General features: G+C 43.5%; 5 protein-coding genes across 6 annotated transcripts in view; 3 read left to right on the forward strand and 2 right to left on the reverse strand.

The window, feature by feature from the left end:
• Positions 1-9,811: 9,811 nt before the first annotated feature.
• Positions 9,812-29,648, forward strand: LOC108704874 (matrix metalloproteinase-21). The gene is made up of 9 exons (XM_041586398.1): positions 9,812-9,852; positions 17,734-17,771; positions 18,986-19,275; positions 19,560-20,262; positions 21,442-21,581; positions 22,345-22,486; positions 23,068-23,325; positions 24,336-24,508; positions 28,379-29,648. The coding sequence occupies exons 3-9, from the start codon at positions 19,126-19,128 to the stop codon at positions 28,667-28,669; spliced, it is 1,857 nt and encodes a 618-aa protein (XP_041442332.1). The 5' UTR covers positions 9,812-9,852; positions 17,734-17,771; positions 18,986-19,125; the 3' UTR covers positions 28,670-29,648.
• A 311-nt stretch (positions 29,649-29,959) lies between these two features.
• LOC108704860 (T-cell leukemia homeobox protein 3) lies at positions 29,960-51,028 on the reverse strand. The gene is made up of 3 exons (XM_018241564.2): positions 50,358-51,028; positions 31,330-31,567; positions 29,960-30,414 (listed from the first exon to the last, which is right to left on the reverse strand). The coding sequence occupies exons 1-3, from the start codon at positions 50,701-50,703 to the stop codon at positions 30,225-30,227; spliced, it is 774 nt and encodes a 257-aa protein (XP_018097053.1). The 5' UTR covers positions 50,704-51,028; the 3' UTR covers positions 29,960-30,224.
• Positions 51,029-63,495: 12,467 nt separating this feature from the next.
• mig30.L (mig30 L homeolog) lies at positions 63,496-66,126 on the reverse strand. 2 transcript variants are annotated; one of them, XM_041586414.1, is made up of 4 exons: positions 65,622-66,126; positions 64,120-64,280; positions 63,856-64,003; positions 63,496-63,597 (listed from the first exon to the last, which is right to left on the reverse strand). In XM_041586414.1, exons 1-4 carry the CDS (start codon positions 66,067-66,069, stop codon positions 63,497-63,499), a joined length of 858 nt encoding a protein of 285 aa, XP_041442348.1. In that variant the 5' UTR covers positions 66,070-66,126; the 3' UTR covers position 63,496. The 2 variants fall into 2 exon arrangements, with proteins under 2 accessions (XP_041442348.1, XP_041442339.1); XM_041586405.1 differs by having other exon boundaries at positions 63,496-63,600; positions 65,622-66,125.
• Positions 66,127-87,173: 21,047 nt separating this feature from the next.
• pcgf1.L (polycomb group ring finger 1 L homeolog) lies at positions 87,174-100,836 on the forward strand. Its single transcript, NM_001096029.1, is given in 9 exon segments — positions 87,174-87,299; positions 96,146-96,251; positions 96,838-96,990; positions 97,152-97,226; positions 97,325-97,433; positions 97,566-97,599; positions 100,060-100,146; positions 100,223-100,303; positions 100,575-100,836. Coding segments are annotated over 9 exon segments (780 nt in total). The 5' UTR covers positions 87,174-87,212; the 3' UTR covers positions 100,623-100,836.
• Positions 100,837-134,760: 33,924 nt separating this feature from the next.
• LOC108704863 (transcription factor LBX2-like) overlaps positions 134,761-144,179 on the forward strand; it is a 15,371-nt gene continuing 5,952 nt past the window's right edge. Inside the window, exon 1 of the mRNA XM_018241567.2 lies at positions 134,761-134,988. Within this exon, the coding sequence (XP_018097056.1) occupies positions 134,802-134,988 (187 nt within the window). The 5' untranslated portion in view covers positions 134,761-134,801. The remainder of the gene's footprint in view (positions 134,989-144,179) is intronic.

Here is a 144,179-nt window from a genome sequence, read left to right on the forward strand (position 1 = left end):
ACCGGATCTGTACTCCTGTCATCTCTGCAGTCACAGGCCGATCGGTGGCTGACCCCACACCAACTGCAGATCGGAAAAGTGGTGTGTGACAATGGAAGCAATCTGTTGGCAGCGTTGAGACTAGGCAATTTAACACATGTGCCCTGCATGGCACATGTGTTAAATTTAATAGTCCAACGTTTTGTCTCCAAGTACCCAGGATTCCAGGACGTTCTCACCCAGTCCAGAAAGGTGTCGGCCCATTTCAGACGTTCCTACACAGCCATGGCACGCCTTGCTGACATTCAGCAGCGCTACAACATGCCAGTCAGGCGTTTGATTTCTGACAGCCAGACTCGCTGGAATTCAACGCTCCTTATGTTGGAACGTCTGCTGCAACAACAAAGGGCCGTCAACGAGTACCTTTTTGAACTGGGTGGTAGGACTGGATCTGCACAGCTGGGGATTTTTTTCCCCCGTTACTGGGTGCTTATGCGCGATGCCTGCAGGCTCATGCGACCTTTTGAAGAGGTGACAAATATGGTCAGTCGCACCGAAGGCACCATCAGCGACCTAATACCCTTCGCTTTATTCCTGGAGCGTGCCGTGCGACGAGTGACAGATGAGGCTGTAGACCAGCGTGACGAGGAGCTGGAAGCGCACGATTTCTGGTCGGAATCACCAGAACGAACCCAGGCACCTGCTGCAACGTAGGGAGAGGTGCCAGAAGTGGAGTCAGAGGAGGAAGGTGGCTTTGTGGAGGAGGAGGAGGAGGACCAACAGGAGCAGGCTTCCCAGGGGGCTAGTGGTGACCTTTTGGGGACCCCTGGTCTTGTACGTGGCTGGGGGGAGGAGACCGTGGATGATGCAGTCCTTGATAATGAGGAAGCGGAGATGGATAGCTCTGCATCCAACCTTGTGAGAATGGGGTCTTTCATGCTGTCATGCCTGTTGATGGACCCCCGTATCAAGAGGCTTAAGGAGAAGGACCTGTACTGGGTCGCAACGCTACTAGACCCTCGGTACAAGCATAAAGTGTCAGAAATGTTACCAACATACCACAAGTCCGAAAAGATGCGGCATTTACAAACCAGCCTGCAAAACATGTTGTACAATGCTTTTAAGGGTGATGTCACTTCAGGAACTCATCAACATTCCAGGGGCAGAGGTGCCAGTAATCCTGCCACGAGCACACCTGCAAGGACAAAGCCCTTTGGCCAGTCTGTAACGTCAGACATGCAAATGTTTTTCTGTCCAAGGCAGCGCCACAACCCTTCTGGATCCACCCTCAAAGAACGCCTCGACCGGCAGGTAGCGGACTACCTGGCATTAACTGCAGATATCGACACTCTGAGGAGCGATGAACCCCTGGACTACTGGGTGCGCAGGCTTGATCTGTGGCCAGAGCTGTCACAATTTGCCATGAACCTCTTGTCTTGCCCAGCCTCAAGTGTGCTCTCAGAAAGGACCTTCAGTGCAGCAGGAGGGATTGTAACTGAGAAGAGAACTCGCCTAGGTCACAAAAGTGTCGATTACCTGACCTTTATTAAAATGAATGAGGGGTGGATCTCGGAGGGTTACTGCACGCCGGAAGACTTGTTCTGACTTCTATGCAGCTGTCCTTCTCTTCAAGCCTCATGACTCCACACACAGCTGTCCTTTAGCGTCCTCCTCCTCCCTCCGCCACCGTTACAAACTAGGGTGCAAACCCTACTGGTTTAATTTTTTCTGGCCTCTGTGCTTCAGTGGCTGCAACCAAAAAAACTGGGCAAACAATGTCTACAAGGTCAACGTATGGCAAAAAATGACTATTTTCAGCATTTATATGGCATATTTTTTCTGGCAACTGTGCTTCAGTGGCTGCGTCCAAAAAAATGCATATTTTCTGCATTTATATGGCATAATTTTTCTGGCCTCTGTGCTTCAGTGGCTGCAACCAAAAAAATGCATATTTTCAGCATTTATATGGCATAATTTTTCTGGCCTCTGTGCTTCAGTGGCTGCAACCAAAAAAATTTATATTTTCAGCATTTATATGGCATAATTTTTCTGGCCTCTGTGCTTCAGTGGCTGCAACCAAAAAAATGCATATTTTCAGCATTTATATGGCATAATTTTTCTGGCCTCTGTGCTTCAGTGGCTGCAACCAAAAAAATGCATATTTTCAGCATTTATATGGCATAATTTTTCTGGCAACTGTGCTTCAGTGGCTGCGACCAAAAAAATGACTATTTTCAGCATTTATATGGCATATTTTTTCTGGCCTCTGTGCTTCAGTGGCTGCGGCCAAAAAAACTGGGCAAACAATGCCTACAAGGTCAACGACGTTGACCTTGTAGGCATTGTTTGCCCAGTTTTTTTGGCCGCAGCCACTGAAGCACAGAGGCCAGAAAAAATATGCCATATAAATGCTGAAAATAGTCATTTTTTGCCATACGTTGACTCAACGTATATGGCAAAAAATTACTATTTTCAGCATTTATATGGCATATTTTTTCTGGCAACTGTGCTTCAGTGGCTGCGACCAAAAAAACTGGGCAAACAATGCCTACAAGGTCAACGTATGGCAAAAAATGACTATTTTTCAGCATTTATATGGCATATTTTTTCTGGCAACTGTGCTTCAGTGGCTGCAACCAAAAAAACTGGGCAAACAATGCCTACAAGGTCAACGTATGGCAAAAAATGACTATTTTCAGCATTTATATGGCATATTTTTTCTGGCCTCTGTGCTTCAGTGGCTGCGGCCAAAAAAACTGGGCAAACAATGCCTACAAGGTCAACGTATGGCAGTTGTTTAAAGAGAACAGTAGATTACTAGCCAGCAAAGCTACCTAAGCTAAAATGTCCCTCAAATCCCTGCAGACTTCTGTCCCTCCAATACAGAGCAGTATCAAGCAGATTACTAGCCAGCAAACTTACTATCATCTGTCCCTGAAATCACTAACAGCTCTCCCCCTACACTATCTCTTCCAAGCACACACAGGCAGATTTTTCAGATACATTTTTGCCCTTGATCCCCCTCTGGCATGCCACTGTCCAGGTCGTTGCACCCTTTAAACAACTTTAAAATCATTTTTCTGGCCAGAAATTTTTTTTTTAGATGTTAAAGTTCGCCTTCCCATTGAAGTCTATGGGGTTCGCGAACCGTTCGCGAACCGCTCGCGTTTTTGCGCAAGTTCGCGAATATGTTCGCGAACTTTTTTTTCGACGTTCGCTACATCCCTAGTGATCATATCCCCTTATATATTTATATATAGTGATCATATCCCCCTTATATATTTATATATAGGGATCATATCCCATTATATATTTATATATAGTGATCATATCTCCTTATATATTTATATATAGTGATCATATCCCCCTTATATATTTAGATATAGTGATCATATCCCCTTATATATTTATATATAGTGATCATATCCCCCTTAACTGTCTCTTCTCCAGTGTAACCAATCCCAACTTGTCTTTCCCCATAACTGATCCCCTTATATATTTATATATAGTGATCATATCCCCCTTATATAATTATATATAGTGATCATATCCCCTTATATATTTATATATAGTGATCATATCCCCCTTAACTGTCTCTTCTCCAGTGTAACAATCCCAACTTGTCTTTCACCATAACTGATCCCTTCCATTCCCTTTATCAGCTTAGTCGCTCTTCTCTGTACTTTCTCTATTTCATTACTGCTTGGTTTCATAGTGTGATCTAATTATGCTTCTATCATTGGTACACTAGTGTGAGGCAATGAGCTGTGTGACTCTATTATTGGTACACTAGTGTGAGGCAACAAGGAAAGGGTTAAAATATGAAGGGGGCTGCACACTGGGGTTCTATGAGGTCACAGAGACATATTGACTCTTTCAGTGCTGGGATTGTGTTTATATTGGGTTGACGTCACAGTTGCCCAGGTACCAGGATCCCTCTCATTCCTTCCATCTGATTCCCGACTTACTCAGACAAGGAGAGGCCGGAATGCCACTGAGTCAGCCTGTGCCCTTTAGTCTCCCCCCTGTATCCCCCCCCCCCCTGTATCCGGAATCCTTTCCCTCCCATTCACAGGGAGCTGGACCCCCCTCCCATAAAGGCTGGAATGCCAGTTACTCCCTGTGTGACGTTGTGCAGCTGTTATTGTAATTATGGTGCCCCCCTGCCCCAGGCCTCTGTGCCCCCACTTCTCTATTGGAATCAATGCCCAGTGCCCACCTGTAGCCCCTTTGCTTTGACAGAACAAGGACCTCGAGAACAAGAAACCTCTTCCAACTGTACGAAATATAGGCACATGCTTTGGCACCCAGTCCAATCCTGCACCCATAGGTGTAAGTGCTCCTGCAGGGGGTGTGTCCTAGCATTAGAGATAATTACTCTCATTGGTCACCCCATTATTCATTCCCAGCAGCCCAAGTGGTATTGGACAGGAGCAGAGTGGGCATGTTGCTTGGCACATGATTTTGCACAAAGTTGTATTGGAAATACTGTAACTAACCCTCTCCCTGGATCCTGCATTCACCGAGGGACCTGGAAACACTCTGATTCACATTCACACAAGGGTTATCTAAGGAATGAGGTTGTGAGAAGAATTGTCACCTCTTGGTCTTGGAGTTGCCAGGGTTCAGTCCATGGTGCCATCTATATCTGTGTTGGAGTTGCCAGGGTTCAGTCCATGGTGGTGTCTCTATTTGTGTTGGAGTTGCCAGGGCATGGTCCATGGTGGTGTCTCTATCTGTGTTGGAGTTGCCAGGGCTCGGTCCATGGTGGTGTCTATATCTGTGTTGGAGTTGCCAGGGTTCAATCCATGGTGGTGTCTATATCTATGTTGGAGTTGCCAGGGTTCAGACCATGTTGGTGTCTATATCTGTGTTGGCATTGCCAGGGTTCAATCCATGGTGGTGTCTATATCTGTGTTGGAGTTGCCAGGGTTCAGTCCATGGTGCCATCTATATCTGTGTTGGAGTTGCCAGGGTTCAGTCCATGGTGGTGTCTCTATTTGTGTTGGAGTTGCCAGGGCTCGGTCCATGGTGGTGTCTCTATCTGTGTTGGAGTTGCCAGGGTTCAATCCATGGTGGTGTCTATATCTATGTTGGAGTTGCCAGGGTTCAGACCATGTTGGTGTCTATATCTGTGTTGGCATTGCCAGGGTTCAATCCATGGTGGTGTCTATATCTGTGTTGGAGTTGCCAGGGTTCAGTCCATGGTGCCATCTATATCTGTGTTGGAGTTGCCAGGGTTCAGTCCATGGTGGTGTCTCTATTTGTGTTGGAGTTGCCAGGGCTCGGTCCATGGTGGTGTCTCTATCTGTGTTGGAGTTGCCAGGGTTCAATCCATGGTGGTGTCTATATCTATGTTGGAGTTGCCAGGGTTCAGACCATGGTGGTGTCTATATCTGTGTTGGCATTGCCAGGGTTCAATCCATGGTGGTGTCTATATCTGTGTTGGAGTTGCCAGGGTTCAGTCCATGGTGCCATCTATATCTGTGTTGGAGTTGCCAGGGTTCAGTCCATGGTGGTGTCTCTATTTGTGTTGGAGTTGCCAGGGCTCGGTCCATGGTGGTGTCTCTATCTGTGTTGGAGTTGCCAGGGTTAAATCCATGGTGGTGTCTATATCTATGTTGGAGTTGCCAGGGTTCAGACCATGGTGGTGTCTATATCTGTGTTGGAGTTGCCAGGGTTCAGTCCATGGTGGTTTCTCTACATGGTGCAATGGGGTTCAATATGTTTCAGTTCTTAATGGAAGCTCAGGATGATTTTGCCTTTCTCCTACACTCGTCATTATTACATGGGCATAGTTACAGGCTCTGGGCATAGAGGAATGGATCTGAAAGCCCCGGTCCAATAATAATTGGTGGTGGTACATGGCCCTAATGTCCCCTGTGCTGTGTTGCAAAATGTGACAAATGCAACAACTCCCTTCATCCGATTCAGTTATTAAGCGAAGTGAGAATGAATGAAACCTTTGTAGCGATAAAAGGATTTTCTATTGGCCAGTGCACTTGTGTAAATTTGCACCTCTGTACGTAAATCAGGTGGTGTTGTTTCCATGTATTTCCCTTCTATTTATCAACATGAATAAGAGCTTTTCCCACACAGCAAAGCAAAGCTGTAGTTGTGGCACAGGGGGTGTTTGTTTCTATCCATTCCCCATAGCAACTGGTCCCTGGTCACGGGGCAAGAGCATGAGGCTTGTCTGGAACACTGGAACATATCAGCTGACAGTTAAACATGATGGAAGGGGCGAGTGGGAGGGGAGTCTCAGGCTGAGGCTCCTAATAGGAGGGGGGGGACTCATTTACTTTTCTGCAGGGAATCCAACTCCCGGGGCCTTTAATCTGCAACTGTTGTTTCTAATCTCAGGGGCAAACGGAAACTCAACTGCTCTGAACCTTCTCACTACACCAACTGTGCCCCTGCCCAAATGCTCTCATATCTGGAAAACCTTTAATAATGTCTTAAATATCCCCCCATGAACCTTTTAGTGTCCAGCCTGGCCCCTTAACCATTTATTCACTGGGGCTTAGAGACACAAGTTGGAAGTGTTGGGGTGAAAATACCAGTCAACGTTCCTGCTGAAAACACAAGGTCTTACACTATCGACACCCCGAAGTTGCCCTCACCATTGTGCAATCTCATTGGCTCCCATATTGTGGGGTAACAAGCAGTGGCTGGGGGCACCCATACAGCAGGTTATGTTGTGATTTGGGGATAATGCTCAAATACATGTGGGACTTGGGTAAAGTTTGATTGGCTGTACTACACAATAATAGGCCGAGTGTTATCCTGTGTCTTTAACCCCATTATCATCTGGGGGGGCTCCATTACAAAATTGTGGTCTTCAAAAGGGGGGGCCTAAAGTGAAGATGTAATAAAAGCTCTGTACTGTCTAAATCAGATCTATAGACCCCTTAGTTACTGGCTGTGGAAGCAACTGCCCTTTCCCTGCAGATTATATGGAATGCGTGACCCCCCAAGATTCCAAATCCCCAACATCTGTATCAAGCAGGTAAGTGAAGGTTGGACAGTAAGTGAGCTCCCCACCATGATTTGGGGGCCATGAGGTGGGATGATGGGGATTAGGGAGCCCACCCCTTGGCTGATCTATTCATGATGAATATGAGTGGGGCATTGAGTTGCAAAGGTGAAGTACAGGGGGGCACACACAATGCTTTTTATTTGTTCCACCAGAAAACACTGGGCAATGGATCAGAAATGTTACAGCTTGTGGGAAACACAATTCTATTCCTGAATAGAATTACATTTGCCTGAATAAGAATATGAAGCACCTTATGGTCGTCTCATGTCTTTCCCAGTCACCCTCACCCCCATACTGGCCCCAATATTGCAGCTACGGTGGCCTGGAAGTCAGGGACACACACATACGTGCAGGGGGGGGAACAACCCTGAAACATGTCCATCATCAACTACTTCCACTTCTTAGAATTCAGGAGTTGGAGATGGAAGGGAGGACAGGCGGAGAAATATGGCAGATAGTGGGAGCAACGCAGGCAGTCAGCCAGATAAGGGCCAGATTAGGGGAAGCCTGGGAGATAAGATTGCAAGCTCACTGTACCGCCTCTACCTGTCTGTGAATCTTCCCTGTATGTATCATGTAAATTACACGTATGTAACATACAATTAACTTGTATGGATGTGTCACAACAATAACTAGGAGAGGATGAGGGGAAGGAGAGGGAAGTCTGGGAAATAAGGTCAGCCGGGGGGAGGGGGTAAGGGGCAGGTGAGGGGAAGGAGAGGGTATGGAAAACTTATGGATGGATTGAGGCCCTCTCCTAACCTGTACACTACTACTTTGTATTCTTTGTAATAAAATGTTAAAATAAAAGCCTTTAAAAAAAACTGTATAGTGTCCAGAGACTGAAGGGGGGTGAGAATGTTGCTGAGTTATTACACGGCTACAAGAAAAGGTTGGGTGGCTTCTTAATAAGTGTGGAGCCCTGACTAAGGAAGGTATAATTATTTGTGAGCAAAAGTAGGGAGTGCTTCTTAGTCCTATTTATAAGATGTAAGATCTACTTTGAGCTTCGGTATGAAGATTTCTCTGCACCCTGATTAAGGACAGAAAACTCTGAAAACAGTGAGTGATGGTAGAGAAAGTATTGGACCCTGGCTAAGGACATATATTAATAATTGATGGTAGAGAGATTCCTCGATCCTGGCTAAGGACATACTATCCAATGAGTGAGGGTATAGAGACTCCTGGACCCTAGATAAGGGCATGATTTCCAATGAGTGAAGGCTAAGGCCATACCCTCCAATGAGTGAGGGTATGGAGACTCCTGGATCCTAGATAAGGGCATGATTTCCAATGAGTGAAGGCTAAGAACATACTCTCCAATGAGTGAGGGTATGGAGACTCCTGGATCCTAGATAAGGGCATGATTTCCAATGAGTGAAGGCTAAAAAAATACTCTCCAATGAGTGAGGGTATAGAGACTCCGGGATCCTAGATAAGGGCATGATTTTCAATGAGTGAAGGCTAAGAAGATACTCTCCAATGAGTGAGGGTATAGAGAGTCCTGGATCCTAGATAAGGGCATGATTTCCAATGAGTGAAGGCTTAGAACATTCTCTCTAATGAGTGAGGGTATGGAGACTCCTGGATCCTAGATAAGGGCATGATTTCCAATGAGTGAAGGCTAAGAGCATTCTCTCTAATGAGTGAGGGTATGGAGACTCCTGGATCCTAGATAAGGGCACGATTTACAACGAGTGAAGGCTAAGAATTTACTCTCCAATGAGTGTGGGTATAGAGACTCCTGGATCCTAGATAAGGGCATGATTTCCAATGAGTGAAGGCTAAGAACATACTCTCCAATGAGTGAGGGTATAGAGACTCCTGGATCCTAGATAAGGGCATGATTTCCAATGAGTGAAGGCTAAGAACATACTTTCCAATGAGTGAGGGTATAGAGACTCCTGGATCCTAGATAAGGGCATGATTTCCAATGAGTGAAGGCTAAGAACATACTCTCCAATGAGTGAGGGTATAGAGACTCCTGGATCCTGTCTGAAAATGTGCTTTTCATTGAGTGAGGGTATGGAGAATGTTTTGGACCCTGGAGTGGGAGTTCTTTGAATAAGAGCTGGGACGGATGCTGACTTAGAACAATGGGGCTCATTTATCATCACTCAACAAATTTGCCCCTAGGCAGATACCTATAGCAACCAATCAGTGATTAGCTATTTAAAGCCAGCTGCAAGTAGATCAATAAATGCAGCAATCTGATTGGTTACCATGGGTTACTGCCCATGGGCAAATTTGCCCAGTGTTGATAAATGGCCACAAGTGACTGTTGTAGGGAGAGTTCTCTGGACCCTGGCAATGTCTGGTAAGATAGAGATGGGAGAGCTCTGGATCTGGGTTCTTTCAGGTAACATATTTACTAACTGGGATGGGGTGCAGATCTTTTGGTGGGGCTCATAAGTAACTGATCCCCTCTCTCCTGCCCAACTCCAAGTCCTGGTTCTGGTGCACATAATGGGTTTGTAGCACAATGTAGAATTAGAGCAGAGATACGTTCCAATATCGGACAGGGAATGGCAGGTGCAGTAAGTTGGAAGTATCCCACATTCCGGAGACTGATAGTCATTCCCTGCCTGTGATTTATTCACAGAATATTCGCTGATGGTGGAAGCAGTATTTGCGTATCTGGGATACAAATATACATAGAGGCACCTCATACAGGTAGTGTGTGATGCAAAGGGTTAATAGGAAGCTGGCTCCTGATTGGCTGTGCCTTTTATTCCTCCTCCTCCTCAAGCAGAATTTAGGGGGAGATAATGCAGATGTGCAGCCAGAGAGAAACAGAGAGAGACGGAGAGCAGAGCCTGACACAGCAGAGAAAGGTGAGAGACTGAAACCCACTGACCAACAGATAATCACCCCCCACCCCAATCTCTACTTCTCTTTTAGTTTTAATTCTCTTTTCTGCAATTGGATTTCTCCTAAGAACAGACCCCAGTGAATCCAACTGCCCACTATGGGTATATGTATAAGTACTGCGCAATTCTCTGCAGGCACAGACCCATAGTGCCCCTCTGCTTCCTTATCCACAGCTGCACTTCCTTATCCACAGCTGCACTTCTTTATCCACAGCTGCACTTCTTTATCCAGAACTGCACTTCCTCATCTACAGCTGCACTTCTTTATCCACAGCTGCACTTTTTTATCCAGAACTGCACTTCCTCATCTACAGCTGCACTTCTTTATCCACAGCTGCACTTTTTTATCCAGAACTGCACTTCCTCATCTACAGCTGCACTTCTTTATCCAGAACTGCACTTCCTTATCCACAGCTGCACTTCCTTATCCACAGCTGCACTTCTTTATCCACAGCTGCACTTCTTTATCCACAGCTGCACTTCTTTATCCAGAACTGCACTTCCTTATCCACAGCTGCACTTCTTTATCCACAGCTGCACTTCTTTATCCAGAACTGCACTTCCTTATCCACAGCTGCACTTCTTTATCCACAGCTGCACTTCTTTATCCAGAACTGCACTTCCTTATCCACAGCTGCACTTCCTTATCCACAGCTGCACTTCTTTATCCACAGCTGCAGTTCCTTATCCACAGCTGTGCTTCTTTATCCAGAGCTGCACTTCCTTATCCAGAGCTGCACTTCTTTATCCACAGCTGCACTTCTTTATCCAGAACTGCACTTCCTTATCCACAGCTGCACTTCTTTATCCACAGCTGCACTTCTTTATCCAGAACTGCACTTCCTTATCCACAGCTGCACTTCTTTATCCACAGCTGCACTTCTTTATCCAGAACTGCACTTCCTTATCCACAGCTGCACTTCCTTATCCACAGCTGCACTTCTTATCCAAAGCTGCACTTCCTTATCCACAGCTGTGCTTCTTTATCCAGTGCTGCACTTCCTTATCCAGAGCTGCACTTCCTTATCCACAGCTGCACTTCCTTATCCACAACTGTGCTTCTTTATCCAGAGCTGCACTTCATTATCCAAAGCTTCACTTTCTTATCCAGAGCTGCACTTCCTTATCCAGAGCTGCACTTCCTTACTCACAGCTGCACTTCCTTATCCACAGCTTTACTTCCTTATCCACAGCTGCACTTCCTTATCCACAGCTGTGCTTCTTTATCCAGAGCTGCACTTCCTTATCCACAGTTGCATTTCCTTATCCACAGCTGCACTAACTTATTCAGAGCTGCACTTCCTTATCCACAGCTGTACTTCCTTATCCACAGCTGTGCTTCTTTATCCAGAGCTGCACTTCCTTATCCACAGTTGCATTTCCTTATCCACAGCTGCACTTCCTTATTCAGAGCTGCACTTCCTTATCCACAGCTGTACTTCCTTATCCACAGCTGCACTTCTTTATCCAGAGCTGCACTTCCTTATCCAGAGCTGTGTTTCCTAATCCAGAGCTGCACTTCTCTTTCCAGAGCTGTGTTTCCTAATCCAGAGCTGAACTTCTTTAGCAAGAGTTGTGCTTTGTAATCCAGAGCTGTATGTCTTTATCAAGAGCTGTGCTTCCTAATACAGATCCATGCTTCCTTATTTAAAGATACAGTTCTTTATCCAGAGCTGCACTTCCTAATTCAGGACTGGTCTTCCGAATCCAGATCTGTGCTTCCTAATACAGAGTTGTGTTTCCTAATTCAGAGCTACATTTCCTTATCCAGAGGTGCACTTCATTAATAAGGGCTGTGCTTCCTAAACCAGAGCGGTACTTCCGTAGCAAGTGCTGTGCTTCCTAATTTAGAACTGCACATCTTTATCAAGAGCTGCACTTCCTTAGTCTGAGCTGTTCTTCTTAATCCAGGGCTCTGTTTCCTAATCCAGAGCTGTTCTTCCTAATCCAGGGCTCTGTTTCCTAATCCAGAGCTGGGTTTCCTAATCCAGGGTTCTGTTTCCTAATCCTGGGCTGGATTTTGCTCTGTCTCATCCAGAGAAAATGCAAGACTATTTAGTAAATTTGGCTGAAGTGTTACAGTCAGGGTGCAAGTATCAGCGCAGTGAGAGCCCAGCAGGTTGCAGGATTATTGACATTATTACAAAGCTGAGCTGCATCTGTATAAAGGAATGATGATGATGTTGATGATGATGATATATAGATTGATTTATGGGATATATGTGATATGGGCAGATATATGGGATATACTATATATAGTACATACTGATATATGGGATATACTGTATATAATATAGGCTGATATATGGGATATACTGTATATAATACAGACTGATATATGGGATATACTGTATACAATATAGGCTGATATATGTGATATTGTATATAGTACAGACTGATATATGGGATATACTGTATATAATATAGGCTGATATATGGGATATACTGTATATAATACAGACTGATATATGGGATATACTGTATACAATATAGGCTGATATATGTGATATTGTATATAGTACAGACTGATATATGGGATATACTGTATATAATATAGGCTGATATATGGGATATACTGTATATAATACAGACTGATATATGGGATATACTGTATACAATATAGGCTGATATATGTGATATTGTATATAGTACAGACTGATATATGGGATATACTGTATATAATACAGGCTGATATATGGGATATACTGTATATAATACAGACTGATATATGGGATATACTGTATACAATATAGGCTGATTATGGACTGTGTATATATACTGATATATGGATATACTGATATATAATATAGGCTGATATATGGGATATTACTGTATATAATACAGACTGATATATGGATATACTGTATACAATATAGGCTGATATATGTATATTGTATATAGTACAGACTGATATATGGGATATACTGTATATAATATATATAATTGATATATGGGAATATATTATACAATATAGGCTGAATATGTGTGATATATTGTATATATAGTACAGACTGATATATGGATATACTGTATATAATACAGACTGATATATATAATATATACTGTATACTAATATAGGCTGATATATGGATATACTGATATATTGTATATAGTACGACTGTATATGGTGATATATACTGATATACTATACTGTATATTATAATATATGGATATACTGTATATATAGGCTGATATATGGAATATATTGTATATAGTACAGACTGATATATGGGATATACTGTATATATACAGGCTGATATATGGGATATACTGTATATAATATAGGCTGATATATGGGATATATTGTATATAGTACAGACTGATATATGGGATATACTGTATATAGACTGATATATGTGATATACTGTTTATATACAGGCTGATATATGGGATATACTGTATATAATATAGGCTGATATATGGGATACATATAATATTAGGGTGAATTCTCTCATTCCCTGTCATGCCATGAATGGGCTGAGATCCAATGGGATATTTGCACTGAGCATGTTATTGAGAGTAAGAGAAAGAGGGGAGGTGGGAGGGGCAGGATTTCTATTGGGAAGGCCAAGAGAGCTGTGTGTGGGTGGGGCAGGAATGTAACAGGAATGTCTCTTAACTTTATCTCATTTATTTTATTTATATCTTATCTTACCTGCCGGGGAGAAGCGATAACAACAAATAGAAACCAGTGCAGCTTCTCCTGAAGGAAATAGTCCCTTCTCTTGTTCTCTTTCAGATTCCCATCACCCAAATGTTCTCTCCTTCAGCTTCTCATCAACACAAATATTCTCTCTTTCAGCTTCCCATCACCCAAACATTCTCTCCTTCAGCTTCTCATCACCCCAGATATTCTGTCCTTCAGCTTCTCATCACCCCATATATTCTCTCTTACAGCTTCTCATCACTCCAAATATTCTCTCCTTCAGCTTCTCATCAACCCAAATAGTCTCTCCTTCAGCTTCCCATCACCTGAAATATTCTTTCCTTCAGCTTCTCATCACCCCATATATTCTCTCCTTCAGCTTCTCATCAACCCAAATATTCTATCTTTCAGCTTCTCATCAGCCCAAATATTCTCTCCTTCAGCTTCTCATCACCTAAAATATTCTTTCCTTCAGCTTCCAATCACCCCAAATAACGTCTCTTTCAGCTTCTAATCACCCCAAATATTCTATCCTTCAGCATCTAATGGCCTCAAAAATGATTTCCTTCAGCTTCTAATCACCCCCAAATATTCTCTTTCAGCTTCCCATCGCCCCAAATTTTCTCTCCTTCAGCTTCTCATCAACCCAAAAATTCTCTCCTTCAGCTTCCCATCAACCCAAATATTCTCTTCTTCAGCTTCTCATCAACCCAAATATTCTCTCCTTCAGCTTCTCATCAACCCAAATATTCTCTCTTTCAGCATCTCATCAACACAAATATTCTCTCCTCCAGCTTCTCATCAACCCAAATATTCTCTCCTTCAGCTTCTCATCAACCCAAATATTCTCTCCTTCAGCTCCCCATCAACTCAAATATTCTCTACTTCAGCTTTTCATCACCTCAAATAGTCTCTCCTTCAGCTTCTTATCACCTCAAATATTCTCTCCTTCAGCTTCTCGTCACCCCAAATATTCTCTCCTTCAGCTTCTAATCAACCGAAATATTCTCTCTTTCAGCTTCCCATCAACCCAAATATTTCTCTCTTTCAGCTCCCCATCAACCCAAATATTCTCTCCTTCAGCTTCTCATCACCTCAAATATTCTCTCCTTCAGCTTCTAATCACCTCAAATATTCTCTCCTTCAGCTTCTCATCACCCTAAATATGCTATCCTTTAGCTTCCCATAAACCCAAATATTCTCTCCTTCAGCTTCTCATCAGCCCAAATATTCTCTCCTTCAGATTTCTCATCAGCCCAAATATTCTCTCCTTCAGCTTCTCATCAACCCAAATATTCTCTCCATCAGCTTCCCATTGCCCTAAATGTTCTCTCCTTCAGCTTCTAATCACCGCAAATATTCTTTCCTTCAGCTTCCCATCACCCCATATATTCTCTCCTTTAGTTTCCCATCACCTCAAATATTCTCTCTTTCAGCTTCTCCCCACCCCAAATATCTTCCCCTTCAGCTTCTCATCACCTCATATATTCTCTCCTTCAGCTTCTCATCATCCCAAAATATACTCTCTTTCTGCTTCTCATCACCCCAAACATTCTCTCTTTCAGCTTTCTATCACCCCTAATATTCTCTCCTTCAGCTTTTCATCACCGCAAATATTCTCTCTTTCAGGTTCTCATCACCCAAAATATTCTCTCCTTCAGTTTCGAATCACCCCTAATATTCTCTCTATCAGATTCTCATTGCCCCTAATATTCTTTCGTTTAGTTTCTCATCACCCCTAATATTCTCTCTTTCAGCTTCTTATCGCCCCAAATATTCTCTCTTTCATCTTTTCATCACCCCTAATATTCTGTCCTTCAGCTTCTAATCACCCCAAATATTCTATACTTCAGCTTGAAATCACCCTACAAGGAAACATTTGAATTTTATTTGGTCTCATCATTGAATCCAGTAGGTTCCTTCCATCACCTACACCTCTAAGTATCTCTAGCCCCATTCTATATTTCATTGCTCCCCAATAGGTCCCACTTTTCTTTCCTATTTCCTGTACTCCCCTACTGTCCTTCATTAGATTCCATGACTACCATTACACCCCAATGTCCTTCTCTATCCACCATTACACCCAAATGTGCTTCTCTATCGACTATTACACCCAATGTCCTTCTCTATCCACCATTACACCCCAATGTGCTTCTCTATCCACTATTACACCCAATGTCCTTCTCTATCCACCATTACACCCCAATGTGCTTCTCTATCCACTATTACACCCAATGTCCTTCTCTATCCACCATTACACCCCAATGTGCTTCTCTATCCACTATTACACCCAATGTCCTTCTCTATCTACCATTACACCCCAATGTTCTTCTCTATCCACTATTACACCCCAATGTCTTTCTCTATCCACCATTACACCCCAATGTTCTTCTCTATCCACCATTACACCCCAATGTCCTTCTCTATCCACTTTTATACCCCAATGTCCTTCTATCCACTCAGGGTCAGCCTGTGGGCCCCCCTCTGGACCCCCCTGCAGTGCTGGCGTGTGTGTCGCATCTGCTCGTGGCGTCGTGTCTGTGCGCATGAGCGCACACAAAGTTTTCTTCCGCGACTTCTGACAAAGGGGGTTGCAGCATTAATAGCCACATGTGGGTGCAGACCTGGGCCTGGGTTGGGCCCACAAGAGCTGGGGGCCCATCGGGTTTTTTCCCGGTGCCCCGCGGGCCCAGTCCAACCCTGTATCCACTATTACACCCCAATGTCCTTCTCTATCCACCATGAAACCCCTCACTGTACTGTAGCACTGTGGTCCCTTCAACATAGGGCCACTTCTGCCTAAGGGAAGGCTTCCTCCAGCTAAGAATCACAGGTGGAGAGCAAGCTGCTCGTTCTGTCTCTCTACTTACAGCTCTAATACAGGTGCTCCCCTATTTTTGTTCTTCAGGGGGTCCCTGTTATGGCAGAACTCTTGTTGTCCCAGACTCCCAGCACATTCCCCTGGGTCAGAAGATGGAGGACAAGGAGGAAGAGACTTGGCCTCCAGTTAGCATTTAAAAGTGGTCAACGGGCATTATCACCCTCCCACGTACTGGCTGTGGGGAAATATTAGGGGATTTCCAAGCTATAGGAAGTTCTAGGGGCCCCCAGGGAAGTTGCAGGCAGAATTTAGTAATATACAGGTGAGAGAGATTATTTAGTATTTATTGAGAGCAATAGAGTAACACAAACGGTATCGGGCTCCTCAGCACCTGTTGGTGGGGCCTCAGACTCGGAGTCTATTACAGGGAACCCTCACTTTTACATCCCCCCATGTTCTCCCTCATTTTACACTGTCTTGCTGCACTCACTAATATATATAATACATTGATTTTACATTTTCACAGATTTGACACTATTTTTTCCTTGTTACCTGAAAAATATAAAATAAGGGTTTTACTGTAGCTTGAAAGGGTCCCATGATCCAGTCGCCTAAACTGAACCCTAAGAATTATATACTATTTATATACTATTCATATACTATTCATATACTATTCATATACTACTCATGTACTATTCATATACTATTCATATACTATTCATATACTTTATTTATATACTACTCATATACTATTCATATTCTATTCATATACTATTTATATACTATTCATATACTAGTCATATACTATTTATATACTATTCATATAGTATTCATATACTACTCATATACTATTCATGTACTAGTCATATTCTATTAATATACTATTTGTATACTATTCATATACTAGTCATATACAATTCATATACTATTCATATACTATTCATATACTACTCAAATACTATTCATATACTATTTGTATACTATTCATATACTAGTCATATGCTATTCATGTACTATTCATATACTATTTATATACTATTCATATACTAGTCATATACTATTTATATACTATTCATATAGTACTCATATACTACTCATATACTACTCATATACTATTCATATACTATTCATATACTATTTATATACTATTCATAAACTATTCATACAGTATTCTAGGGGTCCCGTGTCCCTGATTACATTTCTTCAGGGGTCCTACCAGCTGCCCCCCAGCTCCACACAAACCCAAAGTCTCACATGCGTCTGATGCAATGACTGGGAAATGCATTATGGGACATTTTATATATGGATTTGTGATGCTCCAAACAATGTAATATATATTATATAGAATATAATCGAGAATTCTGTTCTTATTCCCCAGGTCTGCGACGTAGTGAAACTGAAAAGCAACAGAAAAAGGTGCGTAATGGTCAATATCCACCCAAAATGAGCAGATCCGGGGCCACTAAGTGTCCACTGGGTGACAGGTTAGCTTAAAGGTCAGCTGGAATTTCAGTTATCATTCGACTGCTGAAAATTCTCATATTTTAACTTCTAATGGAATGTACCCCCTACTGTAAATGATAAGGATATTAGAAGTCACTGAGTTGTTGTTCTGTGACCATATAAAGGCACAAGGCTGCAGGCTGAGTTATACAGGGAACTCTAAGTATCACTCCTGTATTATAAGGGATAATGTACCCCCTACTGTAAATGATAAGGATATTAGAAGTCACTGAGGGGTTGTTCTGTGACCATATAAAGGCACAAGGCTGCAGGCTGAGTTATACAGGGAACTCTGAGTATCACTCATGTAGTATAAGGGATAATGTACCCCCTACTGTAAATGATAAGGATATTAGAAGTCACTGAGGGGTTGTTCTGTGACCATATAAAGGCACAAGGCTGCAGGCTGAGTTATACAGGGAACTCTGAGTATCACTCATGTATTATAAGGGATAATGTACCCCCTACTGTAAATGATAAGGATATTAGAAGTCACTGAGGGGTTGTTCTGTGACCATATAAAGGCACAAGGCTGCAGGCTGAGTTATACAGGGAACTCTGAGTATCACTCATGTATTATAAGGGATAATGTACCCCCTACTGTAAATGATAAGGATATTAGAAGTCACTGAGGGGTTGTTCTGTGACCATATAAAGACACAAGGCTGCAGGCTGAGTTATACAGGGAACTCTGAGTATCACTCATGTATTATAAGGGATAATGTACCCCCTACTGTAAATGATAAGGATATTAGAAGTCACTGAGGGGTTGTTCTGTGACCATATAAAGGCACAAGGCTGCAGGCTGAGTTATACAGGGAACTCTGAGTATCACTCATGTATTATAAGGGATAATGTACCCCCTACTGTAAATGATAAGGATATTAGAAGTCACTGAGGGGTTGTTCTGTGACCATATAAAGACACAAGGCTGCAGGCTGAGTTATACAGGGAACTCTGAGTATCACTCATGTATTATAAGGGATAATGTACCCCCTACTGTAAATGATAAGGATATTGGCAAACATGCATCTCACACAAGAGCCCATTCTTTTTATCTAACTGATCCAGCTAATTCTGTGCATCTATTGGAGCAAATAATGTCAATATTCCATATTTCCCCCCAGAATATTTAAATCTGCTCACGACCTGTGACGACCTGTGGAGCTCCATACGACGGGAACTGAGAGATTTCTAATCACGGAAGAGCTGAATTTGCTCTGAATAGTTCAGCATTTTTGTTGTAACAGAACAAGGATATCTGGAAATGATCCGAGCACTGGATTTTCTTTCTCTTTTCTTTCTTGTCTTTCCTATAATCTTTGCAGAAAGAAGTTTTCACCCCAGAGACTCAGCTGAACGACAGTCCAAGACAGAGGTGCAAGTCAGACCCATCGTAACCCCCAGATCTGCTCAGGTACAAGTGCTCATTTATCCTGGAAATGACAGGGTGGGGGTTCATGCTCAGATGAGTCAACAATAGATCAGAATTCTAGAGATACATTTGGGCAGCAATCCTGGGAATACGTTTATATTATGGTATAGCTCTGCAAATCTCCATTTCTGTGAAGAATGTTTAATTTTTCAAAGTAATTTAGGCAGAATCACTTGGCAGCTAAGTGTCCCCAAGGGAAAGCTAGAACAGAACATGAACGGTTCCTCACAGTTATTTATGGTCTCCTGACTTTCTGTTCCCTGTAGAGATATCTTTGGAAATATGGTTGGATAGAGCCAGTGCTCTGGGAGTCCCGACCTTCCCATGGAAAGCCAACTCCCACAGTGGAAAACGTGATCCAATCAGACAGGACCAACCAGGAACATTTGGAGAACACACCATTTGACAGTGAATTCCCCACAGACATAGGCCTCACATTAAACCCTAGATTCAGTGGAGCCCTACACAGGTTCCAGGAAGCCAACAAGCTAGTGGTGACAGGGAAGCTGGATGCTGCCACCATGAAGGCCATGAATGTCCCACGATGTGGAGTTCCTGACCGCAAAGTGCCTGAGGGTGAGGAGACTCAGCCAGAAGATCATGAGGAAAATGGGTCCACCATTCCATCCAACCTCAATGAGAGTGAAGAAGACAGCAGGGACACACATCAAGAGAGTACAGAGGACGTCCAAGAAAGAGGACAAACGTTAAGTCTTCCAGCAAAGCGTCTTGTCAGGAGGAAGCGAAGCCAATTGCTAAAAGCTGGGGCTAAAACAACAGCCTTTTCCAAGCATACATTGAAATGGAGACTACTCGGAGAAGGCTACAGTGTTTGGTTGTCCAAAGAGCAGCAGCGTTACATACTGCGCCTTGCCTTTCGCATGTGGAGTGAGGTTGTGCCTCTCAACTTTGAGGAAGACTTGTTTTCTCCAGCTCATCTTATAGACATCAAACTGGGGTTTGGGACACGTGAGTGCTCTGACTCCATTTTCTGTCACCTACAGGCTTCATATTTCCTTATTAAGTTGTGTCATAAAATAATGTACCCCTATGTCATTATTTCTGTCACACCAAACAACAGAGATGCAGTAGAGAGTTCCATGAGGTGTTGCATGTTGACCAGAAATTGACCATTACTACATTACTAATGCGGTGCCATTATTTTAAAAGGCTTTTAGCCTCTTAGCCTGACAGCTATGAGCCTGTTAGTCTGACATTGGGGGTGTAGGAAGGGGTAATAAGGCATAAGATACTGGAATATACTGAAAATCACAATACTTTGAGATTGTTCCACATGGTTTTATGGGCAATAGATCCTGATAGACTCATTTAACTGCCTTCTATGAGAAAGGAGCAGAAACATCGACTCTGGGATGACAGTGGATGAGATCTACTAAAAATATTTGATACAGCACCACACAGAAGATTATTGACATTGGGGGCAGTGGGGGGATACAGTAACACACAGAAGATTATTGACATTGGGGGGCAGTGGGGGGATACAGTAACACACAGAAGATTATTGACATTGGGCGCAGTGGGGGGGTTGCTAATGCATGGGATACAGTAACACACAGAAGATTATTGACATTGGGGGGCAGTGGGGGGATACAGTAACACACAGAAGATTATTGACATTGGGGGGCAGTGGGGGGGATAGATTACAAAGAGTGTGTGTGGGGGGGAAATGGAACATTTTTCAAATGGACCAGTATTGTTAGGGGAGTATTATTTTGCTATTAATCTGTATATTAATGACCTGCAGGGGGAAGTGTAAGATCTGTCTCTAATTGTGTCAATAATAAGTAAAAACAATGTGACTTGAGGTGCATCAAACAGCTTCAGAACACACAGGTCAGCCCAGTCCTTAACAACTGCCATAGGGGTCTCTGATTTCTTATTCCCCAGTGGATCTTTCCAGCAAATTCAAAAGCATTGTTCCTGGGGGAGGAAAGGAGATTTCACCATAATTTCTTTACTGTAAAGGAAGTCAGTTTATTGGATTACCTACCAAGAGAGGAAGACCAAGCGATTCATCGTAGAGGAGATTTGCCAACATTAATCTTTACCTTCCCCCCTCCTCTTTCTCCCCATGCAGGTAAGAATGGGCATTTCATTCACCTATAACTAAATCCTCCCCCCCCACAGGTCGGCACTTGGGCTGCTCCCAGCTGTTTGATGATATGGGCAGAGAATTTGCTCACGCCTGGCAACTCGGCGATATTCACTTTAATGATGATGAACACTTTGTCCCCCCAAACAGCGAGCATGGGATCAGCCTCCTCAAGGTAAGTGGTACCCCATGGCATCAACACCGTCAGCATCCTCAGCCAATGGGATCGGCCTCCTTGAGGGTGAGTTGGACCCAAAAGGAGTAACCCTTTCAGTATGAATGGAGTCCCATGGGGATCCTGTGTATGGTTAAGGGGGACCTATGGCAATATCATCTTGAATCTCAATTGGACCCCATAGGATAGAACTGCTTAGATTGTGTTGATTTTCAGCAGTGAAAGTAACAGAGGCAGGACTGGCATGGGTTCTTAAAGACAGGGCAATATTCATGGAACCAAAGGTTCAGTGGTAAGTCTGGAGTCTCACAGGCAACTCAGATCCAGGCTTTCATTTTAGAGGAGCTGGAATCCATTGGTGGTGAAGACATCACAACCCATTTCCCCAGAGAACTGGGATCCATTGGTAGTGAAGAGGGCACACTAATAGGAGAACCTACATAATAAATAGGTAGCCGACCCATAGGTGGGTGGAGAGAGACCCAGAGAATTGGGATCCATTAGTACTGAAGGAGACACACTAATAGGACTATGTTTGCCCAAGTACAGTAACCCATAGCAACCAATTAACTGGTACCATTCATCTCTTTCATAACAAACTGGCACCTGAATTTATGGATTGGCCCTTGCCCCACTGCCCAATAAGTGCTTACGTAAGGCCCAGAAGTGCAACCAATGTCAAGCATTGTGAATGGCAACTGTATCCCTGTAGATACAGTATAAGCCACACTGTTCCCCTGTATATGTTCTCTGGTCCTTGTAGGTTGCAGTACATGAGATTGGTCATGTTCTTGGTCTGAGTCATATGAATCTGCTGGGATCTGTCATGCAGCCAAATTATATCCCAGTCAATGAAAAGATGGAGCTGGACTTGAACGACCGGATGGCAATACAGAAAATCTATGGTAAGTGTTGCCCTACAGAAGTCTCAAGTACTCTCCGTATTCTCACATTGCATCATTGATCATAGAGACACATATCAGCAGAGGTTTGGATGAGGCTGTAGTGCATTAGTCAGTAAAGACTGTAGAGCTCACTTAACTGGAGGCAGTAGAGGTCATCTTACTGGAGTCTGTAGTGCACCTCATATAAGAGGCAATAGTGGACCTATCAGTAGAGTCTATAGAGGTCATCTTACTGGAGGCTGTAGAGCACCTCTTATAAGAGACAATAGTGGGCCTATCAGTAGAGGCTGTAGAGGTCATCTTACTGGAGGCTGTAGTGCACCTCTTATAAGAGGCAATAGTGGACCTATCAGTAGAGTCTGTAGAGGTCATCTTACGGGAGGCTGTAGCGCACCTATTATAAGAGGTAATAGTGGACCTATCAGTAGAGGCTGTAGTGTATCTCTTATAAGAGGCAATAGTGGACCTATCAGTAGAGGCTGTAGAGGTCATCTTACTGGAGGCTGTAGAGCTCATGTTGGTGGTGCACTGTGACTATTAGATCATTTGTGTCATTTTTCCAACCTCTGTTTGTGTTGCAGGAAAATGTTCAGGGAGGTTCAATACAGTGTTTGACTGGGTCCATCAGGAGCCAGATGATCTGGGCCGCCAGGTGTCTCATTACAACACCTATTTTTTCCGGCGTAGCTGGTACTGGCGGTATGAGAACAGCAGTAACCGTACATGGTATGGCTACCCCCAAGAGCTTAAGGTGGGCTGGGAAGGAATCCCTCATGCTGACATTGATGCTTTCCTGCACTTCTGGACTAAGAAGAAGCGATTTACCTTCTTCTTCAAAGGTACCAACCTGTTGGGTCTTAATCTTCACTGCTCTGTAAAGTGTGGCAGTGAATTCCCAAATATATGGGTCCTGTTGGTGGTGGCCTCAACTCTAGAGGGATTCCATTTTCCTCCTCTCCTTTCTGGCCAATCAGGTGCATATTTGGTGATTCTGGTATGGCTGGATATAATATTTCTGTTTGGTGCCGAACATTGTGTTTATCTTGTGGCCAATCTCATCCATTTAATTGGCAGTTTTACTGTTCTCTCTATAAATATGGTCCAGGTTCCATTTATCTCAATATGGGCCCGACTAACATACTGTATTAGAACCTGTATGGCTGACAAAAGTTACTGCTGACCTGACATTATCCTGTCAATTCTTACCTCATAATGTCCTCATCCTCACCTTAACCTGGCCATCAACTTGACCTCATCCTGACCTCAACTCAACTTTATCCTGACCTCCACTTGACCTCATCCTGACCCTACCTGTTTCCATTTATAACGCAAGTGAATATTTGGGTGCAATTTTTTGTTTGACCCTACCCTGAAGCTTTAACTGCAGAACCCTGACTTTGTGCCCCCAGGGATGAGGTTGTCTTCGTCTCTTATAGATCCCATATCTTCTTACATTCCAGGCCATAGAAGACTTCCTACTGCAAGAAACATAGATCCCCCATTTGTACAAGTGATTCCCTCTCAGGTTTTGAGTTGCTCAGAATTAAATACATTTCTGGGGGTCTACGTGGGGGACCAGGTTTTGCCAAACATTTCGCTTTATGACTGGGAGCTTGTATGTGATATAAAGTGTGAGTGTCTCTGTGGTTGGTTACAATTGGTTGGATCTCATGGCCTAAATGTATGGCCAGATCATCGCAGATGACAACTTCTCCACTTTATTTTAATACCAAGATTTATTTCCTGCATACCCAGTGCTGTTTGGCTTGTGCTCTCTCTTTATCTTGTGCTGCCCCACATGGTACCTGTTCCCTGTCCTGGTTCATTAGTTGTGTCATTACACCCCCAGGCAAACTATACTGGCGATATGATGACCTAAATGACAAGACCTACAGGCAGGACCCTGAAGGACACATCTACCCTCGGCTCATCTCAGACGGATTTCCAGGAATCAGTGGCCCCATAGACACCGTTTTCTATGATCAAAGAGATCACAACATCTACTTTTTCCATGGGAGGAATGTGAGTTTCGGGTGATGATTTTTCTGAGAATAGGTGGAGGTCTGTAAGTGGGTGGGTAATATAACACATATATCCAGTGTATTCAGACCTCACCCTCCATTAGTACAAGATTGTGGGCATCAGTGGAGCAGCAGGGGTAATTTCCAATAAAGTCTATTTCTAGCTGACAGTAGATGCACTGATTACTGCCTCATCTTCCCTTGAGCTAAAAGCATTTAAGTAATTTTGTACTGACATGGAGACTTGGAAGTCTCTTCTTCCTTTGACTCTCTTCACTCCAATATATCAGCCATCTCATGTCCTAATGTGGCTACCTCTGTCTACTATAGTACTCTCACCAGTGCCCTAAATGAGCTGCTCCTATAAAAACTAAACGTTCTAGACCCAAACCACTTCAACCTTGACATACTGCTCATACAAAAGCTCCAAAGACATTCACGTGCACTTGAGCGTCGCTGGCGCAAATCCCGCTCAGAATCAGACTTTTGGAGCTACAAATCTGCCCTGCGCTCCTATAACACCAGCCTCTTCCAAGCCAAACAAACTTACTTTACTTCACTCATTAACTCCCTTTCTAAAAAACCAGCACAACTTTTCTCCACCTTTAACCCTCTCCTTTCCCCTTCTCCACCCCCTCCATGCACATCTGTCTCTGCTCAAGATATTGCTGAGCACTTCAAAAACAAAATTGACACTATCAGAAGGGACATTACACTACTCAACCCCCCTAGACTTCCACCACCCTCCCTCCACACTCCCCAGTCTCTCCTGTGCTCCTTCACCCCTGTCACTGATGAGGAATCTCAAAGCTTCTGGCCTCTTCTCACCTTACCACCTGCCCGCTTGATCAAATTCCCTCAAAACTTCTCCGCAATACCAATCCTTGTCTAATCAAAGCCTTAACTCACCTATTTAATCTTTCCCTCTCAACTGGACTGTTTCCTTCTCAACTAAAACATGCTCTTGTCACCCCCATTCTGAAAAAATCCTCTCTTGATCCCTCCAATCTTGACAACCTCCGACCTATCTCTCTGCTACCTTTCATCTCTAAACTACTTGAGCGCCTAGTCTACAACCGATTAACCTCATTCCTCTCTGACAATAACCTGCTGGACCCCCTACAATCTGGTTTTAAGCCACAACACTCCACGGAAACTGCCCTGACTCGACTAACTAATGACCTTTTAACCGCTAAAGCCAACAATCATTTCTCACTACTAACACTGCTTGATCTCTCAGCCGTATTTGACACTGTAGATCACCCTCTCCTCCTCCAGTCCCTCCATTCACTTGGCCTTCGTGACACAGTCCTGTCCTGGTTCTCTTCTTACATCACCAATCGTTCCTTCAGTGTCTCCTACAATGGAGTATCCTCTTCTCCCCTACCTCTTTCTGTTGGAGTTCCTCAAGGCTCTGTCCTGGGACCATTACTATTCTCCCTCTATACTTCCTCCCTCGGCAAATGAATCAACTCATATGGTTTCCACTACCACCTCTATGCTGACGATACTCAGATCTATCTCTCATCTCCTGATCTCAAGCCAGAACTCCTAACTCGCGTCTCCTCCTGCCTGTCCTCTATCTCTACCTGGATGTCACAACGCTACCTTAAAGGAGAAGGAAAGCTAGCAAAGCAGTTTATTGCCAATAGATTAGCCACAATAGTGCAAGCTATAACACTATTTATTTGGTGGAATGTTTTACCATACCGGAGTAAACAGCTCTAGAAGCTCTCTCAGTTTGTTTAGGATAGCAGCTGCCATATTTTCTTGGTGTGACATCACTTCCTGCCTGAGTTTCCCTGCTCACTCATAGCTCTGGGCTCAGATTACAGCAGGGAGGGGGAGAGGAGCAAACTGAGCATGCTCAAGGCCGTGCCCTGGAGGTTTAAGATGAAAACAGGAAGTCTGATACAGAAGCCCGTGTGTACACTAAAGAAGGAAAGAAATGCTGTGTTTCTTTTGACAGAGGACTCAGATCAGCATTATTTTGAGGGTTTACTGGTGTAATTATATAGACCTTTCTGATAAAACTTACTTAATTTTAGCCTTTCCTTCTCCTTTAAATTAAACCTCTCTAAAACTGAAATGGTTCTCTTTCCTCCAACGAACACCAGTAACATCCCAGAAGTATCCATCATAGTTAACAATTCCCCTATCACCCCCTCTCCTCAGGCCCGGTGCCTTGGGGTTATCCTAGATTCTGCCCTGTCATTCACTCCTCATATCCAGTCACTTATTAAATCATGTCACTTCCACCTAAGGAACATATCCAAAATACCATCATTTATCACCCAAGATGCTGCCAAAATTCTTATTCACTCTCTCATCAGGGCCGGATTTACATAGTGGGCGCCCCTAGGCCCACTGCCGTTCATCGCCCCTGTCCCCTCCCCTTTATTTATGTAAATTTTCATCATCTGGACAGGAGCAATGGGGATTGCTCACAGGAAATTTGAAAAATGATTGTATCTCCAGGGCATCCCCAGTATTTTTGAATCAATGTGGGTGTGGTTGGGCAGCATGCCGCCCCCCTAAAATCATGCCGCCCTAGGCCCGGGCCTAGGTGGCCTTTCCACAAATCCGGGCCTGTCTCTCATCATATCTAGACTACTGTAATTCTCTTTTAATTGGCCTTCCCCTCCAGAGACTGTCAGCTCTCCAGTGCATAATGAACACTGCTGCGAGGCTCATACACCTCAGCAACCGCTCCTCCTCTGCCTCGCCATTCTGTCAATCCCTGCACTGGCTTCCGTTACCTTTCAGAATCAAATTCAAATTATTGACACTGACTTTCAAAGCACTTCATAACTCTGCTCCACCCTACATCTCTGAACTTATCTCTATATACTCACCCATTCGCTTACTACGCTCCTCTACTGACCTGCTTCTCAACTCTTCTCTCATTACCTCCTCACATGCTCACATTCAAGACTTTGCAAGGGCTGCACCCCTCCTCTGGAACTCTCTCCCACCATCTGTTCCACTTTCTCCCACCTTTCTGCTTTCAAGAAATCTCTTAAAACGCACTTCTTTCGAGAAGCCTCCCCTCACTCTGCTTAACTACCAAACGCAAAACCACATACAGTACCACATTTCTCACCCACTTAATTCAATCTTGCCCACTCCCACACCTTGTGTATTACTCCCTTCCCTTTAGAGTGTAAGCTCCTATGCATAGGGCCTTCCTCACCTTTTGTACCGGTATTGATGTAACTCCATATGTTCTATGTATATAATTCATGTGATTTAGTTGTATAATCACATTTACGTTACAGTGCTATGCAATATGTTGGCGCTATATAAATACATGTTAATAATAATAAAATAATAATAAAAGTGGGGGCACAGGCTGGGATATATGGTGGAAGTTACAAACAAAAAACACTCAGCAGTTACATTTAGGTCTCTCGTGTACTTGCTCTGCTGGTTCCGACATGAGTTTAGCCTGACTGAGTCACATGTCAGTAATATATCTCGTAGAATTAAGTCAAAGGCAACTGGACATTTAGAGTTTTTCTTGAAAACTTTTCACCACTCATCCAAGTCTGAAGCCAATCAAATTTTATAGTTTCCCTGGATATCAAGTAGCCAGTCCCAGAGACTGAAAGGAAACTTTAAGTATGCAAGAAGCACTTTTCACTAATGTATTTATATGGGAGAGTGTTAATCACCTAGGCTTAATGGTAGTTTGGGGAAGAGAGGACAAACTTAATAGCAGTTTGGGCAGGAGAAGATAGGTCAATACTGGGTGAAAAGGGGCAAGTTTCATTGTGAGCCAGGCTATGAGGACAGGGTCACTGCCAGGCTGGGCAGGAGGGAGCAGGGTCAATCTTAGGTTTAACTTTCTTTTACTCTTCCCCTATCTCAGGTAACAGCATTTGGCATGGAAAGTCAGAAGGTGGTTCCTGGGTACCCGAAAGCCATTGAGGATCTGTTTCCTGCAGCTAAAAGTGGTGACCACCCTAAAGGAAATTTGGACTCTGTGTATTTCTCTTTCAGCCACAAGGCTATCTTCTTCATCAAGGGCTCATATGTATGGAATGTGGCTACAAGTGATGACCTACCCTATAACTCATTGCTTCCACACCGTCTTATCAATGAACAGTGGAAAGATATTTGTGATGTTCACCCCTCCATGCTTTCTATGCCCAGGAGATAAGGGAGCAGAACTAGTCAAAGTTGCCTCTCTATACCCAGGGGACAGAGATTGAGGTCTGATATAGACAAGGTTTGGTCTTTATACCCACAAAATAATGTACCAAGTTAGACTTATCCAAGGACTTATCCAAGGTTGGTTATTTATACCCAGCATATGGGGCACTAGGCTACCTGCTAGCCCTAGCCATGTTTGGCTTTCTACTCCCAGGAGATAGGATGTCAAACTAGACACAGCCAAGGATGGATAGCTATAGCCAGAAAAGAGGGTGCTATGCCCAATTTATCCAGGATTGTACCTTTTTTAACCTAGGGTATAGGGAGATTGGAAAACAAGGACCAGGACAAATCTAGCCAAATTCATTTGGATAAAGAGGAGAGCACCACTGGTTAACTGCTTAATAGAATTTATTGCTGACTAAAACACAACATGTTTTGGGCCCTGTTGTGCCTTTCGCTAAGGTTCACTCTGTACATGGTGATAGGTCCTATTTGGGAATCTTGCCTGTCTGTACTCAGGAGATAGGGTGCCAGACCAGATCTAGGCAAAGTTGTCCAACTGTCAGTGGGTGATAGGGTGCTAGATGTGGTTTAGCCAAGTCAGTCTAAGAAAGTTTGGTCTCAGTAACCTATCCTTCTGCTATACTGACGGGGTACAGCTCCTATATGTCCACTGCTCTTCCTTGCACCTCCTACATTTTCTCTGACAGCCTGGAAACTGGAAGTTCTATACATCTTCATGAAATGTCTTTGCGAGTTAGAACATCACACCTATTTCATTTCCTAGCTGGCTCCCTGAATGGAATGGTGAGACCCTTCCTGAGGACTCTGAAAGGCTAGATTGTTGCTTTGGGAGTCACCTTATAACCAACACTGTAATGACTGTATGAGAAACAGGATTACTAGATAAAGATGAGAAGCCAGAGGCTTTGATTGTGTCAATAGTAAATACATATCTAAACTGAATTAAACTGCTGATACTTTGCCTGATTCTCCTGGCAAAGGAATGTGTTAAATGGGGCGTTGGCTTCTCCCTCTACTAGTGTATAGACACACCTGTCACTCACAATGCATTTGGGTATCCCCAATCCACACGCACACACACCACCCGTACATCTGCCCAACCACACACATACACACACCTAACACACACATTGTATAAGTGTGCATATTTGAGTTTGTGGAGTGGGGTAGTGTTGGATTGGACCATTTATACATATGATTTATTGGGTACAACTAGAATCTCATCACATCACAAACAGAACTGAAACCTGCTTTCTCTACAATGATGCAGACAATCTATGTCCTCTCCATGGGGTCAGTGGCACCAAGCTATATAGGGTGCTCCTTGTTATATTCAGTCCAACAGCGATGGAGGGCTTCAAAACTGCTATCAAGCCCACAAGGGGTCCACAGAGTTCTCAAAGTGTCTCCTTGGCAAGACTCCTGAAGGTCCCCTAGCTTGCACCGTCTATGCATTGCTGTCACATACTGGGCCCCATAAGACAAATGAGTGCAGGACCCTTGCTGGATCTCTCAAAGGTCAATGAAATTATCCATCATACACTGGGGTTCTGTTCAGCCCATGGCTGAAGATTCTGTAGGGCGCAGAGGGAGGAGTTGTGAGCACACAATGGATCTCTTGGCAGACTTTGTGAAAGGGTCTTTTGGTAGGCTTCTTGTTGGAGCTGTAGCATCATTCGGCTGGTCTGCTGGCGCTCAGCTTCCCGCTCCTCTGCCGTCTGCCGTCTGGAGAGACACATACTGGCATTGAGTGACACATAGATGGTCTAAGAGGTATTGGGTAACCCTCCCCTTCTTCTACTGGAGAAGTTAGTATTTTAAGAATACACTCAAGGGAAGAGGCTGGTGGGTAACACACTGGGGGAAACAGGGGCTTCTGGGTAACATAATAGGGAAACCGGCTGGTAGGTAACACACTGGGGGAATAGTTGGTGTGTAACACTAGGTGAAACAGAGACTGGTGAGTAACAATCTGGGGAAACTGGCAGGTGGGTACCACACTGGGGGAGAAAGGGGCTGGTGGGTAATACACTAGAGGAAGTCAACAGCAAGTGAAATGGGGCGGACCCCTGCGTGTTTATTCAAGTCTTGTGATGTAACGTTTCGGGGGCGGGGTATATTGGAGAGGTGCCGACCTCTTTTCCGGACACCACACTAATTGACTGGAGAGGCTGGGGACACAGGAATCCTCTTTGTGTAATACACTAGAGGAGACATTAGAGGCCACAGTACAAACAGAATTAAGATGATAGTATTATTTTTCCTTAATATAATCGGTGAAATAAAAACCTTATCCCTAATAAAGACTCACTGATATTGCAAAACTCAAACCATTAAACATTATCATCTGAAATTATTTGAGAATTATTGTACCAGGGTTAGGTCCTACACCCCATTTCTATAGCCATAGCCTTGTCTTATTCCCTATGCATGAAGCAGTGATGCCAGGCCCAGACGTTGGAATATGGCTTCTCCTGAGAATGAGATGTTGGAAGCTTTGGACCTGCTGCATACAAAGACTTTGTAGGTTTTGGGGTGATTAGATTTTAGAATGTGGGGTGATCATGCAGGGTTACAGGCTAGTGGGGGTTATGTAGGCAGGAGAGATTGACACTATGGAACCTTCCACCTGTTTCTCACCTCCATTTGGTCCTGCGGTTCTGAAACCAGGTCTTGACCTGTGAGTCGCTCATACGTAGAGTCTTGGCAAGTGACGCTCGCTCTGCAGACGCCAGATATTTCTGCCGATGGAATCTCTTTTCCAGCTCACAGATCTGCAAGCGGCTGAATGATGTCCTTGGCTTCTTCCTCTTTGGTGGGGTCCGATTCTGATACGGGTGCCCGATCCGACGGGTGGCAGAAAATGGGGTCAACATAGCTGTAAAATCAGAAAACCATGATGACATATGTATGAAAGAGAAATCAGAAATACATAGCATGAAGCAGAGGGGCCAATGAGATGACTGCAGGAGCTAAGACCTCTTATATGAGAAAAAATGGAAAATGGAAATAAAGGTGTATGAGCTGTTATACATTGACTGGAACAAGGTGAGGTAAAGCTTAAATCTCTTTCCGTGTAGTAGCCTGGTGCACATCGTAAAGGGTATTGCAGCCCTCAACAGAGTCCATATAGTAGAGATACACTGGCACACAGGGCGATTGCAATGCTGTTTGTTTGTGCGAACCAGCAAGGGGTAACCCTGCATTGCAATCGCCCTGTGTGCCAGTGTATCTCTACTATATGGACTCTGTTGAGGGCTGCAATACCCTCTACGATGTACAACTGTTATACATAGCACAATGAAGCCAGAAGCTCAGGGAGGAAGACAAGGTTCTCTTTTATACTCTTGGTCACATGGTGGAGGTGGTGGAAAACAGTCCAAGAAGCACTCGCACACCCTGGTCTTCACCAAAGGCTGCTGACTGGAAAAAAGCAACTTAAAGCAAACAAATCAACTGAAAAGGAGAAGTATTTGTTATTAACTGCTATTTTATATTAAGGTTTATATTTAACTACTGTGGTTTTATTTTTTAAAGATTTTTCTTTCTGTCTTGGGTTAATAGCAAATAGCTAAATAGCAAAGTTTGGGTGCTAGTGAGCTTACAGCAAGTTTGTCACAACCTGATTTACTTTACACTTAGTTTTCCCTCAGTTGAGGGGGTGAGGTTTGTTAGTTGCACCTGAACAGACTGTATAAATAGAAGCCCTGGGACTCCAGTGGAACTTGCTCTAGTGTTTAGCTGTTCTTAAAGGAACAGTTCAGTGTAAAAATAAAAACTGTGTAACTAGATAGGCTGTGCAAAATAAAAAATGTATCTAATGTAATTAATTAGCCAAAAATGTAATGTATAAAGGCTGGAGTGAACAGATGTCTAATAAAACAGTCAGAATCCAACTTCCTGCTTTTCAGCTCTCTAACTCTGAGTTAGTGACTATAAGGGAGCCCACGTGGGACATAACTGTTCAGTGAGTTTGTAATTGATCCTCAGCATTCAGCTCAGATTCAAAAGCAACTGTTATGTCCCATGTGCCCCCCCCCTCATGTCTCTGATTGGTAACAGTCTGGTAACCAGGGTAACCAGTCAGTGTAAACCAAGAGAGCTGAAAAGCAGGAAGTAGTGTCCTGACTGACATGTTAGACATCAAATCACTCCAGTCTTTATAAATTACATTTTTGGCTAACTAACTATATTAGAAACATGTTTTATTTTGCACAGTCTATCGATTTAGCCAGTTTTTATTTTTATACTGAACAATTCCTTTAAGTGTTAGCTCTTTAAGTGGAGGATCTGTAAGTGGAGTTACAAATACAGGAGTTTCAAATAAAAGGAGGTTTAAACCAGGTCAAAAGTTTGTTCTAAACCCTCATTTTTATTTTATTTATTTATTTTTGTTTTTTCCTGTTTTGATGTGTAACTGGGATAATGAGTGCCAGCAAGATTGAAGGTCTGACTCAGTGCACAGTCTGCCATATGTATGTCGATTTGGAACAAGAGATCCACAATACTTACCTCTGTGGTGGTTGTGAGCAAATTGTCACTTTGGAGGCTGGAGTTAGAGTCACTAGAGCAACAAATTGCAACACTGCGGTCGATTGACAATCTTGAAAGGAGTCTTTTGCTCACTGAGCAGGACCTAGCGGGGTCAGATAGTTTGGGGGGAACAGCAGCAGGATATTGAGGCAGCTAGCTGGGTGACAGTTAGAAAATCTAAAGTGGGCAAAAGGAAAATGGAGGCTGATCCGGAGATTATACATCGCAACAAGATTGTATGAAGATGATGGGAGTATGAACTCTGGATTGGAAATTCTAGATGGGGCTGATCCCTCTAGTAGTGGTGGGGAGGAGAGTAGAGTCAGGCCTAAGCAGATTGTGGTTGTAGGGGACTCAATTATTAGGAAAGTGGATAGGGTAATTTGTCGTCCGAATCGCTACAACCAACCAGTTTACAAAGGTTACAAAAAGAATTATCATTGGTGTATGTTATAAACCACCTGGTATAAGTGTTGAGTATGAAGCCCAGCTACTCTTGCAGATACAAGCGGCTTCACAGCTGGGTCAAGTTGTTGCTATGGGTGACTTCAATTATCCAGACATTGACTGGGGTAATGGGGTTGCTAAGACACAAAAAGCTAGTAGGTTTGTAAATATGCTGAATGACAACTTTTTATTCCAGCTCGTTCAAGAACCTACTAGGAATAACTCTCTTTTGTACCTGTAATAACTAATAATACTGAACTCATCTCTAACATTTGTGTGGGTGAGGGGCATTTAGGGAATAGTGATCATAACATGGTCTCCTTTGAGATTCTGTTGCAGAAGCAATTCTATAAGGGACCAACTAAAACACTACATTTCAGACGTGCAAACTGTGACAGTATAAGGGCATCTCTGCAACATATTAAGTGGGAAATGCTTTTCACAGGGTTAAACACAGAACAAAAATGGGAAGTCTTTAAAATGCTGCTTAATAAATCTACTTGTCAGTATATTCCACTTGTAAGCAAGGAACGTCGTTGCAAAGCAAAACCTTTTTGGTTCAATAGAAGTGTTGGTGTTGAGGTGGGTAAGAAAAGACCTGCTTTTAAGGCTTTCAAGTTAGCTGGTACAGCCGAATAATTTATAAGGTACAAGGAGGCCAATAAATCATGCAAAGAAGCTATAAGGCAAGCTAAAATTGATATAGAAAAGGATATTGCAGCAAGCAGTAAAAAGAATCCAAAATTATTTTTTAAATATGTTAATAGTAAAAAATGAAGCAGGAAGGGGTGGGACCTTTACTATCAGAGGGGGGTCAGCTGGTTGATGAAAACAAAATAAAAGCGCAGATTCTGAACTCATATTTTTCATCTGTCTACACAAATGAGGAACCAGTTAATGAAGGTTTCCTTCTTAATAGTCCCAACTCTAGTAATACAACTAATGATGCATGGTTCACACATGAAGAAATTCAAAATAGACTAGAACATGTTAAGATTAACAAAGGTCCGGGGCCAGATGGTATTCATCCCAGGGTAATTAGCGAGCTTAGCTCTGTGATTGCCAAACCTCTTTACTTAATTTTTCAGGATTCATTGAGATCTGGCATAGTGCCGAGAGACTGGCAAATTGCTAATGTGGTGCCTCTATTCACAAAAGGATCCCGTTCTCAGCCTCAAAACTATAGGCCAGTTAGTCTGACGTCAGTGGTAGGAAAGCTTTTCGAAGGGTTAATAAAGGTTAAGATACTGGACTTTATAGCAAATCATAATACTATGAGTGTGTGCCAGCATGGTTTTATGCGTAATAGATCTTGCCAGACTAACTTAATTTCTTTTTATGAGAAGGTGAGCAGAGACCTCGATTCTGGGATGGCAGTGGATGTGATTTACTTAGACTTTGCTAAAGCATTTGATACAGTGCCACACAGAAGGTTACTGGTTAAATGAAAGAATGTTGGCCTCGAACATAGTATTTGTACCTGGATAGAGAACAGGCTAAAAGATAGACTACAAAGAGTGGTGGTAAATGGAACATTTTCTAATTGGACCAGTGTTGTTAGTGGAGTACCGCAGGGCTCTGTACTAGGTCCCTTGCTTTTCAACTTGTTTATTAATGACCTGGAGGTGCCATTGAAAGTACTGTTTCTATTTTTGCAGATGAGACTAAATTGTGCAGAACTATAGGTTCCATGCAGGATGCTGCCACTTTGCACAGTGATTTATCTAAACTGGAAAACTGGGCAGCAAACTGGAAAATTAGGTTCAATGTTGATAAATGCAGGTTATGCACTTTGGCAAAAATAATATAAATGCAAGTTCTACACTAAATGGCAGTGTGTTGGGAGTTTCCTTAAATGAGAAGGATCTTGGGGTCTTTGTAGATAACAAGTTGTCTAATTCTGGGCAGTGTCATTCTGTGGCTACTAAAGCAAATAAAGTTCTTGTATAAAAAAGGGCATTAACTCAAGGGATGAAACATAATTGTGTCTCTTTATAGGTCCCTGGTGAGGCCTTATCTTGAGTATGGGGGCAGTTTTGGACTCCAGTCCTTAAGAGGGATATAAATGAGCTGGAGAGAGTGCAGAGACTAAGTGCAACTAAACTGGTTAGAGGGAGGGAAGAGTTAAATTATGAGGGGAGACTGACAAGGTTGGGGTTGTTTTCTCTGGGGGAAAAAAGGCGCTTGTGAGGGGACATGATTAGACTTTACAAGTACATTAGAGGACATTATAGACAAATAGCAGGGGACCTTTTTACCCATAAAGTGAATCACGTACCAGAGGCCTCCCCTTCAGACTAGAGGAAAAGAAGTTTCATTTAAAGGAACAGAGTAGGGGGTTCATCACAGTGAGGACAGTGAGGTTGGGGAATGCACTGCCGGGTGATGATTCAGTTAATGACTATAAGAGGGACTTGGATGATTTCTTGGACAGACATAATACAAAGGCTATTGTGATACTAAACTCTATAGTTAGTATAGATATGGGTAGGGGGCTGGGTTTTCAACCCTATGTAACTATGTAACTATGGCTTAAAGTCCAAGCAAATGGTAATAGGCATTTTTTTACCAAACCACAGAAAGCTGGAAACAGCCAATATTTAATGATTGTCAGTAGACGAGACGAGTGCTACTCACGCTATCTGACTAGAGCGATGGCTATGGAACATACAATTGAGTTTCAGAACTTACGCAGAAACACTAAAGACTTTGAAACACGCACTTCAACAGACGGACCAAAGTTAGCGGTGACTGGCGGAACCAATACTGTAATGGGTTCAAAATACTGAATATTTTTTTTCCACATCTTCAACATTGGACTACACTGATGGAGATGGAACATCAAGATTTAGGTCATATTTGGGAACACTTGTGACTCGGAAAACAGCAGACATTATTACACAATTGACATTATAGCCTATGACGTAGAGTTTCAGGTCCAGTATGATATTCACAATGCTGATCTTAACTGTGTGTGGTTGGTGGCGGGTGTTTATATAAAGGTGTCTGTAGTGGCTCTCCCCCTCCCATTAGCACATCTCAGGCTACATAGTGTATTTGTGGTTGAGCGACCTGTCCACCCCGTTGATTACTTCACTAATATTTGTTAACCATTTGGTAACAGTTTAGATTACGGGTCAAACTCTGCTCAAGTTGGGATAGAGCGGAAAGGGTGGAAATGCTCTCCATTGATCAAGTGGTCTGCAAGGGATGGGTTTTACATAGATATATTGTTAAGCTTTTACTCCAGGTAGATTAAGCATGAGACAAGTAAAGGCCACAACATTTCGCATTAAGCTGTTTATTCCACAGAGAAAATGTTGATAATCTCTAAATCACTTCAGCTTTAACATGGAACATCCTTGGTCTCAGTGATTGTAAACGTAAACTGGTGTTAGACTATATTAAAAAAAGAACTTCAGAGGTGATAATGCTGTAAGAGACACTTAACAGGGAGCAAAAGATTAGCCCTGAAAAGGCCATGGGTAGGATGGGCCTTCCACTCATCCGTCTCAACATATACAGGAGGGGTCACCACACTTATCAAAGAATTAGCAAACTTTAAACTCCTATCCCTATGTTCAGATCCACAAAGCGCTTCCTCTACATACACTGATCTTACCACCAAGGAAACAATACAGGCCAACATATACACTTCACCACCAAGGAAACAATACAGGCCAACATATACACTTCACCGCCAAGGAAACAATACAGTCCAACATATACAGTACATTCCACCACCAAGGAAACAATACAGGCTAACACATACACTCCACCACCAAGGAAACAATACAGGCCAACATATACACTCCACCACCAAGGAAACAATACAGTCCAACATATACAGTACATTCCACCACCAAGGAAACAATACAGGCCAACATATACACTCAACCACCGAGGAAACAATACAGGCTAACATATACACTCCACCACCAAGGAAACAATAAAGGCCAACATATACACTCCACCACCAAGGAAACAATAAAGGCCAACATATACAGTACATTCCACCACCGAGGAAACCATACAGGCCAACATATACACTCAACCACCGAGGAAACAATACAGGCTAACATATACACTCCACCACCAAGGAAACAATAAAGGCCAACATATACACTCCACCACCAAGGAAACAATAAAGGCCAACATATACACTCCACCACCAAGGAAACAATACAGGCCAACATATACACTCCACCACCAAGGAAACAATACAGGCCAACATATACATTCCACCACCAAGGAAACAATACAGGCTAACATATACATTCCACCACCAAGGAAACAATACAGGCCAACATATACACTCCACCACCAAGGAAACCATACAGGCCAACATATACAGTACACTCCACCACCAAGGAAACAATACAGGCCAACATATACACTCCACCACCAAGGAAACAATACAGGCTAACATATACATTCCACCAAGGAAACAATACAGGCCAACATATACACTCCACCACCAAGGAAACAATACAGGCTAACATGTACATTCCACCACCAAGGAAACCATACAGGCTAACATATACATTCCACCAAGGAAACAATACAGGCCAACATATACACTCCACCACCAAGGAAACAATACAGGCCAACATATACACTCCACCACCAAGGAAACAATACAGGCCAACACATACACTCCACCACCAAGGAAACAATACAGGCCAACATATACATTCCACCACCAAGGAAACAATACAGGCTAACATATACATTCCACCACCAAGGAAACAATACAGGCCAACATATACACTCCGCCACCAAGGAAACAATACAGGCCAACATATACACTTCACCACCAAGGAAACAATACAGGCCAACATATACACTTCACCACCAAGGAAACAATAAAGTCCAACATATACACTACATTCCACCACCAAGGAAACAATACAGGCTAACACATACACTCCACCACCAAGGAAACAATACAGGCCAACATATACACTCCACCACCAAGGAAACAATACAGTCCAACATATACAGTACATTCCACCACCAAGGAAACAATATAGGCTAACACATACACTCCACCACCAAGGAAACAATACAGGCCAATATATACATTCCACCACCAAGGAAACCATACAGGCCAACATATACACTCCACCACCAAGGAAACAATACAGTCCAACATATACAGTACATTCCACCACCAAGGAAACAATACAGGCTAACACATACACTCCACCACCAAGGAAACAATACAGGCCAATATATACATTCCACCACCAAGGAAACAATACAGGCCAATATATACATTCCACCACCGAGGAAACCATACAGGCCAACATATACACTCCACCACCAAGGAAACAATACAGGCCAACATATACATTCCACCACCAAGGAAACAATACAGGCTAACATATACATTCCACCACCAAGGAAACCATACAGGCTAACATATACACTCCACCACCAAGGAAACAATACAGGCCAACATATACACTCCACCACCAAGGAAACCATACAGGCCAACATATACAGTACACTCCACCACCAAGGAAACAATACAGGCTAACATATACATTCCACCACCAAGGAAACAATACAGGCCAACATATACACTCCACCACCAAGGAAACAATACAGGCCAACATATACACTCCCACCACCAAGGAAACAATACAGGCCAACATATACACTCCACCACCAAGGAAACAATACAGGCCAACATAAACACTCCACCACCAAGGAAACAATACAGGCCAACATATACACTCCACCACCAAGGAAACAATACAGCCCAACATATACACTCCACCACCAAGGAAACAATACAGGCTAACATATACATTCCACCACCAAGGAAACAATACAGGCCAACATATACACTCCACCACCAAGGAAACAATACAGGCCAACATATACACTCCACCACCAAGGAAACAATACAGGCCAACATATACACTCCACCACCAAGGAAACAATACAGGCTAACATATACATTCCACCACCAAGGAAACAATACAGGCCAACATATACACTCCACCACCAAGGAAACAATACAGGCCAACAATACAGGCCAACATATACACTCCACCACTAAGGAAACAATACAGGCCAACATATACACTCCACCACCAAGGAAACAATACAGGTCAACATATACACTCCACCACCAAGGAAACAATACAGGCCAACATATACACTCCACCACCAAGGAAACAATACAGGCTAACATATACATTCCACCACCAAGGAAACAATACAGGCCAACATATACACTCCACCACCAAGGAAACAATACAGGCCAACATATACACTCCACCACCAAGGAAACAATACAGGCTAACATATACATTCCACCACCAAGGAAACCATACAGGCTAACATATACACTCCACCACCAAGGAAACAATACAGGCTAATATATACATTCCACCAAGGAAACAATACAGTCCAACATATACACTCCACCACCAAGGAAACAATACAGGCTAATATATACATTCCACCAAGGAAACAATACAGGCCAACATATACACTCCACCACCAAGGAAACAATACAGGCTAACATATACACTCCACCACCAAGGAAACAATACAGGCTAATATATACATTCCACCAAGGAAACAATAAAGTCCAACATATACACTCCACCACCAAGGAAACAATACAGGCCAACATATACACTCCACCACCAAGGAAACAATACAGGCTAATATATACATTCCACCAAGGAAACAATACAGGCCAACATATACACTCCACCACCAAGGAAACAATACAGGCCAACATATACACTCCACCACCAAGGAAACAATACAGGCCAACATATACACTCCACCACCAAGGAAACAATACAGGCTAATATATACATTCCACCAAGGAAACAATACAGGCCAACATATACACTCCACCACCAAGGAAACAATACAGGCCAACACATACACTCCACCACCAAGGAAACAATACAGGCCAACATATACACTCCACCACCAAGGAAACAATACAGGCCAACATATACACTCCACCACCAAGGAAACAATACAGGCCAACATATACACTCCACCACCAAGGAAACAATACAGGCCAACATATACATTCCACCACCAAGGAAACAATACAGGCCAACATATACATTCCACCACCCTACACTGACAAGTGTATAATCCAACTCATGACAAAGCTAATTACCCATGTGCACAAGTAATTGCCACTGCAATACTGTTTTGGATGGGGTACAAAACAATACAATTCGATCTACCAATTTCCTTGCACTGATGACCAATGTGGGTCTCCACGAAGCATGGAGACATGTGCATCCCATAGATAAGCGTTTCTCTTGTTTTTAAGCTTCATACCTGTCCTTGTCTAGGATAGATATGGCCTTTGTCTGTAGAGATTTACTTCCAAACATTCACACAGCCACATATCTCCCACAGCTAATTTCAGATCACGTACCCTTGCAACTGGTATGGGCCAGTAATCCCACTCCACGATACCAGGGTAAACTATGGTCATTTAATCCCATATCACACATCATAAATAACGATGAAGGCATTGAAGTCAAGATAGCAGAATACTTCCAACACAACCTACCTCCAGATAACATTGAGACAGCATGGGAAGCCTTTAAGGCCTATCTTCATTGTTTACTTCATTCAGAAATTACGGCAATAAAAAAAAGCCTCAGCCCAAGAGGAAGCAAAGAAACAAATCCATAATTTGACCATACAAAGCCAGGGTGACTCACGACCACAGAATATACAATCTCTAAGAAATGCATAAACAGCATATATCACTTTATTTCAACAAAAAGTCAAAAGAGGACTTTTATTTAATAGAGCAAATTTCTTCGAGCATAGTGAAAGAGCCAGTATATTATTGGCTTAGCTTGCTAAAACACAAGAAACCCCTTCCATAATATCGGAATTATATGAAACTCAAGGCCAACTAACCATGCAAACCGGACATATCTGTAACGTTCACAGCGGGAAGCCGCTGTAACGGAAGTTAAATTCACACTTGATCCGTGTGGTGGAAGCCCACAAATACTTGAAGCATGCATGGTGAAATATACAGGATTTAATGGAACTGAAGCAAAACAGGAACAGGTCAAAAATAAAGTCTTTACCAGGAAGGCAATGAAAAGCTGGAACAAAAACACAGGAACAAGATTCAGGAACTTGGAACAAGGAAGATTCAGGAACAAGATTCAGGAACAAGATTCAGGAACAAGATTCAGGAACAAGATTCAGGAACAAGATTCAGGAACAAGATTCAGGAACAAGATTCAGGAACAAGATTCAGGAGTAAACAAATTACATTCAGCTACAAAACCAAACACATTCAAGGCTCAGGGCATGGTTTATAAAGGGCAATTGATTAGGGAATAGGAAACACATGAAGGTAAACGAGGTGGGTTGAAAACATACTATGAATAGGCAGATAAACAAAAACACAAAACCCCCCAGTGGCTCATGAGGTAAATGCACCGCCTGAGTACTGAAAGTCCAGTAACCCCAATCCCAAGTGTTCAAATCCCGGATGGCCCTTATCAAAGCGACTCTGCAGAACTTTTATAAAACTCTTTATACATTTCAATTGCAAAATAGCACACAGGAAATCTCACAATTTCTGAATGAAGTCCAGCTCCCCCAGCTCTCACAAGAACTAAACTCTACTTTAGCACAAGATATAGAAGTGTATGAGGCCATCAAGCTGTTTCTCCCCCAGAAGGCATCAGGCCCAGTGGCTTTCTCATGGAAATTTACCAAAGATATAAAGTAGTAGTCCCCCAGCTAAAAAACTTTTTAACAAAGCTATGGTAATGGGTTCCCTACCACCTTCCCAGTATAATGCCACAATAGTACTACTAGCCAAACTGGGCAAGGACCCAAAACATGTGATGCCTATAGACCCATTTCCCTGCTGACAGCAGATTTAAAAATCCTGGCCAAGGTGTTAGCGACAAGACTGGGGCATGAAGACCAAACGGGATTCATGCCAGGTAAATCCACAGCTTTCTACATCAGGCGTCTATATGTTAACCTGGCACATGCTCATGACAACCCCAGACAACGAGTGGTCATATCCTTGGATAAAGCCAAGGCATTTGGTACCGTTGAGTGGACATATCTTTGGCTAGTACTTGAAAAGTTTGGAATAGATAATAAGTTTATCAGTATGGTACAGTTACTATACAAAGCCCCTAAAGCTTCTATAAGGATCAACAGAGAACTTACTGACCTTTTTCCATTGGAGAGGGGTACCAGGAAGGGTTGTCCCCTCTCCCCACTGTTGTTTGCTCTCACCATAGAACCCTTGGCACAGCATGTCAGAGCACACTCACGCATAGTGGGCTTCAAGTCAGGCCCCCTGGAGGAGCATATTCAGATGTACGCTGATGACACACTGTTATATGTAGGGGTCAGAGGGAAAATCATCACTAAGGTACAAGAACTACTACAAAGGTTCGGACAGAACTCTGGGTTGATTACAAACAATTCAAAATCTATGGCCCTTCTGTTAGACCCTCCAGCCCTCTCTGAAACATTGTCTTCATTCCCCTATAAAATAGTAACGAGAATGTCATACCTGGGTATTGTTATAGCGCTACCTTTAACTGATTTTGTAAATTTAAATATTAGCCCTTTGCTAGAATGGCTCCAGGAAAAAATTGAGTTCCTGGATCACACTCCCATTGGGCCTGATGGGACAACTGATATGGGCTAACTCTTGATGCAGACTAAAACTGGAAACTATAATGCGGTCCAAGGCTAACGTAGGGGTGTCCTTCCCTGATATGTATCTATAATACATGGCAGCACAACTGTTCTACCTAAGTACTAAGCTGAAAAACTCACCAAACTTTGAGAGCCATATGGGCTCAATTAACTGGCATAGAGGAACAGCCGATAGGTTGGGTGCTGCAAAAGCCTAATAAAAACGCAAGGAAAATACCCGCTCAACCTATTCTGCGGAATGTATCCCAAATATGGACAGATGCACTACAAATAACCAGAAAGCAGCACAAAGACCTTCGTACCCCCCTCTGGAATAACATGTACTTTCACATAGTGGCCCAAATGGGCAATATAAAAACCTGGTCTGACAGGGGTATTACAGCAATTGAGGACATCTGTCTGATCAGGGTACATCCTCATTCAGAGATCTGAGACAAATAAAAGGGTTACCTGCTAGCCAGTGGCTTCAATACATAAAGGCCCCCATACACAGACCAAGTTGGCAGCTTATTGGCCCCTTTCCGCATCTGTGCGTTTATGCCGTTCCATGATCTGACCACCCGTATCGGATGCATTATGATCCAATCGTTGGGCCCTAGGGCCCACAATCGGATCAATGGAGGAGAGCAATTCCGCACACCAGGACGTTAGTTAAAATCAAAAATCTTTATTTAGCCATGTTAAAAGTACACGCTGTGTCTTAGCTTGACGCGTTTCGGGCTCAGCTGCCCTTAATCATAAGCATAAAGAAAAAAGTAAGAATCTCAACTTAAATAGCTAATGCCCACAGTGACTCCTGGTGGTCAAAGCAGGGTAATAAGTTACAAAACATTTAAAAAGTATCCATTAAGTGCAACATAGTACAATTGTGATACATATAAGAGATACATTATGATTAGCCACTCAAATTACTCAAGTAAAATAGGAAATATCAAATCTAGTGTTTAATCCCTCTGGATTGCGTGTATGTAGGGTTAGAATCCAAAAAACTTCACGATTGTTTAATAAGAGAAGTGGATCGCCACCCCTTATGGGCATAGGTACTCTTTCTATCGGAGCGGTTCTCGCTCTTCCACAATCGGATCAGCCCAATATCTCCCACTTCAATGTGGGCATATGGGGGAGAGATCAGCTCGTTTGGCGACATCGCCAATGTCTATGGCCAACTCAAGAGTGAAACAAGCTGTAATGATAACTCACAAATCAAAAGCTATAACGGTACAAGAAAACAAGCTGCTTACCCTTCTCAATAGGTCATCCACCAAAGGTCTAATCTCTAGTTTATATGCTCTATTGCTGCAAACGAGTAGAGCAGCTTCATTGGAAGTTCTTCTAAACAAATGGGAATCAGCTGTAGATATTATATTAGATGAGGAATGTCAGGAAGCTATGGAATCCCCCCATGTAGTTTTAGTATGTTATAGACTGAGAATGATCCAATTATATGCAGGGCCACCATCAGAAATCACAGGGCCCCGTACGACAAAATTTCCTGGGCCCCCTGGGCTGCGCCCACCATAAGCCCCACCCACAAGCCTGCCCTCCCCACCCCCTACCACACAGTAAAAAAAAAACATTGGTGGATAGGGTCTCCACATGTTGATAAAAAACATTTGTGGTCAGGGCCCTCCATAAAAAAAACATTTGTAATCAGGGCCCACCCAATAAAAATATTGGTGGCTAGGACCCCACGCAGAAAACAAAAATTGGTTTCCAGGGCCCCCCCACGTTATAAAAATATTGGTGGCCAGGGCCCCCCTTAAACATCCATGTAAAAAAAATTGCCCCAGAAGTTTTAAAAAAGAAATTGGTGCCCAGAACAGGTAAGTGAGTGCAATCAAGTAAGTGCAGCGTGGCCGGGGCCCCCTTACCCTCGGGCCCCCTACAACTCTCCCCCTTGTCCCCCCCTGATGGTGGCCCTGATATATGTATTGCATAGGGCATATCTTACCCCAACTAGACTTCATCTGATGAACCCTGCCATACCAGACATATGTAATAGATGAGCTGTGGAAAAGGCTACATTGGTGCATGTGCTGAGGGAATGCAACAATTTCAAACCATATTGGACACATATACTAAACAAATTAGATAACATTATGGATATCACATTGCCCAGAACCCCTAAAACCTGTTAACTTAACATTTTGGGCACCGCAGTCCCCAACCAATACATTAGAATATTTGCTCAAGAAACACTTCTCTTGACTAAAAAATTAATAACACAAAACTGGAAAAGTAGATCTCGCCCTGATATCCAAATATGTGTGAACACTGTAAATGAAATGTGTAACCTGGAACGTATAATCTACCTCAAAAGAGGCTGTATAAACAAGTTTCTTAAAATTTGGGACAAATGGTTTGATGAAAACCCCCAGGTACAGTCTAATAATGATTAGCAGCATCACTCAACGTTTCAGGTAATATGATGTATGAAGGAAAGATATGTATGTGTAAGATATTACCAACAGAGCAAATGCATAATATGCCAATACTGCGAAATGTATGTGCGCCTCCGATATGAACATATACTGTAGGTTATGTCAATATGATGGTTTCTCCTGCAACCTAAATATTTGTTAATTCAAAATGTAAGACCAATGTAATGTACAAAAGTACCAAACGTGTCAAGTTATGCTGCAGAATTTGCTTAATAAATGCTACCTGAATTAAAAAACAATAGGATAAAGGAAATGGGTAGATCATGGAGCAACTGAAGTATATAGGAAATAGGTAGATCATGGAGCAACTCAATGATATAGAAATGGGTAGATCATGGAGCAACTAAATGATATAGAAATGGGTAGATCATGGAGCAACTGAAGGATATAGGAAATGGGTAGATCATGGAGCAACTAAATGATATAGAAATGGGTAGATCATGGAGCAACTAAATATTATAGAAATGGGTAGATCATTTAGCAACTGAAGGATTTAGGAAATGGGTAGATCATGGGGCAATTGAGGGATATAGGGAATGGGTAGATCATGGAGCAATTGCAGGATATAGGAAATGGGTATAGAAATGGGTAGATCATGCAGCAACTAAATGCTATAGAAATGGGTAGATCATGGAGCAATTGAAGGATATAGGAAATGGGTAGATCATGGAGCAACTGAAGGATATAGGATATGGGTAGATCATGGCGCAATTGAAGGATATAGGAAATGGGTAGATCATGGCGCAATTGAAGTATATAGGAAATGGGTAGATCATGGAGCAACTAAAGGATATAGGTAGATCATGGAGTGTCAGGAACTATCTGGAATCGAACTCTGGACTACTTAATTTTAAGTTCCTGCATTACCTCACTGAGCCACTGGAGACCTTTGAGATTGGACTTTACGGAATTGCTGATAGTCACTCTGGTTTCCTTATGTGTTTGCTCAACTCCTCCTCCTTCATCAAACACAGGTGTGTATAGGTTGCCAATTAAGGGGCTTTATAAGCCTGTTGCAAACCATGCCCAGGTGCTTGATCATTAAGCGTCACAGCCTGTTTCTAGAGACCAGAGATTTCCGGCTTTTGTCCCTGATTCCTGCTTTGTTCTTGAGTCTCCGTCCGATTCCCTGTTTCTGTGTTCTCTGCTCCTGTTTCCCATTACCTGCACTCTGTTGGATCTCCTGGTAATTGACCTCGGCTTGTTTACTGGACTACCCTCTGCCATCAGCCTGCCTCCGACCTCGGCCTGCCATACGGACTTGTTATTGCCATCAGCCTGCCCCCGACCTCAGCCTGTTTCTCGGACTTGCCTTTATTGTTGCCTGCCCTTGACCACTGGCCTGGTGTAAGAACTTATATTATTTTTTATCTTTTGTTCATCTGTTATATTGCCATAATTTTCATTACTAAAATATTCTTCTGCATAACATGTTTCCGGCCTATCAAAACCCCAAATACCCGCTGTACTCATGTTATACAGCACCAAGGCTCCTAACTACCAGCCACTCACCTGTGATCAGTCTTGACTAAAGGATATAGGAAATGGGTAGATCATGGAGCAATTGCAGTATATAGGAAATGGGTAGATCATGGAGTAACTGAAGAATATAGGAAATGGGTAGATCATGGAGCAACTAAAAGATATAGGAAATAGGTAGATCATGGAGCAACTGAAGGATATAGGAAATGGGTAGATCACGGGGCAATTGAGGGATATAGGAAATGGGTAGATCATGAAGTAACTGAAGGATATAGGAAATGGGTAGATCATGGAGCAACTGAAGGATATAGGAAATGGGTAGATCATGGGGCAATTGAGGGATTTAGGAAATGGGTAGATCATGGAGCAACTGAAGGATATAGGAAATGGGTAGATCACGGGGCAATTGAGGGATATAGGAAATGGGTAGATCATTGAGTAACTGAAGGATATAGGAAATGGGTAGATCATGGAGCAACTGAAAGATATGGGAAATTGGTAGATCACGGGGCAATTGAGGGATATAGGAAATGGGTAGATCATGGAGTAACTGAAGGATATAGGAAATTGGTAGATCATGGAGCAACTGAAGGATTTAGTAAATGGGTAGATCATGGAGCAACTAAAGGATATAGGAAATGGGTAGATCATGGAGCAACTGAAGGATATAGGAAATGGGTAGATCATGGAGCAACTGAAGGATATAGGAAATGGGTAGATCATGGAGCAACTAAAGGATATAGGAAATGGGTAGATCATGGAGCAACTGAAGGATATAGGAAATGGGTAGATCATGGAGCAACTGAAGGATATAGGAAATGGGTAGATCATGGAGCAACTGAAGGATATAGGAAATGGGTAGATCATGGAGCAACTGAAGGATATAGGAAATGGGTAGATCATGGAGCAACTAAAGGATATAGGAAATGGGTAGATCACGGAGCAATTGAGGGATATAGGAAATGGGTAGATCATGGAGCAACTGAAGGATATAGGAAATGGGTAGATCATGGAGCAACTAAATGATATAGAAATGGGTAGATCATGGAGCAACTAAATGCTATAGAAATGGGTAGATCATGGAGCAACTGAAGGATATAGGAAATGGGTAGATCATGGAGCAACTGAAGGATATAGGAAATGGGTAGATCATGGAGCAATTGAAGCATATAGGAAATGGGTAGATCATGGAGCAACTGAAGGATATAGGAAATGGGTAGATCATGGAGCAACTGAAGGATATAGAAAATGGGTAGATCATGGAGCAATTGAAGGATATAGGAAATGGGTAGATCATGGAGTAACTGAAGGATATAGGAAATGGGTAGATCATGGAGCAACTGAAGGATATAGGAAATGGGTAGATCATGGAGCAACTAAAGGATATAGGAAATGGGTAGATCATGGGGCAATTGAGGGATATAGGAAATGGGTACATTATAGAACAATTGCAGGATATAGGAAATGGGTAGATCATGGAGTAACTGAAGGATATAGGAAATGGGTAGATCATGGAGCAACTGAAGGATATAGGAAATGGGTAGATTATGGAGCAACTAAATGATATAGAAATGGGTAGATCATGGAGCAACTAAATGCTATAGAAATGGGTAGATCATGGAGCAACTGAAGGATATAGGAAATGGGTAGATCATGGAACAACTGAAGCATATAGGAAATGGGTAGATCATGGAGCAACTAAATGCTATAGAAATGGGTAGATCATGGAGCAACTGAAGGATATAGGAAATGGGTAGATCATGGAGCAATTGAAGCATATAGGAAATGGGTAGATCATGGAGCAACTGAAGGATATAGGAAATGGGTAGATTATAGAGCAACTGAAGGATATAGGAAATGGGTAGATCATGGAGCAATTGAAGGATATAGGAAATGGGTAGATCATAGAGCAACTGATGGATATATGAAATGGGCAGATTCTATAGCAACTGAAGGATTTAGGAAATGGGTAGCATATGGAACAACTGAAAGATTTAGGAAATGGCCAAATCATAGAGCAATTGATGGATAAAGGAATCCAGCAAAGTTATGACCTCACATAGCTTTTGGATCCCAAAACACAAAGGCCAAGAAATAAAAGAAACTTCAAATCACAGAGGTGCAAACAGGGCAGTTAAACTGTGAGTCTATAAGCAAAATGGTCCACACAAGATGTCCTACAATGTAGTTTAGCACAACAGCCATAAATAGGGCCTAGTCATGTCTCCAAGATAAAGAGGAAGTTTCTATTTCACATCTTCAATGGGTCTATCAGCAGCCAATGTGCACCCAGTGTAATGATCAGTCCAATTCTGGAAGCAATGTGCTCATGTACAAGATCGTACGTTGATCATTGTGGTGAAATATTAATAAAAAGAGGGGCAGTGTCCCTGACTGCAGATATATAGAGTGTGTGTGGACCTGTGAATTTACTGCTGTTACTGAGGGACCTTGCCGGGGTCGACGGAGGACCAGCACCACCATTGCAGGAAAGTGAAGTGGTGGGTGAGCGGTAGATATAACACATTACTTTGTATTTTCTGCAGCTGTTTAATACTTACGACTTCTACTCTAATTGGCATTTTTTCTGCCATCCTCACACTGGTGGTGAAGCATCTGCCTGTCAGTGCTCACACAGGACAGATTTGTATCCTCAATGAGATATGTGCCTCATATGAAGGCTGGTGGGAGGATGCTCTGGGCCTTTTTGCAGAGGGACTAAAAGATACATTTCTGTTATTAAACACTGCACATACAACACTGGAGGAAATATTAATTTACACATAATCACGGTTGTCTTTGGGGGCACATGAGGGGGATTTGCTGGGGTGGATAAAAAGATGCATACAATTCATTGTTTTTTTTTCTTTACTGGGGCCCCCAGGGGGCCGCCAATCAACTAGTATGGGACCACATGATCTCTGATGTTGACCCTGCCATTATGGACACACTCCTGTGTGCACAAACAAACAGTTACACTGTATATCATTAGGTAACTACTACACTACACACACTATACAGTGTACCACCTACACAATGAAGAGACTTTACCTGTCACCCTGTCCTTCCCAAGCTTCTTTGGATTCTCCATCCAAGGAAAGGTGAGACCAGGCAGAGGGTGGCTGAGGGTCCCTTGTGAATCAGTGTGGTGGAGGGGACGGTGAGCTGGCACCCTGATGACCCCGACCGGACTAGGATCCAATCCCATTCTCATGGTCAGGTACGAGGTGCTGGTGGAAGTGTAGATGGTGCCTTCTGTGTAGACATTACTGGTTCCATGGTAATCCTCCTGGTTAGTCCTGAGAGCTAGGTAACCACTAGCCTGCTCTGGGCTGTTCAGAATCTGGTCAATGCCAAAGCTGATGGGATCATGATGACCATGAGAATCTTCTGCCATCTTTAAGTGGTCTATGAAGTTCTGGGACCATGCAGTCTGAGTTTTAGCACCCGGGCTGAGACTAGATGTACTTTGGGCACCTGGTCCCAGGTGTGCTGGACTTCAGAAGTAATTCATAAGTAGTACCCCCTTTTGGGCAGGATTGTAAGTGATAGAACAAATTAGGCGTTTTTCAGAGGGCAATTGGATCAAAACTAGTGGACTTGTTATACCTTTTCTAGGCTTGATTCCTGAGCTAATATACTCATTAGACCATTTCTGGGCTTAGCTCTATTGCTAATGGACTCATTAGACCATTTCTGGGCATAGTTCTAGAGCTACATCCTATCTTTATGGTGTTTTAGAGCTTGCGTTGATTATACCATAACTGCTTTCGATTTGAAAACTAATTTAATAGTCTGGGTACTGGAGCTGTTATTGGTTGTAAAACAGTTGTACCATTTCTAGAAGGGGTAAATGTGCTACTGCCATTGGTTTGAGTGAACGTAGTTAATCACATCTCAGCTGAATTGAGTTAGGATGAAATTTGAGGGTGAGCCTTGTGTGGTGGAGCCTACATGTACAGGGTAAGAGGCACTCCAGTTGGGTATAGTCTTGATGCACTTAGGAGTCTACTATAGGTGTCTAGTGAAGTCGCTGTGCCTTTGATTTGTTGTGGCTGTATAGAAGAAGAACAGTGGGCAAGATATTACCTTTCATGGGACACCTCTCATGGAAGATCTTACAGCAGATTAAAAGCCACGTCCTGGGGGGAACAAGCAGTAGAGTTTGTGTTCAGTTAACAGCTTGTAGGTTCAGCTCCCAAAGACAAACGTGGGGGAAACACTTCCAGGGGCCCCTTGTATAGTAAAGTACCAAGAAAGCTGGAGGGGCAACTTGTCTCATAACCCTAAAAGTTCCGGACTAATGCCTGATGTTTGTAACATACAGGAAGGTAGCCCCCCAAACGGCCCCCCCATCCTCTGTGGGTTTTTTTGCACTACATTAATTTCCTAACTTTTCTGCATATGTATCACACTAATAGCATCCTATTACAATATCCTGTCAGCAGTACCCCTTCTGTGCCACCCTATCAGAATCTTCAGTAATGCCCCTTCTGTGCCACCCTATCAGAATCCTCAGTAATGCCCCTTCTATGCCACCCTATCAGAATACTCAGTAATACCCCTTCTGTGCCACCCTATCAGAATCTTCAGTAATACCCCTTCTGTGCCACCCTATCAGATTCCTCAGTAATGCCCCTTCTGTGCCACCCTATGAGAATCCTCAGTAATGCCCCTTCTGTGCCACCCTATGAGAATACTCAGTAACACCCCTTCTGTGCCATCCTATCAGAATACTCAGTAATGCCCCTTCTGTGCCACAATATCAGAATCCTCTGTAACGCCCCTTCTGTGTCACCCTATCAGAATTCTCAGTAATGCCCCTTGTGTGCCACCCTATGAGAATCTTCAGTAATACCCCTTCTGTGCCACCCTATCAGATTCCTCAGTAATGCCCCTTCTGTGCCACCCTATCAGAATCCTCAGTAATACCCCTTCTGTGCCACCCTATCAGATTCCTCAGTAATGCCCCTTCTGTGCCACCCTATGAGAATACTCAGTACTGCCCCATCTGTGCCACCCTATGAGAATACTCAGTAATACCCCTTCTGTGCCACCCTATAAGAATACTCAGTAATGCCCCTTCTGTGCCACCCTATCAAAATTCTCAGTAATGCCCCTTCTGTGCCACCCTAGCAGAACATTTCTTCAGCCACATCCCTCATGATTCAGCTTTGCAGGTTCTCCAGACCTACACCTACTGTGCCAGCTCATAAACTATAGCAGCTACTAGTGATCCTCTAGGTAGTGTCCCTGCTGTGTCTCTGCTGAAGATGAAGAAGTCTCAGTCTGTAGGACTCTCTGGATTCCCCCCGGGCCTTGAGGTTGTGCCCATTGTACACGTGCCCAGCTCAGGCTCCAGCAAGATCTCCAACGTGTCCTGTTTGTCCTGCTACACATCAATCAATCAAGATCAACGTGGCACTGCAGAGGGAGCAGTCAGGAGTAAACTTGGAGTAACCTCTCACAGAAGTGTCACTTGTAAAGATCCAGTTGGTAGCCCCCTGTGTGGCTCGTCCAAAGACAGTGGAGTTGGTAGCCCCCTGTGAGTGTGTCGCTAAGAGGGTGCAGATAGTAGTGATCCGATTGGTACCCCCAATGGTGCCTCTTCCTAAAAGGGTGCGGATAGTAGCGATGTGATTGGCACGACCCAATGTGCTTCTCATATAGACGTTCCACCTGGCAGTGCCCCCTGTGTGTCTCTCCGCAGGACCCCCATGTGCCAGTGCTGCTCCAGTGAAGCTTCTGAGGGGAGGGGGCAGCTCCTGACATGTACAGTTATATGACTTCATCCAGCCCAGGAACCGGCCCCTGATTGGCTGCCTGGGGGTCCCAACAGATATGGGAAAGGGCTCGTTAACCCCGGCACTGCCAGCGCAACCAGTTGCTAAATACATAAACATTAATGGCTGCACAGAAGGGAGTCCCTTATATACAACCACAAATACTGACTCTAATATACAGTAGAATTGTTATAGAGAGGTGCAGACTGCTATATGTATAGTAAAGTTGTTATAGAGAGGTACAGCCTACTATATGTATAGTAAAGTTGTTATAGAGAGGTGCAGCCTGCTATATATACAGTAAAGTTGTCATAGAGAGGTTCAGCATACTATATGTATAGTAAAGTTGTTATAGAGAGGTTCAGCCTACTATATGTATAGTAAAGTTGTTATAGAGAGGTTCAGCCTACTATATGTATAATAAAGTTGTTATAGAGAGGTTCAGCATACTATATGTATAGTAAAGTTGTTATAGAGAGGTTCAGCCTACTATATGTATAGTAAAGTTGTTATAGAGAGGTTCAGCCTACTATATGTATAATAAAGTTGTCATAGAGAGGTTCAGCATACTATATGTATAGTAAAGTTGTTATAGAGAGGTTCAGCCTACTATATGTATAGTAAAGTTGTTATAGAGAGGTTCAGCATACTATATGTATAGTAAAGTTGTTATAGAGAGGTTCAGCATACTATATGTATAGTAAAGTTGTTATAGAGAGGTTCAGCCTACTATATGTATAGTAAAGTTGTTATAGAGAGGTTCAGCATACTATATGTATAGTAAAGTTGTTATAGAGAGGTTCAGCATACTATATGTATAGTAATGTTGTTATAGAGAGGTACAGCCTACTATATGTATAGTAAAGTTGTTATAGAGAGGTTCAGCCTGCTCCATACACAATAATGTTGTTTATATATATATATATATATATTATTTGTGTATTTCCATGTGCTGGGCCTCACTGCTCACTTGTTTTCATCGAGCACGCCAGACATACATATTTGCTGCATTATGGGGGCAATTAGGTAGCAAGTTGGCAGCACTTAGCATAGAGATGATGGCGGCTCAGTCAAACTGTACCATAAATGATCCAGGCCTTCAAGTTGTCCCATCTCCTGATCTTCTGTGAGTCAGTGGCTCTGCACATGCTCAGTAGGCTCTGAGCTGCTGCTGAGAAACTAAGTTTAGGGGACGTAGGAAATCAAAGTATCGGCAGAAAGGCAGGTCACATCTGTCACAGAAATAGCGGCTACATGTCTTTGGTGTTGCCATGCAGGACCGCCATCAGAAATCACAGGGCCCCATACGACAACATTTCCTGGACCCCCTAGGCTGCGCCCACCGCAAGCCCCACCTAGGGCTAGGGTTCCCACATGTTAATAAAAAATAAAAAGATATTGGTGGTCAGGGCCCCCCATAAAAAAAATTGTGGTCAGGGCCCCCCCATTAAAAAATATTGGTGGCTAGGACCCCACATGAGAAAAAAAAAATTGGTGGACAAAATTGGTGGCCAGCCCCCCCCCACATTATAAGAAAATTGGTGCCCATTAAACGTCCATGCCTTCCTGAAGTCAGCAGCTCTCAGAATGATGGGGGCCCGGCTAATCAAGTAAGTGTGGCATGGCTGGGCCCCCCTTACCCTTGGGGCCCCCTACAACTCTCCCCCCTGATGGCTGCCCTGTTGACATGTGGGGGGGTCTGTGGCACCAAATGTGGGCATTGGTCAGATTTTTGTTTGGGTTTTACAATGTAAAACTGAGCAGACATTATAAAACTCACCTGTTCAGACAGTTGGTACCCTAGCCACGGGGCACATTTCTCATCAACGCTGATGCAGACTGCACTGCTTTCTATGCTGCCATGTAATTCATTAGCCCTATAATGTGACCAGTGGCTTAACATTTGGGAGTCATACAACCCCCCAAAAAAATATTTCCTGAAACCACTCTCTGCCGTCTGCCCCCCTCTTCTATTAAATAAATAACAGCTTAAATAAGTGACAGCACTGGGCAATAGATCAGCATTTCAGGAAGGCTCAGGCAGTGAGTGGGTTAATTATAGTACATGACCCTTTCAGTGAAGGATCTGCCAAGGGGGGGTGGAGGGTTAGTAACACAATTACCAACATCATATGCACAGCCGGCGCCTCTTGTCTGCAGGGAAAACCTTATTATAGTGCAACATGATGCCTGCGCCAGTCCCTGCCTATCCATGATGTGACCTCTACTGTCCCTTATCTGTGACCCCTCCCTTATCTGTGACCCCTCCCTGAACTGTGACCCTCACTGAACTGTGACCCTTAGCTGAACTGTGACCCCTCCCTAAACTGTGACCCCTTCCTGGACTAGGACCTCTATGTGTTCTTGAACTGTGACCCCTCCCTGAACTGTGACCCGTCCCTGAACTGTGATCCCTGCCTGGACTGTGACCCCTCCCTGAACTGTGACCCCTCCCTGAACTGTGACCCCTCCCTAAACTGTGACTGTCTCCCTGGACTAGGACCTTACCTAAACTGTGACCCCTCCCTGAACTGTGACCTTTATGTGTTCTTCATCTGTGACCCCTCCCTGAACTGTGACCTCAATGTGTCCTTGAACTGTGGCCCCTCTCTGAACTGTAACCTTTATTATTCCTTCAACTGTGACCCCTCCCTGAACTGTGACTCCCTCCCTGGACTAGGACCTCTATGTGTTCTTGAACTGTGACCCCTCCCTGAATTTGGACCTCTATGTGTCCTTGAACTGTGACCCTTACCTAAACTGTGACCCCTCCATGAACTGTGACCTTTATGTGTTCTTCATCTGTGACCCCTTTCTGAACTCCCTTTGAAATGGTTACAGGGTCAGTGACCCCTCTGAGCTGCTTCAGAGGAGATGTAAGAAGGTGAAATATGAAACTTGAAACTTCAATATTAGAAAAATAGTCACAAATAAAAAAAATGACAGTAACTGGTAAAATTCTATTTCTGGTAAATCTCAAAACAACTGGTTGTTGGTGTTGGAAGGTGAACACCCACTTTAAAGAGCTGGGGAGGGGCAGGCATGGCTGCTTCTCACATGTGGCACTGGCTAATATACAAGTGCCTTGTAGTCCTGGCCACTGGGCGTCTCCTGTTTTCATTATCAGACCTGCCTATTGTTATAAAGTGTTTGAAGGAGGAGATTATGGAATTCAGGAGCTCATTGTGTTCATTCTCTGAACTAGCAGTTGTCTCTCTGGCTGCCCCCCTGCACTGGTCCTGCCTGTTGGCCCTCCTGCTTTGTTCCTGCCTGGTGGCTCACCTGCACCAGTCCTACCAGTGCTTGGGACTGTGATTGGTTACTGCTCTTTGGTCAGGCCACCCTTTTGCCTCTGGCTGCTTATTAGCACTGACACCTGCTGCCTGACTGATTGATGGAGCAATGTCTAAAGCTGGCCATAGATGTTGAGATTTTTAAAAGATCAGATCCTGATCGTGAGACCACGATCTTCTCAGATTCCTCCTCCTCCTCTGGATGTGCAGCCAGACCCTGAGATGAGATTCCTGAAGATGTCTGCTCCTTTAAATAAGACCGCCCCTCACGTCTGCCTTTTTATATCTGCTCCTGTCATCCATTAGCCAATCAGAGTGTGGGAGGGGTTGTTACTGATTGGCCTTGTAACCGCCTGCTCAATAGTAATTAAAGTGCAACTACTTTAACTGCTTATTGGCATAAGTGATAGAAACAAATATCTGTGAGCTGTCCCCTAAGAAGTCAAGCAAGTGGCACCGAGCTGCAGAGGTTCCTCATCATAAGAAGGATACACAGAAGAGAAATCAGAATGCAGCATTGAGACAGAACCATAGAGATTGTCTCTCACTCATTCTGGGCTCCATATGGAACACTAAAGACACCAGCTACTTCAGTTAAGAAGGCAAATCAAGGGCAGCCAACTGAACCTTAAGGTCATCATTTAACCCCTGCCATGACTAAGGAATCATTGTCCCAGACAACCTTGGCAGCCAAGTGCAAAGGTCCATTGACTTCATCATCAATCTTCATCGTACACAGAGACATTGCTCTGAAAAGCAGAGCATTACCTTAGGCAACATTAGATATGAAAAAAATTTGATTTGAAAAGAAAAAGAAAATTTTGCACAGATTCAGGAACCCACAACAGGATTGCCTGTGTAGTAGATAGGAGCAGGGATCTTGGCCTCGGAAGCTCAAGCCACATCAACGGATGATGCCGGAGGCAGAGCTGAAGTCCCCTGAGAGCATTCACATGAGCAGATAAATGCTGCAATGACTGAGACAGATGCAATTGCTGTACCTCTTGCATCTCCAAGCTCTTGAGGAGAACTTCCAGGACAGTTTCCAAGAAAGCAGCTGGGCCAGCAGCCAGAGAGGTCCCATATTGGCCCAAACTAACAATCTGTGTAGCAGGAACCATGGGAATTCTTGAGGGATCACACTGTTTTGTAAACAGGAGGCCCCTGTTGGGACTGGTCTTCACCAACACCATTTTGCTGCTGTGGACTGACAGGGAACCCAAAAACAGCAGAGTTAGATCAAAAGTGTAATACAGATAAAGGTCAGAGAGAACCATGGCTATGGCAGGCAAAAGGTCAGGACAGGCAGCAAAGAATCAAATTCAGGAACAGGCACAGAATCAATAAGATGCAGATCAAAGCAGGAACCAAAGCTTGGGCAGAACTAGAGTAAACAGAGCCAACTGGGGCAAGGGTAGGAGAATGAAAAGGCCTTGCAAGTGGAACCTCTGTGGGAAGCAGCTCTAGCCCTAGATCTGTACACTTGAATCTAGGTATGCACCGAATCCACTATTTTGGATTCGGCCGAACCCCTGAGTCATTCGTGAAAGATTCGGCCAAATAACGAACGGAATCCTAATCCTAATTTGCATATGCAAATTAAGGGTAGTAAGGGGAAAACATTTTTACTTGCTTGTTTTGTGAAAAAAAGTCGTGCGATTTCCCTCCCAGACCCTAATTTGCAAATTAGGATTCGGATTCAGTTTGGCCGGGCAGAAGGATTTAGCCGAATCTGAATCCTGCTGAAAAAGTCATAATCCTGGCAAAATCCCGAACCTTCAACTTTCCTCCTTGGAGCATCAGTCTGCTCACTAACTACCCTGCTCCTAACTCTCACTTCTCCTAACTTGTTTATTAATAACCTGAAGGGGGGCACTGTAGGCACTACCTCTGATTATACCAAATTGTACAGAACTATAGGTTCCATGCAGGATGCGGCCACTTTGCAAACAACTAAATTGGAAAACTGACAAATGAGGTACAAGTTCAAGTTATACACTAAATGTCAGAAATAATATAAATGCAAGTTATACACTAAATGTCAGAAATAATATAAATGCAAGTTATACACTAAATGGCAGTGTGTTGGGAGTTTCCTTAAATGAGAAGGATCTTGGGGTCTTTGTAGATAACAAGTTGTCTAATTCTGGGCAGTGTCATTCTGTGGCTACTAAAGCAAATAAAGTTCTGTCTTGTATAAAAAAGGGCATTAACTCAAGGGATGAAACATAATTATGTCTCTTTATAGATCCCTGGTAAGCATAATATCCAAGGCTATTGTGATCTTAAGAGCTTCAGGTATTTATAGATATTATTATTATCAGCATGTATTTATGGAGCACCAACATATTTTGCAGCGCTGTAAAGTAAATGTATTTTTACAACTAAGTCACATGAATTACATACGTAGAACATAAGGAGTTACATACATCACAACCAATACCGGTACAAAAGGTGAAAAAGCCTTGTGCAAAAAAGCTTACAATCTAAAGGGAAGGGAATAAGACACCAGGTGTGGGAGTGGGCAAGATCAGAATTAAGTGGGTGAGAGATGTGGTACTGTGTGTAGTACTGAATTTGGTAGTTAAGCAGAGTGAGGGAGGCTTCTCTAAATACAGTAAGTGTGTATAAGAGATCTTTTGAAAGAAGAAAGATTGGGAGTAAGTGGGAGAGAGTGTGGGAGAGAATTCCAGAGGAGGGGTGCAGCCCTAGTGAATGCGAGCATGTGAGGAGGTAATGAGAGAAGAGTTAAGTAGCAGGTCAGTAGAGGAGCAGAGTAAGCAGTTGGGTGAGTATATAGAGATGAGATCAGAGATGTAGGGTGGGGCAGAGTTATGAAGTGCTTTGAATGTCAGGGTCATTAATTTGAATTTTATTCTGAAAAGTAGTACCAGTGTAGGAATTGACAGAATGGCGAGGCAGAGGAGGAGCGGTTGCTGAGGTGTATGAGCCTCGCAGCAGTGTTCATTATGGACTGGAGAGCTGACAGTCTCTGGTGGGGAAGGCCAATCAATAGAGAGTTACAGCAGTCTAGACGTGATATGATGAGAAAGTGAATAAGAATTTTGGCAGCATCTTGGGTGATAAATGATCGTATTTTGGATATGTTCCTTAGGTGGAAGTGACATGATTTAATAAGTGACTGGATATGAGGAGTGAATGACAGGGCAGAATCTAGGATAACCCCAAGGCACCAGGCCTGGGGAGAGGGGGTGATAGTGGAACTGTTAACTATGATATATACTTCTGGGATGTTACTGGTGTTAGTTGGGGGAAAGAGAATAATTTCAAGTTTAGAGAGGTTTCATTTAAGGTAGCTTTGTGACATCCAAGTAGAGATAGTGGACAGGCAGGAGGAGACCCGAGTAAGTAGTTCTGGGTTTAGATCAGGAGAGGAGAGATAGATCTGAGTATCGTCAGCATAGAGGTGGTAGTGGAAACCATACAAGTTGATAAGTTTGCTGAGGAAGTATAGAAAGAGAATAGTAAGGGGCCCAAGACAGAGTCTTGAGGAACCCCAACAGAAAGAGGTAGGGGAGAAGGTGCTACTCCATTTTAGGAGACACTGAAGGAACGATTGGTGATGTAAGAAAAGAACCAGGACAAGGCTGTGTTATGAAGGCCAAGTAAATGGAGGGACTGGAGGAGGAGAGTGTGATCTACAGTGTCAAATGCAGAGAGATCAAGCAGTATTAGTAGTGAGAAGTGGTTGTTGGCTTTAGCTGTTAGAAGGTCATTAGTTAGTGGGTCATGGAAGTTTCAGTGTTGAGTGTTGTTGCCTAAAACCAGATTGCAGGGGGTCCAGCAAGTTATTGTCAGAGAGGAATGAGGCTAGTTGGTTGTAGACTAGGCTCTCAAGTAGTTTAGAGATGAAAGGTAGCAGAGAGTTAATTTACCCCACTTTACTTCAGCCAGTTCTCTATCCAGGTACAAATACTATGTTCCAGGCCAACATTCCTTCATTTAACCAGTAACCTTTTGTGTGGCACTGTATCAAATGCTTTAGTAAAGTCTAAGTAAATCACATCCACTGCCATCCCAGAATCAAGGTCTCTACTTACCTTCTCATAAAAGGTGATTAAAATTAGTTACCCAGACATCCAGAGGATCTTTTCTCCTACTTTAATAAATACAATAATTTGGTCCAAGTACTGCATTTGTTCCAGGCAAATAGTCTGGCAAGATCTATTACACATAAAACCATGCTGGCACAAACTCATAGTATTATGATTTGCAATGAAGTCAAGTATCATATTCCTTAATACCCTTCAATACGTTTTCTTACCACTGATGTCAGACTAACTGACCTATAGTTTTGAGACTGAGAATGGGATCCTTTTTTGTACCACATTAGCAATTGGCCAGTCTTTCTGCACCATGCCAGACCTCAATGAATCCTGAAAAACTAAGTAAAGAGGTTTGGCAATCACAGAGCTGTGTGATGTATTGGCCTCCTTCTACCTGATTGTAAGTACAGGACTGTATAGGTATGTGTATATATGCATGAGCTGTGAGTATGTAAATAATATTATGCCAGCAAAATTCCAAGACTCTTCCCACAGATTAGGACAGACATGCATCCTGGGGCCACAGACCAATGGAAGGTTTATTATGAGCTATATATATACATACAGGAATGCCATCAGAAATCACAGGGCCCCATACGACAAAATTTCCTGGGCCCCCTGGGCTGCGCCCACCGCAAGCCCCACCTACAGGTCCACCCTCCCCACCCCACAGGTCCGCCCCCCACCACACAGTAAAAAAACAAAAAAAATATTGGTGGCTAGGGTTCACACATGTTAATAAAAAGATATTGGTGGTAAGGGCCCCCCATAAAAAAAATTGTGGTCAGGGCCCCCCCATTAAAAAATATTGGTGACTAGGACCCCAGATGAGAAAAAAAAATTGGTGGCCAAAATTGGTGGCCAGCCCCCCCCCCCCATTATAAGAAAATTGGTGGCCAGGGCCCCTTAAATGTCTATGCCTTCCCGAAGTCAGCAGCTCTCAGAAAGATGGGGGTCCCGGCTAATCAAGTAAGTGTGGCGTGGCCGGGCCCCCCTTACCCTCGGGCCCCCTACAACTCTCCCCCCTGCCCCCCCCGATGGCTGCCTTGTATATATATATATATATATATATATATATATATATATATATATATATATATATATATATATATATATATATATATATATATATAGTGAATAAAGTACCCCCTTTTGTAAAATATAGGGATATTATAAGTTACCGAGGAGTTTCATGACCATATAAAGACACGAGGCCGAAGGCCGAGTGTTTTTATACAGGTCATGGAACTCCGAGGTAACTTCTAATATCCTCATATTTTACAACTGGGGGTACTTTATTTATTATAATACACAAATTTCAATGAGTCATGTGACAGAAATGACATCAGAACTCACCGTTTATAACTGATGACATCAGAACTCACCGTTTATAAGGATATAATTTACAGGATATTCATGGCTTTTGTGTATTATATATATATATACATACATACAGTATTGCGCGTATAAACAGACAGATCTCCATCGGCTCCTTCTCTTACTGACTTTTACTTTTAGGACTGAGATGAAATCTTCTCCATCTGGCACACTAAGGTACCTACCTAGCACCCCACAAAGCAAAGACCCTAGGTAAACCACAGGGGAGAGTTTACTGGTGGTCCCTTCATTCTAAACAGTTTTTAGGGGCCATATTGCAAATAGCCATGTTTGGGGGACAGGTAGTGTTACACACACAGGTTTGGGCGACAGGTAGTGTTACACACACAGGTTTGGGGGAGTAGGTAGTGTTTAACAAATGGGTTTGGAGGGTAGGTAGAGTTAAACACATGGGTTTGGGGGGGTAGGTAGTGTTACACACACAGGTTTGGGGGAGTAGGCAGTGTTTAACACATGGGTTTGGGGGGAAGATAGAGTTATACACATGGGTTTGGGGGGTAGGTAGTGTCACACACAGGTTTGGGGGGAAGGCAAATAGATAGGTTGTGTCACAAACACAGGTTTGGGGGGTAGGTAGTGTTACACACACAGGTTTGGGGGGAGGGCAAGAAGTTAGGTAGTTGTGTGCCATTTTCCTTAGTGGACACTGCCCTGTAGGCACAAATATGAGCCAAGGAAGTGGGTGGCAAGGCATAAGATCAGCACCCAGTCCACTGGTTGCAGTGACTGTTGGCTCTGAGAGGAGCCTGATGCCAGTCTTGTTCTGTAACTGAGCTGGCAACTTCCTATATGGACTATGTGGCTTACTCCCTGGCACTGAACCACACTAGCCACAACCAGAGACAGGGAGCCTTGCCTCACCCAAATTCAACAACCAGATCACAACCAGTCCTTCAGAAAGCAGAATGTTCAGAGACTTGTCCATCCCCATGTTCCCATGGTTTCATATCTCACCAGATATATGAAGTGGGAAGGAGCACACCAAAATGTCCAGGCAATGCCTTAGTTCATATGCAGATTTATTGAGTGCACAAGCTTTCGGGGTCAGAACCCCTTCTTCAGGTGCAATGGGGTTCTGACCCCGAAAGCTTGTGCACTCAATAAATCTGCATATGAACTAAGGCATTGCCTGGACATTTTGGTGTGCTCCTTCCCACTTCATATATCTGTGCAATATTTGGCTTCGAGGCGGCCAGGGATACGGATGCACCCAGCAAGCAAGTAAGTGGTGTGCGGCTAAACACTATTGTTGATTCATATCTCACCAATCACTTTTGGCACAGAACCGGATGTCCATCATCTCCCATGGTCTCCGCCCCACAACCACATTCTTATTTCTCATGGATAAGCTCATATTTCCTTAAATAACTGTATTTCTTTGCTCCTGGCCCAGTGCAGAAGCATCTGTTGTGCTATCAAGCAGTCTGTGGTGGGGAACCAGCACAGTGTGGCCCCAGAGCACAACTAGGCATCTGCTAAAGTGTCTCCATCTTTGTGGATTGTCCAATTTGCTGCAGTTCAGACATGAACAAACCATTGAAGGTGAAAATAAAATTGAGGGCCAAGTGAAGAGAAATTCCTAAGGTGCCTCACAGTGCTCCTTGCCAAGTTTCTTTACAGCACAACAAAAACAAGGTTGTCTGTTGACCTCACTCATGGGATCCAGAAGGACCTTCTCTAGATCGCTCATAAGCATCTTCATCATCAGTCACATCAAGTTCTCCATTAACCTCTGGTGTCTGAGTTGAATCTGCTGACAAAGGAGTAAAGAATAGATCAGGCCTACTCATAATGACTTCTACAGGCCAATGAGAAGAGATAATGTGGGGGCTACATGGCACAATAGGAGGGGGTTATATGGAGCAATAAGAGGAGTAAGATGGAGGGTTATATGGAACAGTAGGAGGAGTTAGAGGGAGGGTTATATGGAGCAGAAGGAGGAGTTAGAGGGAGGGTTATATGGAGCAATAAGTGGAGTGGAAGGACATTGGGTAGAAGAAGTACTTACCAGCAGAGATGACCTTCAGTTGTGCAGATGCTGTGACCTCCCCAAATGCATTCCAAGCATGGCACATGTACAGACCAACGTCTTCTTCCCTCACCTGGTGAATCTGTAGCCACCCGGTCACCTGGGTTCGATGAGGGCCCCCGCGGGTCTACAAGTATAAGGGAAACAGTGAGGGGCAGGAAGGTGAGCCGGGGGTAATGTAAGTAGAGAGAAGGAAAGGGATGGTGGGAAATGTAGAAGTTGAGATAGTAAAATGGATGTTACCTGAACAATAATGTGACTGCTCTTTCCTGGCAGTGCCCCCTCGGTACCCTCCTTCCTCCACTCCAACTCTGCCAGCGGCTGAGCAGTCACCTCACATCCCAGAATAACCCTCTGTCCAACCAGTGCAACTGTCTCCTGGGGGGCAGTAAGAACAGCAGGAGCTGATGGGAAATAAAGACATGTTACATGTGTATATACGCACACCCCATCAGATAAACACTCACATGCTATATATACACCCACATCCTATATATATACCTCATCAGATATACACCCACATCCTATATATACACCCCATCAGATAAACACCCATATCCTATATATACACCCCATCATATATATATCCATACCCTATATATACACACACCCCATCAGATATATATCCATACCCTATATATATATACACCTCATCAGATATACACCCAAAATACCTTATATACACCTCTTCAGATATACACCAGATATGAGATTTAAGAGGGTATATACACCAGATATGAGATATAAGAGGGTATATACATCAGATATGAGATATATAGAGGGTATATACACAAGATATGTGATATATAGAGGGTATTTACACCAGATATGAGATACAGAAGGTATATACACCCAGATATGAGATATAAGAGAGTATATACATCAGATATGAGATATAGAAGGTATATACACCCAGAAATGAGGTATAAGAGGGTATATACATCAGATATGAGATATAGAAGGTATATACACCGAGATATGAGATATAAGAGAGTATATACATCAGATATGAGATATAGAGGGTATATACATCAGATATGAGATATAAGAAGGTATATACACCAGATATGTGATATATAGAGGGTATATACACCAGATGAGATATAAGAGAGTATATACATCAGATATGAGATATAGAGGGTATATACACCAGATATGAGATATAAGAGGGTATATACACCAGATGAGATATAAGAGAGTATATACATCAGATATGAGATATAGAAGGTATATACACCCAGATATGACATATAAGAGAGTATATACATCATATATGAGATATAGAGGGTATATACACCCAGATATGAAATATAAGAGAGTATATACATCATATATGAGATATAGAGGGTATATACACCCAGATATGACATATAAGAGAGTATATACATCATATATGAGATATAGAGGGTATATACACCCAGATATGACATATAAGAGAGTATATACATCATATATGAGATATAGAGCGTATATACACCCAGATATGAGATATAAGAGAGTATATACATCAGATATGAGATATAGAGGGTATATACACCAGATTTGAAATATTATAGGATATATATATACACCGATATAGTATATAAACAAAGGCAGATAAGGAATCTGACATTATACAGGAACAGTTGCTGGACAGGCCAAAGTTCGCACACACTCTTCTGATACCCAGACATGGGAGCCCTCCCTCCCATATTCAGTCCACTATTATGTCCTGGGGCCTTCCATCCCTTCCATCCCTCACTCACCTTCCTTGCAGGGTCCTACATGGGCCAGTGTGAGTTGTGCCCTCCTGCGAGTCCTGGCAGCCTCCTGCATGCGGCACACGTTCCTGTAGGTCCTCCTGTCGGTGCCACACACACTCTCCTGGCTGTTACACACACACTGGGGCTCATTCACATGGTGCCCTCCTCTCAGCTGGCACCTCAAGCCTTCCCCACATGCTCCAAACGTGTGCCCCTGCCAGGCCATGTCACACAGCTGCCCCTCCACATTGGCACACTCCCAGCAGCAGCCGCAGGCATCCAGCACCCTCCCTGATGGGCACCACTGGGGCACAGGGGGGCATCTCTCCTCCTGGCACTGGGGGCACTTTCCCTCTATGTGCTTGGCCCAACCCTTCCAGGGAAGCCGTCTGGCCTGGCCTATTGAGTGTAGGCACAGGAAGAAAGTGAGCAGAGCCCTAGAGCCAAACATTCTCTTTCCTGGCAGCCTGAAACTGAACAACAAAACAGGAGGAACCTTCCTTTATGGCTGCAAGTGGGGCTTTTATTGGAGGCAGCAAATAAACATTAACCCTTTCACACCTGGTGTTTGTCATTTACTTAACCCCCCACCCCCACCCCCCAAGGCTGCCTCTTACCAGACAAGGCACAAACAAGTACGGGGGAAGGTATGTCTACACAAGCTAACACTCTAGCAACACTCAATATAATGGCTTCACATAACCCCTCAGTGACTTCTAATATCCTTATCATTTACAGTAGGGGGTACATTATCCCTTATAATACATGAGTGATACTCAGAGTTCCCTGTATAACTCCTTTATATGGTCACAGAACAACCCCTCAGTGACTTCTAATATCCTTATAATGTACAGTAGGGGGTACATTATCCCTTATAATACATGAGTGATACTCAGAGTTCCCTGTATAACTCAGCCTGCAGCCTTGTGCCTTTATATGGTCACAGAACAACCCCTCAGTGACTTCTAATATCCTTATCATTTACAGTAGGGGGTACATTATCCCTTATAATACATGAGTGATACTCAGAGTTCCCTGTATAACTCAGCCTGCAGCCTTGTGCCTTTATATGGTCACAGAACAACCCCTCAGTGACTTCTAATATCCTTATCATTTACAGTAGGGGGTACATTATCCCTTATAATACATGAGTGATACTCAGAGTTCCCTGTATAACTCCTTTATATGGTCACAGAACAACCCCTCAGTGACTTCTAATATCCTTATAATGTACAGTAGGGGGTACATTATCCCTTATAATACATGAGTGATACTCAGAGTTCCCTGTATAACTCAGCCTGCAGCCTTGTGCCTTTATATGGTCACAGAACAACCCCTCAGTGACTTCTAATATCCTTATCATTTACAGTAGGGGGTACATTATCCCTTATAATACATGAGTGATACTCAGAGTTCCCTGTATAACTCAGCCTGCAGCCTTGTGCCTTTATATGGTCACAGAACAACCCCTCAGTGACTTCTAATATCCTTATCATTTACAGTAGGGGGTACATTATCCCTTATAATACATGAGTGATACTCACAGTTCCCTGTATAACTCAGCCTGCAGCCTTGTGCCTTTATATGGTCACAGAACAACCCCTCAGTGACTTCTAATATCCTTATCATTTACAGTAGGGGGTACATTATCCCTTATAATACATGAGTGATACTCAGAGTTCCCTGTATAACTCAGCCTGCAGCCTTGTGCCTTTATATGGTCACAACCCCTCAGTGACTTCTAATATCCTTATCATTTACAGTAGGGGGTACATTATCCCTTATAATACATGAGTGATACTCAGAGTTCCCTGTATAACTCAGCCTGCAGCCTTGTGCCTTTATATGGTCACAGAACAACCCCTCAGTGACTTCTAATATCCTTATCATTTACAGTAGGGGGTATGAGGAATGTTTGGGTGTGCATGTTCATGTGATATGATTGCCAGGAATCCCATAGGTACAATACATGGCACATTTGTTGGGGGTTGGGGGCCCAGGTGACACAATCATTTCTAGCCATTGGGGGCAATAAGAAGACAAGATTAACTCTTTCATCCCATTGAGCGGAACAAATGGTCAAGGTGTCGGAATCCTTTCAGCTGCTCTTTAGATACTGACAGGCCCAGATACACAATCACTTTAATCCATTCAGGCCAATTAGAGCCGAGCAGACATTCCCAATGCAATCAGCACTAATTAGTCACTGACCTTCTAATGAGAGACAATTCCAGGCACAGTATCTCCTGCCTATTGTGCCCCCACTCCTATTGTTGCCCCCACAGAGGGGTTAATCTAATCAGTCATCCCTCCACTTGGAGTAAATATCCTTCAGGGATGAATTTAGTCCCTTTGCCAATGTCCCACTGCAAAATCTGATTGTAAGTTTTTGCCTTTCCCTGTGTCATTGTACTACGCTCTTATATAATGTCAGCAAGTCAGACATATCCAGAGACCCCTCTGTTACCCAACATTTAGCCAGGCCCCTCTTTCTTTATAACAAGGTTACAGATATGAAACAATGGGGTAACAGTCACCCTGCTATAGTTCCAGGGGTACCCAGGGTACAAATAAGCACTCACCCCAAATCTCCCCCTAACTGACCTTCAGACTGGGCCCCCTTAGCTCATAACAAGGTTACAGATATATAGAAACATTGGGGTGTCACCCTGCTATAGTTCCAGGGGTACCCAGGGTACAAATAATTACTCACCCCAAATGATCTTCAGACTGGGCCCCCTTAGCTCATAACAAGGTTACAGATATATAGAAACATTGGGGTGTCACCCTGCTATAGTTCCAGGGGTACCCAGCGTACAAATAAACACTCACCCCAAATCTCCTCCTAACTGACCTTCAGACTGGGCCCCCTTAGCTCATAACAAGGTTACAGATATATAGAAACATTGGGGTGTCACCCTGCTATAGTTCCAGGGGTACCCAGGGTACAAATAAGCACTCACCCCAAATCTCCCCCTAACTGACCTTCAGACTGGGCCCCCTTAGCTCATAACAAGGTTACAGATATATAGAAACATTGGGGTGTCACCCTGCTATAGTTCCAGGGGTACCCAGGGTACAAATAATTACTCACCCCAAATGATCTTCAGACTGGGCCCCCTTAGCTCATAACAAGGTTACAGATATATAGAAACATTGGGGTGTCACCCTGCTATAGTTCCAGGGGTACCCAGCGTACAAATAAACACTCACCCCAAATCTCCTCCTAACTGACCTTCAGACTGGGCCCCCTTAGCTCATAACAAGGTTACAGATATATAGAAACATTGGGGTGTCACCCTGCTATTGTTCCAGGGGTACCCAGGGTACAAATAAGCACTCACCCCAAATCTCCCCCTAACTGACCTTCAGACTGGGCCCCCTTAGCTCATAACAAGGTTACAGATATATAGAAACATCGGGGTGTCACCCTGCTATAGTTCCAGGGGTACCCGGGGTACAAATAAGCACTCACCCCAAATCTCCCCCTAACTGAACTTCAGACTGAGCCCCCGTAGCTCATAACAAGGTTACAGATATATAGAAACATTGGGGTGTCACCCTGCTATAGTTCCAGGGGTACCCAGGGCACAAATAAACACTCACCCCAAATCTCCCCCTAACTGACCTTCAGACTGGGCCCCCTTAGCTCATAACAAGGTTACAGATATATAGAAACATTGGGGTGTCACCCTGCTATAGTTCCAGGGGTACCCAGGGTACAAATAAGCACTCACCCCAAATCTCCCCCTAACTGACCTTCAGACTGGGCCCCCTTAGCTCATAACAAGGTTACAGATATATAGAAACATCGGGGTGTCACCCTGCTATAGTTCCAGGGGTACCCGGGGTACAAATAAGCACTCACCCCAAATCTCCCCCTAACTGACCTTCAGACTGGGCCCCCTTAGCTCATAACAAGGTTACAGATATATAGAAACATTGGGGTGTCACCCTGCTATAGTTCCAGGGGTACCCAGGGTACAAATAAACACTCACCCCAAATCTCCCCCTAACTGACCTTCAGACTGGGCCCCCTTAGCTCATAACAAGGTTACAGATATATAGAAACATTGGGGTGTCACCCTGCTATAGTTCCAGGGGTACCCAGGGCACAAATAAGCACTCACCCCAAATCTCCCCCTAACTGACCTTCAGACTGGGCCCCCTTAGCTCATAACAAGGTTACAGATATATAGAAACATTGGGGTGTCACCCTGCTATAGTTCCAGGGGTACCCAGGGTACAAATAAACACTCACCCCAAATCTCCCCCTAACTGACCTTCAGACTGGGCCCCCTTAGCTCATAACAAGGTTACAGATATATAGAAACATTGGGGTGTCACCCTGCTATAGTTCCAGGGGTACCCAGGGCACAAATAAACACTCACCCCAAATCTCCCCTAACTCACCTTCAGACTGAGCCCTCTTAGCTCAATAATACATTGGTGGCCAGGGGTTTAATAAAATAAGTAAAATACATTGGTGCCAATTAGAACTGAACTTGTGGTTTCAGAACTTCAACTTCGGCTAATTTTGTGGCTTTGGGTCTTTTTGAGGATTTGGGATTTCAGCTCTTTGGGACTTCGACTCCTTTCGTTGCTTCGGGTCTCTTTGCGGCTTCAGGACTTCGGGTCTTCAGTTCCTTTCGTGGTTTTGGGATTTCAACTTCTTTTGTGGCTTTAGGTCTTTTTGAGGCTTCGGCTCTTTGGGACTTCAACTCTTCGGCTCCTTTGTGGATTCGGCTCTTTGGGACTTCGGCTCTTTGGGACTTCGGCTCTTTGGGACTTCGGCTCTTTGGGACTTCGACTCTTTGGGACTTTGGCTCCTTTCGTGACTTTGGATCTTTGGGACTTCAGTGGGTTTGACACGGCTCCGGCTCTGTCAAAAGGGACCTGGCTATTTTGAAAAGTGCAGCACACCAGTGCCCCACTTTAGGCCCAGTACAGCAGTACCCCCTGTGCCCCCCTGATGGCTGTTGTGTTTATGAATGATATAGTATGGGGGGGATATATCTTTAAATGATACAGTATGGGGGGATATATCTATGAATGATACAGTATGGGGGGGATATATCTATGAAGGATACAGTATGGGGGGATATATCTATGAATGATACAGTATGGGGGGATATATCTATGAATGATACAGTATGGGGGATATGTGTATGAATGATACAGTATGGGGGGGATATATCTATGAATGATACAGTATGGGGGATATGTGTATGAATGATACAGTATGGGGGGATATGTGTATGAATGATACAGTATGGGGGGATATGTGTATGAATGATACAGTATGGGAGGGATATGTGTATGAATAATACAGTATGGGGGGATATGTCTATGAATGATACAGTATGGGGGATGTATCTATGAATTATACAGTATGGGGGGGATATATCTATGAATGATACACTATGGGGGGATATATCTATGAATGTGATACAGTATGGGGGGATATGTGTATGAATGATACAGTATGGTGGGATATGTGTATGAAAGATACAGTATGGTGGATATATCTATGAATGATACAGTATGGGGGGGTATGTCTATGAATGATACAGTATGGAGGGGTATATTATGAATGATACAGTATGGGGGGGATATGTTTATGACGTAGAGGGTTCTTCACAGTCAGGACAGTGAGGTTGTGGAATGCACTGCCGGGTGATGTTGTGATGGCTGATTCAGTTAATGCCTTTAAGAATGGCTTGGATGATTTTTTGGACAGACATAATATCCAAGGCTATTGTGATACTAAACTCTATAGTTAGTATAGGTATGGGTATATAGAATTTTAATTAAAAGTAGGGAGGGGTGTGTGTATGGATGATGGGTTTTCATTTGGAGGGGTTGAACTTGATGGACTTTGTCTTTTTTCAACCCAATTTAACTATGTAACTATGTAACTATGATTGATACAGTATGGGGGATATATCTATGAATGATACAGTATGGGGGGGATATGTCTATGAATGATACAGTATAGGGGGTATATCTATTAAAGATACAGTATGGGGGGATATGTGTATGAATGATACAGTATGGGGGATATATCTATGAATGATACAGTATGGGGGGGGTATGTCTATGAATGATACAGTATGGAGGGGTATATTATGAATGATACAGTATGGGGGGGATATGTTTATGATTGATACAGTATGGGGGATATATCTATGAATGATACAGTATGGGGGGATATGTCTATGAATGATACAGTATGGGGGGATATGTGTATGAATGATACAGTATGGGGGGATATGTGTATGAATGATACAGTATGGGGGATATATCTTTGAATGATACAGTATGGGGGGGTATGTCTATGAATGATACAGTATGGAGGGGTATATTATGAATGATACAGTATGGGGGGGATATGTTTATGATTGATACAGTATGGGGGATATATCTATGAATGATACAGTATGGGGGGATATGTCTATGAATGATACAGTATGGGGGGATATGTGTATGAATGATACAGTATGGGGAGATATGTCTATGAATGATACAGTATGGGGGATATGTATATGAATGATACAATATGGGGGGATATATCTATGAATGATACAGTATGGGGGGATATGTGTATGAATGATACAGCATGGGGGGGTATATCTATGAATGATACAGTATGGGTTGGATATGTGTATGAATGATACAGTATGGGGGGATATGTGTATGAATGATACAGTATGGGGGGATATGTCTATGAATGATACAGTATGGGGGGATATGTGTATGAATGATAAAGTATGGGGGGATATGTCTATGAATGATACAGTATGGGGGGATATGTCTATGAATGATACAGTATGGGGGGATATGTATATGAATGATACAGTATGGGGAGATATGTCTATGAATGATACAGTATGGGGGGATATGTCTATGAATGATACAGTATGGGGGGTATATCTATGAATAATACAGTATGGGGGATATGTGTATGAATGCTACAGTATGGGGGGATATGTGTATGAATGATACAGTATGGGGAGATATGTCTATGAATGATACAGTATGGGGGGATATGTATATGAATGATCCAGTATGGGGAGATATATCTATGAATGATACAGTATGGGGGGGGTATATCTATGAATGATACAGTATGGGGGATATGTGTATGAATGATACAGTATGGTGGGATATGTGTATGAATGATACAGTATGGGGAGCAGGGGCGATCCTGGCCCCTCCGCTGCCTGAGGCAGCAGCAGTTGCTGCTGCCCCCCCTCCACCAGAAATTCGCTCTTAAAGTACCAGGAGCAGCATTTTTGCTGCCCCTGGTACCTAGTGGGGCGCTGCCTCCTGAGGTGACAGCCTCAACTTGCCTCATTGGCGAAGCACCCCTGATGGGGAGATATGTCTATGAATGATACAGTATGGGGGGATATGTATATGAATGATACAATATGGGGGGATATATCTATGAATGATACAGTATGGGGGGATATGTGTATGAATGATACAGTATGCGGGGATATGTGTATGAATGATACAGTATGGGGGGATATGTCTATGAATGATACAGTATGGGGGGATATGTCTATGAATGATACAGTATGGGGGGATATGTCTATGAATGATACAGTATGGGGGTATATGTGTATGAATGATACAGTATGGGGGGATATGTGTATGAATGATACAGTATGGGGGGATATGTTTATGAATGATACAGTATGGGGGGATATGTCTATGAATGATACAGTATGGGGGGATATGTGTATGAATGATACAGTATGGGGGGATATGTCTATGAATGATACAGTATGGGGGATATGTCTATGAATGATACAGTATGGGGGGGTATATCTATGAATGATACAGTATGGGGGGATATGTGTATGAATGATACAGTATGGGGGGATATGTGTATGAATGATACAGTATGGGGGGATATGTCTATGAATGATACAGTATGGGGGGATATGTGTATGAATGATACAGTATGGGGGGATATGTCTATGAATGATACAGTATGGGGAGATATATCTATGAATGATACAGTATGGGGGGTATATCTATGAATGATACAGTATGGGGGATATGTGTATGAATGATACAGTATGGGGGGATATGTGTATGAATGATACAGTATGGGGGGGTATATCTATGAATGATACAGTATGGGGGATATGTGTATGAATGATACAGTATGGGGGGATATGTGTATGAATGATACAGTATGGGGAGATATGTCTATGAATGATACAGTATGGGGGGATATGTATATGAATGATACAGTATGGGGAGATATATCTATGAATGATGCAGTATGGGGGGGTATATCTATGAATGATACAGTATGGGGGATATGTGTATGAATGATACAGTATGGTGGGATATGTGTATGAATGATACAGTATGGGGAGCAGGGGCGATCCTGGCCCCTCCGCTGCCTGAGGCAGCAGCAGTTGCTGCTGCCCCCCCTCCACCAGAAATTCGCTCTTAAAGTACCAGGAGCAGCATTTTTGCTGCCCCTGGTACCTAGTGGGGCGCTGCCTCCTGAGGTGACAGCTTCAACTTGCCTCATTGGCGAAGCACCCCTGATGGGGAGATATGTCTATGAATGATACAGTATGGGGGGATATGTATATGAATGATACAATATGGGGGGATATATCTATGAATGATACAGTATGGGGGGATATGTGTATGAATGATACAGTATGCGGGGATATGTGTATGAATGATACAGTATGGGGGGATATGTCTATGAATGATACAGTATGGGGGGATATGTCTATGAATGATACAGTATGGGGGGATATGTCTATGAATGATACAGTATGGGGGGATATGTGTATGAATGATACAGTATGGGGGGATATGTGTATGAATGATACAGTATGGGGGGATATGTTTATGAATGATACAGTATGGGGGGATATGTCTATGAATGATACAGTATGGGGGGATATGTGTATGAATGATACAGTATGGGGGGATATGTCTATGAATGATACAGTATGGGGGATATGTCTATGAATGATACAGTATGGGGGGGTATATCTATGAATGATACAGTATGGGGGGATATGTGTATGAATGATACAGTATGGGGGGATATGTGTATGAATGATACAGTATGGGGGGATATGTCTATGAATGATACAGTATGGGGGGATATGTGTATGAATGATACAGTATGGGGGATATGTCTATGAATGATACAGTATGGGGAGATATATCTATGAATGATGCAGTATGGGGGGTATATCTATGAATGATACAGTATGGGGGATATGTGTATGAATGATACAGTATGGGGGGATATGTGTATGAATGATACAGTATGGGGAGATATGTCTATGAATGATACAGTATGGGGGGATATGTATATGAATGATACAATATGGGGGGATACATCAAAGAATGATACAGTATGGGGGGATATGTGTATGAATGATACAGTATGGGGGGATATGTGTATGATTGATACAGTATTGGGGGGGATATGTGTATGAATGATACAGTGTGGGGGGGATATGTGTATGATTGATACAGTATGGGGGGATATGTGTATGATTGATACAGTATGGGGGGATATGTGTATGAATGATACAGTGTGGGGGGGGATATGTGTATGATTGATACAGTATGGGGGGGATATTTGTATGATTGATACAGTATGGGGGGATATGTGTATGATTGATACAGTATGGGGGGATAGGTGTATGAATGATACAGTATGGGGGGATATATCTATGAATGATACAGTATGGGGGGGTATATCTATGAATGATACAGTATGGGGGGGATATATCTATGAATGATACATTATGGGGGGGATATGTGTATGATTGATACAGTATGGGGGGGATATGTGTATGAATGATACAGTATGGGGGGGATATGTCTATGAATGATACAGTATGGGGGGATATGTGTATGATTGATACAGTATGGGGGGGATATGTGTATGAATGATACAGTATGGGGGGATATGTCTATGAATGATACAGTATGGGGGATATGTGTATGAATGATACAGTATGGGGGGATATGTCTATGAATGATACAGTATGGGGGATATGTCTATGAATGATACAGTATGGGGGGATATGTCTATGAATGATACAGTATGGGGGGATATGTATATGAATGATACAGTATGGGGAGATATGTCTATGAATGATACAGTATGGGGGATATGTGTATGAATAATACAGTGTGGGGGCATATGTGTATGAATGATACAGTATGGGGGGATATGTCTATGAATGATACAGTATGGGGGGGATATATCTATGAATGATACAGTATGGGGGGATATGTCTATGAATGATACAGTATGGGGGGATATGTGTATGAATAATACAGTATGGGGGCATATGTGTATGAATGATACAGTATGGGGGGATATGTCTATGAATGATACAGTATGGGGGGGATATATCTATGAATGATACAGTGTGGGGGGGGATATGTGTATGATTGATACAGTATGGGGGGATATTTGTATGATTGATACAGTATGGGGGGATATGTGTATGATTGATACAGTATGGGGGGATAGGTGTATGAATGATACAGTATGGGGGGATATATCTATGAATGATACAGTATGGGGGGGTATATCTATGAATGATACAGTATGGGGGGGATATATCTATGAATGATACATTATGGGGGGGATATGTGTATGATTGATACAGTATGGGGGGGATATGTGTATGAATGATACAGTATGGGGGGGATATGTCTATGAATGATACAGTATGGGGGGATATGTGTATGATTGATACAGTATGGGGGGGATATGTGTATGAATGATACAGTATGGGGGGATATGTCTATGAATGATACAGTATGGGGGGATATGTATATGAATGATACAATATGGGGGATATATCTATGAATGATACAGTATGGGGGGATATGTGTATGAATGATACAGTATGCGGGGATATGTGTATGAATGATACAGTATGGGGGGATATGTCTATGAATGATACAGTATGGGGGGATATGTCTATGAATGATACAGTATGGGGGGATATGTCTATGAATGATACAGTATGGGGGGATATGTGTATGAATGATACAGTATGGGGGGATATGTGTATGAATGATACAGTATGGGGGGATATGTTTATGAATGATACAGTATGGGGGGATATGTCTATGAATGATACAGTATGGGGGGATATGTGTATGAATGATACAGTATGGGGGGATATGTCTATGAATGATACAGTATGGGGGATATGTCTATGAATGATACAGTATGGGGGGGTATATCTATGAATGATACAGTATGGGGGGATATGTGTATGAATGATACAGTATGGGGGGATATGTGTATGAATGATACAGTATGGGGGGATATGTCTATGAATGATACAGTATGGGGGGATATGTGTATGAATGATACAGTATGGGGGGATATGTCTATGAATGATACAGTATGGGGAGATATATCTATGAATGATACAGTATGGGGGGTATATCTATGAATGATACAGTATGGGGGATATGTGTATGAATGATACAGTATGGGGGGATATGTGTATGAATGATACAGTATGGGGAGATATGTCTATGAATGATACAGTATGGGGGGATATGTATATGAATGATACAATATGGGGGGATACATCAAAGAATGATACAGTATGGGGGGATATGTGTATGAATGATACAGTACGGGGGGGATATGTGTATGATTGATACAGTATTGGGGGGGATATGTGTATGAATGATACAGTGTGGGGGGGGATATGTGTATGATTGATACAGTATGGGGGGATATGTGTATGATTGATACAGTATGGGGGGATATGTGTATGAATGATACAGTGTGGGGGGGGATATGTGTATGATTGATACAGTATGGGGGGGATATTTGTATGATTGATACAGTATGGGGGGATATGTGTATGATTGATACAGTATGGGGGATAGGTGTATGAATGATACAGTATGGGGGGATATATCTATGAATGATACAGTATGGGGGGGTATATCTATGAATGATACAGTATGGGGGGGATATATCTATGAATGATACAGTATGGGGGGGATATATCTATGAATGATACATTATGGGGGGGATATGTGTATGATTGATACAGTATGGGGGGGATATGTGTATGAATGATACAGTATGGGGGGGATATGTCTATGAATGATACAGTATGGGGGGATATGTGTATGATTGATACAGTATGGGGGGGATATGTGTATGAATGATACAGTATGGGGGGATATGTCTATGAATGATACAGTATGGGGGATATGTGTATGAATGATACAGTATGGGGGGATATGTCTATGAATGATACAGTATGGGGGATATGTCTATGAATGATACAGTATGGGGGGATATGTCTATGAATGATACAGTATGGGGGGATATGTATATGAATGATACAGTATGGGGAGATATGTCTATGAATGATACAGTATGGGGGATATGTGTATGAATAATACAGTGTGGGGGCATATGTGTATGAATGATACAGTATGGGGGGATATGTCTATGAATGATACAGTATGGGGGGGATATATCTATGAATGATACAGTATGGGGGGATATGTCTATGAATGATACAGTATGGGGGGATATGTGTATGAATAATACAGTATGGGGGCATATGTGTATGAATGATACAGTATGGGGGGATATGTCTATGAATGATACAGTATGGGGGGGATATATCTATGAATGATACAGTGTGGGGGGGGATATGTGTATGATTGATACAGTATGGGGGGGATATTTGTATGATTGATACAGTATGGGGGGATATGTGTATGATTGATACAGTATGGGGGGATAGGTGTATGAATGATACAGTATGGGGGGATATATCTATGAATGATACAGTATGGGGGGTATATCTATGAATGATACAGTATGGGGGGGATATATCTATGAAATGATACATTATGGGGGGGATATGTGTATGATTGATACAGTATGGGGGGGATATGTGTATGAATGATACAGTATGGGGGGGATATGTCTATGAATGATACAGTATGGGGGGATATGTGTATGATTGATACAGTATGGGGGGGATATGTGTATGAATGATACAGTATGGGGGGATATGTCTATGAATGATACAGTATGGGGGATATGTGTATGAATGATACAGTATGGGGGGATATGTCTATGAATGATACAGTATGGGGGATATGTGTATGAATAATACAGTGTGGGGGCATATGTGTATGAATGATACAGTATGGGGGGATATATCTATGAATGATACAGTATGGGGGGGATATATCTATGAATGATACAGTATGGGGGGATATGTCTATGAATGATACAGTATGGGGGGATATGTGTATGAATAATACAGTATGGGGGCATATGTGTATGAATGATACAGTATGGGGGGATATGTCTATGAATGATACAGTATGGGGGGGATATATCTATGAATGATACAGTGTGGGGGGGGATATGTGTATGATTGATACAGTATGGGGGGGATATTTGTATGATTGATACAGTATGGGGGGATATGTGTATGATTGATACAGTATGGGGGGATAGGTGTATGAATGATACAGTATGGGGGGATATATCTATGAATGATACAGTATGGGGGGGTATATCTATGAATGATACAGTATGGGGGGGATATATCTATGAATGATACATTATGGGGGGGATATGTGTATGATTGATACAGTATGGGGGGGATATGTGTATGAATGATACAGTATGGGGGGGATATGTCTATGAATGATACAGTATGGGGGGATATGTGTATGATTGATACAGTATGGGGGGGATATGTGTATGAATGATACAGTATGGGGGGATATGTCTATGAATGATACAGTATGGGGGATATGTGTATGAATGATACAGTATGGGGGGATATGTCTATGAATGATACAGTATGGGGGATATGTGTATGAATAATACAGTGTGGGGGCATATGTGTATGAATGATACAGTATGGGGGGATATGTCTATGAATGATACAGTATGGGGGGGGATATATCTATGAATGATACAGTATGGGGGGATATGTCTATGAATGATACAGTATGGGGGGATATGTGTATGAATAATACAGTATGGGGGCATATGTGTATGAATGATACAGTATGGGGGGATATGTCTATGAATGATACAGTATGGGGGGGATATATCTATGAATGATACAGTATGGGGGGATATGTGTATGAATGATACAGTATGGGGGGATATGTGTATGAATGATACAGTATGGGGGGATATGTCTATGAATGATACAGTATGGGGGGATATGTGTATGAATGATACAGTATGGGGGGATATGTCTATGAATGATACAGTATAGGGAGATATATCTATGAATGATACAGTATGGGGGGTATATCTATGAATGATACAGTATGGGGGATATGTGTATGAATGATACAGTATGGGGGGATATGTATATGAATGATACAATATGGGGGGATATATCTATGAATGAAACAGTATGGGGGGATATGTGTATGAATGATACAGTATGGGGGGGATATGTGTATGATTGATACAGTATTGGGGGGGATATGTGTATGAATGATACAGTGTGGGGGGGATATGTGTATGATTGATACAGTATGGGGGGATATGTGTATGAGTGATACAGTATGGGGGGGATATGTGTATGAATGATACAGTGTGGGGGGGATATGTGTATGATTGATACAGTATGGGGGGGATATTTGTATGATTGATACAGTATGGGGGGATATGTGTATGAATGATACAGTATGGGGGGATATTTGTATGATTGATACAGTATGGGGGGGATAGGTGTATGAATGATACAGTATGGGGGGGGATATATCTATGAATGATACAGTATGGGGGGGTATATCTATGAATGATACAGTATGGGGGGGATATATCTATGAATGATACAGTATGGGGGGGATATGTGTATGATTGATACAGTATGGGGGGGATATGTGTATGAATGATACAGTATGGGGGGGATATGTCTATGAATGATACAGTATGGGGGGATATGTGTATGATTGATACAGTATGGGGGGGTATGTGTATGAATGATACAGTATGGGGGGATATGTCTATGAATGATACAGTATGGGGGATATGTGTATGAATGATACAGTATGGGGGGATATGTCTATGAATGATACAGTATGGGGGATATGTCTATGAATGATACAGTATGGGGGATATGTGTATGAATATACAGTATGGGGGGATATGTCTATGAATGATACAGTATGGGGGATATGTGTATGAATGATACAGTATGGGGGGATATGTCTATGAATGATACAGTATGGGGGGATATGTGTATGAATAATACAGTATGGGGGGATATGTGTATGAATAATACAGTGTGGGGGCATATGTGTATGAATGATACAGTATGGGGGGATATGTCTATGAATGATACAGTATGGGGGGGATATATCTATGAATGATACAGTATGGGGGGATATGTGTATGAATGATACAGTATGGGGGGGGGTATTTAAGAGGCTCCCCAGGGGGCCGTAGCCAAGAGAAAGAGAGAGAATTCCTGGAGTGAATAAAGAACAGTCCCCAGTGTCCGGCAGGGAAGGAGATGATTCCAGTTTCCCAGGAATCCCAGATTATTTACAGTTACTAACGAGATTGTAATTAGTCATCAATAATAGTCGATGTATTCTGCCTCCATAATTACCCCCTGCTACTGTCTCTCCTGGGGGTGAATCAGAGAGTCGTTCTGAAGGGGGGGGACATGTGTCAGGGGGTGAGTCAGAGAGAAGGGGGGGTGTCGGAGGGGAAGGAGAGAATGAGAAAATGTATCAGATAAGAAACAAGAAGTTCTCAGGCCCAATTCCATTAAGTGTCTGGGGTTAATCTGATAATGGGCATGTGCAGGAGCAGAACTGGCGACACAGACCTAATGAGACTCTTAATCAGCTCCAATTAGTCTCATTAAGTGCAGATTAACTGCAGAACAGAGACAATTGGATCCCGAGTAACCCCCTCCCCCCACACACACACACTCACTTACACACACGTATGTACAGTTTGAGGCACGGGGTTACTGTATAGAGAGGAGGAGGGGTGGGGTTACTGTATAGAGAGGAGGAGGGGTGGGGTTACTGTATAGAGAGGAGGAGGGGCGGGGTTACTGTATAGAGAGGAGAAGGGGCGAGGTTACTGTATAGAGAGGAGGAGGGCGGGGGTTACTGTATAGAGAGGAGGAGGGGTGGGGGTTACTGTATAGAGAGGAGGAGGGGCGGGGATAACGTATAGAGAGGAGGAGGGGCGGGGTTACTGTATAGAGAGGAGGAGGGGTGGGGGTTACTGTATAGAGAGGAGGAGGGGCGGGGATAACGTATAGAGAGGAGGAGGGGTGGGGGTTACTGTATAGAGAGGAGGAGGGGCGGGGTTACTGTATAGAGAGGAGGAGGGGTGGGGTTACTGTATAGAGAGGAGGAGGGGCGGGGTTACTGTATAGAGATGAGGAGGGGCGGGGTTACTGTATAGAGAGGAGGAGGGGCGGGGATAACGTATAGAGAGGAGGAGGGGTGGGGGTTACTGTATAGAGAGGAGGAGGGGCGGGGTTACTGTATAGAGAGGAGGAGGGGCGGGGTTACTGTATAGAGAGGAGGAGGGGTGGGGGTTACTGTATAGAGATGAGGAGGGGCGGGGTTACTGTATAGAGAGGAGATGGGGTGGGGGTTACTGTATAGAGAGGAGGAGGGGCGGGTTACTGTATAGAGAGGTGGAGGGGCGGGGTTACTGTATAGAGAGGAGGAGGGTCGGGGTTACTGTATAGAGAGGAGGAGGGGCGGGAGTTACTGTATAGAGAGGAGGAGGGGCGGGGGGTACTGTATAGAGAGGAGGAGGGGCGGGGGTTACTGTATAGAGATGAGGAGGGGCGGGGGTTACTGTATAGAGAGGAGGAGGGGCGGGGTTACTGTATAGAGAGGAGGAGGGGCGGGGGTTACTGTATAGAGAGTAGGAGGGGCGGGGGTTACTGTATAGAGAGGAGGAGGGGCGGGGTTACTGTATAGAGATGTGGAGGGGCGAAGTTACTGTATAGAGAGGAGGAGGGACGGGGTTACTGTATAGAGAGGAGGAGGGGTGGGGGTTACTGTATAGAGAGAAGGAGGGGCGGGGGGTACTGTATAGAGAGGAGGAGGGGTGGGGGTTACTGTATAAAGAGGAGGATTGGTGGGGGTTACTGTATAGAAATGAGGAGGGGCGGGGTTACTGTATAGAGAGGAGGAGGGGTGGGGTTACTGTATAGAGAGGAGGAGGGGCGGGGTTACTGTATAAAGAGGAGGACTGGTGGGGGTTACTGTATAGAGAGGAGGAGGGGCGGGGTTACTGTATAGAGAGGAGGAGGGGTGGGGTTACTGTATAGAGAGGAGGAGGGGTGGGGTTACTGTATAGAAATGAGGAGGGGCGGGGGTTACTGTATAGAGAGGAGGAGGGGCGGGTTACTGTATAGAGAGGAGGAGGGGTGGGGGTTACTGTATAGAGATGAGGAGGGGCGGGGTTGCTGTATAGAGGAGGAGGGGTGGGGGTTACTGTATAGAGAGGAGGAGGGGCGGGTTACTGTATAGAGAGGAGGAGGGGTGGGGTTAACTGTATAGAGAGGAGATGGGGTGGGGTTACTTTATAGAGAGGAGGAGGGTTGGGGTTACTCTATAGAGAGGAGGAGGGGCGGGGACTGTTGGGAATGTGATAGGGACCTAAGATTGTAAGCTCACTGGGGCAGGGACTGTTGGGAATGTGATAGGGACCTAAGATTGTAAACTCACTGGGGCAGGGACTGATGGGAATGTGATAGGGACCTTAGATTGTAAGCTCACTGGGGCAGGGACTGATGGGAATGTGATAAGGACCTTAGATTGTAAGCTCACTGGGACAGGGACTGATGGGAATGTGATAGGGACCTTAGATTGTAAGCTCACTGGGGCAGGGACTGATGGGAATGTGATAGGGACCTTAGATTGTAAGCTCACTGGGGCAGGGACTGTTGGGAATGTGATAAGGACCTTAGATTGTAAACTCACTGGGACAGGGACTGATGGGAATGTGATAGGTACCTTAGATTGTAAGCTCACTGGGGCAGGGACTGTTGGGAATGTGATAGGGACCTTAGATTGTAAGCTCACTGGGGCAGGGACTGATGGGAATGTGATAGGGACCTTAGATTGTAAGCTCACTGGGACAGGGACTGATGGGAATGTGTGTCAGTCGGTGAGTTTACAATCTAAGGCAGTGATCCCCAACCAGTAGCTCGTGAGCAACATGTTGCTCTCCAACCCTTTGGATGTTGCTCTCAGTGGCCTCAAAGTAGGCCATTATTTTTGAATTTCGAGTTTTAATTGCATAAAAACAAAGTATAGTGCCAAGTAGAGCCTCCTGTAGGCTGCCAGTCCACATAGGGGATAACAAATAGCCAATCACAGTCCTTATTTGGCACACAAGGGACTTTTTCATGCTTGTGTTGCTCCCCAACTCTTTTTACATTTGAATGTGGCTCACGGGTAAAAAAGGTTGGGGACCCCTGATCTAAGGTCACACACACATTTGTGGCAGAGGAATAAACACCCCCCCATTGTCAGGCTGAGTCAGTAGAAATACAGAGAGTGAGGCCTGGGAGTGACTGTACAGGCTCAGAGTGACAATTACACACAGTGTTGGACTGTACCACAGGGATATCAGGAGATAGGGACCTGTACAAGCTCAGAGTGATACACAGTGTTGGACTGTACCACAGGTATATCAGGAGATAGGGACCTGTACAAGCTCAGAGTGACACACAGTGTTGGACTGTACCACAGGGATATCAGGAGATAGGGACCTGTACAAGCTCAGAGTGACGCACAGTGTTGGACTGTACCACAGGGATATCAGGAGATAGGGACCTGTACAAGCTCAGAGTGACACACAGTGTTGGACTGTACCACAGGGATATCAGGAGATAGGGACCTGTACAAGCTCAGAGTGACACACAGTGTTGGACTGTACCACAGGGATATCAGGAGATAGGGACCTGTACAAGCTCAGAGTGACGCACAGTGTTGGACTGTACCACAGGGATATCAGGAGATAGGGACCTGTACAAGCTCAGAGTGACACACAGTGTTGGACTGTACCACAGGGATATCAGGAGATAGGGACCTGTACAAGCTCAGAGTGACAATTACACACAGTGTTGGACTGTACCACAGGGATATCAGGAGATAGGGACCTGTACAAGCTCAGAGTGATACACAGTGTTGGACTGTACCACAGGGATATCAGGAGATAGGGACCTGTACAAGCTCAGAGTGACAATTACACACAGTGTTGGACTGTACCACAGGGATATCAGGAGATAGGGACCTGTACAAGCTCAGAGTGACACACAGTGTTGGACTGTACCACAGGGATATCAGGAGATAGGGACCTGTACAAGCTCAGAGTGACAATTACACACAGTGTTGGACTGTACCACAGGGATATCAGGAGATAGGGACCTGTACAAGCTCAGAGTGACACACAGTGTTGGACTGTACCACAGGGATATCAGGAGATAGGGACCTGTACAAGATCAGAGTGACGCACAGTGTTGGACTGTACCACAGGGATATCAGGAGATAGGGACCTGTACAAGCTCAGAGTGACACACAGTGTTGGACTGTACCACAGGGATATCAGGAGATAGGGACCTGTACAAGCTCAGAGTGACAATTACACACAGTGTTGGACTGTACCACAGGGATATCAGGAGATAGGGACCTGTACAAGCTCAGAGTGACGCACAGTGTTGGACTGTACCACAGGGATATCAGGAGATAGGGACCTGTACAAGCTCAGAGTGACGCACAGTGTTGGACTGTACCACAGGGATATCAGGAGATAGGGACCTGTACAAGATCAGAGTGACACACAGTGTTGGACTGTACCACAGGGATATCAGGAGATAGGGACCTGTACAAGCTCAGAGTGATACACAGTGTTGGACTGTACCACAGGGATATCAGGAGATAGGGACCTGTACAAGATCAGAGTGACACACAGTGTTGGACTGTACCACAGGGATATCAGGAGATAGGGACCTGTACAAGCTCAGAGTGACACACAGTGTTGGACTGTACCACAGGGATATCAGGAGATAGGGACCTGTACAAGCTCAGAGTGACACACAGTGTTGGACTGTACCACAGGGATATCAGGAGATAGGGACCTGTACAAGATCAGAGTGACGCACAGTGTTGGACTGTACCACAGGGATATCAGGAGATAGGGACCTGTACAAGCTCAGAGTGACACACAGTGTTGGACTGTACCACAGGGATATCAGGAGATAGGGACCTGTACAAGCTCAGAGTGACACACAGTGTTGGACTGTACCACAGGGATATCAGGAGATAGGGACCTGTACAAGCTCAGAGTGACAATTACACACAGTGTTGGACTGTACCACAGGGATATCAGGAGATAGGGACCTGTACAAGCTCAGAGTGACGCACAGTGTTGGACTGTACCACAGGGATATCAGGAGATAGGGACCTGTACAAGATCAGAGTGACACACAGTGTTGGACTGTACCACAGGGATATCAGGAGATAGGGACCTGTACAAGATCAGAGTGACACACAGTGTTGGACTGTACCACAGGGATATCAGGAGATAGGGACCTGTACAAGCTCAGAGTGACGCACAGTGTTGGACTGTACCACAGGGATATCAGGAGATAGGGACCTGTACAAGCTCAGAGTGACACACAGTGTTGGACTGTACCACAGGGATATCAGGAGATAGGGACCTGTACAAGCTCAGAGTGACACACAGTGTTGGACTGTACCACAGGGATATCAGGAGATAGGGACCTGTACAAGATCAGAGTGACGCACAGTGTTGGACTGTACCACAGGGATATCAGGAGATAGGGACCTGTACAAGCTCAGAGTGACACACAGTGTTGGACTGTACCACAGGGATATCAGGAGATAGGGACCTGTACAAGCTCAGAGTGACACACAGTGTTGGACTGTACCACAGGGATATCAGGAGATAGGGACCTGTACAAGCTCAGAGTGACAATTACACACAGTGTTGGACTGTACCACAGGGATATCAGGAGATAGGGACCTGTACAAGCTCAGAGTGACGCACAGTGTTGGACTGTACCACAGGGATATCAGGAGATAGGGACCTGTACAAGATCAGAGTGACACACAGTGTTGGACTGTACCACAGGGATATCAGGAGATAGGGACCTGTACAAGCTCAGAGTGACACACAGTGTTGGACTGTACCACAGGGATATCAGGAAACTCCCAGGGCTCAGGTGTCAGTGGCTCCTCCTACTTCTAACCATTGGGTCTATTTCATGGCCATTCGCTATTTGTATGAGAACAAGGAGACTGAATGGAATAACAGATTATAATATATAAATGAATAGAGGTTGTGTGACGAGAGCAATTCCATCAGTACTGACACTGGTTACAGCACAGCTCGGGCCCCTATTGGCTCAGACCTTACACATCCCATCACACTGACACGCAAGAAGCACAGGCGTTTAACGTCGCCATGGAAACAACTTAGCCACCGATTGTTTCCCGCGCTTAGCGGAAGTGTCGTCAAACCCTACCAAAATGGCGTCGCAAGGGCCGTTAGTGATAGCGATGCGGCTCCGGAACCAGCTCCAGTCGGTTTATAAGATGGACCCACTTAGGAACGAGGTAAGACTAAGTTACACAGTGTTCAGAACCTATGGGGTCGGCGACATCGCGGTTCTCTATTGCCTCACTCAGGTTTCTATGGATTTTGACGGAGTCAGTATGTGAAACCTTGCCACTCCCAATATGGCTGCTTTAGGTTGTGAGTAGTGCGCCACTCGAAAGATGGCTGCTCCTCAAGTTATGCTAGTGGTGACTGTTGCCGCCAATCCCAATATGGCTGCTTTTCCTCAGTTTAAGTCTCTATAAAAAAAATGATCCACTTGCTAGAGGTAGTTGCTTATTTAATGACTGGAGCTTCAGTAGAGTACTGGAAGTGTTAGTCAGGAACAAGGGTTCAGTGTCCAGCCATGGAAATGTCAGAGAATGGAGGCGAAATCCCACCCCAAGTAGGAACATTGTCCCCTTTCCCTCACTGTCCCCCACGTTATTCCTACGTCATGTGTCATGTGCTCAATGTCTCCTTCTCTCTTCCATTCCTGCCCCTCCCCCTTATATATTTATATATAGTGATCATATCCTATTTATATATAGTGATCATATCCCCTTATATATTTATATATAGTGATCATACGCTCCCTTAAATATTATATATAGTGATCATATCCCCTTATATAATTTATATATAGGTGATCCTATCCCCTTATATATTTATATATAGTGATCATATCCCTTATATATTTATATATAGTTGATCATATCCCCATATATATTGTATATATAGTGATCATATCCCCCTTATTATTTATATATAGTGGATCATATGCCCCTTATAGTATTATATATAGTGATCATATCCCCTTATATATTTATATATAGGTGATCATATCCCCTTATATATTTAATATATAAGTGACATATCCCCTATATATTTATATATTAGTGGATCATATCCCCTTATATATTTATTATATGTGATCATATCCCCTTATATATTATAATATAGTGATCATCATCCCCTTTATATATTTATATATAGTGATCATATCCTCTTATATATTTATATATAGTGATCATTCCCCTTATATATTTATATATAGTGATCATATCCCTAATTTATATATAGTGATTCATATCACCTTAATATATTTATATATAGTGATCATACTCCCCTCTTAGTTTTAATATAATCAGTGCTCATATCCCTCTTATATATTTATATATAGTGATCATATCCCCCTTATATATTTATATATCAGTGGATCAGTAGTCCCCTTATATGTTTATATAATTAGTGATCATCATCCCCTTAATATTTATATATAGTGATCATATCCCCTTATATATTTATATATATAGTGATCATATCCCCTTATGATATTTTATATAATAGTGATCATATCCCCTTATATATTTTATATATAGTGATCATATCCCCTTATATAATTTATTATATAGTGAATCATATCCCTTAATATTTATATATAGTGATCATATCCCCTTATAATTTATATATAGTGATCATATCCCCATTAATATAGTTTATATATAGTGACCATATCCCCCTTATATATTTATATATAGTGATCATATCCCCCTTATATATTTATATATAGTGATCATATCCCCTTATATATTTATATATAGTGATCATACCCCTTATATATTTTATATATAGTGATCATATCCCCTTATATATTTATATATAGTGATCATATCCCCTTATATATTTATATATAGTGATCCTATCCCCCTTATATATTTATATATAGTGATCATATCCCCTTATATATTTATATATAGTGAGCATATCCCCTTATATATTTATATATAGTGAGCATATCCCCCTTATATAATTTATATATAGTGATCATATCCCCTTATATATTTATATATAGTGATCATATCCCCCTTATAATATTATATATAGTGATCATATCCCTTATATATTTATATATAGTGATCATATCCCCCATTATAATATTTATATATAGTGATCAATCCCCTTATATATTTATATATCGTGATCATATCCCCTTATATATTTATATATATGTGATCATATCCCCCTTATATATTTATATATAGTGATCATATCCCCTTATATATTTATATATAGTGATCATATCCCCCTTATATATTTATATATAGTGATCATATCCCCTTATATATTTAAATATAGTGATCATATCCCACTTATATGGCAAAAATAATATAAATGCAAGTTCTACACTAAATGGCAGTGTGTTGGGAGTTTCCTTAAATGAGAAGGATCTTGGGGTCTTTGTAGATAACAAGTTGTCTAATTCTGGGCAGTGTCATTCTGTGGCTACTAAAGCAAATAAAGTTCTTGTATAAAAAGGGCATTAACTCAAGGGATGAAACATAATTGTGTCTCTTTATAGGTCCCTGGTGAGGCCTCATCTGGAGTATGGGGGCAGTTTTGGACTCCAGTCCTTAAGAGGGATATAAATGAGCTGGAGAGAGTGCAGAGACTAAGTGCAACTAAACTGGTTAGAGGGAGGGAAGAGTTAAATTATGAGGGGAGACTGAGAAGGTTGGGGTTGTTTTCTCTGGGGGAAAAAAGGCGCTTGTGAGGGGACATGATTAGACTTTACAAGTACATTAGAGGACATTATAGACAAATAGCAGGGGACCTTTTTACCCATAAAGAGAATCACGTACCAGAGGCCTCCCCTTCAGACTAGAGGAAAAGAAGTTTCATTTAAAGGAACAGAGTAGGGGGTTCATCACAGTGAGGACAGTGAGGTTGGGGAATGCACTGCCGGGTGATGATTCAGTTAATGACTATAAGAGGGACTTGGATGATTTCTTGGACAGACATAATACAAAGGCTATTGTGATACTAAACTCTATAGTTAGTATAGATATGGGTATATATCATTTATGTGACAGTAGGGAGGGGTGTGTGTATGGGGCTGGGTTTTCATTTGGAGGGGTTGGACTTGATGGACTTTGTCTTTTTTCAACCCAATTTAACTATGTAACTATATATTTATATATAGTGATCATATCCTCTTATCTATTTTTATATAGTGATCATATCCCCCTTATATATTTATATATAGTGATCATATCCCCTTATATATTTATAAATAGTGATCATATCCCCCTTATATATTTATATATAGTGATCATATCCCCTTATATATTTATATATAGTGATCATATCCCCTTATATATTTATAAATAGTGATCATATCCCCCTTATATATTTATATATAGTGATCATATCCCCTTATATATTTATATATAATGATCGTATCCCCTTATATATTTATATATAGTGATCATATCCCCCTTATATATTCATATATAATGATCGTATCCCCTTATATATTTATATATAGAGATCGTAGCCCCTTATATATTTATATATAGTGATCATATTCCTCTTATATATTTATATATAGTGATCATATCCCCTTATATATTTATATATGTAGTGATCATATCCCCTTATATATTTATATATAGTGATCATATCCTCTTATATATTTATATATAGTGATCCTATCCCCCTTATATATTTATATATAGTGATCATATCCTCTTATATATTTATAAATAGTGATCATATCTCCTTATATTTTTATGTATAGTGATTATATCCCCTTATATATGTATATATAGTGATCATATCCCCTTATATATTTATATATAGTTATCATATCCCCTTATATATTTATATATAGTGATCATAATCCCCCTTATATATTAAATATAGTGATCATAACCCTTATATATTTATATATAGTTATCAATATCCCCCTTATATATTTATATATAGTGATCATATTACTTATATTTTTATATATAGTGATCATATCCCTTTATATATAATGATCGTATCCCCTTATATATTTACATATAGAGATCGTAGCCCCTTATAGATTTATATATTGTGATCCTATCCCCTTATATATTTATATATAGTGATCATATCCCCATTATATATTTATATATATATATATATATAGTGATCATATAGCCCTTATATATTTATATATAGTGATCATATCCCTTATATATTTATATATAGTGATCATATCCCCTTATATATTTATATATAGTGATCATATCCTCCTTATATATTTATATATAGTGATTATATTCCTTTATATATTTATATATAGTGATCATATCCCCCTTATATATTTATATATAGTGATCATATCCCCTTATATATTTATATATAGTGATCATATCCCTTATATATTTATATATAATGATCGTATCCACTTATATATTTATATATAGAGATCGTAGCCCCTTATATATTTATATATAGTGATCCTATCCCCTTATATATTTATATATAGTGATCATATCCCCCTTATATATTCATATATAATGATCGTATCCCCTTATATATTTATATATAGAGATCGTAGCCCCTTATATATTTATATATAGAGATCGTAGCCCCTTATATATTTATATATAGTGATCATATTCCTCTTATATATTTATATATAGTGATCATATCCCCTTATATATTTATATATGTAGTGATCATATCCCCTTATATATTTATATATAGTGATCCTATCCCCCTTATATATTTATATATAGTGATCATATCCTCTTATATATTTATAAATAGTGATCATATCTCCTTATATTTTTATGTATAGTGATCATATCTCCTTATATTTTATGTATAGTGATTATATCCCCTTATATATGTATATATAGTGATCATATCCCCTTATATATTTATATATAGTGATCATATCCCCTTATATATTTATATATAGTGATCATAATCCCCCTTATATATTAAATATAGTGATCATAACCCTTATATATTTATATATAGTTATCATATCCCCCTTATATATTTATATATAGTGATCATATTACTTATATTTTTATATATAGTGATCATATCCCTTTATATATAATGATCGTATCCCCTTATATATTTACATATAGAGATCGTAGCCCCTTATAGATTTATATATTGTGATCCTATCCCCTTATATATTTATATATAGTGATCATATCCCCATTATATATATATATATATATAATATATATATATATATATATATATATATATATATATATATATATATATATAGTGATCATATCCCTTATATATTTATATATAGTTGATCATATCCCCTTATATATTTATATATAGTGATCATATCCTCCTTATATATTTATATATAGTGATTATATTCCTTTATATATTTATATATAGTGATCATATCCCCCTTATATATTTATATATAGTGATCATATAGCCCTTATATATTTATATATAGTGATCATATCCCTTATATATTTATATATAGTGATCATATCCCCTTATATATTTATATATAGTGATCATATCCTCCTTATATATTTATATATAGTGATTATATTCCTTTATATATTTATATATAGTGATCATATCCCCCTTATATATTTATATATAGTGATCATATCCCCTTATATATTTATATATAGTGATCATATCCCCTTATATATTTATATATAGTGATCATATCCCCTTATATATATTTATATATAGTGATCATATCCCCTTATATATTTATATATAGTGATCATATCCTCCTTATATATTTATATATAGTGATTATATTCCTTTATATATTTATATATAGTGATCATATCCCCCTTATATATTATATATAGTGATCATATCCCTTGTATATTTATATATAGTGATCATATCCCCTTATATATATTTATATATAGTGATCATACCCCCTTATATATTTATATATAGTGATCATATCCTCTTATATATTTATAAATAGTGATCATATCTCCTTATATTTTTATGTATAGTGATCATATCCCCTTATATATGTATGTATAGTGATCATATCCCCTTATATATGTATATATAGTGATCATATCCCCTTATATATTTATATATAGTGATCATAATCCCACTTATATATTAAATATAGTGATCATAACCCTTATATATTTATATATAGTTATCATATCCCCCTTATATATTTATATATAGTGATCATATTACTTATATTTTTATATATAGTGATCATATCCCTTTATATATAATGATCGTATCCCCTTATATATTTACATATAGAGATCGTAGCCCCTTATAGATTTATATATTGTGATCCTATCCCCTTATATATTTATATATAGTGATCATATCCCCATTATATATTTATATATATATATATATATATATATATAGTGATCATATAGCCCTTATATATTTATATATAGTGATCATATCCCTTATATATTTATATATAGTGATCATATCCCCTTATATATTTATATATAGTGATCATATCCTCCTTATATATTTATATATAGTGATTATATTCCTTTATATATTTATATATAGTGATCATATCCCCCTTATATATTTATATATAGTGATCATATCCCCTTATATATTTATATATAGTGATCATATCCCCTTATATATATTTATATATAGTGATCATATCCCCTTATATATTTATATATAGTGATCATATCCTCCTTATATATTTATATATAGTGATTATATTCCTTTATATATTTATATATAGTGATCATATCCCCCTTATATATTTATATATAGTGATCATATCCCCTTATATATTTATATATAGTGATCATATCCCCTTATATATTTATATATAGTGATCATATCCCCTTATATATATTTATATATAGTGATCATATCCCTTATATATTTATATATAGTGATCATATCCTCCTTATATATTTATATATAGTGATTATATTCCTTTATATATTTATATATAGTGATCATATCCCCCTTATATATTTATATATAGTGATCATATCCCCCTTATATATTTATATATAGTGATCATATCCTCTTATATATTTATATATAGTGATCATATCTCCTTATTTTTATGTATAGTGATTATATCCCCTTATATATGTATATATAGTGATCATATCCCCTTATATATTTATATATAGTGATCATATCCCCTTATATATTTATATATAGTGATCATAATCCCCCTTATATATTAAATATAGTGATCATAACCCTTATATATTTATATATAGTTATCATATCCCCCTTATATATTTATATATAGTGATCATATTACTTATATTTTTATATATAGTGATCATATCCCCTTATATATTTATATATAGTGATTATATTCCTTTATATATTTATATATAGTGATCATATCCCCTTATATAAAATAGACAATGGTTTAAATCTTGCGCAAAAATATAGTAGACTTCGGATGCGCAAAATACAAAGGGATTCCACCCCAAAAATCGAATTCGAACAAACAGTTTGATATGCGCTTCCGTTTAAGAAATAAAAATAAATACACCAACTTTCAGTATCCCCCAATTGTCCCAAAGTTTCCCTATAGTCCACCAAGGTCCGGAGCCGAAGATGGTAACCCAGAAACCGCTTCCACAACTGGCGATCGCTTCTAAACCTTAAAACACAGAGGAAACAAAAACCGCACCAATGTGAAAAACTTCCAAAGCCGGTATCAAGGCCCTGCTCTGGTTACTACTCACAGGATTTCCCGGACACGGCTTGCACACAAGAACAGATCTGCGGTGAGGTAAGTCTCAGCTTGTCCTCCTATGCGATGCCGCTAGTATACTTCACAATTTCACGGTCCTGTGCGCTCGCTATCTCTGCGCACAGGACCGTGAAATTGTGAAGTATACTAGCGGCATCGCATAGGAGGACAAGCTGAGACTTACCTCACCGCAGATCTGTTCTTGTGTGCAAGCCGTGTCCGGGAAATCCTGTGAGTAGTAACCAGAGCAGGGCCTTGATACCGGCTTTGGAAGTTTTTCACATTGGTGCGGTTTTTGTTTCCTCTGTGTTTTAAGGTTTAGAAGCGATCGCCAGTTGTGGAAGCGGTTTCTGGGTTACCATCTTCGGCTCCGGACCTTGGTGGACTATAGGGAAACTTTGGGACAATTGGGGGATACTGAAAGTTGGTGTATTTATTTTTATTTCTTAAACGGAAGCGCATATCAAACTGTTTGTTCGATATCCCCTTATATATTTATATATAGTGATCATATCCCCCTTAACTGCCTCTTCACCAGTGTAACTATCATGTCAAAACAGCATTACTGAGACCAACAGTCTGTTGTGTAGAAAGCAGTTGTAGGGGTATCAGAGATATATAAGCAATACAAATACACCTTCTGCACCCCACAGGCCTGTAGTCACCAGGCTGAGATAGTGATCCCAATTTAAATATATGATGGACATCAGGTTTTTTCTAGGGGTATCCTAGTAGATGAAAGTGATTCTGGGAAAATCAGAAATGGAGGCGTGGCTAAAGCTGAGCTCTCAGTACCAGTAGGAGGGTGTATTCTATTTGGCCCTGGGGCCTTATTGTGATTGTTTTTTCTGAAACATTTAACCGAGAATTATTGTGAGAATGATCATTTAATATACAAAAACATTTTTTTTAAATATAATGAATTAATTCTGACGTAAATAACCAATGAAACAACCAAGTTTCTCCTTACTTGAATCTCTCAACATCTGTCTCTCCCATTCTCTCCACATGCAGGAGTCGGAGTCTGATTGACAAATCTAATAAATCCTGCCCTGTGCCCCGCATCCCACTGTGTGTCCAACTATAACTCATTAGGATTGATTAGGGTTGGCACAAGAGCTGGCAGAAGACCATTATATATATATATAGTTCTTAAACCTACCCATGGTGCAACGCAAGATAATGTGGGCTGGTTACCCCTTTGTTGGTTCATATGGCACAATCACTGGGGCACAAGTGTGGGCAACAAGATGCACTATGGGCAAGAACAGGGCAGCTAATTATTTGTGTCCCTAGTGTTTGGTTGAGCAGTTGGGATGATGTTACCCCTTTGAGACAACCTCGTATTTCTTTGCCCCTCAGGAAGTGGTGAAGGTGAAAATCAAGGAGCTGAATGAGCACATCGTGTGTTACCTGTGTGCCGGCTACTTCATAGATGCCACAACCATAACGGAATGTCTGCACACCTGTAAGTCCCTCCCCCTTTCTACCTGCCCCACCTCCGATGTCCTTGTACCCCCTGCACATCTCTTACTGTCCCCCAACCTACCCCATTGGGAATTTGGTGTCACATCTGGTTTCCCAGAACCTCAAGGTCTCGGCTCTCACTTCTGCCTCTAACAATTGCCCCCTAGTCAATGCCCCTGGTGGGGCAGTTGAGGGCAGGTAAGTGAGCGGGATGTATATAGGAAGTGTAGGGAACGGGCTGGATCAGTACCAGTCAGACTACAGAATTGAGATCTGAGGATCAGGAACAGATTAAACAGACTTGAAATAGACCAACGTTGGGCAATGAGTCAGAGCGGGGGGTTATGTAGCCAGTGACTTACTCTGATGTGGCCAGATTGGCACTTACAATACGAGTGCAGCAGGATCTTATGTCTGCTCCCAGAAACAACACAGACAGAATGGAAACACCAGGTCCTTGGTTCAACTCCGGCCAGGTGGTTACATTTGGGCTTTGGTGCTTTATATTCCCCAAATATCACCCAGAATCCCCTGATTGACTTGTGGCTGCAGTGCTCTAGATATATGTATATATGTGTGTCCCACAGTCTGTAAGAGCTGCATAGTGAAGTACCTACAGACCAGCAAGTACTGCCCCCTGTGCAACATCAAGATCCACGAGACTCAGCCCCTCCTCAATCTCAAGCTGGACCGGGTCATGCAGGACATTGTCTACAAGCTGGTGCCGGGCCTTCAGGAGAGTGAGTCTGTCTGTCTGTCTGTCTAACTGTTCCCTCCTGGGGGAGTCTGTCTGCAGGACACTTTGCTTGTCTGTCCATCTCACTGTATCCCCCAGGGGGTTGTGGGCTGAGGTGAGGGGGTCTGTCTGTCTCCTGCTTACAGTGGGACTATCTCTGTGCAGATGAAGACAGTCGCATCAGAGATTTCTACCATTCCCGTGGGTTGGAGCGAGTTCTTCAGCCAAGTGCAGTCGAAGGTAATTTATTTATAGCTACATCCCCCCCTCACATGCGGGGCCAAAGTCCCCAGTATTTTCTCACTTAGGGCCACTGAGGTTACTCCTTTGTCTTCCAGACTCTGTGGGAGATGTCTCGCAGCTGTCTCTTTCCTTGGCAGTCTCTCAGAAGACGTCCCACTATTACAGGAACGATGAGCATGTCTGTCTTTGTCTTGAGAAAGTCAGGTGAGAATTTCTTTAATGCCACTGAGCATAGCAGGGGGCGCCACACATTGGGCTGGGGGGCACATTAAGTAAGTGAGGAGGGGGGCAGAGTACATGGACCACGTACTAAATTTCTTCTATTTCTCTTATTAGTTCTGGGAAGGACAAGAAGAAGTTTATCCTACAGGTAAGTGTCCCCAGCTGTAAGTACATCTCTGTCACGCACTATAGGGAATTAGTAAGGGGGCCCAGCAGGGAAGGGACGTGGCACAGTGTAGAGAAATAGTGAGGGTGGCAGGGAAGGGACGTGGCACAGTGTAGAGAAATAGTGACGGTGGCAGGGAAGGGACGTGGTACAGTGTAGAGAAATAGTGAGGGTGGCAGGGAAGGGACGTGGTACAGTGTAGAGAAATAGTGACGGTGGCAGGGAAGGGACGTGGCACACTGTAGAGAAATAGTGAGGGTGGCAGGGAAGGGACGTGGTACAGTGTAGAGAAATAGTGAGGGTGGCAGGGAAGGGACGTGGTACAGTGTAGAGAAATAGTGAGGGTGGCAGGGAAGGGACGTGGCACAGTGTAGAGAAATAGTGACGGTGGCAGGGAAGGGACGTGGCACAGTGTAGAGAAATAGTGAGGGTGGCAGGGAAGGGACGTGGCACAGTGTAGAGAAATAGTGAGGGTGGCAGGGAAGGGACGTGGCACAGTGTAGAGAAATAGTGAGGGTGGCAGGGAAGGGACGTGGCACAGTGTAGAGAAATAGTGAGGGTGGCAGGGAAGGGACGTGGCACAGTGTAGAGAAATAGTGGGGTGGCAGGGAAGGGACGTGGCACAGTGTAGAGAAATAGTGAGGGTGGCAGGGAAGGGACGTGGTACAGTGTAGAGAAATAGTGAGGGTGGCAGGGAAGGGACGTGGTACAGTGTAGAGAAATAGTGAGGGTGGCAGGGAAGGGACGTGGCACAGTGTAGAGAAATAGTGAGGGTGGCAGGGAAGGGACGTGGCAGGGAAGGGACGTGGCACAGTGTAGAGAAATAGTGAGGGTGGCAGGGAAGGGATGTGGCACAGTGTAGAGAAATAGTGAGGGTGGCAGGGAAGGGACGTGGCACAGTGTAAAGAAATAGTGGGGTGGCAGGGAAGGGACGTGGCACAGTGTAGAGAAATAGTGAGGGTGGCAGGGAAGGAACCTGGCACAGTGTAGAGAAATAGTGAGGGTGGCAGGGAAGGGACGTGGCACAGTGTAGAGAAATAGTGAGGGTGGCAGGGAAGGGACGTGGCACAGTGTAGAGAAATAGTGAGGGTGGCAGGAAAGGGACGTGGCACAGTGTAGAGAAATAGTGAGGGTGGCAGGGAAGGGACGTGGCACAGTGTAGAGAAATAGTGAGGGTGGCAGGGAAGGGACGTGGCACAGTGTAGAGAAATAGTGAGGGTGGCAGGGAAGGGACGTGGCACAGTGTAGAGAAATAGTGAGGGTGGCAGGGAAGGGACGTGGCACAGTGTAGAGAAATAGTGAGGGTGGCAGGGAAGGAACTGGCACAGTGTAGAGAAATAGTGAGGGTGGCAGGGAAGGGACGTGGCACAGTGTAGAGAAATAGTGAGGGTGGCAGGGAAGGGACGTGGCACAGTGTAGAGAAATAGTGAGGGTGCAGGGAAGGGACGTGGCACAGTGTAGAGAAATAGTGAGGGTGGCAGGGAAGGGATGTGGCACAGTGTAGAGAAATAGTGAGGGTGGCAGGGAAGGGACGTGGCACAGTGTAGAGAAATAGTGAGGGTGGCAGGGAAGGGACATGGCACAGTGTAAAGAAATAGTGGGGTGGCAGGGAAGGGACGTGGCACAGTGTAGAGAAATAGTGAGGGTGGCAGGGAAGGAACCTGGCACAGTGTAGAGAAATAGTGAGGGTGGCAGGGAAGGGACGTGGCACGGTGTAGAGAAATAGTGAGGGTGGCAGGGAAGGGACGTGGCACAGTGTAGAGAAATAGTGAGGGTGGCAGGGAAGGGACGTGGCACAGTGTAGAGAAATAGTGAGGGTGGCAGGGAAGGGACGTGGCACAGTGTAGAGAAATAGTGAGGGTGGCAGGGAAGGGACGTGGCACAGTGTAGAGAAATAGTGAGGGTGGCAGGGAAGGGACGTGGTACAGTGTAGAGAAATAGTGAGGGTGGCAGGGAAGGGATGTGGTACAGTGTAGAGAAATAGTGAGGGTGGCAGGGAAGGGACGTGGTACAGTGTAGAGAAATAGTGAGGGTGGCAGGGAAGGGACGTGGCACAGTGTAGAGAAATAGTGAGGGTGGCAGGGAAGGGACGTGGCACAGTGTAGAGAAATAGTGAGGGTGGCAGGGAAGGGACGTGGGACAGTGTAGAGAAATAGTGAGGGTGGCAGGGAAGGGACGTGGCACAGTGTAGAGAAATAGTGAGGGTGGCAGGGAAGGGACGTGGTACAGTGTAGAGAAATAGTGAGGGTGGCAGGGAAGGGACGTGGCATAGTGTAGAGAAATAGTGAGGGTGGCAGGGAAGGGACGTGGCACAGTGTAGAGAAATAGTGAGGGTGGCAGGGAAGGGACGTGGTACAGTGTAGAGAAATAGTGAGGGTGGCAGGGAAGGCACGTGGCACTGTTTAGAGAAATAGTGATTTTGCACCGTTCCTGTCTCTGCAGCAGAAATATGTGCGTTGTTCTGTCCGGTCTGAGATTCGTCACCTGCGTCGGGTTCTTAGTCATCGGCTCAGCGCACCACTGGCACAGGTGAGTATTGGTGGCACCGTGTGGGCATTGTGGGCAGTGGAGGGAAAATATTTACTGGTAATACTGTCTTGTGTAGGTGCAGCTCCTGATTGATAACAAAGTGCTGCCAGATCACATGACCATGAAGCAGCTGTGGTTGATGCACTGGTACGGCAAGGTGAGTTCCAACCCCCAAATTGGCCCCGTTGTTTGTGAAGAGCAATTGTACCCGACTTGCCAGTTACGTGAGCTGCACCTTTTACATGCTGGTACTTGTGTAAGCTCATGGCACCCCATTTGTGTGTCTCTGCCCTTCTCTAATTCCCTTAAAACCCATCCCTAAACATGTCTTTTTCCTCTTGAGCGTTACCCCAATCCTGTAGGGTGGTGGGCCCCGGGGCCACAGCCAGTACATTCAACACTATTGGGATGTGTTTTGTGTCTTGCAGCCGGCACCGCTTGTTCTGTTGTACAGCGTCAAGGAGAAGAGGAGGTGACCCCGGTGTTCTGTACATTCTTTGTATATGGTCCATCCTGCAGACCGGCCCACTGAGCTAGCACTCGCCATAGTGCCAACGCGTGTATCAATATTTTGGGATCTTTTAGCCCCAGAGTGCCTTATTGCTCGGAGCATGGGCAAGCCTTTATATAAAGTCATATTTTCTGGAGCCGAATGTATATTTTGCCAATGGTTTTTAATAAAAAGATGTATATAGTGTAAAATATACTCAGGCACAATCTCTACTCAACAGCTCCCTCTATAGGATGTGCAAGGATTTCAGCCACCGTTAGTGGGCACCATCTCACCACTAAGAGCGCAAGCGATGGGAACACGAGATGGTGTTGGTTTCTTAGACAGTAGGGGGCAGTGTCTCACCACAATGGTGAGCGATGGGAACATGAGATGGTGTTGGGTTCATAGTGGGCAGTCGGCACAGTAGGGGGCAGTGTCTCACCACTAAAGGAATTGTGAAGGGAACATGAGATGGTGTTGGGTTCATAGTGGGCAGTCGGCACAGTAGGGGGCAGTGTCTCACCACTAAAGGAATTGTGATGGGAACATGAGATGGTGTTGGGTTCATAGAGGGCAGTGGGCACAGTAGGGGGCAGTATCTCACCACTAAAGGAATTGTGAAGGGAACATGAGATGGTGTTGGGTTCATAGAGGGCAGTGGGCACAGTAGGGGGCAGTGTCTCACCACTAAAGGAATTGTGAAGGGAACATGAGATGGTGTTGGGTTCATAGATGGTGGTGGGCACAGTAGGGGGCAGTGTCTTTCCTCTGGTGATAAGCAGAGGAAAAGGATAACTCAATCCCAACCAAAGAACAGAAGGCACACCAAAACTTAGAAACAAATTGAACCCCCCTGTCGGAAACAATATTTTTAGGAAAACCATGAAACTTAAAAATGTGGGTAACAAATAGGTCAGCCAAAGTCTTAGCAGAAGGGAGGTGTGGAAGGGGAACAAAATGGCTCATCTTGCTAAACCTATCCACCACCACCCAGATCACCGGTTTCCCCTGAGAAGGGGGTAAATCAACAATGAAGTTCATTGACAAATGGGACCAAGGTTTTACTGGAATGGGTAAGGGGATTAACAGACCCTGGGAAGAATTTCGAGAAGCCTTGGATCTTTGGTAGACTGGGCAGGAATTAACAAAGGCCAGTTTGAATGATGGCCACCAAACATGACGGGATAACAGAGACACCGTCTTCGAAATGCCAGGATGCCCTGCCATCTTAGAATCATGAACCTCTCTCAATACTTGCTCCCTTAACTCCTGTGGTACAAACCATCTCCCCGAAGGGGTATCCGTAGAAGCAGATGTTTGAAGAGGGAGCAATAGAGAAGAAAGGTCAGATTCAAGGGTTGCTATGATCATTTCTCTGGGAATGATGGGAGTACACTCACTAGAGTCAGAAGAGATGGATTCAAAACTCCTAGAGAGTGCATCCGCCTTGGTGTTTTTAGTCCCAGGCCTGAAAGTCAAAGAAAAATTAAACCTTGTGAAAAATAGAGCCCACCTAGCCTGCCTCGGATTAAGACGTTTAGCAGACTCTATGTATAGTAAATTCTTGTGGTCAGTATAGACCGTCACCAGATGTTTTGCACCCTCCAGGAGGTGCCGCCATTCCTCAAAGGCCCATTTGACTGCCAACAATTCCCTGTTACCTATATCATAATTCACCTCTGTGGGTGAAAACTTCCTGGAGAAGAAAGCACAGGGATGTAACTTGTTGGTAGTCGGGTGCCTTTGAGAAAGGACTGCCCCCGCTCCCACCTCAGAGGCATCAACCTCCACAATAAAAGGTAGTGCAGTATCGGGGTGTCTGAGAATGGGGGCTGAACTGAATTCCTTTTTTTAGGAAATCAAACGCTTGAACGGCCTCGGGAGGCCACATGCTGGGGTCAGCGCCCTTTTTAGTCAGATTAGTGATGGGGGCAACAGTGAGGGAAAAATTCTTAATAAACTGACGGTAATAATTAGCAAAACCAAGAAACCTTTGGGTTGCACATAACAAAAGGGGTTGGGTCCAATCCAGGACTGCTCTCACCTTGCCTGGATCCATTTCTAGACCCTTGCTGGAAATGTTAAACCCCAAAAACTGAACAGAAGAAACCCCAAAAGTACATTTCTCTAGTTTCGCATAAAGATTATTTCCCCTAAGCCTTTCTAAGACTTCACAAACATGATTTAAATGTTCTTTCATGTTGGAGGAAAAAATCAGAATATCGTCTAGGTAGACCACTACGAAGATCCCCAGCAGATCCCAGAAGATGTCATTGACAAACTCCTGGAAACGAACCAGATACGGGGAGCATCACAACTCAATCACATTCTCACCTCCATGCTGCACGTAGCATCCGTCCCCAACCGGATCAATCCATAGAATTAGAGCAAAAAACGGAGCATTCGGGGAGATATGTTAAAATCTTCAAATTTTAATCATCCAAGTTAAAAGAAATAACAGCGTGTCAAATTACATCAGATCATCCGCTTTACGCGTTTCATGGCATCTCGCCACTTCATCAGAAGCTTCTGATGAAGTGGCGAGATGCCATGAAACGCGTAAAGCGGATGATCTGATGTAATTTGACACGCTGTTATTTCTTTTAACTTGGATGATTAAAATTTGAAGATTTTAACATATCTCCCCGAATGCTCCGTTTTTTGCACAAACTCCTGGAACACTGCGGGGGCATTACAGAGGCCAAAAGGCATAACAAGTTATTCATAGTGGCCATCCCTGGTGTTAAATGCAGTCTTCCACTCATCACCCTCCCTAATACGGATCAGGTTATAAGCCCCCCTAAGATCAACCTTGGAAAAGATTTTAGCATTTTTGACCTGATCAAAGAGTTCAGAAATTAAAGGAAGGGGATAGCATTTTTTTATGGTAATCTTATTGAGCCCCCTATAATCAATACAGGGGCGAAGACCACCATCTTTTTTCCCAACAAAAAAGAAGTCCGCCCCCGCAGGGGAACTAGAAGGTCTGATGAAACCCCTTTCTAGATTTTCCTTTATATACTCTTTCATTGCCTGGGCTTCGGGCAATGAAAGAGGATAGGTTCTACCACGAGGAGGAGTAGATCCAGAAACCAGATCTATTGGGCAGTCATACTGCCGGTGTGGGGGTAAGGTTTCTGCTGCCTTTTTAGAGAAGACATCAGCGAATTCTGCATATGCAGCAGGTAACCCTTCAAGTGATGTAGTTGCAACTACAGAGGGAAGACATACCCCACCACACATAGTACCCCATTGAACTACCTCCCTTGAGACCCAGTTAATCAGAGGATTATGCCTCTGGAGCCACGGTAACCCCAAAATAAGAGGAGAGGAAGCACCCTCTATGAGGTAAAAAGCTATCTCCTCACAATGCAAGTTATTAATACACATAGAGAGAGTTACAGTCTCCTTAGAAATTACACCTGACCCTAAAGGGGCTTCTGTCCACTGTCATTATTCTCATGGGGGCATTTAGAGGAACTACAGGGATACAGAATTTAGCTGCAAAAGCAGTATCCAGAAAATTACCCTCCGCCCCCGAGTCCACAAATGTCGACACCTTGACAGAACCTGTAGGCCAGGTTAATTTAACCAGTAACAAAACCTTAGAGGAAGATTGGGGAGAGGAAACTCCTGCCCCCAAATGGAGCTCCCCTCACCATTTAGGTTAGGGAGTCTCCCTTTCCTCCTTGGACATAGGTTCAAGAAATGACCCTTCTCCCCACAATAAATACATAAACCTTGGGAGCGCCTACGTGCCTTTTCCTCTGGAGTTAGATGAGAAATGCCTAACTGTATAGGTTCCTCCTGAGGTAGAGGCCCAGAGAGGTTTGAAAACTTAACATTGGTCACCATATTAGACTTCACATTAGTAACCCCAGAATAAGTAGAAACACCCCTCTCACCCCTTCTCTCCCTTTGTCTCCTATCTACCTGGATGGCGAGAGACACGAGGTCATCCAGGTTGGAAGACAGGGGGTAATTAACAAGACTGTCCTTGACAGGATCAGCTAACCCCAAACGGAACTGACTCCATAGAGACATGTCGTTCCACCCGGTTTCTACTGCCCACCGGCAGAACTCGGTGCAATACACCTCCGCATCACTTTTCCCCTGGCGCAACTTACGAATCGCCGAATCGGTAGAAAATGACTCAAGGGAATAGCGTGCAGGGTCAGAAATAGGCAGCCTTAGGGCCCAAATTTGGGGGTTGCCCAAAAGCAGGGTCATAACAAACTTTACTTTCTCCTCACCAGATGAAAATGAGTGAGGGAAGAAACCAAGGTACAGTTTGCAAGCCTCCTTAAACACAAAAAATTTGGTGCAATCCCCACTAAACTTTTCGGGGAACACAATTTTGGGTTCATGGGGCCTGTTAGTATTACCCCACATAGCAGAAGAACCCACAGGAGGAACAGGCAGCTGCTGCGGAACTTGCGGATTCTCCAGCTGACGGGTTAGGTTGTGAAAACCCTGTAGGAGATGGTTCTGCTCCTGCTGTTGGTCCTCCAATCGCTGTAGCAAGGTGGTAAGAAGCGCTTCGGTGGTAATTGGAGGAGCTGAAGCAGAAGGAGCAGCAGCATCATCGTGACTTTCATCCTTCATGGCCCGTGATAATGTCACAACCGGCACCCAATACCAGAAACTACTTCACCAGTAGTGTGACCACTGTTGGGCTTCGGGAGGAGCCCTCAGCTTACTTGGGTGCCACCTGGACTTAATGAGGGGTACAAGGCGAGATGTTCTGGCTGGCGTAGGGGCACGGCTGTTAGCAGAGTCTTTTGGGCCGAAGGTCACGGTACAAAACGATTAGGCAGAAGGATGGTCAGACAGGCTGGGTCGAGGCAGTCGGATATCAGAATCGTCAGGCAGGCAAGAGTCAAACCGGGTTGTCAATCAAGGGGTTAAGCAGGAAGAGTTGTCGTAGGCAGGCAAGGGTCAGGATACAGAATGCAGAATAGTCAGGAACAGGCTGTGTCAAACACGGGTAATTAAACAGACAAGATACAGATCAGATGCACAAGGCTTAGGAAACCGCTAGAAACAAGTTTTATGACGAGCAAAGGGCTGTACACTGAATGGCCCTTAAATACCTTTCAAAATTCGCGCCAAACGTGCCTGCGCCTTTAAGAGGCGCGCCTTAGAAAACAACATGGCGTTGGGTTCATAGATTGCAGTGGATACAGTAGGGACAGTGTCTCACCACTAAGGGAAGAGTGATGGGAACATGAGACAGTGCCAGTTGGCACAGTAGGGGGCAGTGTCTCACCACTAAGGGCACGAGCAATGGGAACATGAGATGGTGTTGGGTTCATAGATGGAGTTTGGGCATGGTAGTGGGCAGTGTTTTACCACTAAGGGCACGAGCAATGGGAACATGAGATGGTGTTGGGTTCATAGATGGAGTTTGGGCATGGTAGTGGGCAGTGTTTTACCACTAAGGGCACGAGCAATGGGAACATGAGATGGTGTTGGGTTCATAGATGGAGTTTGGGCATGGTAGTGGGCAGTGTTTTACCACTAAGGGCACGAGCGATGGGAACATGAGATGGTGTTGGATTCATAGATGGCGGTAGGCACAGTAGGGGGCAGTGTCTCACCACTAAGGAAAGAGTGAAGGGAACATGAGATGATGTTGGGTTCATAGATGGCAGTGGGCACAGTAGGGGGCAGTGTCTCACCACCACTAAGGGAGCGATCGATAGGAAGAAGTTTCTACAAGTTCGTTAATTGGCCATTTTTACTTTTCTTTGGGGAGTTTATTTTACTTTGATACCAGAGTATTGTGTCCTACCCATTAGCCAGCTAGGAAGGGAGAGGGGGTGCGGGTCCAGACTGGCATACAGAATACACAGAGGTCCAATTAAAGGGACTGTGACATCTTAAAGCAGCCGCTCTGACATTTCCCACGACCCACAGATTTGAAGGTGGGGGGCCTTTAAGCAATTATTTCCGCATAGTGTTCTATTGTGTTGTACTCAAGTCCTTGGCTGGCACACTCAAGAGCAACGCAGCTTCTCACAGCTGGCACCTATTCGGCCGGGCATGGGCAGCAGTGCAACGTCTCTTACATGTAAGAAGGGGTCTGGACTGGTTCCATTATTGGTGGCATTTCATTGGGCAGGCACGGTTGGCATGATAAGGGTGAAGCAAGAGTTTGGGAGCAGTTCTGCTGATGCCCCATCCATGCTAGGGAAAGCTGGCATCCTATGGGAGCAGATGGCAGTGAGACTTCTGTACATGTGCCCATGGGCTGGCAGTTAATGTCGATTTGGCCGGTTCTCTTGTTGTGGCTGTTCCATGCTCTGGGTGAGTTCCCTGGTGGAACTTTGTGGGTCCCCAGGCTCTGTGAGTAGGTAGGGACCTGATCTTGTTCTACACGCATGCATACATGTACAATGGTATAAACACGCATCTGAACATGCTTCCAGCCAAGCACACACATGTGCAGCACACTCACATTACTGAGCCCCAGCGCCTGCCTAGTAGACACAGAGTTAATGCTAGAATTTGCTACAGGCGGGGGCCCAAGAGGTGACAGGGTGGTGTCCCCCAACAAGAGCTCAAACCAGACGGACCTTCCTTCCCAGAAACTGCCACCAGGTATTAATAGAAGTAGTCTGAACAGCATCCGATCCCAGAGGAGCCGTTTGTGCCGACTGTACAATATCAGGAGAAGAGTCAGGAAACGACAGGGAAATAGTGTGCGATAATAAATATATTCCCACCGCCTCTTATTTATATATATCTATATATCTCCTCTTACTGCTACAAAAGTGCAATGCTCACACTCAGGGACACTAGTGCACTCACATACTCACACTCAGGGACACTAGTGCTCTCACATGCTCACACTCAGGGACACTAGTGCACTCACATACTCACACTCAGGGATACTAGTGCACTCACACTCAGGGACACTAGTGCTCTCACATACACTCAGGGACACTGGTGCACTCACATATTCACAGTAAGGGACACTAGTGCACTCACATACTCGCTCTTTTGGACACTAGTGCACTCACACTCAGGGACACTAGTGCACTCACATACACTCAGGGACACTAGTGCACTCACATACTCACACTCAGGGACACTAGTGCACTCACACTCAGGGACACTAGTGCACTCACATACACTCAGGGACACTAGTGCACTCACATACTCACACTCAGGGACACTAGTGCACTCACACTCAGGGACACTATAATACTCTATAATACACAGAGCTGGGGGTATCTTTACAATACTCAGAGTCCTGTATATATGGAGGTCCCTGCCCCTCTCCCACCTTCTGTCACTACACTTGGTTGCGCCCCCCATGCACGCCAGTGTGCAGCTGTTATACAGATACATAATAACGGGGGGGGGTCTCCCCACAAGAATCACTGGCTCCCTGTCTCACAACAGCCACTGCCAAGACGCATTTCTGCCTTCCATGCCCCCCCCATGCCCCCCTCATTTATCTGTTGTCAGTGTGTTTAATACTTCTGCAAATGAATGTGCTAAAGGCATTGCCGGGCTAAACTCGAGTCCTTCTTCCCTGCTTTGGAGCGCCCCTCATTTATCTCCCATGGGGTCTCTCAAGCTATTTCATTAATCATCAAATTACACCTCAGATATTATTCCTTCATGTCTCATACACACAATTCTACCCCCTGGGGGCAATTAAACCTGCACACTTACTGTCACCTTCCACACAGGGAAATTGTGATCTTTCTAGGGGGGCCTGAAGCTTAGCGGTGAGGTTGGGTTAGGTATAGGGTTTGGGATGGGGTTGGGGATTAGGGTTAGTGTCAGGCATAGAGTTAGGGATAAGAGAGGGTTGAGGTTAGAGTTAGGGATAGAGAGAGGGTTGAGGTTAGAGTTAGGGATAAGAGAGGGTTGAGGTTAGAGTTAGGGATAGAGAGAGGGTTGAGGTTAGAGTTAGGGATAAGAGAGGGTTGAGGTTAGAGTTAGGGATAGAGAGAGGGTTGAGGTTAGAGTTAGGGATAAGAGAGGGTTGAGGTTAGAGTTAGGGATAGAGAGAGGGTTGAGGTTAGAGTTAGGGATAAGAGAGGGTTGAGGTTAGAGTTAGGGATAGAGAGAGGGTTGAGGTTAGAGTTAGGGATAGAGAGAGGGTTGAGGTTATAGTTAGAGATAGAGAGAGGGTTGAGGTTAGAGTTAGGGATAGAGAGAGGGTTGAGGTTATAGTTAGGGATAGAGAGAGGGTTGAGGTTAGAGTTAGGGATAGAGAGAGGGTTGAGGTTATAGTTAGGGATAGAGAGAGGGTTGAGGTTAGAGTTAGGGATAGAGAGAGGGTTGAGGTTAGAGTTAGGGATAGAGAGAGGGTTGAGGTTAGAGTTAGGGATAGAGAGAGGGTTGAGGTTATAGTTAGAGATAGAGAGAGGGTTGAGGTTAGAGTTAGGGATAGAGAGAGGGTTGAGGTTATAGTTAGGGATAGAGAGAGGGTTGAGGTTAGAGTTAGGGATAGAGAGAGGGTTGAGGTTATAGTTAGGGATAGAGAGAGGGTTGAGGTTAGAGTTAGGGATAGAGAGAGGGTTGAGGTTAGAGTTAGGGATAAGAGAGGGTTGAGGTTATAGTTAGGGATAAGAGAGGGTTGAGGTTATAGTTAGGGATAAGAGAGGGTTGAGGTTAGAGTTAGGGATAGAGAGAGGGTTGAGGTTAGAGTTAGGGATAAGTGAGGGTTGAGGTTATAGTTAGGGATAAGAGAGGGTTGAGGTTAGAGTTAGGGATAGAGAGAGGGTTGAGGTTATAGTTAGGGATAGAGAGGGTTGAGGTTATAGTTAGGGATAGAGAGAGGGTTGAGGTTAGAGTTAGGGATAGAGAGAGGGTTGAGGTTAGAGTTAGGGATAAGAGAGGGTTGAGGTTATAGTTAGGGATAAGAGAGGGTTGAGGTTAGAGTTAGGGATAAGAGAGGGTTGAGGTTAGAGTTAGGGATAGAGAGAGGGTTGAGGTTAGAGTTAGGGATAAGAGAGGGTTGAGGTTAGAGTTAGGGATAGAGAGAGGGTTGAGGTTAGAGTTAGGGATAAGAGAGGGTTGAGGTTAGAGTTAGGGATAGAGAGAGGGTTGAGGTTAGAGTTAGGGATAGAGAGAGGGTTGAGGTTAGAGTTAGGGATAAGAGAGGGTTGAGGTTATAGTTAGGGATAAGAGAGGGTTGAGGTTAGAGTTAGGGATAGAGAGAGGGTTGAGGTTAGAGTTAGGGATAAGAGAGAGTTGAGGTTAGAGTTAGGGATAAGAGAGGGTTGAAGTTATAGTTAGGGATAGAGAGAGGGTTGAGGTAATAGTTAGTGATGCAAGTAGGGTTAGCTGTACATTTCCTAGATTAAAGTAAAAATATCAGTGGGCTGCTGGTAAATCCAATGGAGAGCTGTTCCTAGCACAGCAGTGGTTCGCAGTATGTAGTTAAGAGCAGCCAATCCCCCTCTGCTGCTGTTCTAGGGGCCCCAAGTGAAAGTTATAGAGTCACTTACAGCTTGTCTCACAGTTCTCGGCCAAGCCAATTTGGAGAAACCGCACACCTCACAAACACGAGCAGAGTTTCCTGGTGCTCAATGGTAGGGGAAAGATGACCGGCACACAGGAGTTTGTTCAGCAGGGCAAGCCCTTGCAGTTTTAATAATGCAGTGCAACGTTTCGGGGCACGCTTGACAAAGGGGCGTTGCACTGCATTATTAAAATTGCCAGGGCTTGCCCTGCTGAACAAACTCCTGTGTGCCGGTCATCTTTCCACGTCACAGTTCTCGGCTCCAGCTGAACTCTGTGTCTGTCCCAGTGAATGATGGAGCCACAGCAGCTCCAGTACCACTGGACCAGGTACCCATGTCTCTCTGAGCTCTGATTGGATAATGGACTGGCTCCCAAATGTCCCCTCCTCCATCAGCTTCCCCCTCTATTATATATGCAGATATACGGTGCCACCCTATGGAGACGTTTGGGTGCTTGATACACATGGGGGTCCCCTGAGCCTTTTGCTTGATGTTTGTTCTTATCAGTTTGGGGTGCAAACTGCAGAATTGGGGTGCACCTCATACTGCTGAGATGGTCAAAGGGCTTGTTGCTATGGAGATGGAGCTTTTTTGTTGCACCCCAGGACATGGGATTAACTAGGACTAGCGACATTAGTGCACTTTTCTCTCTTACCCCACTTTTGCCAATGGAAACTATCCAATCCAGCTGATAGGGGTGGGCTTCCCACTTCTTTTTATCCCAGTTTTCCTAATTACTTATCTTGTGCTCCCGTCTTGCCCCCTGCCACTTCCAATCTTTGTTTTCTTCACAGGCTCTGGGGCAAAATGACTGGGGCAGATGTTTGCCCATTGGGCTCCTCCCCTGAGACCCTCTCCCACCAATGGTGAATTCACTGTGAGACCTCACTGGAGGCCGGCTATAAGTCTTCTGGCTACAGTTTGAGGATAAAGGGGGTCCCAAACTTACAGTCTCGGGGTGTAGAGATCTTGGCCAGGGATAAAGGGGTCTCAGCTTTACAGTCTTGGGTGTGGAATTCTTGGCCAGGGATAAAGGGGTCCCAGCCTTGTAGTCTCAGGTGTGGAGATCTTGGCCAGGGATAAAGGGGTCCCAGCCTTGTAGTCTCGGGGTGTTGAGATCTTGGCCAGGGATAAAGGGGTCTCAGCCTTACAGTCTCGGGTGTGGAATTCTTGGCCAGGGATAAAGGGGTCCCAGCCTTGCAGTCTTCCCAATCTTACAGTCTCGGGGTGTGGAGATCTTGGCCAGGGATAGAGGGGTCCCAGCCTTTAATTCTCGGGGTGTGGAGATCTTGGCCAGGGATATAGGGGTCCCAGCCTTACAGTCTTGGGTTGTAGAGATCTTGGCCAGGGATAAAGGGGTCCCAACCTTACAGTCTTGGGGTGTGGAAATCTTGGCCAGGGATAAAGGGGTCCCAATCTTACAGTCTCGGGGTGTGGAGATCTTGGCCAAGGATAGAGGGGTCCCAGCCTTACAGTCTCAGGGTGTGGAGATCTTGGCCAGGGATAAAGGGGTCCCAATCTTACAGTCTCGGGGTGTGGAGATCTTGGCCAGGGATAGAGGGGTCCCAGCCTTACAGTCTCGGGGTGTGGAGATCTTGGCCAGGGATAGAGGGGTCCAAGCCTTACAGTCTCGGGGTGTGGAGATCTTGGCCAGGGATAGAGGGGTCCCAGCCTTACAGTCTCGGGGTGTAGAGATCTTGGCCAGGGATAGAGGGGTCCCAGCCTTACAGTCTCGGGGTGTAGATATCTTGGCCAGGGATAGAGGGGTCCCAGCCTTACAGTCTCGGGGTGTAGAGATCTTGGCCAGGGATAGAGGGGTCCCAGCCTTACAGTCTCGGGGTGTAGAGATCTTGGCCAGGGATAGAGGGGTCCCAGCCTAACAGTCTCGGGGTGTAGAGATCTTGGCCAGGGATAGAGGGGGTGCAGGTGGTCCTGGAGTGGTGAGGAGTTTCAGGGGAGTCTATTGCACGGTTTGCACTTTGTGTGTTATTAATGCAGTCTTTGCACTTTGACTGAATGAATCTCAGGTGCCTCCCAAAACCATTGGCACTTTACACACTTTACTCTTATGCCCCCCTTTCTATTGGCCAATGACAAGGAAATCGATCCGGCCAATGGGATGGGGCAATACATGTTTTATTATTCATTCTACTTTTGCTTTTACTCTGAGGATGTGGTGCCCTAGAGACTGTGGGGTCATTAGCCACCAGCCTGGAACACTGGCCCCCCGGGCACACGAGACTCTTAATAAAGATCCCCATAGACACAACGATTCTTCTTGCTGAAAGACCGATATTAGGGAAGTCCGACCAATCCTTGGAAATTATCGTTATCATTAGTGGGATTCGAACGATTGTACATTTTACGATTTTTCGGATTAAAAAATCCCAGTGTATCTATGTCTGCCGGACAAGCAGCTCCCCTTTGTTTTCCTGACAAATTGGTCTTTTAGTTGATGGACAATTCGTACGATCGATCTAAGAAAATCGTGACAATCGGATCTTTTAAAAATCTCAACTTCTATGGGCAGTTTTAGGGTTATTAGCCTTCTGGCTGGAGAGGATAAAGGGGCCCCCACTAATCTTGTGACAAAGGAGACTGACGACCCTTCCCCCGAACATTTGGCCTCTTCCTTTATAAAGAGACTCATTGCCCCTCACTTCTCATTGGGAGGCTCCAGAAATGACCCAATCCTGACTGGCTACACTCCAGTGCTACTGGGCTCGTCTGTCTGTGATACACTGGGGCAGCTCTTTGTCTTACACCCACTCACATCCACTGTCACAAACACCCACTCACATCCACTGTCACAAACACCCACTCACATCCACTGCCACAAACACCCACTCACATCCACTGCCACAAACACCCACTCACATCCACTGTCACAAACACCCACTCACTCACATCCACTGTCACAAACACCCACTCTTACTCACATCTACTGTCACAAACACCCACTCACATCCACTGTCACAAACACCCACTCACATCCATTGTCACAAACACCCACTCAAATCCACTGCCACAAACACCCACTCACTCACATCCACTGTCACAAATACCCACTCACTCACATCCACTGTCACAAACACCCACTCACTCACATCCACTGTCACAAACACCCACTCACATCCACTGTCACAAACACCCACTCACTCACATCCACTGTCACAGACACCCACTCACATCCACTGTCACAAACACCCACTCACATCCACTGTCACAAACACCCACTCATGTCCACTGTCACAAACACCCACTCACATCCACTGTCACAAACACCCACTCACATCCACTGTCACAAACACCCACTCACTCACAATCGCACGTTCAACAACACCACGTCACATCCACTGTCACAAAACTACCACTCACATCCACTGTCACAGTTCCCCCACATCACTGTTCCACTCCACTGTCACAACACCAGCACTCACTCACACTCACTGTCCAAAACCCACTCACATTTCCACTGTCCAAACACCCCACTCACTCACATCCACGTCACAACACGGCCTCCTGCACTCACATCCACTATAAGAACACCCACTCACTCACAATCTAATCTGTCAGCAAACACCACTCTTACTCCATCTACTTCACAACACCCACTCACCATCCACTGTCACAGAACACCGCACTTCACTCACACCTGTCACCACACCACACTCACTCACATACACTGTCACAAACACCTTCACTCACTCACATCCCACTGTCACAAACATCCCACTCCACCACCATCCTGACACTATAAGCAACGACCACTCACTCACATCCCACTGTCACAAACACCAGTCACTGCGTTACTCACATCTACTGTAACAACACCCACTCACATCCACTGTCACAAACACCCACTGCACTCACATCCACTGTCCACAGAACACCCACTCACATCCACTGTCACAAACAAGACCCACTCACATCCACTGTCACAAACACCTCAGCTCACCATCCACTGTCACAAACACCACACCTCACGTCACATCTCACTGTCGCAGACGACCCACTCACATCCACTGTCACAGGAACACGCCACTCACATCCAGCTTGTCAAAACACCCACTCACGTCCACTGTCACAAACACCCACTCACGTCCACTGTCACAAACACCCACTCAACATCCACTGTCACAAACACCCACTCACTCACATCCACTGTCAACAAACGTACCCACTCACATCCAGCTGTCACAAACACGCTCACGTCACATCCCCTGTCACACTTCCACGCACTTCACAATCACATCCACTGTCACAAACCCGCACTCACTCACATACATGTCACAACAGCCCACGTCAACATCCACTGTCACAAACACCCACTCACATCCACTGTCACAAACACCCACTCACATCCACTGTTCACAAAAACCCACTCCACTCAACATCCACTGTCACATCAGCAACCACTACTCACATCCACTGTCACAAACACCCACTCACTCAGATCCACTGTCACAAACCCCACTCACTCACATCCACTGTAAGAAACACCATCATCACTCACATCCACTGTCACAACACAGCCCACTCTTAACTCACATCTACTGTAACAAACACCCACTCACTCACTCCACGTGTAACAAACACCCACTCACTCACATCACTGTCAACAAACACCCACTCACTTCACATCCATGGTTCACAAAACACCCCTCACTGCACAATCCACTGTCACAATTACTTTTGTAAGCACCCACTCACATCCACTGTCACAAACACCCACTCAACTCACATCCTGTAACAAACACCCACTCACATTCCACTGTCACAAACACCTCACTCAATCCACTGTCACTTCCACCCACTCACTGCAGCATCCACTGTCAGGCAAACACGGCAACTCACTCCACATCCACCTGTAGAAACACACCACTCACTCACATCCACTGCACAGAACACCCACCTCACATCCACTGTCAAAAAAACCACTCACTCCATCTCACTGGTCACATTACACCCACTCCATACTCACATCCACTGTCAAAACACCACTTTACATCGATACTCAGATCCACTGTACAAACACCCACTCACTCACGATCCAGCTGTTACAGAAACACCCACTTCACAATCACATCCACTGTCACAAACACCCACTCTTAACTCACATCTACTGTAACAAACCACTCATCACATCCACTGTAACAAAACGACCCACTCACTCACATCCACTGTCACAAACACCCCATCACTCACATCACTGTCACAACAACACCCACATCTACATCCACTGTCACAACAACGCAGCTCACTCACATCCACTGTCACAAACTACCCACTCACATCCACTGTCACAAACACCCACTCACTCACATCCACATGTCACACACCCACTCCACAATCCACTGTCACAAACACCTCACATCACTGTACACCCACTCACATCCACTGTCACAAACACCCACCTCACATCCACTGTCCACAACACCGCACTTCACATCCACTGTCACAAACACCCATCTCACTCACATCCACTGTCACAAACACACCCACTCACAAACACCACTTTCACAATCACATCTGTCACAAACAACCACTCACATCCACTGTCACAAACAACCACTCACATCCACTGCCCACAACACCCACTCACATCCACTGTCACAAACACCCACTCACTCACGTCCACTGTCACAAAAACCCACTCACTCACATCCACTGTCACAAACACCCACTCACATCCACTGTCACAAACACCCACTCACTCACGTCCACTGTCACAAAAACCCACTCACTCACATCCACTGTAACAAACACCCACTCACATCCACTGTCACAAACACCCACTCACATCCACTGTCACATCCACCCACTCACTCACATCCACTGTCACAAACACCCACTCACTCACATCCACTGTCACAAACACCCACTCACATCCACTGTCACAAACACCCACTCACTCACATCCACTGTCACAAACACCCACTCACATCCACTGTCACAAAAACCCACTCACTCACATCCACTGTCACATACACCCACTCACTCACATCCACTGTCACAAACACCCACTCACTCAGATCCACTGTCACAAACACCCACTCACTCACATCCACTGTAAGAAACACCCACTCACTCACATCCACTGTCACAAACACCCACTCTTACTCACATCTACTGTAACAAACACCCCCTCACTCACATCCACTGTAACAAACACCCACTCACTCACATCCACTGTCACAAACACCCACTCACTCACATCCACTGTCACAAACACCCACTCACATCCACTGTCACAAACACCCACTCACTCACATCCACTGTAACAAACACCCACTCACTCACATCCACTGTCACAAACACCCACTCACTCACATCCACTGTCACAAACACCCACTCACTCACATCCACTGTAACAAACACCCACTCACTCACATCCACTGTCACAAACACCCACTCACATCCACTGTCACAAACACCCACTCACATCCACTGTCACAAACACCCACTCACATCCACTGTCACAAACACCCACTCACATCCACTGTCACAAACACCCACTCACTCACATCCACTGTCACAAACACCCACTCACATCCACTGTCACAAACACCCACTCACTCACATCCACTGTCACAAACAACCACTCACATCCACTGCCACAAACACCCACTCACATCCACTGTCACAAACACCCACTCACTCACGTCCACTGTCACAAAAACCCACTCACTCACATCCACTGTCACAAACACCCACTCACATCCACTGTCACAAACACCCACTCACTCACATCCACTGTCACAAACACCCACTCACATCCACTGGTCACAAACACCCCCACTCATCTGTCACATCCACTGTCAAACCCACTCACCACACCACTGCAAACCCCAATCCACTGTCACAAACACCCACTCACATCCACTGTCACAAACATCCACCCACACTCACTCACTCACAAGCAGACATTAATTGTGGAGATCACAGATAATTTGGGGTGCATATAATTGAGGACAGGCTCCCACACTGATTGATGCATTTTATACACACGACCTCCAACAAATTGAAGGAGCAGCAGTCACTAAGGGGTCGCTGTGTCACCCAATATTGGTGAGTCAATTCTTTAGCCCCGGATCCCGCCTGAGTGTCTCGTCTGAGGGGTGAAGTTCAAGCTCTTGGCTCTCGCTGTCTCCTACTAATTGGTCACAGAGACCAGTCCCACGATGAAAGACCCCATTAATCTTTTTCATGGGGTCCACCCCCAGTCCAGAGACTGATCTCTGTTTGTTAACCATGTGAAGCCTGAACAGAATCCAAACATGCACAGGTAAGTACGGTTATGTGCCACAGTTAGATTGTCAGCTCTTCTTCTCAGTCTCCTTACCCCTATGTTATACTCAAACAGAGGGTCTTTAGTTCAGTTTACTGCTCTATTAGGAAGCTCTGTGTCCCAGGAATCCTGAGAATTAGATAGGAAGCTCTGTGCCCCAGGAATCCTTAGAATTAGATAGGAAGCTCTGTGTCCCAGATATCCCTAGAATTATATAGGAAGCTCTGTGTCCCAGACATCCCTAGAATTAGATAGGAAGCTCTGTGTCCCAGACATCCCTAGAATTAGATAGGAAGCTCTGTGTCCCAGACATCCCTAGAATTAGATAGGAAGCTCTGTGTCCCAGGCATCCCTAAAATTAGATTGGAAGCTCTGTGTCCCAGGAATCCCTACAATTAGATAAGAAGCTCTTGTGTCCCAGACATCTCTAGAATTAGATAGGAAGCTCTGTGTCCCAGGCATCCCTAGAATTAGATAGGAAGCTCTGTGTAACAGGCATCCCTAGAATTAGATAGGAAGCTCTGTGTCCCAGACATCCCTAGAATTAGATAGGAAGCTCTGTGTCCCAGACATCCCTAGAATTGGACATGAATCTCTGTGTCCCAGACATCCCTAGAATTAGATAGAAAGCTCTGTGTCCTAGGCATCCCTAGAATTAGATAGGAAGCTCTGTGTCCCAGACATCCCTAGAATTAGATAGGAAGCTCTGTGTCCCAGGCATCCCTAGAATTAGATAGGAAGCTCTGTGTCCCAGGTATCCCTAGAATTAGATAAGAAGCTCTGTGTCCCAGACATCGCTAGAATTATATAGGAAGCTCTGTGTCCCAGACATCCCTAGAATTAGATAGAAAGCTCTGTGTCCCAGACATCCCTAGAATTAGATAGAAAGCTCTGTGTCCCAGGCATCCCTAGAATTAGATTGGAAGCTCTGTGTCCCAGGAATCCCTACAAGTAGATAGGAAGCTCTGTGTCCCAGGCATCCCTAGAATTAAATAGGAAGCTCTGTATCCCAGGAATCTCTAGAATTAAATTGGAAGCTCTGTGACCCAGGCATCCCTACAAGTAGATAGGAAGCTCTGTGTCACAGACATCCCTACAAGTAGATTGGAAGCTCTGTGTCCCAGGCATCCCTAGAATTAGAAAGGAAGCTCTGTGTCCCAGGAATCCCTAGAATTAGATAGGAAGCTCTGTGTCCCAGGCATCCCTAGAATTAGATAGGAAGCTCTGTTTCCCAGGCATCCCTAGAATTAGATAGGAAGCTCTGTGTCCCATGCATCCCTAGAATTAAATAGGAAGCTCTGTATCCCAGGAATCTCTAGAATTAAATTGGAAGCTCTGTGTCCCAGGCATCCCTAGAATTAGAAAGGAAGCTCTGTGTCCCAGGAATCCCAAGAATTAGATTGGAAGCTCTGTGTCCCAGACATCCCTAGAATTAGATAGGAAGCTCTGTGTCCCAGACATCCCTAGAATTAGATTGGAAGCTCTGTGTCCCAGACATCCCTAGAATTAGATAGGAAGCTCTGTGTCCCAGATATCCCAAGAATTAGACATGAATCTCTGTGTCCCAGGCATCCCTAGAATTAGATAGGAAGCTCTGTGTCCCAGGCATCCCTAGAATTAGATAGGAAGCTCTGTGTCCCAGGCATCCCTAGAATTAGATAGGAAGCTCTGTGCCCCAGACATCCCTAGAATTAGATAGAAAGCTCTGTGTCCCAGGCATCCCTAGAATTAGATTGGAAGCTCTGTGTCCCAGGAATCCCTACAAGTAGATAGGAAGCTCTGTGTCACAGACATCCCTACAAGTAGATAGGAAGCTCTGTGTCCCAGGCATCCCTAGAATTAGAAAGGAAGCTCTGTGTCCCAGGAATCCCAAGAATTAGATTGGAAGCTCTGTGTCCCAGACATCCCTAGAATTAGAAAGGAAGCTCTGTGTCACAGGCATCCCTAGAATTAGATAGGAAGCTCTGTATCCCAGGAATCTCTAGAATTAAATTGGAAGCTCTGTGTCCCAGGCATCCCTACAAGTAGATAGGAAGCTCTGTGTCACAGACATCCCTACAAGTAGATTGGAAGCTCTGTGTCCCAGGCATCCCTAGAATTAGAAAGGAAGCTCTGTGTCCCAGGAATCCCTAGAATTAGATAGGAAGCTCTGTGTCCCAGGCATCCCTAGAATTAGATAGGAAGCTCTGTTTCCCAGGCATCCCTAGAATTAGATAGGAAGCTCTGTGTCCCATGCATCCCTAGAATTAAATAGGAAGCTCTGTATCCCAGGAATCTCTAGAATTAAATTGGAAGCTCTGTGTCCCAGGCATCCCTAGAATTAGAAAGGAAGCTCTGTGTCCCAGGAATCCCAAGAATTAGATTGGAAGCTCTGTGTCCCAGACATCCCTAGAATTAGATAGGAAGCTCTGTGTCCCAGACATCCCTAGAATTAGATTGGAAGCTCTGTGTCCCAGACATCCCTAGAATTAGATAGGAAGCTCTGTGTCCCAGACATCCCTAGAATTAGATAGGAAGCTCTGTGTCCCAGACATCCCTAGAATTAGATAGGAAGCTCTGTGTCCCAGGCATCCCTAAAATTAGATTGGAAGCTCTGTGTCCCAGGAATCCCTACAATTAGATAAGAAGCTCTTGTGTCCCAGACATCTCTAGAATTAGATAGGAAGCTCTGTGTCCCAGGCATCCCTAGAATTAGATAGGAAGCTCTGTGTAACAGGCATCCCTAGAATTAGATAGGAAGCTCTGTGTCCCAGACATCCCTAGAATTAGATAGGAAGCTCTGTGTCCCAGACATCCCTAGAATTGGACATGAATCTCTGTGTCCCAGACATCCCTAGAATTAGATAGAAAGCTCTGTGTCCTAGGCATCCCTAGAATTAGATAGGAAGCTCTGTGTCCCAGACATCCCTAGAATTAGATAGGAAGCTCTGTGTCCCAGGCATCCCTAGAATTAGATAGGAAGCTCTGTGTCCCAGGTATCCCTAGAATTAGATAAGAAGCTCTGTGTCCCAGACATCGCTAGAATTATATAGGAAGCTCTGTGTCCCAGACATCCCTAGAATTAGATAGAAAGCTCTGTGTCCCAGACATCCCTAGAATTAGATAGAAAGCTCTGTGTCCCAGGCATCCCTAGAATTAGATTGGAAGCTCTGTGTCCCAGGAATCCCTACAAGTAGATAGGAAGCTCTGTGTCACAGACATCCCTACAAGTAGATAGGAAGCTCTGTGTCCCAGGCATCCCTAGAATTAGAAAGGAAGCTCTGTGTCCCAGGAATCCCAAGAATTAGATTGGAAGCTCTGTGTCCCAGACATCCCTAGAATTAGAAAGGAAGCTCTGTGTCACAGGCATCCCTAGAATTAGATAGGAAGCTCTGTGTCCCAGGCATCCCTAGAATTAAATAGGAAGCTCTGTATCCCAGGAATCTCTAGAATTAAATTGGAAGCTCTGTGACCCAGGCATCCCTAGAATTAGATAGGAAGCTCTGTTTCCCAGGCATCCCTAGAATTAGATAGGAAGCTCTGTGTCCCATGCATCCCTAGAATTAAATAGGAAGCTCTGTATCCCAGGAATCTCTAGAATTAAATTGGAAGCTCTGTGTCCCAGGCATCCCTAGAATTAGAAAGGAAGCTCTGTGTCCCAGGAATCCCAAGAATTAGATTGGAAGCTCTGTGTCCCAGACATCCCTAGAATTAGATAGGAAGCTCTGTGTCCCAGACATCCCTAGAATTAGATTGGAAGCTCTGTGTCCCAGAAATCCCTAGAATTAGATAGGAAGCTCTGTGTCCCAGACATCCCTAGAATTAGATTGGAAGCTCTGTGTCCCAGACATCCCTAGAATTAGATAGGAAGCTCTGTGTCCCAGACATCCCTAGAATTAGATAGGAAGCTCTGTGTCCCAGACATCCCTAGAATTAGATAGGAAGCTCTGTGTCCCAGGCATCCCTAAAATTAGATTGGAAGCTCTGTGTCCCAGGAATCCCTACAATTAGATAAGAAGCTCTTGTGTCCCAGACATCTCTAGAATTAGATAGGAAGCTCTGTGTCCCAGGCATCCCTAGAATTAGATAGGAAGCTCTGTGTAACAGGCATCCCTAGAATTAGATAGGAAGCTCTGTGTCCCAGACATCCCTAGAATTAGATAGGAAGCTCTGTGTCCCAGACATCCCTAGAATTGGACATGAATCTCTGTGTCCCAGACATCCCTAGAATTAGATAGAAAGCTCTGTGTCCTAGGCATCCCTAGAATTAGATAGGAAGCTCTGTGTCCCAGACATCCCTAGAATTAGATAGGAAGCTCTGTGTCCCAGGCATCCCTAGAATTAGATAGGAAGCTCTGTGTCCCAGGTATCCCTAGAATTAGATAAGAAGCTCTGTGTCCCAGACATCGCTAGAATTATATAGGAAGCTCTGTGTCCCAGACATCCCTAGAATTAGATAGAAAGCTCTGTGTCCCAGACATCCCTAGAATTAGATAGAAAGCTCTGTGTCCCAGGCATCCCTAGAATTAGATTGGAAGCTCTGTGTCCCAGGAATCCCTACAAGTAGATAGGAAGCTCTGTGTCACAGACATCCCTAGAATTAGAAAGGAAGCTCTGTGTCCCAGGAATCCCAAGAATTAGATTGGAAGCTCTGTGTCCCAGGCATCCCTAGAATTAGAAAGGAAGCTCTGTGTCCCAGGAATCCCAAGAATTAGATTGGAAGCTCTGTGTCCCAGACATCCCTAGAATTAGAAAGGAAGCTCTGTGTCACAGGCATCCCTAGAATTAGATAGGAAGCTCTGTGTCCCAGGAATCCCAAGAATTAGATTGGAAGCTCTGTGTCCCAGACATCCCTAGAATTAGAAAGGAAGCTCTGTGTCACAGGCATCCCTAGAATTAGATAGGAAGCTCTGTGTCCCAGGCATCCCTAGAATTAAATAGGAAGCTCTGTATCCCAGGAATCTCTAGAATTAAATTGGAAGCTCTGTGACCCAGGCATCCCTAGAATTAGATAGGAAGCTCTGTTTCCCAGGCATCCCTAGAATTAGATAGGAAGCTCTGTGTCCCATGCATCCCTAGAATTAAATAGGAAGCTCTGTATCCCAGGAATCTCTAGAATTAAATTGGAAGCTCTGTGTCCCAGGCATCCCTAGAATTAGAAAGGAAGCTCTGTGTCCCAGGAATCCCAAGAATTAGATTGGAAGCTCTGTGTCCCAGACATCCCTAGAATTAGATAGGAAGCTCTGTGTCCCAGACATCCCTAGAATTAGATTGGAAGCTCTGTGTCCCAGAAATCCCTAGAATTAGATAGGAAGCTCTGTGTCCCAGACATCCCTAGAATTAGATAGGAAATCTCTGTGTCCCAGATATCCCAAGAATTAGACATGAATCTCTGTGTCCCAGGCATCCCTAGAATTAGATAGGAAGCTCTGTGTCCCAGGCATCCCTAGAATTAGATAGGAAGCTCTGTGTCCCAGGCATCCCTAGAATTAGATAGGAAGCTCTGTGCCCCAGACATCCCTAGAATTAGATAGGAAGCTCTGTTTCCCAGACATCCCTACAATTAGATAGGAAGCTCTATGTCCTAGACATCCCTAGAATTAGATAGAAAGCTCTGTGTCCCAGACATCCCTACAATTAGATAGGAAGCTCTATGTCCCAGGCATCCCTAGAATTAGATAGGAAGCTCTGTGTCCCTGGGCTAAATATAATTAGATAGGAAGCTCTGTGTCCCTGGGCTAAATAGAATTAGATTGGAAGCTCTGTGTCCCTGGGCTAAATAGAATTAGATTGGAAGCTCTGTGTCCCAGGAATCCCTAGAATTAGATAGGAAGCTCTGTGTCCCAGGAATCCCTAGAATTAGATAGGAAGCTCTGTGTCCTTGGGCTAAATAGAATTAGATAGGAAGCTCTGTGTCCCTGGGCTAAATAGAATTAGATAGGAAGCTCTGTGTCCCTGGGATCAATAGAATTAAATAGGAAGCTCTGTGTCCCAGGAATCCCAAGGTTACCTCTTTTCCCAGCTGTGGTTTCCCCAGTACTTATTTGAGATGATAGCAATAAGCCTTAGAGTGCAAGCTCTTTGAATCAGCTGTAAGGCAGCAGTAGCATGTCCCAGGGCTGGAGCAGCTGACTGGGGTTGTGCAGGGGACACAGACTGCATTTTTCTCCCGCTGTCTCTCCGGCTCTCAGATTTCCCAGATCTCTACAAATTGTCCATCCGTCTTTTGCAGGTAACATTCCCTAATGCTGTTGGGGGGTGGGGGGTGCTGACAGAGGGGATCTAACTGCACTGGCCTATTAACTCTTTGCTCCCTGATGCCAATACATGCACAAGTAGAATAGCAGCCACACTCACACATATACTCATTATAAACATTATTTTTGCATTGGCTCTATATATTCATTATATTTCTTTTTTCTCTCTTTCATCTTATAAAATGGTTTGTTAACCTCCCTATAACTGCCCCATATACCACTCCCTATAACTCCTCCTACTGCTCCATATAACCCTCCCTATAACTCCTCCTATTGCTCCATATAACCATCCCTATAACTCCTCCTATTGCTCCATATACCACTCTCTATAAGTCCTCCTACTGGTCCATATAACCCTCTCTATAACTCCTCCGACTGTTCCATATACCACTCCCTATAACTCCTATGTTCCTGCTAGGGGTGCCAGGATGGTTTCATAAGTGTAGGGGATCAGATAAATCCTTCCCCCGTTTTCAGTAGCGATCCTAGAAGGGGACGGGCCCTTGTGCGTGACGCACAGCCAGGCCCCGCCCCCCTCCGTACGGCTGTATTTGGCCGCATTTTCATTGGCGAACGGACTGCCAGGGGGCCCTGAGGTGGTGCGGACCCTGGCCCGCTCGCACCCCCTGCTCCCCCGGTAGTTCCGCCACTGCCTGTTTTTCTGTCTGTGACATCATCCAGCCTATTTACTGGCTGGAGAGACATCCGATTGGCTGGGTGCCCCAGTGCATCCTTGGGAGAGAGGGAGTGTCTGACTTTGGAGCCAAATGTACAGGGTCTCCAACAGAGCTTAACAGGGGTTCTATGGAACAGCAGCCAGAGAGAATGAGATCTGTGGAGAGTGACACGGCCAGTGTCGGACTGGCCCGGCAGGACACCGGGAAAATACCCAGTGGGCCCCGATCCTAGTGGGCCCCCGCCGGGCCAGCCCCCCTCTCCCAAACAGTTTAAAAAAAAATAAAAAAATTTTCGCGCATCGCAGCACCGTTTGCGCATGCGCGCCTAGTGATCTATGCACATGCGCCGCCTTGGCATGTATTCCGATTGGTGCTTCGCCTAATAGTAGGTAGTAGGTAGTCCGCCCCTGGACTGCTTAAAAAGGAGTTTCTAGGATGAAGGAGAAGGAAATTTTGCTCTGCTGGAGAAAGTGAGCATCAGGGAGAGCCAGTTTCTATCTCCTGCCTGTGGAGACTTTGGCTACTGTGTGTGTTCCCCAGGGTGAGGACAGGTCTTGCTCGTGTAACTGCCATGTGAGAGTGATTACTGCTTTCAAAGGGAAAGGTACCTTGGGGCAGGTAGTGCTACATGGGGACATAAGAGCTCTTGGGGAAGGGACATTGAACTGACCGGATTTATTCTACATTTATTCACCCGGTGTGGGACTGTGGCATTGAGAGACTGTGCCAGGGGTTAATAGTCCACACAGGTTTCTCAGAGTAATGTGATATTGTGTGATTTGCATTTACAGTTTTACATAAAGTTTATATTTGTTCTATTGCAAACTGTGTGTGTTTTATTTTTCCCAGTTGAAATCCCCTGAGGTGTGTGACTATGAAGATTTTCATTCATCCAGGTCATGGAATATCTAATACAAGTAATTCAAAAATAAACAACTGGATTTGCTGAGTAATCATTGAAACGTTTCACTACTCATCCGAGCAGCTTCTTCAGTACAACTGACTGGTGTGGGAAATTCTGGGCATATAAACTCTTCCACTAATCCAATCACAATGGCACATTGTAACTCTTCAGAGAGGTGAAACTCACAGAGGTGTGCATGTTGTGTAGTTACTGTGATAGGATTATCCAATGTGTCATGTGACTCCTAGATACAGCTGTTACTTGTGAGAGTTACATGAATGGATGTGTGAAGTGTTCTGAATCCGTCGGGGTACAGATGTTAGAACACATTGTATGTAGCAGACAGGTGGTGTCGAAGGCCCCCGCCTCTGTTCAGGGATGGTTTCTCCACCTTGACATGAATCGCCTCTTTCACTCCTCGTTCAAACCAGCATCTTCTTTATCCAATACTCTTTCTAGCAGTCACATGACACATTGGATAATCCTATCACAATAACTACACACAATCTACACCTCTGTGAGTTTCACCTCTCTGAAGAGTTACAATGTGCCATTGTGATTGGATTAGTGGAAGAGTTTATATGACCAGAACTTCCCACACCAGTCAGTTGTACTGAAGAAGCTGCTCGGATGTGAAACGTCTTCATTGATTACTCAGCAAGTCCAGTTGTTTTTAGATTTACCTATACTAGATACCCCTGAGGTGTGTTCCTCCGTGTTCACTAGGTGGAGACACTGCGCTGTAATATCCCAGTTCCCAGTACTTTTCATATGCAAAAGGGACTCAGGGCCCTGGGTTGCTGCGGGTTAATTGCTATTTAAAGAGACAGTAACCAAAGTAGGGTTATATAATGAAAAAACTGGTTTCTTTGGAAGAAAAGCGGAGTGCAGCAGTGCAGGGAAGTAAAGATGCCACATTTAAAATCTATGAAAGTGTCCTGAGGCAGAAATTGCTCCTGGAATTGGAACAACAGAAAAGTACAAGTGAAGCAGAGAAATAAAAGATCCAGTGCCAGATTAACCAGTTGGATGCTGAACTCCTCTCTCTAAAGAAAGAAATAGGAGAAGAAAGTGCAGCAACTGAAAGACTGACATGGGAAGAGCAATGTGAGGAGATCAAGCTGAACCAGTTAAAGAAACACAACCCATTTTAAGGTGAAGTGTCCAATCCAGTCTCCCGAGGAGAAGAAAGCTGAAAAGGGATCAGTAAAATATCTGATAAACTGTCACATTCCTTAGACCAGGGATCCCCAACCTTTTGAACCTGTGAGCAACATTCAGAAGTAAAATGAGTTGGGGAGCAACATGAGCATGAAAAATGTCCTTGGGTTACCAAATAAGTGCTGTGATTGGCCATTTGGTAGCCCCTGTGTAGATTGTCAACCTATATTGAGATTCTGTTTGGCAGTACATCTGGTTTTTATGAAACCAAAACTTGCCTCCAAGCCTGGAATTCAAAAATAATCACCTGCTTTCAGGCCACTGGGAGCAACATCCAAGGGTTTGGAGAGCAACACGTTGCTCACGAGCTACTGGTTGGGGATCACTGCCTTAGACCCTGACATCTCTCAGCAAAGCTGTGCCCATGTCTGGTGTGACTACTGAGAAGTTCAAAGCTTTACATACCAATAAAGATTCTGCTGAGCAAAATGTACTTCCAGGTGACTGTATCCCAGAATCCTCAGCTGGCCCCACTAAATCAAGCATGTCTGCTGCTGAATCCAAACTGCTGAACTTGAGATCCAGAAGCATCACTTGTGTTATGGAAAGTTTAATTAAAAGCAAGAAAACCGCCAAAATGTCTGAAAAAGAACATTGTAACTAATCAGGAGTCATTTGTCTCACTGCTGGGGGAGTAGTGAGTGTACAGTCCCTGCAAAACCTGGAACTGGCAGTCAGCAGGCTGGAATGGAAGGTGTTGAGAATGCAAAACCTGGAACTGGCAGTTTGAAAACTAGAATGGGAAGCACTGAGGCTGAAGCTCTTGCAAAACATGGAACTGGTAGGACTGGAATGGGAAAAGCTGAGAAAGCAGCAACAAAACATGGAGCTGGCAGTTTGCAAAGTGGAAGGGGTAATGATGATAATCCAACACAAGTAAATCCTGGAAGTGAGAAATAAAACAGAGAGTTTGCAGGTCCCTGGTGTGGATCCATCTGGTGCAAGAGGTGCAACTCAAAGTGCCATGAATAGAAGAGAAAGAAAGAAATCTTTCTTTAATACAATAAGAACTGGGGGAGATGCCAACAAAAGGAAAAGTGTTGTGCAGTTGACTTATACTGGGTCTGAGTCTGATATACCAGACAGAAACTTCATTGGCAAAACTCTCCTCAAAGACTTTATGGGCTTCTCAGATGATGATGTTTATTCAATCACTTTCCTGGCACAAGGACATTTGACATCAGCTTCAAGTTGCCCCAGAATCTGGAGATTTTCTGGGAGATTTTCCATAAAACAAAGAGAGACCCAATATGGAAAAACCTAAAGCTGGTTCAGCAAACTAAACAGAGCACTAGGGTCATAGCTATTCTACTGCACTCTGAGTGTGTGGAATTAAAGGTGTCTGTTTTATCCTGGCCAGCCCAGAAGCTGCTACAAGTGTGGGTCCAATAGACACCTTTCCTACAGCTGTGATACGATCGCAGGGTAACAGTATGGGACACACCAAGAAGGACTATCAGACATTGTATGTAACTTGTGTTCTGCTGTGGGTCACTATTTCAGCAACTGCCCTAAAGCTGCCCTAAAGCTTCTCATAGGCTGGATGAAGAGCTGGACATTGACAATCTAATGAATGAGACACTAAATGAATGTCTTGAGAGACAGAATTAACTGAAAGCAGAGATTTGGCACCAACACAAACTGTTTCCCAAGTCGCCCAGGAAGCTGATACAGCAGATGATTCTGTGATGGAAGTTGCTGAGATGCCACCTAATCAAGAGTCACCTCATACACCAGCAGCCGTAGCAGATAATAGGTACCAGGTTGTACAGAGGGGGAAATAAAAGACAAATTCTCAACAGAAAAGGAATATGCACCAGTGATGATTCCCAGCAAATACTCTATAAAGTTACTTCATGCAGGTTTGAAGTCTTGCAATCTTATACTGAGACTGAAGATCAAACAGAACATGAACAGTCACTTGGGAGATCACAGTCTTTTGAGGAACGTCCGGACAGACATGATGAGCCTTTATCATCTTCAGTTAAAAGATGGGGCTCACAAGGTGACAATGTGGGCAGGACAAAAGAGACAAGAGACCAGTCTTACAAACAATAATGATCCTTATTATGCTAAAAGAGAGTGGACTTTGGGGCCCTCCTATTGGTGATTTGGATTCGAGGAATATGATGGGATAGGAATCTTATTTCAAACAAATAATTGAGATTCATTCTGGTAGGTGTCTCCTATTAGATCTAACTAAGAATTATACCAGCTATCATATGATTAATGTTTATGGAGAACCCAAATAAACCCAAAATAAAGCCTACAGAAAGAGCACAAGGATTCTCTCTGAGCAGACAATACATTTGATAGTTGGTGTTTGACCCATTTGAAGCTTGTAAGCAAAAGGTAAGTAAGAAAGTGACCTCAGGATTGATTTATAGGGTAAGAAATTAGAAATGCAATCACTTTATATGATAAAGAACTGTTTCATGGAGAAGAAATAGTGGGAGATTAGAGCAGTATTTGGGGGATGTGTCTAAAGGTGGCCATACACGGATAGATCCGCTCGTTTGGCGATGTCGCCAAACGAGCGGATCTCCCTCCGATATGCCCACCTTGAGGTGGGCAATATCGGGCTGATCCGATCGTGGGCCCTAGGGCCCAACGATCGGATCCTTCACGTTCGCAAACGGGCGGTCGGATCGCGGGACCGCATCAACGAACAGATGCGGCCGCGATCCGACGGGATTTTTAACCCCATCCGATCGAGATCTGGCCGACTTTCGGCCAGATCTCGATCGGGGAAGCCCGTCGGGGGCCCCCATACACGGGCCAATAAGCTGCCGACTCGGTCTGTCGGCAGCTTTTATCGGCCCGTGTATGGCCACCTTAAGTCTGTGTTGGATCAGGAGAGTGAACATTGCCCATAACAGAGACTGAGGTGAGGAATTAAATCTCTTAGTGACAATAAAAGTCCTGCTACTGATAAACTAACCAGTCAACTTATACGTTTTTATTAATAATGAGGGGGACCTGTCACCCTAAGGAATAATTCCACACGCTTTCCTATTGTGTTAGTCAAGCAAAATATCCCTTACTTACTCGAAATGTTCCAAATCTTGTTTCCTTCATGTCTTTCTGTAGCAGACATTGAGGAAGTGTTTCCTACCTGATGTATTTATATCCAGATGCTGCGAGTGTTCCTTTAATGAATGGAACGTTTCCTGTGAAAGCTGCAGTTCAACAGGTCCCATAAGCCCATTATTAGATGTTTATACTATTCATCCCTCATTGAGAAGATAATAGTGGGACCCCAGGGAAGGACACATGTTTAAGGGACAGGTAAAGGCTTACTTACTTACTTACTATGCAGATGATAGCACTTTCTCCATTCTGATCATTCACATCATTCTGTGTTACAGGAAGAAATGGAAGAACATGTGGGTTGGGGAGGAAGGAAAAGCCTTTGACGTCCCTCATGGGAAAAAGGAGAGAACTAAGATTGTTGGTATAACCGTTGCTTCTGCTCATAATATGAACTGGGAAGAGAAGTTCCATGTTTGTTCTGAAATAGAGAGAACATGGAAGAACTGCAAGTGGTCGTACAGCAAGAAGATCCAGGTCATTAACGGGCAGATTTATCAAGGGTCGGATTTTGAAGTGTAAAAAACTTCGAAATTTGACCACCGAATTGTATTACTTTGATATTTGAAGTCAAAGTTTTTTTTTAATCAAATTTGACCATATTCGGTCGAAGTAAAATCGGTCGATCGAACGATTTTACGTTGACTTCTAAAAACGTAGCCAAATGTTGGCTTTAGGTTCTAGGAGGTCCCCATAGGCTAAAATTGCAATTTGGCAGCTTTAAGGCGGCCAAGTGTTGAAGTCAAACTTTCTTAAAGAAACAGTACTTCGACTTTCGAAGTCGAACTTTTTTACTCCGAATCGAAGTCAAATTTAGGCCTATTCGATGGTCGGAGTACCCAAAAATTAGTTAGAAATTCGAAGTTTTTAAATTCGAAAATTCACTTCGACCCTTAGTAAATGTGCCCCTAAGTGTTTCTTGCTCCTTTGTTTATATTTACCAGCTTTGTGTTTCCTTTGCCCAATACTTTGGTTTCAACAATAACAAGTTGGTTTTTTCAGTTTTTGTGGGGTAACCGGCTAAATATCATATAGAGAAATGGGGGGATCTCCCTAGGAAAGCTGGGGGGCTGGGGATGGTGTGTCCTGAATTGTTTTTCCATCTTTCATTCTTGTCTAAGAATCTCAGTTTTCTAAAGATGGAGAAGGAATGAGGTTCTGTTCAGATCAATGAATTGTTAAGAGTTTGGGTAATTGTTGATAGAATGAAGAGTATGGTGGGTAAATATAACATATATATATAGCCATATACTGATAAAGTGCCACATATCAGCAATTCTTGCAGTCTTGTATAAATATGACAGTTTGAGCTGCCATTAAGGCACTGCCCTTCCGCTATCAGGAATATAAACAGCCCGAGAGTCCTGGCTAAGATGAGGGATATTATTTGGTTGTATTACATAGGGAGCTGTATGTTGGGCCAAATATAAAGGCCGAAATGAAAGGAACTGCCCCAGAAATGAGGGTCCAGGTGAGTAACAGACAATGGGCCACTTTCTCTTTAAGCAGGAAAGTCTGACCATCATTGAGTTATTATTATTAGATATAATGTTATGGGATGATTGGATACAGTTCATAGTCGGGTTCTGTGACACCACTCAGTGGAAATGGTTAAACCTGAATCCCCATGATGCACTGTGGTCCCTTCACTTTACCCCAGTGATGCCTCAGGGAGAGCTCCAGCCTTCAGTCCTTAGGTGGAGCACAAGCTGCTCTTTCTATAGGTCTCTATCTTACCTCCTACAACTGCTTCTGACAAAACAACTATTGGATAAGTCACAGGCTTCCTGATCCCAGACTTTCTCTAGAAGGGGTGTCCCTCTAGGGCAGAGCTCTTTACTGGCTCTTGTTGAAACCAGGCTCCCCACACTTGGGTCACAAGATGGAGGCCAACGAAGATGAGCCAGCCCTTTGCCATCACTATATTAAAGGACAAGTGTGCTTGCTATCTCTATGGGCCAGTTACATAGATACTGTATGTAAAAAGGGTAACACAGCAGTCGCATAATTCTGGAGGCCCAAGGTACCCCACAAAATGTTTTCCCAAGCACCCCGGGGGCTTGCATGCTTTGGGTGAAGGTTTAGAGGCACTTGAGAGGTATTTATGTTTTGGGGTGATTGTTTATAGGCACCTAATGGGCATACATGCTTTGGGGTGAGGGGCATTTATATTTTGGGGTGATTGTTTATAGGCACCTAAGAGGCATACATGCTTTGGGGTGAGGGTTGAGGGGGACTTGCGAGGCATTTATGTTTTGGGGTGATTGTTTATAGGCACCTAAGAGGCATACATGCTTTGGGTGAGGGTTGAGGGGCATTTATGTTTTGGGGTGATTGTTTGTAGCTACCTAAGGGACATACATGCTTTGGGGTGAGGGTTTAGTGCCACTTGAGGGGTATTCATGTTTTGGGGTGATTGTTTATAGGTACCTAAGGGACATACATGCTTAGGGGTGATGGTTTAGGGGCATTTATGTTTTGGGGTGATTGTTTATAGGCACCTAAGGGACATACATGCTTTGGGGTGAGGGTTTAGGGGCACTTATGTTTTGGGGTGATTGTCTGTATCCACCTAAGGGACATACATGCTTTGGGGTGAGGGTTTAGAGGCACTTGAGGTCATTTATGTTTTGAGGTGATTGTTTATAGGCACCTAAGGGACATACATGCTTTGGGTTGAGGGTTTAGGGGCACTTATGTTTTGGGGTGATTGTCTGTATCCACCTAAGGGACATACATGCTTTGGGGTGAGGGTTTAGAGGCACTTGAGGGGCATTTATGTTTTGGGGTGATTGTTTATAGCCACCTAAGGGACATACATGCTTTGGGGTGACGGTTTAGGGGCATTTATGTTTTGGGGTGATTGTTTATAGGCACCTAAGGGACATACATGCTTTGGGGTGAGGGTTTGGGTGCACTTTAGGGGCATTTATGTTTTGGGGTGATTGTTTATAGGCCCCTAAGAGGCATACATGCTTTGGGGTGAGGGTTTAGGGGCATTTATGTTTTGGGGTGATTGTAGCCACCTAAGGGACATACTGTACATGATTTGGGGTGAGGGTTGAGGGGCATTTATGTTTTGGGGTGATTGTTGGGGTGAGGGTTTGCAGACTGGGCCAAGTAACTGGTTGTCCCCATAAAAGACAAGTTAGATTTGGGGTTAAGAAGTGGAGACAAACACACAGGGAATTCACCTGATCCCCCCACATATGGGGCAGGTTAAGATCATCAGACCCCCCCAAATATCGCAGAGTTATTTGTCGAGGATTTTATAGAGTGTAACCCAAGCTGGGGCGGCTAATCATTCCCAGGCTGCACTGCTCTTTATGGTCTCCCCACAGACACAGCCTATAAATTGCTGAGTGAAGGAGAGGGGTGCAAGTGATGGGGTGAGTGGGGGGGGGACCAGATACCTCATGACGTGAGACCCTTTTAGTCACATGTGGAACAATCATCGGACTTTCATCCAATTGGCCCCACAGCTGCCGCTTCTTTCATCTTCCCCAAGTTACAAAGAGGTTCTGCAGCAGCCCCGTCCCCACTCATGTAACTGATCTCCCTTTTCCACTCCCACATCTTCCTGCAAGTTCCAGTCAGGGGCCCAAGAACCCCAATTTCTTTAGCCTGTCGCCGTGAGCCATGGAAAATGGGGGTCTCCCATGAATGCGCCAAATATTGTGTCCCACACGTTTAGGGCTCTCAGGCGTCAGACCATCAATAAATAAAGAACGAGACCTTCAGCATCAATGTGACGACAGGGTTAAATAGAAGCTCCGCCCAATTCAATGTATCACATTTATTAGTAAACTCTCAGCACCCACAGGGTTAATCCGACTAAACCATCAACATCCTTCTGGGGAAATGGATTAACCCTTCCATAACCAAATGGTTGCGCCTGCATTATATTAACTCTTCTATAGCCACAAGATCACAAGTGTACTCGAGAATTTAATAACCCCTTAATAGCCAGACGGCTCAACCTACATCCCATTAACCAATTATTAGGCAGAGGATACCACTAAACATATTGTAGCCCCTCTATAGCAACAAGGTTCCCCTACATGATCTTTAACACCTTTATAGCCAGACAGTTTTATATGCTGAGGGGTTCCCCTACTCTATATTAACTCTCACATAGCCAGAGATACTCCCCTACTCTATATTAACCCTCCCATAGCCAGAGATACTCCCCTACTCTATATTAACCCTCCCATAGCCAAAGATATCCGCCTACTCTATATTAACCCTCCCATAGCCAGAGATACTCCCCTACTCTATATTAACCCTCCCATAGCCAGAGATATTCCCCTTATTCTATATTAACCCTCCCATAGCCAGAGTATATAGAATAAGGGGAATATAGTAACATAGTAACATAGTAACATAGTAAGTAAGGTTGAAAAAAGACACATGTCCATCGAGTTCAACTTTTTTTTTTTTTTTTTTTTTTGTTTATTAACTAACTATCTGCCAGTTGATCCAGAGGAAGGCAAAAAACCCATCTGAAACCTCTCCAATTTGCCTTAGAATTTTTCCCCCTCTAAGGCAAATTGGAGAGGCTTCAGATGAGTTTTTTTGCCTTCCTCTGGATCAACTGGCAGATAGGTAGTTAATAAACAAAAAAAAAACAAAAAAAGGTTGAACTCGATGGACATGTGTCTTTTTTCAACCTTACTTACTATGTTACTATGTTACTATGTTACTATATTCCCCTTATTCTATATTAACCCTCCCAAAGCCAAAGGTTTTCCCTTGGTTTATAATAACCCCCCCCCATAGCAACATGAGTATATTATTATGTTAACCCCTCTCTAGCCATAATGTTGTCCCTACATTATATTAACCCCTGTATAGCCACACAATGTCTCGTACTTTACATTAACCTGTTCCTCACCAGAGGCGACACGACATTAACCCTGTGAGTCCGTTGCAGACACGTGACATTCTATTGGATCAGCAGCGGAAGCCCCTCCCACATGATATTAACCCCTGCACGGCCAGACCGGAGACTGAGGGGGATTTTATTGCTGTAAAGCTTTTGCCCCTGTGTCTGGGGGGGGGGGGTCAGTAGAAATAAATATAATAATAATGATAATGTCAGTGGGTGGGGGGGGGGTGCGTGTGTGTAAATGTTGGGGGGTCGGGCTCCTCCCCGCGGGGCTGAGGGTCGGGGGCTCCAGAGTGAGTTTATCGCTTCCCTGTGAGACACTCGCACTGCCCCCCCCCCCGAGGAGAAGGAATTGGGGGGGTCGGAGATGAAGAGGCAGAAGCGGCTCATGGATCCCCCGAATAAATCTCTCACTCCTTTTAGCATCGCCGATATTCTCAATAAATGTCCCCCCCAGCAACTCCCACCGACCCCCCAGTCTTCTCCCCTCTCTGCCCTCCTGGAACTCACCAGCAAAACCTTCCAGGGACTCGACTTCTCTCTCCTGACACCAGGTAACTACTCACCCCTGCTGCTGCTGCAACTCCCTGCTACTCCCTGCAACTCCCTGCTACTCCCTGCTACTCCCTGCAACTCCGTGCCTCTGTTACTCACTGTAGTGCTAGTGGAACACAAGGTAAGTACTTCCCCTACACGTGGGTTTCTACTTGTGTCTGCCCCAAACTCTCACACTCTAATCCCCTCACCCACTTCATTCTGGGCTTGTACATTTCCTGACACTTTCATGGAGCTGATGTGAAATGTACATACAGATAATTCTCCTGATTATTCTCTCTGTCTCTTACTCACTTCAATGGCAAGAAAATCTCCAGAGTTTGGGACAAAATGTGAGTTTTATCTTTATTTAGGGAGACAAATCTGTTCTGGGTTTGTTATTTTGTTATTCCTCCCACACTTTCTATATATCTATATACCTGTCCTCTGTATATCTCTATATATCTATATACCTGTCCTCTCTATATCTCTATATATCTATATACCTGTCCTCTCTATATCTCTATATATCTATATACCTGCCCTCTGTATATCTCTATATATCTATATACCTGCCCTCTGTATATCTCTATATCTATATACCTGCCCTCTGTATATCTCTATATATATCTATATACCTGTCCTCTGTATATCTCTATATATATCTATATACCTGTCCTCTCTATATCTCTATATATCTATATACCTGTCCTCTGTATATCTCTATATATCTATATACCTGTCCTCTCTATATCTCTATATATCTATATACCTGTCCTCTCTATATCTCTATATATCTATATACCTGCCCTCTGTATATTTCTATATCTATATACCTGCCCTCGGAAATGTGTTGTAATCATCTCCACTTGTATCATTAGAATACCAAGAAATGTACATTTATCCTATATAATAAATATATATACACTGTATTTATGTCATTAAATGGACACACACTCTGTTCAAGCGAAGAAACCAAATAATCTTCTTTATAAATAACCACATTATACAGTGACTATTGCACATTCAACTTATCACAATAGAAATACATCCTAATCATAAATACGTTGATTAATAGATAAATAATACACAGATACATTGATTAATAGTTAGATGAATATATAAAGATACAGTAGACAGACATTTAGGATAATAATAATAATAATGTGAATAACTACCGTTTAATGATGTTTATTCATGAGAAAATTCCAGGTAATAAATGTAATAAATCCAGACTAATTATATATAAATATATATTGATCCCAGGAGTCGTATTGGCACTCAGAACAAAAAGTCACTAGTCGCCTGGGTGCAACTACTGGAGCAGATCTGAACATTCAATTTCTCAAAAATACTGCACTTACAGGACTTCAAAAGTTTTTGGTTTATTTCAAAAATACGGACTGACTTCCGGCTGTAACATTGTTACATTGTAATATTGTTACAGCTGAAAAGTCAGTCCGTACTTTTGAAATAAACCAAAAAAATGTTTGTATTATTTATAGGATTTCTCAAAGTGAGAGAACTTTGAGAAAGGAGAAACGTCAGTTCGTATTTTTGAAATAAACCGAAATGTTTTTAAGTCCTATGAGTGCAGTGTTTCTGACAAATTGTATATATATATATATATTAAATATGTGACTTCACTCTGCATTGCTTTCTCATGTAAATGAAACGAGCTGCACCCCCGTGTCTGACTTCAACTGTCTGTCTGTCTGTCTCTGTCTGTCCAATAGTAATAGAAATAAATACAGGCTAACAAGCTATATATATATATATATACACACATATAAATACACATTCTGAAATCCAAATACTAATCATAATGGAAAGAAACAGCAAAATTACAGAAATCCAGAAGACAAATCCAAGATTATTATAATGCAAAGAAATGCAGATTCAATTTATATATATATATACAGACATGGAAACATATAGAGAAATATTAAAAATGCATATAATGATATATCAATAACAATAAGTGATTATACTGAGAATCAATAAGGGTAATTGTATCGAAATAAAATAAATGCAGAGATATAATAAGTATAATGAAAGAATGTCAGTATAATTGTATGTATATTTAATATATGTATATTATTAGTATGTATATGGAAACACAGACATGTAGGGTTCTAACTAATAATATATATTGAAAGAGAACTTCAATAAATACAGGCTAATTATATATATATATATATACACTGCAAGGGACGACCCCTGCACTCACTTTATCAGGGGACATATCCCTGTACCAACAGAATATATATATATATGTGTGTGTGTGTGGCTGTATTTATATGTAATAAATCAATTCCCATATAGAGAGACAAGATATTAAATATATTTAGATGTATATATACACACAGATACAGATATGTCGCATAATAATTAGAATAATGTTACAACAATGCAAATAATGAATATATAGAGGTAGGAATTAATAGTGACTAATACAGATAATAATAAATAGATTAATGTCATGTCTGTAGATGAAGGATAAAGGCAAAGATTAAGGGGTAAATGCAGGAGAAATAAAATAAACATGAACAGACTGATAGAGAAATAATATACACGTGTGACTATATACACACACATATTTATATATATATATATACAGCTACACACACATATATTTATATATATATATCTATATAGCCACTGCATAATGATATGAACATGAGAACAATATAAATACCGAGAGACATATATTATATAGAAGGGATATCAGTGACAGTAGCTGTATAGAGATATAATATATAGGGTTATATAAGGGAATTGTGGGGCTACAAGTGGAGGGCACACATGAGCGGTTATTATTAAATATAAATATAAATATGGGAGGAATAAAGAGAATGGCAGAGCTGCTGTACTTGCAGGTTTATGCGATATGGCAGCTCCTCAGGAATAAATTTCCAGCACTCGGTGTAACTCACAGTCTGAGGTTGAGCAGCTGCTAGAAATGATCAAAAGCCGTTATTTGTACCAGAAAGAAGGAGAAAGTTTGCCAGCGCACAGTTTGCCTTTAAAAATATTTGTAAGAAAAACTGAGCTGTTAGTAGCACCCTTTGTCCAAGATATGTAAGCTCACGTGCCGAGTCAAGCCCCTCATTTACTGTGAATATTATTAGCATTATAAGTGTAAAATCCAGTGGCAGCAGAGAGTGTTGGACGGATGGAGCACCGGGGACTTTATTCTGTGTATCGGCTGCCACTTGTAGCTGACAGTCAGTCAGTGTGTAGTACCGGCAATTACTCGTGTATTTCATTGTGTCCCACTTAACCCACGCACCCCTGAACTCTCTCACTTGCACCCCTGAACTCTCTCATTCGCACCCCTGAACTCTCTCACTCGCACCCCTGAACTCTTTCACTCGCACCCCTGAACTCTTTCACTCGCACCCCTGAACTCTTTCACTCGCACCCCTGAACTCTCTCACTCGCACCCCTGAACTCTCTCACTCGCACCCCTGAACTCTCTCACTCGCACCCCTGAACTCTCTCACTCGCACCCCTGAACTCTCTCACTTGCACCCCTGAACTCTCTCACTCGCACCCCTAAACTCTCTCACTCGCACCCCTGAACTCTCTCACTCGCACCCCTGAACTCTCTCACTCGCACCCCTGAACTCTCTCACTTGCACCCCTGAACTCTCTCACCCCTGAACTCTCTCACTCGCACCCCTGAACTCTCTCACTCGCACCCCTAAACTCTCTCACTCGCACCCCTGAACTCTCTCACTCGCACCCCTGAACTCTCTCACTCGCACCCCTGAACTCTTTCACTCGCACCCCTGAACTCTTTCACTCGCACCCCTGAACTCTTTCACTCGCACCCCTGAACTCTCTCACTCGCACCCCTGAACTCTCTCACTCGCATCCCTGAACTCTCTCACTCGCACCCCTGAACTCTCTCACCTATGAATTAATTCCCACCGTGGGGTCTCACTATTCACTGGCATTGCTGACTGAGGGACTTGACTGTAAGGGTTAAACTAGATGGGAGATTTTGTCGGCTGCTGTTGGAATGTCCCATTGGATCGTACAAGTCACATGAAGTCACACTGGTCACAATATAACGACACTGATACAAAAATCTGATGTGAAACTTAATGGAACATTTTTCATTTAACACAAATGTGGGACGTGAAATCTGCATTCGACCAGATAAAATCTCATGTGCAGTCAACACCACACAACACCACACAACACCACACAACATTGACTGCCGCATGTAGGAACAAACTGCTCCTTCCGACTTTACATTCTAGCTGTAGCAGGAGCAGACTTTGTAGCATCCTACAAATCACCTGCTGTTGCATAGTATCACATGGTGTGTGGTGTTGTGTGGTGTTATGTGATGTTATGTGGTGTTGCATGGTTTTGCAGGGTGTTGCTTGGTGTTATGTGGAGTTACGTGGTTTTGCGTTGTGTTGCATGGTGTTATGTGGTGTTACGTGGTGTTGTGTGGTGTTACGTGGTGTTGCGTGGTGTTGCTTGGTGTTGTGTTACGTGGTGTTGCGTGGTGTTGCATGGTTTTACGTGGTGTTGCGTGATGTTGTTTGGTGTTACGTGGTGTTGCGTGGTGTTACGTGGTGTTGTGTGGTGTTGCGTGGTGTTGCATGGTGTTGCATGGTGTTACATGGTGTTGCGTGGTGTTGCTTGGTGTTGTGTGGTGTTGCGTGGTGTTACGTGGTGTTGCTGGTGTTGCTTGGTGTTACGTGGTGTTTTGTGGCGTTGCGTAGTGTTGCATGGTGCTGTGTGGTGTTGCATGGTGTTGTGTGGTGTTGTGTTGCATGGTGTTGCGTGGTGTTACGTGGTGTTACGTGGTGTTGCGTGGTGATGAGCTGTGTTGCGCGGTGTTGCATAGTGTTGCATGGTGTTATGTGGTGTTTCGTGGTGTTGCGCGGTGTTGCATGGTGTTGCGTGGTGTTGTGTGGTGTTACATGGTGTTATATGCTGTTATGTGGTGTTGCGTGATGTTGCGTGGTGTTGCGCGGTGTTGCATGGTGTTACATGCTGTTATGTGGTGTTACGTGCCTAGATCAGATAAAATGAAATGACAAACTGGAGAGCTGCTGAAAAAAAAAACTAAATAAATGAAAAACCACAAATAAAAAAAAACAATTGTAAATTGTCTCAGAATATCCCTCTGTAAATCATACTAACAGTTAATTTAAAGGGGAACATTCCCTTTACCACTAATGCTCTAAGTGCCAAGAACATTTCTAGTACATTCTGTGCAACTAGAGCTTCTCCCTGTGTATCAGAGGATTTTGCCGCTTCCCTAGAATCAGGGACACAATTCCGAGGCAACGAGCCAACGGGGTTTGCAGGTCACTGGCTGCAGCTCTGCCTGACTTCTTACTGGATCGTTACAGCAGCAGCGATGTGGATGCAGGACCTGATGCAGGACCAAACTCCTAGAGCCCGCCCACTCACTTCCTGCTGCACAGGGGCTGCATATCCTGGGACCCTCAACACTGGGACACGACCTTTACTTACACATTCACACACATTCACACACACAAACTACACATTCACACACACAAACTACACATTCACACACATTCACACACATTCACACACACAAACTACACATTCACACACATTCACACACACAAACTACACATTCACACACATTCACACACACAAACTACACATTCACACACACAAACTACACATTCACACACATTCACACACATTCACACATATTCACACACATTCACACACACAAACTACACATTCACACACATTCACACACACAAACTACACATTCACACACATTCACACACACAAACTACACATTCACACACATTCACACACACAAACTACACATTCACACACACAAACTACACATTCACACACACAAACTACACATTCACACACACAAACTACACATTCACACACACAAACTACACATTCACACACACAAACTACACATTCACACACACAAACTACACATTCACACACATTCACACACACAAACTACACATTCACACACACAAACTACACATTCACACACATTCACACACATTCACACACACAAACTACACATTCACACACATTCACACACACAAACTACACATTCACACACACAAACTACACATTCACACATATTCACACACACAAACTACACATTCACACACACAAACTACACATTCACACACATTCACACACACAAACTACACATTCACACACATTCACACACACAAACTACACTTGACTTTTTTGATTTTGCACACATTTACACACTCACATATCCGCACATTTACACACTTTTTAGAGCTGTATACACATGGATACACAAACACACAATGGCACTTCTTTTTCTCATTTTGCCTGTTGATTTCCCAGCATGACTATTGGATGAAGTATTTTGACCTCGCCGCTGATCAGATGTATTTGATTTTTGTGATTCTCATAAAACGATATATATTTGGTATTGGCGCGTTCGGGAGACGCAGAACTTGATAAATCTGCTGTGTTCTCGTACATATAATAAATGATGTTTCTGATATATGCCTTTATCCTTTTACAGAAGTGGAATTACACCAACATTTCAGCACATTTTGAAAGCTCGGGTTCTCTTGAGCAAATGATGTATCATTTCGTGGGGAAACTAAAAGACTTGGCACAGGAGCTTACATATTTTGGCCCAGGGTTCTACTAACACCTCTGTTTTTGTAACAATTATTTTTAAACACAAACTGTGCGCTAACAAACACCCCCTCCCCCTGTGACTAATGGGCTGCTCCTTTTCTTAGGATTGTGGGGAATTTGTATCAATTGTGTATATTGTGTTGGTATTTCTGTGCAGAATCAAGACAATTGCTGCTCATTCTCTTCATTCCCAGTCTTGGCTCCACTAACACACAACAATAAAGCTGTAGTTCCACAACTTCACACTAAACTACATAGTGAGTGAGCGGATCTTATGGAACACAGGGACTAGGGGACTGTATGGAGCAGGGGTATTAGGGGTTTCATATGAGTTAATTAGGGCAGTTTTGGACCCATACATTCTTGTTATTTAACAGTGAATAGAAGAATTAGCAAAGTTCACAGGAACATCTCCAATTTCTGGCAATATTGCTGCTCCCCTCTTTACTGCTGAAGGCTTTAGTTAGGGGCCCTTAAATTTCTTACACATCTTAGGGGCCACATGCTCCAAACATACAGCAACCAGTGTAAAATAGCCCAAAATAAGTGACTGATGTATCATGGGAATGTCTAACTGGTTCTGGTGTCTTTCACGAGTCACTTGAGAAGCCCAAATCCTTACTGCCCTTATGGCAAAGAACCCCTCCTATGCTGATCGTGAAATCTTATTCCCCTCCCCACCAATGAATCACTCATTCCCCTCTCTTGGTAGGGAATCCCATAACCTGACTGTCCTTACAGTAAAGAACCCCTTCCTATGCTGATGGTGAGATCTCCTTTCCTCCCCACCAATGAATCACTCATTCCCCTCTCTTGTTAGGGAATCCCATAACCTGACTGTCCTTACAGTAAAGAACCCCTTCCTATGCTGATAGTGAGATCTCCTTTCCTCCCCACCAATGAATCACTCATTCCCCCTCTCTTGGTAGGGAATCCCATAACCTGACTGTCCTTACAGTAAAGACTCCCTTCCTATGCTGATGGTGAGATCTCCTTTCCTCCCCACCAATGAATCACTCATTCCCCCTCTCTTGGTAGGGAATCCCATAATCTGACTGCCCTTACAGTAAAGAACCCCTTCCTATGCTGATGGTGAGATCTCCTTTCCTCCCCACCAATGAATCACTCATTCCCCTCTCTTGGTAGGGAATCCCATAACCTGACTGTCCTTACAGTAAAGACTCCCTTCCTATGCTGATGGTGAGATCTCCTTTCCTCCCCACCAATGAATCACTCATTCCCCCTCTCTTGGTAGGGAATCCCATAATCTGACTGCCCTTACAGTAAAGAACCCCTTCCTATGCTGATGGTGAGATCTCCTTTCCTCCCCACCAATGAATCACTCATTCCCCTCTCTTGGTAGGGAATACCATAACCTGACTGTCCTTACAGTAAAGACTCCCTTCCTATGCTGATGGTGAGATCTCCTTTCTTCCCCACCAATGGATATCTGTCCCCCACTCTCCATGGGCTCAGGCCTGGACTGGCATTTTCCAGAATCGACAGATTGCCATTTCCGGCCTGCATGGGCCACTGTTACACTGGGGGTCTGACTTGCTTCTCTACAGTGGACTCGGTGTATGGAAAAGGGAGCCCTCTGGCTGTATATTGGGGAATTCCAGTACCCAGGTTACCCCACTAAGACAGGAGTTGCTGCACGATATATTAGGGGCAGATTTATCAAGGGTCGAAGTGAATTAGAGGGAATTTTTCTTTTTTTGGATACTTCGACCATCGAATAGGATACTACGACTTTGAATTTACTTAGAATTCGATTTGAAGTAAAAATAGTTTGAATATTCGACCATTTGATAATCGAAGTACTGTCTCTTTAAAAAAAACTTCGACTTCAATACTTCACCAAATTAAACCTGCTGAAGTGCTATGTTAGCCTATGGGGACCTTCTTCAACCATTTTCTAAGTCTTCGAAGTAAAACCGTTCAATTGTACGCTAAAATCGTTGGAATCATTTGATTTTAATCATTTAATCGAATGATTTGATATTCAAATTCAAAGTATTTTAATTCGACCCTTGATAAATCTGCCGCTTAATGTTGGTGCAGCCCTACTGGATGAATCATGTATAAGTGAATACAGCATATGGAGGGGACACAAGTTATTATTAGTGCACATGTGGAAGTGAGAATAATTGTAACTAGGAAAGGGAATCACCAACCCAACAATTAGATGTTGACTGAGCTGCCATATGGAACAGCTGCACGTGCCTACCCATAATCCCCCTTTTCTACTGACAGACATAAATATCCAGAAGCGGCTCGTCTCCAACCTCTCCCCTGCACAACTCCCTGCAACAGAATAAACTCTATGTATGAATGTAGCTGCAGTGCCATACAATGCATACAAGTACAATAAATAATAAAAGTACAATATAAATTAAAGTACAATATAAATAAAAGTACAATAAATAAAAGTACAATATAAAAGTGCAATATCTAAAATTATAATATAAATAAAATGACAATAAATAAAAGTATATTATAAATGTACAAAATAAAGAAATGTACAATATATAAAAGTAAAATATAA

This window comes from Xenopus laevis, chromosome 1L (assembly GCF_017654675.1).
Source record: "Xenopus laevis strain J_2021 chromosome 1L, Xenopus_laevis_v10.1, whole genome shotgun sequence".
In the NCBI taxonomy this organism is placed as follows: Eukaryota; Metazoa; Chordata; class Amphibia; order Anura; family Pipidae; genus Xenopus; species Xenopus laevis.

What these genes read in the sequence shown, in the direction of transcription:
- mig30.L (XM_041586405.1), bottom strand. Translation starts at nt 66,069, where the DNA reads ATGTTTGGCTCTAGGGCTCTGCTCACTTTCTTCCTGTGCCTACACTCA. An exon ending in TGTAGGACCCTGCAAGGAAG is followed by an intron (nt 64,281 to 65,621) that starts GTGAGTGAGGGA and finishes ATTTCCCATCAG; the next exon opens with CTCCTGCTGTTCTTACTGCC. An exon ending in ACTGAAGGTCATCTCTGCTG is followed by an intron (nt 63,601 to 63,855) that starts GTAAGTACTTCT and finishes CTCCTTTGTCAG; the next exon opens with CAGATTCAACTCAGACACCA.
- LOC108704874 (XM_041586398.1), top strand. Translation starts at nt 19,126, where the DNA reads ATGATCCGAGCACTGGATTTTCTTTCTCTTTTCTTTCTTGTCTTTCCT. An exon ending in ATGGGATCAGCCTCCTCAAG is followed by an intron (nt 21,582 to 22,344) that starts GTAAGTGGTACC and finishes TGGTCCTTGTAG; the next exon opens with GTTGCAGTACATGAGATTGG. An exon ending in GGCAATACAGAAAATCTATG is followed by an intron (nt 22,487 to 23,067) that starts GTAAGTGTTGCC and finishes TTTGTGTTGCAG; the next exon opens with GAAAATGTTCAGGGAGGTTC.
- LOC108704860 (XM_018241564.2), bottom strand. Translation starts at nt 50,703, where the DNA reads ATGGCAGAAGATTCTCATGGTCATCATGATCCCATCAGCTTTGGCATT. An exon ending in TGGGAAGGACAGGGTGACAG is followed by an intron (nt 31,568 to 50,357) that starts GTAAAGTCTCTT and finishes CTGATTTTACAG; the next exon opens with CTATGTTGACCCCATTTTCT. An exon ending in AACCGCAGGACCAAATGGAG is followed by an intron (nt 30,415 to 31,329) that starts GTGAGAAACAGG and finishes GTGTCTCTCCAG; the next exon opens with ACGGCAGACGGCAGAGGAGC.